Source organism: Lynx canadensis, chromosome E2 (genome assembly GCF_007474595.2).
Source record: "Lynx canadensis isolate LIC74 chromosome E2, mLynCan4.pri.v2, whole genome shotgun sequence".
Taxonomy (NCBI): Eukaryota; Metazoa; Chordata; class Mammalia; order Carnivora; family Felidae; genus Lynx; species Lynx canadensis.
In genome coordinates, this window is record NC_044317.1 from 54,634,052 (window position 1) to 54,742,988 (window position 108,937).

Genomic DNA, 108,937 nt, shown 5'->3' on the forward strand with positions numbered 1-108,937 from the left:
GATCCTAATAAAATCTGTTCTAGTTACCCTAGTTTCGAGGAATTTCAAAAGTCCAAAGGCAAATATGACAATGGGACCTGAACTTCAACTGGCTTGAGGTGATGGTCCCGTGACCTAATCAAGGTAATGATTGGTCAGGGGTTCTTGGGTGGCCCCTCCCCAACTTGTGCTCGCTCTCTCAAAATAAATAAGTATTCTTTTAAAAAAAGATGATGGGGCGCCTGGGTGGTGCAGTCGGTTAAGCGTCCGACTTCAGCCAGGTCACGATCTCGCAGTCCGTGAGTTCGAGCCCCGCGTCAGGCTCTGGGCAGATGGCTCGGAGCCTGGAGCCTGTTTCCGATTCTGTGTCTCCCTCTCTCTCTGCCCCTCCCCAATTCATGCTCTGTCTCTCTCTGTCCCAAAAATAAATTAAAAAAAAAAAAAACGTTGAAAAAAAAAAAAAGATGATGATTGGGGCACCTGGGTGGTTTAATCGGTTAAGCGTCTGATTTCAGGTCACAATATCACAGTTCACGAGCTTGAGCCCCGCATTAGGCTCTGTGCTGACAGCTTGGAGCTTGGAGCCTGCTTTGGATTCTGTGTTTCCCTCTCTCTCTGCCCCTCCCCTGCTTGTGCTCTCTCTCTCTCTCTCTCTCTCAAAAATAAATAAAAACACTTTTTTTAATTTTTAAAAAAGTAAATAAAAGGGCCTCAGTTCTTTGGCTCCATGCCTAGCTGGAGACTCAAAGCCACATGCACATTAGTGGTAAAATGGTCAGGAGAAAAGATGTTTCTGGGACTCCTTAAGCTGGAGGCTAGTGGGAGTTATAGTTACATTGGGAAGATATGGGAATAGAGGGATTGAAGGAGTTAAAGTGAGGGTTTGTTTAGATGAAAAATAGAATACTTGAACAGATTTTATGTAAAGCCATTGTGTCTCCTCCTTTATCTGAATGTAAGTACATACCGTGTCTGACTAGGAAACACCTCCCTTACCTAGTATTATGAAATAGGAGGCATGTAAATCCTCCCTTCGGCCAGTATATGCTAAATGGGAACCAATAAAATTGCCCAGGGCCACACAGGTTGTTAATTTGAAGAATATAGGATATCTGGTGAGGAAAAAAAAAAAACATGTCAGAAACCCAGCGTTTGATTGATTTGGATTTTGGATGGCACACATTCTACATTTGGGAATATGGCCAGCTCCTAACCATAAAACCACTAGAGTGAAGTCTTGGGAGTCTATGCAGACTGCAGTTTATGGCAAAAGCCAGCCAGCACCACCCAGTGGCAACCACTGGGATTTTTTTTTTTTTAATCAGGAAATTTCCATTTGAGACAGACAACTAGCTGGCTATTGAGCTTTGATTGAAAATGCCCACAGGACGGAGGCAAGTACAATAATCCTGAAACCTGAAATATCCATGATATCTTTGGTAATTTGGGTAAACACGATAATAAGGAAGACCGTGCCCAGAAGAGTGCTGTAATAAAATGGAAATGGTTTATAGGGGAACCTGGTACCATGGGAATGTGAGGAGGTAGTCATCATATTAGGGAGCAGATGGCCTCTTTCCCCTCCTTTTACCACCCAAGGAGCTGCCAGATCCTATTGCCACTTGGGTGGTGACAGTGAATAGCTCTCAGTTGACCAACAAAGAGCTGCTTGGTTTATGGAAGGATGTTCCAACATGAAGGGGTTCCTTTGAGTGGGAAATACTAGCAATGGAATGCTAGTAAATATTTACTAGCCGGATCTCCAAAGGGAAAAAGAAGCCCTGAATGGTAGTATTACCAACCTCTGCTGTGTAGACACTCTCACTGGAGATAGTCTCAAGCTACCAACTCATCATATAGAGTTAGGAAGAGATACAATAGCACACCGTTATGTGGTATTTCCATCATACAGGTACAATAGATGCAAATAATCTCAAGGACACAGATAACAGTAAAATGCACTAGCAAAATTAGGGAGTAATCAGTTTCGAGTGATTATCATCTTTGCTTTTAATATAATTTGTTTATAAGTTTATATAATTTATTTTTTAATAATGGCCGTGTTTGACAACCAGCTTGTAACATTTTTGAAAATTTAATAATCAGCTTTTTAAAGCTGGTTTATGCAGGCTCCAGCCCAATGATGGATATTGTTTAGAAACCAAGATATAGGTGCGAGGCGTGTTTATCACTAGGGATATGTCGTTGCTTCTAGGCTCTTTCAATGAACAGAATATGGAAATAGCATTTGTTCTTTAAAGCCAAGGGTTTGTGGGGCGCCTGGGTGGCGCAGTCGGTTAAGCGTCCGACTTCAGCCAGGTCACGATCTCGCGGTCTGGGAGTTCGAGCCCCGCGTCGGGCTCTGGGCTGATGGCTCAGAGCCTGGAGCCTGTTTCTGATTCTGTGTCTCCCTCTCTCTCTGCCCCTCCCCCGTTCATGCTCTGTCTCTCTCTGTCCCAAAAATAAATAAACGTTGAAAAAAAAAATTTTAAAGCCAAGGGTTTGTATTGATAACTCTCTTTGTCTCCCTCAAGACAGTAGAGTCAGAGCACTGTGTTCAAAGGTTACTTGAAATAGACATTCTTCCAGAATGGTTCTGTTATCATTGTTTTCATTTGTTTACTAGATCTCGTTTGTGTTCAATTTTAGGGTTTTGCTTTCTTTTTCCCTTCTAGGTTCCTTTCTGAACAGTAAAATATCAATATGGTTGGAAAGGTTTTTTTCTTTCCTTGACCAAAACTGTGTCACCTGACTACCAGGACATTCATGTAAGGGAACCTGGGAACATTAATATTTGTTATTTTAAGGCTCTGTAGTGGAGGCAACAGGGATAATGGTGCTGGGATACCTGTTGGGTCAGAAGCCAGAAGTGTCTGCCACAAGGTATTATAGACTAGGGACACGTCCCCTCATCCTGCCTTTTCCAGGAATTTGTGCAGAAATGGAGGACTCGTGGCCAAAGAGGGAAAGGACTTGTCTGTGGTCCTCCAGTGAATCAGTGACATAGCTTATATAATCAGTACTCAAATCCAGGACCCCTGCTCTTAAGTCAATGCTTTATTTTAAAAAAGGGGGGGGAGGATAGTTTCACAAAAGATAAAACTGACAGTTGAACATGTTGTCAGTGACTACCAAACAAGGTCACTTTCTTTCTTTTTTAATGTTTACTTATTTATTTTGAGTGGGGAGGAGCAGATGGAGAGGGAGAGAGAGAATCCCAGGTAGCCTCTGCACTGTCAGCACAGAGCCTGACACAGGGCTCGCTCTCACAAACTGTGAGATCATGACCTGAGCCAAGATCAAAAGTCAGACCCTTGGGGTGCCTGGGAGGCTCAGTTTAAGTGTCCATCTCTTGATTTCAGCTCAGGTCACAATCTCACAGTTTGTGAGAGCAAGCCCCACATTGGGCTCCGAGCTGCCCACATGCAGCCTCCTTGGGATTCTCTCTCTCTCTCTCTCTGCCCCTCCCTCTCTCTCTCTTTCAAAATAAATAAACTTAAAAAACAGAAAAAGAGTCAGATGCTTGACAGACTGAGCCACCCAAGCACCCTAAGCAAGGTCATTTTCTAAGCTCTTCTGAGGTCACAAAGGTCTGTTTGATGTAGGGCCTTCCCTTAAAGGGCTCAGTCTCAGGTAGATTCTTTACTAAGATATTGTGTTAGTTTCCCAACTAGAATGACCTAACCAAATAAAAATTTGTCTTCCTCATCCAAAGAGATGAACAGAGATAGGCTGTGCAGAGCTGGTGTAGCAGTAACACAAGGCCATCAGGGATCGGGTTCCTCAAACTATTCTGCTAGAATATCCTTCATGAGTGGCGTTCATCCTCGTGGTTACCTCATGGCTGCCAAATGGCTGCTCTACCTCCAGGATCACATCCATATTCTAGGGAGGAAGGAGAAGAAAGCGACAAGGAGGAAAGAAATGACAATATCAGGAAAGGAAGACTTTCCCGGGAATCCTCAGCCCACTTCCAATAAAACAATGTCACGTGCCCCAAGTTACCTGCAAAGGAGGACAAAGTAGTGCTTTAACTTGCGACAACGCACCGCTAAACAAAGTTGGGTTTGTTAGTAATGAAGAGCAGGATAAGGAGTTGTTGTTTGGCTGCATAAAAACAAATAACTCTACTAGGAGGGAAAAACTGACTCTTTCCTCAAGAAACAACAAAGGAAATAACTGGGTCCTTCTGGAAAGGGGAGAGATTTCTGCACTTTTGACTGGGCAGGGAGATCAGGAGAGGCTGCATGCAGGAAGTGGCACTCAACTCAGCTTTGAAACTGGAGTAGGATTTGAAGGTGGGCGGAGCCGAGTTGCCAGAGGAAAAGCTGTGAAAGGGGGAAGGATGTGTAAGGTGAACATTGGAGAAGGCAGCACTTTCCCTTTGGTGTGGAAAATGTTGGGAAAGGCGCAGGGGGGAACAGCAAAGGTGAGGCAAAATTGTGGAGAATCTCATTTGCAAAGCAAGGAAGTTTGGAACTTCTCCTATCAGAGGTAGGAATTCTTGTCCATTCCCATTTTCCCAAAGGATGTGTTAAGGTTGTCCCATCCTTGGGGTGCCTGGCGGCTCAGTCAGTTGAGTATCTGACTTCAGCTCAGGTCGTGATCTCATGGTTCGTGAGTTAGAGCCCTGCATCCGGCTCGCTGCTGTTGATGCAGAGCCTGTCCTTCTGGACCATCACTCCTCCCTGGCCACCTGGCCTGAGTCGCTCCTGCTCTAGGCAATTCCTCTCATGGTTCCTGTGGGTTATGGCAAACACCCGGACTGGTCCTGTGCCTCTGAGGCACACAGCCCTTCCATGAAACCCCATTTGCTTTGAGAGAGAACCCAAGGGACATGGTAACTGAGTTTCTCCCAAGTGGGCTGGGTCTGGGAGGGAAAGACCAGGGGAGAAAGAAGGAGATGCAGCATTGGGCACCCCCCCCCCGGAGGTCATCGGGGTGCTTCCTGTCCCTAGATGCTCTTGAACGTCTCACCCCATGTAATTCCTGCTTCTGAGGATGAACAGACCTCCAGGATGACCAGAAACAGAAGCCCCTGGCTTGCTCAGAATACTTTCTGCTCTCCCACCCACATCCTTTCAGTTACCTGCCGTCTCGTCCCTTCTGAACCACATGGCTCTGACGCGAGAGCCAGCTGAGGCAAAGACCCCGGGCCCCTCCTCTTCCTGAGGACCACTGCTGCTGCAGATGGGTGAGTGGGGTGAGGGGCAGTGCTGGAGGTGTCTGAGGTGCCAGGACCAGGGGGGGCTAGGCTGCAGAGGTCTGAGAAGAGGACATAAGGGTTAGGGTACCAAATAACCAACATGGATTAGACATCTGTGTGTCGGGTCCCGGCAGGGCTGGGGATGTCTGGGGCAAAGAGCAGACTGGGTCGGGGAGCGGAGTTAGGGGTGAGGGTGGGCGCTCAGCCAAGGAGGTTGAAGGTACGAGAAGCACAAAATGCTGGAAAACCCAGGGGTAGTCAGTTTTCCCGTGTCTGTCAGTCACTGTCCACAGGCACGCTTTCCCAGATGGTAAAAATACATAATCCAGAGGACAGCAGTCAGGGAGAGTCCCTGAAACTTCCTCATCCCCCTGCCTCCATGTGACCCAGATGAAAAGTCCAAGATCAAGGGGTACTGTTTAAGAGAAAATTACCCCTTTCTTCCAGTAATCTCAAACGACTCCCGGTGACAACGTATGCTTTGTCAGTAACGCTAAGAACTGATTCCTTGTTGAAGACCCTGAAGAGGGTGACTGTTCCTTATTTATCAACTGATGAAAGTCACCAAGTGGATAACATATCCCACCCATTCTGTGTAGAGTGAAGCAGGCTCGAATGTTCTTACTCAGAAAACACCATAGCAATCTCTGCTTAGGATGAATGCTCAAAGGCCACTTGGGACTGGGAAGAAGAAAATCTAGAAAGGTGCTCTATTTATTGAATGGCAAACATTTTACCATGTACTCAGCTAGGAACACTGCCAACCATAGGGCATTCATTCTTTTTTTTTTTTTTTAAGTTTATTTACTTACTGGGGGGAGAGAGAGAAAGAGGGAGTGAGAGAATCCCAAGCAGGCTCCACACCGTCAGCACAGAGCTCAGTGTAGGGCTCAAACTCGGGAACCGTGAGATCATGACCTGAGCCAAAATCAAGAGTCAGATGCTTAACCGACTGATTCACCCAGGTGCTCCAGGGCATTTATTCTTACATCGATGATAGCATGATACAGTTCAGCAAATACCCCTATTTTCCAAACTGAGAAAGCATAAAGAAAGGGAAGTGACTTGCCCAACAGCATCTGGACAGTAAGAGAGAGAGAGGAAGAAATTGATCACAGATGGAACTGGGAAGGAGCAGAGCCTGAAGGATGGGAGGAAGAGCCTGGGGGTGGAGGTGGGGGTCAGGTAACGGCTCAGAGGCAATGTAGATCCTCAGAAAGTTCCCTTGCCATTAGTCAGGTCCAGCGTTCACTTTGAGGCCAGGTGAGGAGAAAGGATGAAGGGGAACTTGTCTGTGAAGCCCAGCTCCTCTGGGCTTCCAGAAAGTCTTTTGGAAGCTCCTTTGGGAGTCACAAATAAGGAGAAGGCTGGGTCCTGGAGGAAGTGGAGAAAGGAAGTCAGGATGCTTGCTGATTTCTGATCCTCCCTCCCCACAGCACCTGCTAGGCTGCTCTATTCTTCTTGTTCCTTGGAGAAGACTCTTCTGTGCAGCTGTTCCTTCTATGGCACCCCCACACCCTCCGTGCAGTGGTGGATGGGAGGGGCTCCCGTGGGTGCGAACAGTGTGGATAGCAGTGTCCACGTGACTTCCACCATAATCGCCCCCTGGGCCAACAGCACCATCAGCCTGACAGAGCAGCCAAAAATGAGCACAAGCCTCCTCTGTGAGGGGAAGAACCAGAATGGAACCCATGCTTTGAGCACCCTACTGATGCCAAGTGAGGGTGGAGGGGGCCCGGTATCTGGGTGAGGGAGTGAGCTGGGGAGGGAGCAGAGCTCGGACTCCAACTCCAAGCTTTCAGGACAGAAGACTTTCTCACATGCTCTCTCCTTCCAGGAAAGAGTTCTTTTCTTCCCCAGACTTTCATGAAAGGGTTGATCCAGGGTGTTGTCTATGGAGCCACTGCAGCCTCACTGCTGTTTTTCTGCCTCATCCCACTCATGTGAGTACCAGGGCTAAAACCGTACCCAGCAGGCCCTGGCCTGGGTGCTGGCGGGGAAAGGGAAAGACAGAACCCCTGCGTCCAAGGAGCTCAGGGTCTGGTAAGGGAAGGAGGCACCAAACATGGTCACCACAGTCCAGGGCCCTCAGGACTATGCTCAGCCACAAACAAGGCCCAAGGGACAGAGGCTTTCAGTGAATTTCATAAAGGAGAAAGCAAAGGAGGAAGTGGCAGCCACGGAGAAGCCAGTGGAGCTCCCCGGGGTGCTGTCTAAAGCGGCCCTGAGGGGCTGAGTGCTCATTTGCTGGGTGGAAAGTAGCATATGCAGACCCCAGAGACACATTTGAGGAATTGCCGGTGTCTGTGTGCAATGTCAGATGCATTGACAGTGATGGGAAATGGCTGAACATGAAGTTGAGAAAGCTTCTTGGTGTTAGTTCATAAAGACTCTCGAAACTTGGCTGAATGTATTGGCTAGAAGCCCAGAGTGAGAAGGGCAGAGCTGCCAGAGGTCAGGCCAGAGACTTCAGCGGGGGGGAGAGGGGGCGGGGCAGGGGGAAGGGGGGCTCTGGCCAGTCCAAGTGTCTTGGACTTGATCCTCAGTTGGGAGCCGAGGAACAGTGTTAAGCAGGGAAGAAAAGCTCCTAGTGCAAGGTGTCTGTACACAGACCAGAGGGCAAGAGCCAGAGGCATGAGGCCAGGCAGGAAGACTACACAATAAAGAGCCCAGTTTGAGCTGGGTTTAAGCGATGAAGGGCAGTCAGAGAGATGATGGGACACTTGGGATCGACTGGCTATCAGGAGTGAGAAAGAAGAGCCACAAGGTGGCAGGGCAAACCGGGGAGCTATTTTTAAAGTATAATCAGCTGCACCTAAAGACCGGTAACAATCCTTTACAGTTTGCAAAGCCCTTTCATGGCTGACCTCAGCTGAGCCCCACAGCCCAATAAGCAAGGTTTCCCAATTGTACAGAGGATGGAACCAATTCCCAGAGAGGCTGTGTGGCTTGCCCCAGATAACACAGCAAGCCAGTGGTGTCGTTGAAGCTCTAAACCAGAACTTCTGGTGGAGACCAGAGCCCAGTGGGGGGCAGAGAGCCGGAACTGATGGGGGGGGGGTCATTTCCTTAGGGTGAAACATATCAGAATGAAGCTGGCAAAGAAAATTGCAGCGGTCAGAGCAGAAAAGAGCCCAAAAGTCAGAGCATGCCAAGAACCCAAGCTGTCTCTGAAGCCTAAGGGCCAGAAAAATCCACAATCACTCCATCTTCAGAGAGTGAGGTATTGGTGGGTACCCACTGCGTCTGGAGTCTAGACTCTCAGCATAATGGCAGTAAGACTCACGAGGAGAGGCACATACAGTGTTTAAAGGAATTACCATCATCAGTCCTATGGGGCACCTAGAATGCCAGAATGTGCTTGCAGATCATCTTATAGATGGCGAAGCCAAGGCCCAGAGAGGGGAAGAAGGATGAAAATTAAGACAAATAACTTAAAGGGCATTAGAATCAGCAATGTACACACACACACACACACACACACACACACACACACCTTCACACTGAGTCCCCATTGAGAACGGGGTTGAAAGAATCCCTAACAGTGTTTGTGGCATCAGAGTGGAAGCCAAAGGCTTTGGTCTCTGAGTGTTTGGCAGATTGTAGAAAACACGGTCTGTAGATACCACAGGCCCAAGTTAGCCTGAAGTGCTTGGAGACCAGACCAAAGCCAAGGTCTTCATTTACCTTGCACCCCATATCCTCAGCAGGGCTTGGAAGAGACAGGCCTCAGTGTTATGTACCATTTACAATCCTCGAGGACTGGAAATGCCCTGCTGCCCTCCTTAAACCCTGCATTGGAGCTGGTGTCCCTTTGTGGATAAACCAAGAAGCTGTTAAATTCCACCAAGATATCCTGCAGTATCTCCCAACCTCCATGCTGGGCCATGCTGGGGTCTCAGAAATGGGTCAGACCCAGGCCCCTGTCCTCAGAGAGCAAGCAGGCTGGTGGGAAGGTAGCCTTGCAGCAACAGGGCTGGGACAGGGGTTATAGTTGAGGAGGGAGGGATTGACCCTCCCTGGGGAAGTCAGGCAGAACTCCCCAGAAGAGTCTGGGGAACATTGGGTGGCTCCCAGTGCTAGGAATGCACAGGGAGGGGCACTGAGAGAAGACGGGTTGCAGGCTCCAGTCATGGGGTTCTGAGAAAAGGTGAAGCCAATATCTGCTCCACATTGCTGTAATTCTGTGCTCATAGGGAGAGACAGGATTCTGTCCATTTAAGAACTGGATACCTCACCTCTCGACTTATTCCAATATTCTTCTTTCTTTGCCCTGCTCTGTAGCACCGCTTACCTTAAACTTCCAGAAAAAGCAAGATAAAGTGGAGCTCATGAAGCCTATGAAAACTACGTGCCTACCTGGAGTCCCCAATATCTGCGGGATTACCAAAGTCCACGGAATCCTTAGGCACCCCAGAAACCTGGAGTCTATAACAAACCCGGATCCCTGGAGCCTCCTCAGCTCACAAAGCCCTCTCAAGCCCCACCTGTCCCTCACACTGACTGGTTCTCCATTGAGTAGGGTTACTCTGGGACCTGGTCTTAGAATCTTTGCAAGCAAACTCTACGATCTGTTGTTCGGGTTAACCAGAAGAAGTATGCTCTGGCCTAGGATGGTATCAACGAAAGGAAAAATAAATGTGAGACTATGGTCCAGAAGTAGCTTTGGAGCCCCTACTGTATGCCCAGAACCTGGAATATACATACAAGAGCACCAGGCTTTGGAGCCATCATATATGGATTGAATCCCAACTTTAATGTTTAGTGGCTATATGTCTTTGGATGAAACCTTTTCACCACTGCACCCTTTGAACTTCGGTATCCTGACCTGAGGCATATGTAGGTAGATAGTGAGTGAAAAGTGGTATCCAGAGGTCCAGGTGGAGAAAAGACACAAAGACCATCCCTGAATGCCAAGACAAGGCATTGGAGCCTTAATCTTGACTCCCTTAGAATGTAAGTTCCACAAGAACAGGTATCTTGTCTGTCTTGGTTTCTACTTGAGCCACCAGCACCTAGAATGGTTCCTAAAATATAAGACTCTCAAAGATGTTTGTCGAATAACTGAATGAATGAATGAATGAATGAATGATAAGCTGTTGCAAGGTTTGAAGCAAAGAATGATACATAGTGAAATCATACTAGGAGTAGTTATGGAACTCAGAAGATACAAGACCGGAGGCAAAGAGCCTAGTTAAGAGGTTAGTGCAGTATTTCTTGGCTGAAAGACAGGCATACAAGAAATGAGAACAGGGATCTGGCAAGAGGATGGACAATGGCTGTGTATTTTTCCCCTCTGAATGGATGACATCCTCCCTTCTGGAGCCGGATGCTGGTAATTTTCAGAGGTTGCAAAAAGGGGTCATCTCTTCCCTGAAGCATTATTTGTGCATAAATCCAATGGTTCTCCATCCAGCACCAATGTGATGGTCATCCCATACTCAAGAGCAGATGTTTATATAAGCCCCCATGCACGGTCACTCCTTTGGCATGCAGTTCACACATTCCGCAAAAATATAAGCATCCACCTTGTGCCGGGTAGTGGAGTGAACCAGACAGACACTGGCCCTGCCTCCGTGGAGCTCGTGGTCCACACAGGTACACAAACAACAATGAAATAAACACAAAACTGCAGCTTACAATGTTGACAAGTGCTAGGAAGAAAAAGGATATAATACTATGAGAAAGTATGAGGGACAAGGGGAAGAACCCAGTTTGGATTAGAGAATCAGAGAAGGCCTCTCTGAGAAAGTGACATTTGGGCTGGGAGACCAAAAGGATTATCAGGGGCTACTCGGAGGGACAGCAGATTCTAGGCTCTGTGATGGGAGAAGTTTAGTGAGTCTAAGAGCCCAGGTCTATGCCCCAGAGCTCAGGTGGAAGGGTGAGCTCCGGACGTGCCAGATCCTTCAGGGCCTCAAAGGCTCTGGTGAGAAGTTTTAAGTTCTATCCTCACTCACAGAGGGTTATTTCCTCATGTGCTCTGTAACTTATGAACGTGTGGTCCTAAGGAGCGGAGAATGCCATCTAGACGAGAAATGGGAGAGAGGATGGGAACTGGGCTGGGAACAGGTCAGGGATGGGTTTGGACAAGAGAATGAAGAGCTGGGTCTTCCTCACGTGTCTCGCTTTGTTCGTGACAGGGATCTTGCTTGCAGGAAGGGAAATGGGGCACAAGATGCCTTCTCATCGTCCCTGAGGGTTGAGCACATGGCATTTTGTTCCTTGGTCGATGGCTTTCAATTCACCGCCCATCACCTGCTTGCCCACAGTACTGGCTTGAGGAAGGAGTGTCTCTTAAAGGCTGATTAGGCCTGCAGTTCACAGGGCTGGTAGGGTTTTAGAACCTTCTGCTCAAGATAAACGAACTGCCGCTTGCTCCAGACTGCCTCAGGCGTGGGAGACTCAAGGGTTCTACTGCACGGTCCCTCCCCATCCCAGCAGCACCCGCGTGCATCATTAGGCCCTGATTGGCTCCGGACGGATTCACGTGTGCTAACGGCATGCCTGAGGGGCGGGACTTTGCGGGGCGCCTTCCCCACGTGACCTCTGGCTGGTCGGACGTTGGTGAGGCTGGGGACTCCCAGGCCGCCTACTGAACTTGTTATGAGTCAGCCTGATGCGTTAGCCTTCCTCTCCCTTCGTCCCTTCACGGTGAGTCATCCAGTAGTTGTACACGTGCTTATTCCACGCATCAGTGGGTGGATCCGGCGGGTCGGGAGGCTTTAAATCAGCCAATCAGTTCGTTCCTTATGGGAACAGGAAGTTCCCGTAGATAGTGAGTCGGCCAATCGATCACGTGATGCACTCCGCCAAACTCGAGGAGGATGTTCAGTTGTCTGGAAAGTAGCCTAGCAGAGACCTGCTGAGGTGGGCCCTGGTTGGCGCTGTGGGAACCCAAGACAAGGGGGTAAGTCTGGAAAAGGAAATGATCATTTAGCGGGAGGGGAAAGAGGTTTCCTGTGGAGACAACCCGTGGCTGCACCAGGCCCTGGAGAAGGGAATGAGAAATTGGGAGACATCGGAATTTTAAAGTCAGAAGGACCATTACACACTGGGCTGTAACACCTTCTCATTTTATAGATGGGAGAAATGGGAGGGAAACCAGAAAGGGAACAGCACATGCCTAAAACTTCCAGCGAGTAACCTGCAAAGCCCAGTATGGAACCACCACAGAGCTCTCCTCAGTCTTCGACCTGAGGTTGTAAATAAATCACTATATTCAATTAGATTCTGAGAAGTAATTTATAACTAGAATTTTTAATTTCAAAAATTTAAAAAAAACAATCTAATCGAAGAAAGAACTAGACAATGCAAATCTCCCCTTTCAGTAACTGAGCAAGCAGATGAAAAAATTAGTAAGGATATAGATACCATCAACCAAATTGACTTAAGTGACATTTATAGAATATCCCATCCAATAATAATAGAATACATATTCTAGTCAAGGGCTCATGGAACACTTAGACTATGTTCTGAGCTATAAAACAAGTCTCAACAAATGTAAATGAATTGAAGTCGTATAAAGTATGTTTTCTAACCACAGTGGAATTAAACTAGAAACAAATAGTTGGAAAATCATTACGATTTGTGCTTGTACATTTTTCTTCAGTGAATATTTATCAGACAAGAACCTTTCTAAGCTCTGTGGAGGACACAAAGATCTGTTTGATGTAGGGCTTTCTCTCAAGGATCTCACTCTTGGATAGTTCCCCTGGTAGGATATTTCATCAGTTTCCCAACTAGACAAACAACCAAATGAAGAGGAAGCATGACAGTAGGCTGTGTGTGGTGAATGTAGCGGCTCCATCAGGCTGGCAGGGAACCAGAACCCTCATGCTGTTGTCAACAACATCCTCAGTCTGTGGTTTTGATCCTTATGGCTATCTCATGGTTGCCAGATGGCTGCTCCACCTCCAGCATCACATCCATATTCCAGGGAAAGAGAAGGAGGAGGAGGAGGAGCAAGAGGGGAAGGGGAAGGAGAAGAAAGCAACAAGCAGAAAGTGGTGTTGGTATCAGAAAAGCAGAACTCCCCAAAGTCTTCAGCATGGTTGATATTTTAAGAAAACAAGTCTCTCAAAGTATTTGCTTAATAATAAATCTAGCAGAGGGGCGCCTGGGTGGCGCAGTCGGTTAGGCGTCCGACTTCAACCAGGTCACGATCTCGCGGTCCGTGAGTTCGAGCCCCGCGTCAGGCTCTGGGCTGATGGCTCAGAGCCTGGAGCCTGTTTCCCATTCTGTGTCTCCCTCTCTCTCTGCCCCTCCCCTGTTCATGCTCTGTCTCTCTCTGTCCCAAAAATAAATAAACGTTGGAAAAAAAAATTAAAAAAAAAATAATAAATCTAGCAGAGTCCAAGGTTTTTATTTTGCATCGTACATTTGGGAGAAGAGAAGAGTACAATCCTAACAGATAGGTATACAATTTAAGAAAACAGAGTTGTCAATTATAATGTTATTGTTACCAGAGCAAGAAATTATCAAGTAAGACAACTGGTCAGAATTCCATTTTATTTGGATATCATTTTCATAAGACATGGAATAATTTCTAATGTCTTTAGAGTCTCATAAGACCACTTTGTTTAAATTGTTCTTCCAAGGGCGGATTTGTATCAACAGAGAACAGAACAAGTCAGTAACAGTCATGAATATTCATACAAAACTGTATATTGCAAAGGAGAACATAAATTATATTCTTATAAACATTCTCGGTTTTGTACAATATCAAATCAGATTCCTTGAGCCCTTTTATAACACAGAACAATATCTTTTGATTTATAGCTGCAGGGGAAGTGAACATCTTTTTCAATTCTTTCTGAGACTTGTTTCCTTTATTATGAAAACTTATTTTTTTTAAACCAGGCTCTGGAATTCCATTAGCTAGGATTATATGCAGAAAACAGTTCTTCAGAGCTCAATTGTGACGGTAAAGAAAATGTGGTAAAGGCTGGATAGGCTTTTATTTGCTGTCGATATTTTAATAGCCTTTTTCTTGTACTTGGCCCACTGGCCACAGCTTTGCCGTAGAGCCACCTCTGGATGTACAGGAGGCAGAAATATAGTTGTTGGTTTTTTTTTTAACTGGGGAATTAATCACCTGAACAAATTTGAAATAAAGGGATACACAGGAGAGTGGTTATCAGGGAGGACAGTTCTCAGAATTTGTCTGAGACGTTGCCGTAAAAGAGATGGACATATAGGGGTGCTTAAGAGAGTCTGGGAAGGGAGACTTCTTTGTGGTTCTGGAGATCCTAGAAGGCTACTTGAAGGAAGTTAAATTTGACCTGGACTTAGAAATTCTGAGAGACAGGATTTGAATGTGGGCAGAAGGGAGAGTTGCAGAAGGATGCCATGAAAAGGGGAGTGGCCTGAGTAAATATACAGAGACAGGAATGTATGGACCATATGTGGAAAGATACTTTCCTCTTTGTCAGGCAAAGAATGGCAGAGTGTAGGGAAGGGAGCAGCGGAGATAGGCCAAGTGTGGGGCAAAATCATGGACGGCCTCAAATGCAAGGCAAAGGGGTTTGGAATTTATCCTGTCAGCCATAGAAATGTCTTTTACTGCTCAAATACCTTTTTTTTAGTTTATTTATTATTTATTTTGAGAGAGAGAGAGAGAGAGAGAGTCGGGTGGAGGCAGAGAGAGAGGAAGAGAAAGAGAATCCCAAGCAGGCTCTGTGCTATTAGCACAGAGCCCAGTGTGGGACTCCATCTCACGAACAATGAGATCATGACCTGAGCTGAAATCAAAATGCTTAACCAACTAAGCCACCCTAGTGCCCCATTGTTCAAATACCTCTTAAATATATCCCGTCCTCTCCACCTCCATAGCCACAGTTCCAGCTCAGGATGCATTATCTTTCTGTTAAACTATTTCTTTCTCCTTGATGCAGATCCATAGTGATCTTTATGACACCCCATGGTTCAAACCTGTTCCCCCATGGTTCAAAAACTTTCTGTGGTTCCCGTGATCAACTTGGGAGAGAGGCCAAGCTTCTCAGCCTGGCATTTGAGGTCCTTCAAAAAGGACTCTGAGGTGACAGAGGGGAGGACTCAGAGGTGACAGCTGGAGGGGAAAGAAGAAAGACATGGTATTTGGACTCTAGAGAGACTCATGGAGACACTGCTCTATCCTTGAAGCTCCTCAGCCTCTGTTTCCATGAGACTCCTGATTCTCTAGGCAAATGGAACCTAAGAGTGATTGAAGAGACAAAAATCCCTAGTGGGCTATGAATTTACCTCTACCTCCACCTCATGCCTCTTCCTGCTGACTCTCTCCTCATCCATTCCAAATCTTGCCCTCCACAACATACAGATCTGAGGCCAGAGTTAGCAGCAGGCTAGGACCTGGCCTTCTCTTTTCCCTGAGACCGTTAGTGCTGATGGCATTGCCACTGTCATGGTTCAGTAAGTGGAATGAGAGGTAGGGTGGGAAGTGTCTGAGGAAGCCAAGAAAGGGTAGGGGTGAGGTGGGTATGGGTGGGGGGTGGAAGACAGGCAGGGCTGAAGTAAGGTGAAGAGGTTAGACATAGAAAATTAAGTACTTTATAAATAATAAATAATAGACATCTTCCATGTGCATATTCTGTGACCCACCGTGGGTCCCATTTCATCTACCCAATAACTCCATGAGGAATTATTGTCCTCATTTCACAGATGAGGAAGCAGGCTCTGGGAGATTCAGCAACTTGCCTAGAAATTTCTCTGTTGGAGTACCCAGGTGTTCTGACTCCTAGTGCCATTTTAGTGCCACACCACTCTAGAACTTTAGTGATAATAAATGTATACACATCTTCTCTCTCAACACCATCATCTGTGTGGTGGGTGTCATTAAGTCACATCTTAGAGCAGAGAAATAGCATGGTGAATAACATGTGAAAAGCCAGTCCCAGGCCTGATGCTGTTACTCCTTTCTCTGTAACCTGGACCAATGCCTTTAACCTCTCTGAGCCCCAGTTACCCAATGTGTCTAAGGGACTATAATAAAATCATCATGAGGATGGCTTAAGCTGATTTCTATGAAGGTATTGAGAAATCTGTAAACACTTACACAAGTCAGTATTACTACCGTAATTTTAAGATGGCATTGCTAGAAGTGGCCTCGAGAACCATGAAGTTCACCACCCATCCATTTTGTACAAGAGAGAGCTGTCATCTGGTAAATGAAGAAGGGAAGAGAATAATTGTTCACCTAAGAGCCAACAGCTAAGTTCCAATCTACAATTATTATAAGGCACCATGTGCATCTGGTTAATGTATCTCATTCTCACAACATTGCAGCACTGGTAATGTTGTGCCTGTTTTTCTGATTGAGAAACCGAGATTCAGAAGTGGGGCTATGTGGCGAACTTCACAAGATACAATTACTACCAACAATAAGAACAACAAAAAACCCAGAAGACTAAATTGGGGTGGTGCAGTTAGGGGTCCACAAGACCACCCTCAGGTCCAGTGATTCACAAGAAAGATTCCCAGAACTCAGCAAAAACTGTTATATTTAGTTACGGTTTATTATAGCAAACAAATGGAGATTGAAATCAGCAAGGGAAAAGGCATGTAGGGCAGTATCTAGGAGAGACCAAGAATGAGCTTTCAGTTGTCTTTTCCCAGTAGAGTTGTGCATACAGTATTTACTTCTCTTGGCAGTAATGCTTGGCGATATGCATAGTATTGCCAAGCAGAGAAACTCACCGAGCTTTAGTGTCCAGGGTTTTTATTGGGAGCCTGGTCCCACAGGCATGGGTGACCTTAGTCCCCAGCTACTTCACAGGTCAAGCTGATACCACATGTGACCCAAGGTCCCCACCAAAAATCACACTGTTCACGTAGACTACCTGGCATGGTCCATTCCCCTAAGTAAATAGACACTCTTATCAGGTAAGACATCCCAAGGGCTTAGAGGTTACCTCCCTGGAGCTGGGCAAGGGCCAAACCTTTCTAGGGTAAGGTTAATCCTTTAATGTACACGTAGGATATTGGAGGGCACTAGCGTCAGTTTTTCAACTTGAATCTCTCTCCTACGGGGTTACATTCTGTGTTTTGGTGGAAGTCAAGAAGGTACTAGTGGAAGAAGTATAATCTTTTGAATATTTGAACTTCCCAAGGAACCCCCAAGCAATTCTGTGCCTGTGGCCTACTGGCTTAATAAAAATATCATGTCCCCCATAGCTATAAATCAACTCAGTGCTACCATAGATGATAACACCAAAGGCACATTCCACACTATTTGGAATCTTGAAGCACAAGAGTGTACCCCGCTGATCCATAATGTACTTAAAAGGGACATCATGACACACCTATTCTGTACAGATAGAGAACACAAGAGTTCTTCCTGTGGGAGGATATTGAACTCTCCATATCAGGTGACATTCAGTCTCATGCAGTGGGTGGTTTGTAAAGGAAGAACTCCAAGAAGACATTTTGGTAATTGTGTGGTTTTTACCTCACAGGGCACTGGGCTTTTTAAACCTTAGGTATTTCATTTTTACAACAATAGTACAATGACATAGGTATAATTGATAACTTATGTTTCCAAGTAGAAATGGCAAAGAGAAAGGAAGTGACTTAGCCAACAACATCCAGCAGATAAGAAAGAGGTGGAGGCGGGAAATGATCACAGATCTGCTGGGAAGGGGCAGAGCTTGAGGGGAGAGTTGGATGGGGAAGGAAGACAGCATAGGAGCTGGCCCTAGGAGGTCTGGATGGGGGGACAGGTAAGGAATCATAGGCAATGTAGATCCTCAGAAAATGCACTCACCCTCAGTCTTCAGAGTGCAGTGTCCAGGTTCAAGCTCTTCCTCCTTCAGCAAGTCTCCTCCATTTGCTCACCTACAAAGTGCAGAGAAGGGAAATATACTTGTGAAAATCCAACAATCCCGGGTTCCATGAGGTTATTGGGGTGGAGGGGAGGAGTACCAAGTAAGCTAATGGGCGAGAAACCACTTTGTAACTTGGAAATACTGTGCATCAGTTAAATGTCCATGAGGATCCCTTGTTTCAGTCCCAGTCTGTCTTTCCCTTCAGACCAGACCCAGAAAGCAGAGCTCCACGACCTAGAGATTCTTGTGGCTGGAGATCCTGTGACCTTGACCTGTACCATCAAAGGCACCTGTGCAGAGAAACCAAAGCCCTTTTCCTTTCCTGGAATTGGCCCGCTCTGTCCTCCAACACAGACGGCTCCGGCAATTCCTCCTCCTGGTGCCGCACTTCACCCCAAAGCCTCAGGATTATGGCACCACTCTCAGATGTTATTTGAACTTCTCCCTAGCTAAGTTGACCAGAAGTAGCATGGTCATGTTCCAGGCGGTCTGTAAGTGCCGGTGGGCAAAGGAAGACGCAGAGTCTCAGAGAACTGGTGGGCTCACGAGAAATTCCTGAGTCCTGGGGTGGGGCTGGGTGGGAGGAGTCTGGGAAGCTGTCACATCTTCTCAGGGCTTCTATGGCTGGAAGGCCAGAGGTAAGAGCTGAGCCAGAGTCAGAGATAGATGAGGAAAGAGGATGTAGGGTAACTGGTCTGTGAAGTCCTACTCCTCTGGGCTTCCAGAAAGTCTTTCCAAAGCTCCTTGAGAATCACGAATAAGGAAAAGGCTGGGTCCTGAAGGACGTAGAAAAGGGAAGTCAGGATACCTTGCTGATTGCTGACCTTCCCTTCCCGTAGCACCCACTAGGCTGCTCTATTCATCTTGCTCCTTGGAGAAGACTCTACAGTGCAACTGTTCCTTCCATGGGATCCCTACACCCTCTGTGCAGTGGTTGATGGAAGGTGTTCCTGTGGATGTGAACAGCACAGACAACATCTTCCAGGTGACTTCCACCGTAATTGGCCCCTGGACCAACAGCACCATCAGCCTCATAGGGGAGCCAGAAATAGTCATGAGTCTCCGCTGTGAGGGGAAGAACCAGTATGGAACCCATACTTCAAGCATCTTCCTCCTACCAGGTAAGTACACAGGGGACTACTGACTGAGCTAGAATGACAGCACCTGGGGACCAAGATGAGGATGGGCACAGGGCCAGAGGGAAGAGGAGTAGCTCAGACTTCACAGCCTTAGAAGAAAAAACACTCTCACTTCCCTCTGATTCCAGATAAACGTTCAGTTTACAGTGTGTTCATGAAGGGGCTGATCCAAGGCATTGTGTATGGATCCATTGCATCGGCACTGTTCTTCTTCTTCCTTGTCCTCCTTGCGTGAGTATCAGGTTGAAATTCATCATCAAGCCTTTTCCAACACCTACTACATTTATTTATGTCCCTTATTCCCTTCCATTCTTCTCCAGTATTTGCCTTAAGGCTATAAATTTCCCTCTAAGCACAACTATAGCTGCATCTCACAAATTTTAATATGAAGTATTTTAGTATCACTTGGGTAAATATTTCTAATTTGCATTACGATTTTTTGACCCATGGGTTTTTTCCTCAGGCACAACAGCATTCTCTAATAATTCTCTTTATTTCTACCTTAAATCCAGTAAGTGGAAAGAATATACTATGCATGATTTCAATTCTTTATTTTCTTTGTGGCACAATTTTTGTGTAGTTTTTATAAATATTCCACATAGGCTTAAGAAATGTATATTCTATATTTGTTGAAGGAAGTGTTCCATTGATATATAGCCTTTAAATCAGGTTTACTGATCATGTTTACATCTTCTCTAGTTGTACTGTGACCTCTACTCGGTGCCCTTCTCTGCACGTCACCTCGCATCCCTGGCCCTTTCTCTCACCTGGCTGAAATTTAGTCATCATTTAGGGCTCAGCTCACAGCCCTCCCATCATGCACTCCAGGAAACTTTCCCTGGCACCTGGACTGGGTGTGTTTTCAAGCCCCCCCCCCCCAGGCAACTGGGCTTTCAGATATTGTCAGTGCTAATGGTTCTACTCTATTGTGACTAAGTGTGGATATCTTTTTTTGTTTGTTTGTTTGTTTGTTTGTTGTTGTGTACATCTGGCCTTTTTCATCTGTGATTTGGTGTATTTTATCAATTCTGGAAATTTTTCAGCCATTGTTGCATACATTACTGCATCCGCCCTTTCCTTTCACTGTGGGCTTCTCATTTAATATTTCTCAGACTAGGGGCGCCTGGGTGGCGCAGTCGGTTAAGCGTCCGACTTCAGCCAGGTCACGATCTCACGGTCCGTGAGTTCGAGCCCCGCGTCAGGCTCTGGGCTGATGGCTCAGAGCCTGGAGCCTGTTTCCGATTCTGTGTCTCCCTCTCTCTCTGCCCCTCCCCCGTTCATGCTCTGTCTCTCTCTGTCCCAAAAATAAATAAACGTTGAAAAAAAAAAATTTTTTTTTAAAAAAATATTTCTCAGACTTTTTTTTTTCTCTGTTTTACCTCTTGCCCTGTGTCCCGTATTTTCCAGGGACGTAGACAAGTGAACAAGTGCTAGGTTAGAGGTCCATACAAGGGAGATACCAAGAGGACCCCACTGCTTCAGAATCTCCATCTTTGTAGGGGAGGGTAGCATCCATACCGCCTAGAAATCTTCCCACCCACCCTTGGGGAGCTTTCCCCAACAGACAACTCTGTCAGTATCACAGATGTTTTCTTTCTTTCCCCAACTCTCTTATCTCCTCCCCCTCACTCTCAGCAATAAGTTTTACCTACTTCATAGGAAAAAAAAGCAACTCCCCAACACCTACAGTTATTGCCACTGGCACTGGTGATTTACTCCTTGCCTTTTTCAGACAAAGAGGCATCCCTCTTCCTGTCCAAGGTTGGCCTCACCTCCTTTGCCTGGGAATCCATCTCCTCCACACTCCATTAATCATCCCTTCTGTCTCTTAAATTTTCAATCATTCTTTCTTTACTGGCTCTTTCTCTGAAAGATATAAACATGCCCAAATCTCTCCTGCGTCAGCCCCACAAACTCCTCCTATGTACCATCCAGTTTTTTTGAGAGAGAATAGCTTATACCCACTGCCTGATTCTCCTCACTCTTACATTCTTCAATCCCTTGCTGTCTGCTCTCCAGCACCAAGCCACTGAAATGGCACTGTCTGAGGCAGCCAGTTATCCTTGCTCTCAAAATTATTCTCAGGATCCAATGGCAGATGTTCTGTATCTTTCTTGTTCACTTTAGGTGGCGTTTATGATTCTGGTTGGGGTGGGGGTAAGGCCCTCCTACACATGGTTTTTTTTTTTTTTTCACAGCGAAGAAGTATGGCGAGGCTGTCTGCTGAAAATGACATGGGTGGGGGCAGGGGTGGGGGGAAGGGATCAGGAAGAATGGTAATGATGGTGAGGTGGTTGGAATGGCCACTGAAGAGAATGAGTGGGATCCGCCCAAGAGCAAGGAAAACAATTGGTGACCAGCAACAGAGGCCCAGTGGTGACTGCAGGTTGCTCATTGTTAGCAGCACCAAGCATCATTGCTATGTCATGTTTCCTCCCAGCAGCTGTCATTGGAAGAAAAGGGGTGAATGGCAGCATTGATCTGGGTTCGGGTCTTTACAGGCAGGGTGCCATGGAAGGGTGACAGGATGGGAGACCAAAGAGACTGTGGAAGCTGGAGGGAGAGGGCACTCAAGTGGACAGCTGTTGTACCTGGTGGGGCGGGCGATAAGGAAGAGAAACCAGGAGGGCCTTCACAGGCATAGAGTGTGGCGTCTTGGATCTGAAGCCTCCATCAGCGAGATCAAAAAACAGAAACACAAGACTAGATAAGAGCCCAAGAAAGCTGAACAGAACAGGGGATTCTGGGTGGCTCAGTCAGTTGTCTGACTCTTGGTTTCGGCTCAGGTCATGATCTCATGGTTCATGAAACTGAGCCCCACATTGGACTCTGTGCTGCCAGCGTGGAGCTTGCTTGGGATTCTCTCTCTTCCCCCTCCCAGCTTTCTGCCCCTCCCCTGCTCATGTGCATGTTTCTACTCTCTCTCAAAATAAATAAACTTAAAAAGAAAGCTGAATAGAACAGAACTAGGCAGAGCATGGGGTTATTATGGTTTAAACTGTCATAGGTGGAAGTTTCGACAGATGATGCATATGGGATAATGGTTTAAGGAGATAAGTCACATTAGTCAGGACTCTTCCAGTTGTGAGTGACGAGAGCTGAATTCAGCAAGCTCAAGGAACGAAAGAACAGTTATTTGTTGCTATATCACAGTCCCCTAAACTTAGCGACCTTAAACAATGGGGTCCCACCTGAATGATTCTTCAGCTTCCATGGCATCCACAGAGGTCACTTGGTATTTATCTAGCGGCTGGGCTGGCTGGGCTGGAAAGTCCAAGGTGCCTTCATTCACGTGCCTGACATTTTTCTGGGGACAGCCAGAAGGCTGGGCTCATCTGGGCCCCTCTCACTTTCCATGGAGTATCAGGGCCTCTTTTATCATGGTCTCTTCCAAGGCAGAAGTCACCAGCCCTCTTTAAGGCTATGCCTGGAATTAACAGAGTGTCACTTCCATCATATTCTCTTTGAGCAAGTCATAACCTAGCCAAGATTCAAGGGGAAGAGAAAACTTGAGACCCCATTTCTCCATGGGAAGAGTGCCAGAAACTTGCAGCCATCTGCAATCTGCTACAGGAACATATTGACCATCTGTTAAGTCGAAGACTTCAACAGCAGAGATTCATTTTCTCATGGTTCTGGAGGCTGAAAGTCCAAGATCAAAGTGCCAGCAGGATTGGTTTCTCCTGAGACTCTTCTCCTTGGCTTGCAGATGGCCACCCTCTTGCCTCTTCACCTGGTCATCCCTGTGTGCAAGCACACCCCTGTCTGTCCCTCTTACAAGGACACCAGTCATACTGGATTATGGGGGCCTCATAATTGAAATTGGGTGCCTCAATTTAACTTATACCCCATTGAAGGCCCTATCCAAATACAGCCCTATCAATTAGGGCCCATCCATATGAGCTCATTTTACCTCAGTTACCTTTTTTTCTTTTAATTGTTTTATGTTTATTTATTTATTTTGAGACAGAGAGCAAGCAGGGGAGGAGCAGAGAGAGAGGAGGGAGAGAGAGAATCCCAAGCAGGCTCCGCACTGTCAGCACAGAGCCTGATGTGGGGCTCAGTCTCACAAACCATGAGATCATGACCGGAGCCAAAATCAAGAGTTAGATGCTTAACCAACTGAGCCACCCAGGCACCCCACACATGACGTTATTAAGAGTCTGCTGTCTCTGTGTCTTTGTTCTGCTTCCTTCTGTGTTCACTTGACCTCTGGAGGCTCTTTCCTTCCACCTAGTGGCAAGATGGCCAAAGCAGCCCCATGATTATATTCTCTGACCTCAGCAACTCTAGCTGAAATAGAACTTGTCTTCTTCTTGGTGATACATCAATCCCAGAGAAGACTCTGATTGTCCCTGCTTGAGTCACAGGCCCATCCTCAACTAATGACCTGTCCAGGTGGATAAAGTACTTTGGTGGGCCAGTCCTAAATCTGTGTACTGTGCTGTTCCAGTCCCATGGAAACCATAATTAAAGCTCCTACACATGCTTCCCCCTCACTCCTTCCCCTTCCTGACTGACCCCAGTGCTTCCCCGTGTGGCCTTGTGTGGCACAGGGTGCCCCCTCTCAGAAACTTTGAATAACAAAGTGTCTTCAATGGCAGTCATCCCTCAATTTGTTGGCTTCACCATACCTGAATACAAACAAAATCCCACGTGCATGCCCACTCCTTGGGAAGAGCCAGACTGGGCACAGCAAAGGAACCAGCGAGCAGGGTGGTTGCCATTGCCAGGGCAAGAAAGGAAGGGACCAGTCGTGTAATCAATGGTACGTCTTAACAACAGAGCCCTATGCAGCTGTAAAAAAGACGAAGGAAGCTCTCTGTGTGCTAATACGCACACATATGCCGAAAATACTAAGAGGAAAGGTGCAAAAAAGATTTGTCTAGGAAAAAAAATCGTATACATATTGAGACATTAGCGGGCTGGAAGAGAAGCTGAGGAGAGGCACAGCTGTGGAGGGCCACTGAGCGGGAGGGCTGGGACTTTGTGCTGGGAGTGCTGGGGAGCCATGGGAGGGCCAGGAGCAGGGGAGTTGCAAGCCATCTCTGGGGCATGAGGCCAGGAAAGAGGCTAGGAAGAGGACCCAGCTCAAGAGAATAGGGATTTGTATCTGCATTTGATGAGGGGAGTGCAGTGCTGGTCACAGAACCAGCAAATGGAGGGAAAATTGGTCTTCTGACCCCCAGCCCAGGGAACGGGGAGGGGGTGGGGGGAGACTAAGCACAGTATTAACCACAAGGCTTGTTGCCCTAGAATGAAGATTCTTAAATGGTGGGAGGACAGGCACATTCCCAAGGCCAGAGAGACCCCGATTATCCAGAAGCCAGAGGTGCCGGGGGAGCCAGAAACAGCCATGGAGTCTGAAGCCAAAACTCCTGGGCCTCAATTGGAAGTAAGTCCCTGGGCTCGACAGGGCCACCAGCCAGGCTGCTGCACAGCTGACGCCAGCTGATCTCCACAAGCTGCCAGAACTCACCCACTGCCTAGCAGCACCACTGGGGAACACTGGTTAGAAACAAGGATTCTTAGGGGTCCCTGGACCTGTGAACCCAGCCCCCCAGGGTCAGAGCCCGGAGGGCGGCAATCTCTCCTGCGCATTGCCAGTCGTGGCCACTGGCAGGGCTGGGCCTGAACAGAGTGTCTGTCTAGTTCCTCAAGCCAAGTCCGTGCCATGGATGGTGAGGACCCTGAGGGGCTCCAGGCCCAGCCCCTGCCCCACGTGGGGAGGCAGCCTTGGCCACAAGTGGCTGCTGCCCTGCCGGGAGAGAACAGTCGGTACCAGAGAGTGGGGCCTTCTCAGTCTGCTCGGAGCTGCCATAACAGAGTACCACAGACTGGGGAGCTTCAACCACACAGGTTTATCTTCACAGTGCCAGAGGCCAGAAGACCAAGGTCAAAGCGTCCGCAGGGCTGGCTCCTTTGGAGGCCTCTCTCCCTGACTTATAGACGGCCACCTTCTCCCTGCGTCCTCACGTGGCCTTCCCTGTGTGCATCTGTGTCCTGATCTCCTCTTTGTATGAGGACACCAGTCATAATGGATTCGGGCCCACCCTAATGGCCTCATGTTAACTTAATCATCTCTTTAAAGGCCCTGTCTCCAAATGCAGTCGCCTGGTGCTGGGGATTAGGGCTTCAACATATGAATTTGGCGGTGGGCGGGCACAATTCAGCTATTTGTGTCCTCTGTTGATGGGGACCCAGAAAGGGGAAGGGCTTGGCCAGGGCAGGGGAACACCAGGACCTGGTTTTCTCACAGTCTAGGGCTCCCGAGAGAGGACAGACCATGGACAGACAGACTCCCAGACGGATCAAGACACACGCATGGATCGAAGATGCGGAGACCGACCGGCCCAGCCGGACCTCACAGACCTACAGGGCAGGAGCAGCGACTTTGCCTGAGACTCTAAGACGGGAGACCACTGCTAGGAGCTCACGCATTCCCTGGGCAGACATCCCCCCAAAGACTCCTGGGTGCTGGGCCTCTTGGTCAGCCCCCACCAGGGACACACCTGCTTCCTGCCCTTGAGCCACACGGTCTGGGCCGGCAGGCGGACGTGCAGGAGCACGGAGGATGGACAGAGGAGCCTGGGGGCAGGCAGCACTAGGAAATGGGCTAATGCTGTGGCAGAGGCCACACGGGCACTGTGACCCAGAGTGACAGTCACCCTCCTGAGGCCTCGGGCGCTGCCAAGCAAATCCGCCCTCGGCGTTCTGCAGAGAGAAACGGGGAGCTGTGGGAGGGAAGCGCCCGAAACACTAAAGAAGCCCCAGAGGCCTCTCTGCAGGGACACTGGGGATCACGAAGCCCGTCCTCCACACCCCGACATTGCAAACGGGGAAACCGAGCCTCAGAGTGCCTCAGGCCACACAGCAACACTGTGCACTGCTCAGGACCCCTCCATCCCAGGACCTTTGATCCCTGGAGCAGCTCTCCCCGTCCCTGGCCATTTTCTCCTGCACTAAGATTCTAGTGCACAGGTTGCAAAATCAAAAGCCCACATTGGCCCCGCAGGTAACAAAATGGGTGCCGTTGGCCTGGTGGGGACCTGGTCCACCTTGAGAGCAGGCTCCCCACCTGAAGGGGGTGCCAGCAACAGCGAACTCAGCTCCAACTCTTACCTCCCGGCAGGGATGAGATCTGAACTGCTGGGTCTTCTGGTTTTTGTTTTAATCTATCTGTCCTCTACCTCTGTCTGTCTGTCTGTCTATCTATATCTATCATCTGTCCATTCTCTACCTATCTATCTATGTATTTTCAGAAGAATCCAGACACCTAGATTCTAGTGTGAAATTTCTGGATTCACACACGTTAGTAACAGTGTTTAAAAAGCACCATGGGTCCTGGGGCGCCTGCGTGGCTCAGTCATTTAGGCATCCAACTCGATTTTGGCTCAGGTCGTGATCTCATGGTTCGTCAGGCTCTGTGCTGACAGTGTTGGGATTCTCTCTCTCCCTCTCTGTCCTTTCCCACTCGTACACGCCCTCTCTCTAAAAATAAGTAAACTTAAAAAAAAAAAAAAAAGACAGCATAGATCCATGTAAAGCCCCGTGTGGACCTATCACTCGCAAGTCTGATCAGAAGCCTAGACCTGGAGGAGACACCTTTTCTCTAAACACACCTCCTGCCCAAAGGAGGTGTGGTCATTCAGAATGCGAGCGCCTTGCCCAGTGGAAACAATCCCCAAACCTTGGGAAGAAGCTTGGGTCTGGAAGAATGAGGAAGAATTATTTGGGTGGAGAAGGACGTTCCAGGAATTCGTCCACTCGTCTGCCACAAATGACTGCAGTGGCCCCGTGTGCCAGGCCCTGGGCTGGGGACACAGATGAGTGAGGTCCAGGTGCTGCGCAGCCAGGGCTGCGTAGGGGGAGCCTCTGGGAGGGGGAGGGACAGGGGCCAGCCCTGGGAAGAGAGCGTGTGGCCCCAGCTGGGAGCCGGAGCATTGCCGTCGCGCTGGGCAGACGTGCTGGGGGCAGGGGAGCCACAGGAGGGAAGCTAGGAGGCAGGAGCCCTAGCGCTCCCGCAAGGGGGCGACGACAGGGAGAAAGGAGCCGGGCAAAACGCCACCGGCTGGGCCCGAGGAGTCACCCAGCCCGCTCTCCAGAGAAGCTAGAGGGACTGATGCTTGGAGGGCACACATGGCAAGTTCAACTTCAGCGGCCAGCGGGTTAAGGACTCCCAGACACGGCGATACCTAGTTCAGGGAAAACGGACTGTCCCCGTGGGGGAGTGGCGGGGGCGGGAGCCCGCAGCAGCTCCACGAACAAAGATGAGGTTGGAAAACGCATCCCCGGCCAAGGAGCGGCTGCAGGGCCGACCTCTTTCTCCAGAGTCCCTGGCTCCCCAGCCATCTCACACGCCCTCCCCCCGCCCGGTTCCAGGCTCAGTTAACCCCTGGTGTGCCCGCACCGAGCTGCGCTTGGAGGATGGAGGACAGGGCTGCCGCTGTCCCCGCCTCTCCAGCGGAGGGATGCCCCGCGGTCACTGCAGCGGGGCCGAGAGAGCACGGAGCTTCGAGGTCAGCCGCCGCGCGCCGCCGGGGCTGGGCTGCCTGTGCCGGGACCCCAGCGCTGCCCTATCCCCAGCTTCATCTGCGGAATGGGACCGTAACCTCCTGCGTCGCTGTGAGGGGGGAACGTGTTCCCGGCTACCTGGCACCGCGGGACGTTGAGGGCCCCGGCTGGCAGCTCTCGTCGCTTTGAGCTCTTTGCTCCAGGTCCCGTTCTAACCCATCAACATCCTCCCATTTGTATCCACCGGGAGTCCAGCCCAGGAAACAACCAGTAGCCGGTCCATATGAAGAGATTTATTGTGGGGCGCCTGGGAGGCTCCGTCGGTTAAGCGCCCGACTTCGGCTCAGGTCATGATCTCGCAGTTGGTGGGTTCGAGCCCCGCATCGGGCTCTGTGCCCGGACCCTGCTTCGGATTCTGGGTCTCCCTCTCTCTCTCTCTGTCCCTCCCCCACTCACACTCTGTCTCTCTCTCTCTCTCTCAAAAATAAACAAACATTGAAAAAAAAAAAAGAGAGAGATGTATTGCAAGGAATTGGCCTTATGGGGCTGTGGGGCTGGCTAGGCACGCCTGACATCCGGAGGGCAGGCCGTCGGGAGGCTCTCGGGCTCGTGAAGCTATTGTCCCCCAGCCGAATTTCGTCTCCTGGGAATCCAATCTGCTCTGAAGACCTTTCAGCTGATTGAATCAAGCCCACCCAGATTATTGAGAATTATCTCGACTGATTAAAGATGTCAGTCACACCCACCAAATACCTTTCGGGCAACACTAGGTGGAGGTTTGACTGATGGGGACCTCTGGCCCTAGCCAAGTTCACGCCGCCGTAAAACTGACCCCACCGTTTGATCCCCACCCCAGTGCTGGGAGGTGGATGCTATTATTATCTCCATGCTGTAGGGAGGGACAACGAGACTCAGAGAGGTTAAGGAGCCTGCCTGATGAGCACAGATAGAGACATGGGAGCCAGTGCTCGGACACCCCCTACCCGCCCTGCCTGGGGCAGTGAGTATCTTCAACTGATATTAATAACACCCAGCACATTTCCAGGGACATGACAGTGGCAGTTACAAAGTGGGTGATCGTACCTGACCTTTCGTGGGGAGGAAGCTGGTGAAGAGGGTAAGGAGTTATTCTTTTTTTTTTTTTTTTTCCTTTGAGAAAGAGAGAATCCCAAGCAGGCTCTACACTGTCAGCACAGAGCCCAATGCAGGGCTCGAACCCATAAACTGAGAGATCATGACCTGAGCCGAAACCAAGAGTTGGATACTTAGCCAACTGAGCCACTCAGGAGCCCCAGGGGTTATTTATTCTTTTAAAAAATGTATAGAGGAGCTCCTGGGTGGCTCAGTCAGTTAAGCATCCAACTTTCGATTTCGGCTCAGGTCATGATCGCATGGTTCGTGAGTTCGAGCCCCACATCAGGCTCTCTGCTGTCAGCACAGAGCCTGCTTGGGATCCCCCGTCTCCCTCTCTCTCTGCCCCTCCCCCGCTCAGGCTCTCTCTCAAAATAAATTTAAAAACTTTCGAAAAGTGTATTGAGAGCCTGCTGTGTGTAAGGGACTGGGGACGTGGTGCTGAATGAGACAGAGGTGGTCCCTTGGGGGCTCCCTTGGGGAGCTTAGAGCCTGGTAAGGGAGAAAGACTGGGCAAGGTAAGCAGACTAGAATAAGTAAGCAGGATGCATGACAGGTAAGGGGAGATAGGGAAAACAGTGGGTGTCCCTGCTTGGCCAAGGGTGGCCGTGGAAGGCCTCTCAGAGGAGGTGAAGATCTTGGAAGAAGAGAGTGCAGGCAGAGAACAGAGGTGAGCAAAGGCCTGGGGGCTGAGTGCCTGGTGTGTCTGCAGAGAGGAAAACGCCAATGCAAGAATTCTCCAGAAGGGGGGGGGGGGTGCCTGGGTGGCTCAGTGTGGGTTAAGCATCCCACTCTTGATTTCAGCTCAGGTCATAATCTCATGATTCATGGGTTCGAGCCCCACATCGGGCTCTGTGCTGACAGCGTGGAGCCTACTTGGGATCCTTTCTCTCCCTCTCTCTCTGCCGTCCCCCCCTTGTGCACTCTCTCTCTCTCTCTCTCAAAATAAACTTAAAAAAAAATCTCCAGAAGGAAGCTGCGGTTCCCTCAGGACCCAACCAAGAGCCCCTTGCGAACCCACAAACACGAGGCGTGGGCCCCTTCCAAGACCACACACTGTTATTTGAACTTCCAACTTTGGGCTTTCATGAATTACTCATTTTCAAACAGGTTTTGCGGGAGCAAGTTACAAAGGGGAACAGAACGAAAAAGCAAGACCCTGGCCTCATCCCAGTCCCCAGAGACAACCCGTTGCCCCCGGTGCCTGTGTTTCCCCCCACCGCTGAGAAGCAGCGCTGTGGCCCCCAGGGGCCACCAGACAGGAACCAAGGAAGGCTGCTAGCAGGCAGGGAAGACAGCATTCTCTGGCCACCCACCCTCCGGCGGTCAGCCTGTGCCTCTCTCTGGCCAAACCCGCCTTGAGGTCAAAGGGCAGGGGAGCTTGCTGATGTGGTCAGTAGAGGTCAGCCTCCCAGGCATGGACCAGGGGCGTGGAGGATAGAGGGGACGTGTAGTGTGAGGCCGAGTAATGGCCCCCAAAGATACCAGATCCTAATCCCTGGAACCCATGGACGCTACTCTACGAAGGAAAAATGGTCTTTTCAGATGTGATTGAGTGAAGGATCCTGAGGGGATTATCCTGGATGACCCAAGTGGGCCCTAAATACAATCACAGGTACCCTTACGTGAGGGGCGGAGCTTGGAGCTACACAGCCACAAGCCAAGGAACAGGTGGCGACCAGAAGCTGACAGAGGCAGGGGACAGATTCTCCCCCACCCAGCCCCAGAAGCCTCCGGAGGGAGTATGGCCCTGTCGACATCTTGATTTTGGCCCCGGGGGGACATCGGTGTCGGACCGCTGGTCTCCAAAACCGGGAGGGAACAGCGTGTGTGATTCTAAGCTTCTATGTTTTTGGCAATTTGTTCCAGCAGCCCTAGGGAGCCCTGGCGGATGGGGAAGGCGTGGAGAAATTATTCTTACCCTCAGTGTTTTGGATGACACAACTAAGGCACAGAAACTGTCAAGTCAGTGGTCCGACTGAGCATTTTCTTTTCTAATTTGAACAGGGAAATTTTAATATAAGGAGTTATTAACTATAACAGGTAATAATCTCTAAAGGGGTAAAGGAATATTGTGGGACTCAGGGAGGAAGCCGGAGGAAGGAATGAGCCTGGAAAGGGCCCTCCCCGCCAAGGCTGGAGTTGAGCCCACACTGCAAGAGATGTGGGTGTGGACCCTTGGACTGCGGGGAAGTTGGCTGGCTTGCCCAGACCGGAGCTGGTCCACAGATACTGAGTAAGCAGAGAACACCCCACCCAAGGGCCAGCGGGTGAAGCTGGGAAGCCAGCTTCTAGGACACACTGGGAAGCCATCAACTGGGACAGCACTGAAACTTGATGAGACGCCATCGCCGTGGGCACCCCCGAAACCTGACGGAGGTGAGCGCCACTGAATGCACCCCACACGTGTCACTGGTGACCACGCGGTAAGAGCGAGAAGAAGCCCAAGGAAAAATCAGAACAAGGCAGAAGCCCTGTTCCTCCTGCAGGGTCCCTCAGTTTCCCTCTACTGACAAAGCTTAGCAACCTGCTTACCGCAAAGGGGGAATGTTTAAAGGTTGCAGCTCTATTTTTGCAGAGCAGGTAATAAAGGATGGCTTTGGAGCATAGAGGCAATAGCCAAGTAGTATGATTACCCATTCATTCTGTCAGGTCTGGGAGGAGTGGCGTATTCTTTTTACGTGATTGGCAGATTTCCTTGTGTGTGTGTGTGTGTGTGTGTGTGTGTGAAGTGCTTGTTCAAGTCTTTTTGCCAATTTTTTAAAGTGTTTATTTATTTTGAGGGGCGCCTGGGTGGCGCAGTCGGTTGGGCGTCCGACTTCAGCCAGGTCACGATCTCGCGGTCCGTGAGTTCGAGCCCCGCGTCGGGCTCTGGGCTGATGGCTCAGAGCCTGGAGCCTGTTTCCGATTCTGTGTCTCCCTCTCTCTCTCTGCCCCTCCCCCGTTCATGCTCTGTGTCTCTCTGTCCCAAAAATAAATAAACGTTGAAAAAAAAATAAATAAATAAATAAATAAATAAAGTGTTTATTTATTTTGAGAGAGAGAAGGGGAGGGGCAGAGAGACGGGGAGAAAGAATCCCAAGCAGGGTCCGTGCCACCAGCACAGAGCCCGACGGGGGGCTCAACTCAAGACCTGTGAGATCATGACCTGAGCAGAAATCAAGAGTCAGACGCTTAACTGACTGAGTCACCCAGGAGCCCCGTTCCTGCCAATTTTAAAAAATGAGTTGTCTCTTGTTGATTTGTAGTGGCTCTTTATATATTCTGGCTACCAGTTCATTGTCAGATACACATATGACAAAGATCTTCAGCCGTGTCTAAGGCTTTGGGAAATTTTGTCGCTTCTCTGTGTCTCTGTTTCCTCATCTGTGAAATAGAGATAAAGACAAGACACACCTCATAAGGATGTCGTGAGGCTTCAAGGAGATAATGTCGGAAAAGTGCTCAGAAAGATGCCCGCATGTGGTAAGTACTCGTGTTGTCATCTGGCCTGGCATCGGCCAATCCAGGAAGAGGGAGCTCCTTGGATGGTCCTGAATTCAAGGGGAGCAATAAATGGTCTTTTGCCAGGGTGACAACGATTTTGTACAGAGGTGCCCTGGGACAATGGCCCTCCAAAAAGAAAGTTCTGCTCTGCGGTGTTTGCTAATTGCCATGGTGTAAATACTCCCTTCGTGGCCACTTTGAAACTAACGTGGTTTCATATCCGGCTTGCAGAAGCAGACAACAAGACCCTCCCTAGCCAAGATACGCTGGGGGGGCGGGGGCGGCGGAGAGGAGTGACTAAGATAAACAAGGGAACACGTGAAATAAAAGAATCGTGAAATAAAAGAATCCCAAGAGCTACAGAGACAACAAGGGAGCTGTGGTGTTAGGAGGGGGATTACTTTGGCTTCTCAAATGTGACATCTGGTCAGAAACAGTCTAGTGCCAACCTGGTGGGAAGAGCATTTCAGCAGAGGGAACAGCCGATGCAAAGTCCTGAGGCCACAGCAAGTTTGGCTTGAGGAACAGAATGAGGGCCGCGGCAGCCGGAGCTGAAGTGAATGTTTGAGGCCGGCAGTGGCATCAGTGTGCTGGCTCGTGTGTTTAGTGGTTTTTGATCTGAAGGTGGAGACAAAGGTAGACCAGGGCACCGCTGTGGTCAGAGCAGTGCTGGGGTGGGGGTGGGGGGTGGCAGCTCTAACTGGGGAGAGTACTGAGGACAGGGACAGGGAGGAGGCGACAGAGTAGAAACCGTTTTAAAGGCAAAACCGGAGGCTCTTGCCGAAAGACTGGATGTGGGGGCAGGAAGGGATGATAGATGTGCTTGTGAAGTAAAACAGACCCTGTGGGGTGACTTAGAAACTCCTGACCCCAAATGTCACAGACTGGGAGGCTGAGACTTCCCTTGCTTCAGAGGCCTGTGGCGGAGGGGTGGGGGGAGGGCGGATGGGCCTGGTGGGCCCAGGGAGAGAGGACCCAAGAGGGAGGACAGTACCTAGGAAGTGAGTATATGGTGGGACCAGGAGGAAAGAACTAATCACACGTAGTTGGGAGACACCGAGGTTCTGGGAAGAGAAGGGACCCATCTAAGGTCACACAGCCAAGTAAGTGAAAGAATGGGGAGTCTAGAGTTTCTGCACCTAAGCCCTAAGCCCTGGGTTACCATCTCCTCCCCACTCGCATGATCAGGTCCTGGTCCTGCCCCATTCCCCCTACTATCCTGAGGATGAGGACTGGAGTGAAGAGAAAAAGGAAATTTCACCCCAAAGGCAGTGTTATTCGTGAAATAAGAGGAACTGGGATCCTGGACTCCTGGGTCTGAGGGAGGAGGGGGCTGGGGGCCTGTACTCCTGGGTCTGAGGGAGGAGGGGGCTGGGGCAGGACTCTTGTGTCTGAGGGAGGGGCTGGGGGCCAGGACTCCTGGGTCTGAGGGAAGAGGGGCTGTGGGCTTGGACCTCTGGGTCTGAGGGAGGAGGGGGCTGGGGGCAGGACTCTTGGGTCTGAGGGAGGAGGGGGCTGGGGGACTGGGCTCCTCCAGGTCTGAGGGAAGAGGGGCTGGGGGTAGTACTTCTGGGTCTGAGGGAGGAGGGGGCTGGGGCAGGACTCCAGGGTCTGAGGGAGGAGGGGGCTGGGGCAGGACTCCAGGGTCTGAGGGAGGAGGGGGCTGGGAGCAGGACTCCTGGGTCTGAGGGAGGAGGGGGCTGGGGCAGGACTCCAGGGTCTGAGGGAGGAGGGACTGGGGGTCTGGACTCCAGGGTCTGAGGGAGGAGGGGGCTGGGAGCAGGACTCCTGGGTCTGAGGGAGGAGGGGGCTGGGGGCAGGACTCCAGGGTCTGAGGGAGGAGGGACTGGGGGTCTGGACTCCAGGGTCTGAGGGAGGAGGGGGCTGGGAGCAGGACTCCTGGGTCTGAGGGAGGAGGGGGCTGGGGCAGGACTCCTGGGTCTGAGGGAGGAAGGGGCTGGGGGCCTGTACTCCTGGGTCTGAGGGAGGAGGGGGCTGGGGCAGGACTCCAGGGTCTGAGGGAGGAGGGGGCTGGGAGCAGGACTCCTGGGTCTGAGGGAGGAGGGGGCTGGGGGCAGGACTCCAGGGTCTGAGGGAGGAGGGACTGGGGGTCTGGACTCCAGGGTCTGAGGGAGGAGGGGGCTGGGAGCAGGACTCCTGGGTCTGAGGGAGGAGGGGGCTGGGGCAGGACTCCTGGGTCTGAGGGAGGAAGGGGCTGGGGGCCTGTACTCCTGGGTCTGAGGGAGGAGGGGGCTGGGGCAGGACTCCAGGGTCTGAGGGAGGAGGGGGCTGGGAGCAGGACTCCTGGGTCTGAGGGAGGAGGGGGCTGGGGGCAGGACTCCTGGGTCTGAGGGAGGAGGGGGCTGGGGGCAGGACTCCAGGGTCTGAGGGAGGAGGGGGCTGGGGGCAGGACTCCAGGGTCTGAGGGAGGAGGGGGCTGGGGCAGGACTCCTGGGTCTGAGGGAGGAGGGGGCTGGGGCAGGATTCCTGGGTCTGAGGGAGGAGGGGGCTGGGGGCCTGTACTCCTGGGTCTGAGGGTGGAGGGGCTGGGGACAGGAGTCCTGAGTCTGAGGGAGGAGGGGGCTGGGAGCAGGACTCCTGGGTCTGAGGGAGGAGGGGGCTGGGGGCAGGACTCCAGTGTCTGAGGGAGGAGGGGGCTGGGGCAGGACTCCAGGGTCTGAGGGAGGAGGGGCTGGGGACAGGAGTCCTGAGTCTGAGGGAGGAGGGGGCTGGGGGCAGGACTCCTGGGTCTGAGGGAGGAGGGGGCTGGGGCAGGATTCCTGGGTCTGAGGAGGAGGGGGCTGGGGGCCTGTACTCCTGGGTCTGAGGGAGGAGGGGCTGGGGACAGGAGTCCTGAGTCTGAGGGAGGAGGGGGCTGGGAGCAGGACTGCTGGGTCTGAGGGAGGAGGGGCTGGGGACAGGACTCCAGTGTCTGAGGGAGGAGGGGGCTGGGGCAGGACTCCAGGGTCTGAGGGAGGAGGGGCTGGGGACAGGAGTCCTGAGTCTGAGGGAGGAGGGGGCTGGGGGCAGGACTCCTGGGTCTGAGGGAGGAGGGGGCTGGGGGCAGGACTCCTGGGTCTGAGGGAGGAGGGGGCTGGGGGCAGGACTCCAGGGTCTGAGGGAGGAGGGGCTGGGGACAGGAGTCCTGAGTCTGAGGGAGGAGGGGGCTGGGGGCAGGACTCCTGGGTCTGAGGGAGGAGGGGGCTGGGGGCAGGACTCCAGGGTCTGAGGGAGGAGGGGGCTGGGGGCAGGACTCCAGGGTCTGAGGGAGGAGGGGCTGTGGGCTTGGACCCCTGGGTCTGTGGGAAGAGGGGGCTGGGGGCCCCGGACTCCTAAGACTAAGGGAGGAGGGGGCTGGGGGCAGGACTCTTGGGTCTGAGGGAGGAGGGGGCTGGGGGCCTGTACTCCTGGGTCTGAGGGAGGAGGGGGCTGGGGCAGGACTCCAGGGTCTGAGGGAGGAGGGGGCTGGGAGCAGGACTCCTGGGTCTGAGGGAGGAGGGGGCTGGGGCAGGACTCCTGGGTCTGAGGGAGGAAGGGGCTGGGGGCCTGTACTCCTGGGTCTGAGGGAGGAGGGGCTGGGGACAGGAGTCCTGAGTCTGAGGGAGGAGGGGGCTGGGAGCAGGACTCCTGGGTCTGAGGGAGGAGGGGCTGGGGACAGGACTCCAGTGTCTGAGGGAGGAGGGGGCTGGGGCAGGACTCCAGGGTCTGAGGGAGGAGGGGCTGGGGACAGGAGTCCTGAGTCTGAGGGAGGAGGGGGCTGGGGGCAGGACTCCTGGGTCTGAGGGAGGAGGGGGCTGGGGGCAGGACTCCTGGGTCTGAGGGAGGAGGGGGCTGGGGGCAGGACTCCAGGGTCTGAGGGAGGAGGGGCTGGGGACAGGAGTCCTGAGTCTGAGGGAGGAGGGGGCTGGGGGCAGGACTCCTGGGTCTGAGGGAGGAGGGGGCTGGGGGCAGGACTCCAGGGTCTGAGGGAGGAGGGGGCTGGGGGCAGGACTCCAGGGTCTGAGGGAGGAGGGGCTGTGGGCTTGGACCCCTGGGTCTGTGGGAAGAGGGGGCTGGGGGCCCCGGACTCCTAAGACTAAGGGAGGAGGGGGCTGGGGGCAGGACTCTTGGGTCTGAGGGAGGAGGGGGCTGGGGGCCTGTACTCCTGGGTCTGAGGGAGGAGGGGGCTGGGGCAGGACTCCAGGGTCTGAGGGAGGAGGGGGCTGGGAGCAGGACTCCTGGGTCTGAGGGAGGAGGGGGCTGGGGCAGGACTCCTGGGTCTGAGGGAGGAAGGGGCTGGGGGCCTGTACTCCTGGGTCTGAGGGAGGAGGGGGCTGGGGCAGGACTCCAGGGTCTGAGGGAGGAGGGGGCTGGGAGCAGGACTCCTGGGTCTGAGGGAGGAGGGGCTGGGGGCCTGTACTCCTGGGTCTGAGGGAGGAGGGGGCTGGGGCAGGACTCCAGGGTCTGAGGGAGGAGGGGGCTGGGAGCAGGACTCCTGGGTCTGAGGGAGGAGGGGGCTGGGAGCAGGACTCTTGGGTCTGAGGGAGGAGGGGGCTGGGGGCCTGTACTCCTGGGTCTGAGGGAGGAGGGGGCTGGGGCAGGACTCCAGGGTCTGAGGGAGGAGGGGGCTGGGAGCAGGACTCCTGGGTCTGAGGGAGGAGGGGGCTGGGGCAGGACTCCTGGGTCTGAGGGAGGAAGGGGCTGGGGCCTGTACTCCTGGGTCTAAGGGGGAGGGGGCTGGGGCAGGACTCCAGGGTCTGAGGGAGGAGGGGGCTGGGAGCAGGACTCCTGGGTCTGAGGGAGGAGGGGGCTGGGGGCAGGACTCCTGGGTCTGAGGGAGGAGGGGGCTGGGGCAGGACTCCATGGTCTGAGGGAGGAGGGGGCTGGGAGCAGGACTCCTGGGTCTGAGGGAGGAGGGGGCTGGGGGCAGGACTCCTGGGTCTGAGGGAGGAGGGGGCTGGGGCAGGACTCCAGGGTCTGAGGGATGATGATATTGGGCCCCGAAGCAGAAGGGAGGTGGGCTCAGGAAGTGTCCCCGACCCGGGGTTCTGGGGATCCGAGGTGGGAAGACGTGGGGACGCCCCGGGCGGGAGGGGGTAGGGGCCGGGCCGCAGTAACAAAGGCCTCTCCCTCCAACAAGCAACCCCCCCTCGGCCCCGCCTCCCCGGCCCCCCGCCTCCCCTGATTGGCCGGCCTTCCTGCCCGTCAGCGCCGCCCCCCTCCCCGGGTCTGCAGCAGCTCCGGCCGCCTCGTCGCGCCCCCCCAGCCCCCTCCCCCCGCCCCCGCCGCCCCCCGGGCCGGTGCAGCCGCAGGCGGGGTCCCCCTCCCCCTCCCCCTCTCCCCCCGGCCTCGCGCGCCCCGGACCGGCCCCCCCTTTCCCCTCCCCCTTCGCGCCGCCGCTGCCGCGATGCCCCCCCCTGCGCCCGGGGCCCGGCTCCGGCTTCTCGCCGCCGCCGCCCTGGCCGGCCTGGCCGTCATCAGCCGAGGTACCGCAGCGTCGGGGGCGGGGGGCTCGGCCGGGACGCCGGGGTCCCGAGAGGGGCTTGGGGGTGGGGGGGGGCCGCCTCCCGGGCGAGGAAGGGGAGGGCCCCGGACGCCGAGGTCTGGGCCCGGGGGCGGGGGCTGCACCCCCTGGCCGGGAAGGGGGTCTCGGACGTCTGGATTCGCGCCCGGGGGCAGGGTTCCGCGTCCCGGGGGCTCGAGCCTGGGCCTAGGGGCGGAGGTCGGCTTCTCCCGGCCGGCGAGAGAGGGGTCGCGGACACCTGATCCCGGCCTGGGGGCGGGAGTCTGCGGCTCCCTACCAGGGAGGGGGGATCAAACGCTAAAGTAAGGGTCCCTGGGCAGGCTCTCTGAACTGAGTTGGGGTGCGGAGGGGAAGTGAGATGCCCCGTCGGGGGTCTTCGTCTCTGAGTGAAGACGGTCCCCGAGGGGGGTCCTGGCCTGAGGGCTGGGGTAGGCGTTTCTGGGCAAGGGTGGGGGGATGGTGCCTTCCCAGGGTCTGTAAGAGAAGGCGGCAGGGGTGTCCGCAGAGCTCCAGCCCAGGGCCAGGAGAAGAACGGGGGCTCTGGTCTCCCAGCTGGGTCATCTAGGTTGGGAGAAAGTGTTGGTGTTTGGAAGGTTGCAGTTACGTGGGAGAAAGGAGCTGGTGATCCAGGAAGTTGGGGACCCCGGCTGGGGACTCAGATGTGGGAAGCCCCTGCTGGGTAGCACGGTTCAGAGGTTGGACTGAGAATGGGAGAGGCAGATGGAGAAGCAAGGGAAGGGAAGGGTTAACATGGGGTCAAAGGGTTCATCTCAGTCCTGGTGGTGCAGGAGCAGGGGGCTGGGGGCTGTTTGTGTGGAATGGGGAGGGGTGACCTGGGCCACCTCTGGATAGCAGGTGTGCAGCTGGACTTTGTGTGTCCCCGTTGGGCCAGCAGCCCAGAGATGGTCCAGGAGGTGCCCCCTGAGGACAGGAGAGAGAGCAAAGCGGCAGGAGGCAGGCACCAGGGTTAATTCGGTGCTTCTGGAGGATTCCCCCAGGCCCTGCCCCGAGCCGAGGATCACAGAGTCTGGGACACAATCGGGGACAACATAGAGTCCTCAACAGTCTCAGGGAGGCAGCCACTCTCAGCCTTCCACCCACACACAGCGGGTCACGCACAGACACATAAACACCCGTCACCGAGTCTGACCCAGAGCCGCACCCGCAGACACCCACGGTCTCACAGACATGGCCCCGTGTGTTCAGGACGCCTGTTTCCGCACTCGGGACCCCCAGCCCCCGGGCCTCAGCTGGCTGGCGGCTCATTGGGCCTGAGGTCGGAGCGTTCCTCCAGCCTGACCTGTCTGAATCACCGTCTGACTCTCTGACTGCCTGTCTGCGTCTCTGTCTCTGACTCTCGTCTCTCTAGGTCATTTCCAGAGGCTCCCTAGCTCTGGGGGACATCCCATTTGTCTCTTTCTCGGGGTCTCTGTCTCTCCATCCCTGCTGGTCTCAGCACAATTTGACATCTGTCCCTCCCTGCCTGGAGAACTCTTTCTCATTGTCACACACGCGTGTCCCTGTCTCTTCCTAGCCCCCCTCACGTGCGCCTTGGTCCGTCCGTGTGCCTTTCACTTCTGGGAATTCACGTCCCCACGGGCACCTCTCATTTTTGTCCTTGTCCTCCCCTTGCCTCTTGCCTTCTGCTTCTCCTTCCCCCACTCCTCGTACCCTGTACCCTCATGACTCCCTTCCTCCCCCGCTTCCCTTTCTCACCCCCTCTTTTCCTTTGATCTCAAGATAACTTCCCATTTTCCACTCTGAGTCTTGCAGATCCCAGAAATCACTGTTGTACGCACATCCTGGGCTGGGAGCTTCTTGGAGCCAGGAGGCGGTCTGTGACCTAGGTCAAGTCCTTTCCCACTCCTGGGCCCTGGGGTCCCCGGGGGAGATCTGGGGACAACAGGGGACGGGGCGGGGGAATGCGGGCTGAGACGGAGCCAGGTGGCAGCCAGACAGCCCCACCCACTGTCATTTGGGGCGCTCTGAGAAAAAGCCTGGGTCCATGTCTACAAAACTGCATCTTCTCTCCTCTTTGATTCATTTGCTGGTTTCCAAATTCCGGAAGGAATGCCTGCAAGGGAGCAATCCACCACGTCCCCGCCCCGCCCCTCCCAAAACACACACTCCACACTCCGGAGAGAGCCGGTCCCGGCTCTCCCCCTCGCTCGTGCGAAGTCAGACACGCAGAGTTGCACTTATACGCAAGGTACTGGTTTGTTTGTGGACGTTTCTCCCGAGATAGAAACAAAATAAGCCCATTTCTCTGCCACTGGCTTTTTTCCACTTAACCTTAGTTCCCTGGCATCCATAGATATCATTCTGTTTTTCATCTCTTTCCTAAATTCTTTATGCCAGCACACACACTCACACCCACGCTGACACACCCACACCCACACATACGTATTCACTTCCAGAGATGGTGCAGGCGGTTCCTTTGCTTCCTGGCCGGCTGGCGTGGGGTAGTAGGTGGCGTGGGGCCAGCGGAATGAGGCGTGCCAGCCACTGTCCACGGGGCCCTCCGGACCCCCGGTCTGTCTGGACTGGATATTTGACAAATATTTACTGAGCACAAGGTCTCCTTTCTGGGCACTGGGGATCTATCTGTACGTACACAGCAGTGAGCAAGCCCGACGAACTCAAGGAGCTCTCAAGGAGCTTCCATCCCAGTGGGACGGAGAGAGATCAAAACCTCAAAACAAGCACGGAAGGCAACAGGTCATTTCAGAGAGTGACGGGTAGCCTAAAACAGTAAGACTGACTCGGGACGCGCTGCACATGTGGTCTCTGGTGGTTGAGGAAGCCCTCTCTGAGCCGCTGGGAGGGGAGTTTGGACTAAAAGGAGAGCAGTCAGCCTTTCGAAGATCCCCAGGGAACAGTGGAAGCAAAGGTCCTGAGGTGGGAACCAGCGGAAAGGAGCAGCCAACACGCTGTGGAAAGTTCCAGGGCTCTTGGCTCGGCGTCCAGACTCCGGGAGTCCGGGGCATCGGTGCTGGGAAGGCCTCTACACTTCAAGCTCAGCTCAGAGGAAGAGGGGGGTCTTCTCACCGGCTCTTCCCTGCCGGAGCCACACCCCTCCCAACACCTCCCCCACCCCTCCCTCGGGCCAGCCTCCCCTCTGCCACAGCTCCCAGAGTGACCTTTGCAAAGTCACACACGCTTGCGGGCCTTGGCTTCCTGTCGGGGGAATCCAAGCATCCCCCCCATTGGAGGGTCCCAGCTTCACTTATGTCCCTTTGGGGGGTGGCCCAGGGGCCTCCATCTTGTTGGAAATCTCCTTCTCTCTTAAGGAGAGGAAACTCACCTGGCCGTGACCTTCATCGCTGGATCAATCAGGCCCTCATACCTGCTCCCTGGCCAGCTACTGGTCCAGACTGGCAGAGACCCGAGTGGTCCTTCTGGTCACCACCAGCCCCACCCCCAGGACAGGCTGGCACCTGCCGCCTCATCACCCCAACAGCCGGCACACCTATAGCTGTTGGCCAGCACCTAACCAGCAGGCTCTGCGTTGAACCTGTTGCTTGGGTGACCTCCTTTCATCCCCACCACCACAACTCGGGGGTGGGAACCCTGAGTCCCAGGGACCTGAAAGTAATTTGTGCAACCGAACGGCAGAGCTGGGACTCGAACCCCGAGCAGCCGGGTTCTCCAGTCTGTTCTTTCAGCGGCCTGGCCATGCTGGCGTGGTGGTGTGAGAGCAGATGCTGACAGGGCACCTGTATACCAGTCGCCGACTCGGGGGTGCTGGGCATAGAGCGACCTACACCCTGCGCCCACCCCCACCCCCGCCCCCAAGGGACTGACACCGAACCAGGGATAGCAGTAGATGTTTCCTAAAAAAGAAGGTACTGTCAGGAGCAGCTCGCATTTATTGGGCCCTTTCTGCATGCTAAGCGCTGAGTTAAACGTTTTTCTTGCATGTTCCCATGAAATCCCTCACAAAACCCTCAGAGGGAAGAGCTGCTCTTTTCCCCCTTTTCAGAGATGAGGAAACTGAGGCTCAGACTGCCCGGGGGTCCCCCGGCCAGGAAACGGTGGCGCAGACATTTGATCTCGTGGCACGGATCCCTCGGGGCTTTCTTATCCAGCCTCTCAAGACCAGTCGTTCTCCCTACAAACACGTCCCTGCTCTGAGCTAAGCCCAGCTCTGGGGGACACAGCCAAGAATTGGGCCCCCTGGGGAACACCTGGTCAGGTGGGGGAGGCGCCCTTGAACACTGCCCCAGCCGAGTCAGAGAGGATCCAGTAGAGAGTGGAGACACTCTCGGTCTTGAACAGTCAGGGAGGTCCTCCCGGAGGAGGGGGCATTTGAGTTTGGGTCTTGAAGAAGGAGTAGGAGTTCAAGAGCTGGAGACACATGTTGTAGGTATCTCTTTACATTCATCCTTCCAGTAAGTATTTCCCAAGGCCTTCCAGGGTCAGGCCCTGTGCTGGGAGATGCTGAGGGTACATACAGACCTGAGTCAGACCCAGGCTCTGCCCTCGAGAAACTTCTAGTCTGATGGGGGAAACAGACACAGATGGTCACCACAGTGTGTGATATGAGCTCTAAGGGAGGTAGTCCAGGCATTGTGGGAAAACAGACCAGGCTTGGAGGGGTAGGGAGGGCTCCCCAGAATTGAGAGAGAGTTTTCCAAGCAGAATTCCTACCGAGTGGATCTCATGTGCACCAGCTCGCTTATACATTAAACATCTCACGAGGCCTCCTGTGGGCCAGGCCCAGAGCCGGCAATGCTGGAACCCTGGAGGTGGGTCAGACACAGGCCCCACCTGGAGGGGCTCCCATCTGGTGAGGGAAGCAGGCTCAGACAGGATCCAGGGTGATCAGGACCGAGAGAGAGAGAGAGAGAGAGAGAGAGAGAGAGAGAGAGAGACAGGAGCCGTGCTCAGCGACCAACTGGGTGTGAAATGACTATTCCCACCCCCACCTCCACTTACTAAAGCCCAGAAAAGGGAAGGGACTTGCCCAAGGTCACACAGCAGGGAGGGGGTTCCTGATCCTGGAGTCTGGGAATTGTGTGAGACAGATTCACGGACCCAAGACATCCAGATTTACAGACACGGGGACCAGGAGTCCAAGACCCGCCTGAGACGTGGAGTCCTTCATCACGAAGTCTCCTGGGACTGCCCTCGGCTGAGCCTGGAGCTGGGTGTGCCGGGGACACAGACGGTCTGAGCCAGGCTCTGGCCGGGAGGAGAGGTTGGGGAGGCAGCTGAGTCTGAGCCAAGGTGCCCTGGGAGCGGGGCAGGAGCTCATCCCGGCACATGTGGGCTGTGTCTCCTAGGAGAGGCCTCATTATTCTAGACCCCTGGAGAAGGAGAAACATTTTGCCATAAACGGTGGCACGATGAAGAGAAAGGGGGGGAACACAGAGCTGGGCCACACCTGCACGAGGGGAGACAAAGCAGGAGAAGCGACCCCAGGGCCCCGGATCCAGGTTGCGGGGGCTGGGCCTTTGTCCTGGAGGCAGCAGGGAGCCACGGGAGGGGCCCCGGGCAGCTCTGAGGGTCAGGGTCGGGGACTTCCCTCTGGAAGGGTGTGTGCCTGTGTCCGTCAGGACATATGATTAAGGTCCTGCCTGCCTGTGTCTGTGGGCCTAGCTCCTCTGGGTGGCTCTGGCTGTGGTCAGGGGCTCAGCCCAGGGGCCCTCAGTTCCCAGGGGACCTGGGACAGTTCCGTCCTCACCCCTAAGCCCACGTTTCTCCTGTAACCTTGGACAGTGGTTGTCACAGGGGGCGGAGGGGGGATTTTTGCCTTCTAAGGGGCATCCGGCGATACCTGAGGCATGCATGGTTGTCACCGCTGTGAAGAGGGGGGAAGCTACTGTCATCTGGTGGGTAGAGGCCAGGGATGCTGCTGAACATCCCGCACTGCGCAGTCCCCACGGGGAAGAATTGTCCGGCCCCGGCTTGGGAGTGTATGAGCAGGAGTGTGACCAATCCTGTGTGTGTGTGTGTGTGATCCGATCGTAGGTGACAGCGTGACTGTGCGCACCCGATTCTTGGCCCAGGGCAGCCCCTTTGTGTTGCGAGGCTGTGGCCGTGTAACTGTCTCATTGCACACCGTAGCTTTCTGCACGACTTTCCAGAGGGCAGGGGCGTGGGCTGCTGAGCATGGCCCTCAGGCTGGCAGTGTCAGTGTGACTGATTAGGCCGGCGTGGGGGGCGGGTGAGAGAGAGAGAGAGAAAGAGAGAGAGGTGGCCCCCTGGATGGGGCTGTAACCGCTCGTGCGTAGACTGCACCTGCGTGTGGGGGGGCTGTTGGCATCAGCACGATTGTGTGGGTCTAGTTGTGTGTGGTGGGGTGACCTTGGGCTGGCTGCGTGTCCTGGGCTGCGTGTCAGCGGGACTGTGTGCGCCCCCGTGCCTCTGAGCAGGCCCCATCGCCGTTCCTGTGTCGGAGTGCGGGACCGTTTCCCCCTCCGGCCCTGGCTCCGCGTGCCTTCCCCAGGCCCTGGTGCTGTGTCTGTCCCTGTGTGCGTCTGTCCCCTGGCCGTCTCCTGCTGTCACCAGGGCCGTGTGGCAGCGTCCACCGCACGCAGCTCGGGGAGTGACTCTGGCCGGGCTAAGGGGCTGCGGGGTCCACCCCAAACCCCACGACCCGGGGAGCCCACCGCACTGGCTCTGCCCCAACCCGGTCCTGAGGGGCTGCTGATGGAGAGGGCCCCCGGGAGTCATTGGGGACGGCACGGGCAATTAATTCATTAGATTAATTAGCTCCTCATGCCAGGGCGGGGGCAGGGCGGCCCCGTTGCGAGGCCCTCCTTCCCCAGGCGTCCAAGGTCATCCGGCCTCCTCTCCCCCGCCTGATGCCGTCTCCAGCCGCCGCCTCCGAATGCCCAGCCCCCACTCCCTGGCCCCAGTCCAGCCCGCTGGCCACGGTCCACAGAGAGATGAATGGGTGGGGGTGGGGGCTGTGCCGGGCGACGGTGCCCATGAGCGGCGCTGGGGGGGGTGGGGCGGGCAGGCGTGGGCGGGCCCCTGCAAGTGTGCCCCGTGGCCACGGGCAGGCGGGCGTGTCTGCAGACGCGTGTGTCTGCCGAGGTCTGCGTGTGGCTGTACACGGTGCCCAGGGGGTGTATTTGTGCGTCTGTGATAGATGTGCGTCAAGTGGATATACGCGTGCGTCTGTGTCTGCGTTTACGCGTCTGGGTGTCTGCATCCGCATGTGTGGGTGGCTCTGTGTGTGTTTCCGTGTATTTCTGAATTCGTGTGCCTACGCGCGAGCACGTGAACGTGTCTGAACATGTGTGCGAGCGCCCAGGTACACGGCTGTCTGTGCATCTGCACGTGTGTGTCTGTGCATATACATTTAGGTACTTGTGAGTCTGTGCATGTGTATGTATGTGTCTGCGTGCAGTATCTGTGAGTGTGTGTGTGCGTATATCCACACGTGTTTATGCGCTGTCACCGGGGTGCTGTCTTAGTATCTGGGGGTGTGTGGGTCTGTGTGTCCAGGTCCGTCTGGATGAGTGTGGGCTTATGGGAAGGAACACGTTGCATGTGCTTGCTCTGCGCGCGTCTGCCGTGCGTCTCGGGAAACACCGAAGGATGCGTGTGCCCGCGGGGTTGGGAGATGCCTGTGTGGGCCAGGGCACGTGCGTGTGTGTGCACATGTGTACGGTCCCCGCTGAGCTGCTGAGCCGAACTGGCCCTCCCGTCCGCAGGGCTGCTGTCCCAGAGCCTGGAGTTCAGCTCTCCCGCGGACAACTACACGGTGTGCGAAGGCGACAACGCCACCCTCAGGTACCTCCCCCCCCCCATCTCGGGGACTCAGAAGATCACCCAGGCCGACTCTTCACCTTCCTTAGGGGAAGCCAGTCCTCACCTGCAGAAGCAGCCTGGTCCCTGTCACTCAGGAGAGGTGGTGAGGGGCACGGACTCTGGGCCTGGCTTCCTGTCTGGGCCTCCGTGTCCCCATCTGCCAAATGGGTAGAGGAATGGTAACCACTGTAGAGGCTGTTGTGGAGATTCAAGATTTTGCACACGCTCTCTGAGTTTAGAAAGCAAGGCATATTGTGACTGCTTAGCAAATGACAGCCAGCCTTATTTCCCCCCAGATCAATGCTGCTCCCCACACTGGGTCTGCCCCCCTCTCCGGGCCTCTGTCCCCTTCTCTGGATCTCTGCCTCCCTCTCTCTGGATCTCTCTGTCCGCCCCCCCCCGGGTCTCTCTGTCCCCCCCCCCCCCGCTCCCGGGTCTCTTTCCCTTCTCCCCAGGTCCTTGTCCCCCTCCCCCTGGATCTCTGTCCCCCTCCTTCTGGATCTCTGTCCCCCTCCTTCTGGATCCCTGTCCCCACTCTCTGGGTCTCTGTCCCACCCCACCCCCGGGTCTCTGTCCCCTCTCCTCAGGTCCCTGTCCCCCTCCCTGTGGATCTCTGTCCCCACTCTCTGGGTCTCTATCCCCACTCTCTGGGTCTCTCCCCCCCCCCCCCCGGGTCTCTTTCCCCTCTCCTCAGGTCCCTGTCCCCCTCCCTCTGGATCTCTGTCCCCCTCCCTCTGGGTCTCTGTCCCCCTCCCTCTAGATCTCTGTCCCCCCGCTCTGGGTCCCTGTGCCTCATCTCTCTGCATTTCCGTCTCTCTCTCTCCCAGAGTGCCCCAGATACTTTTCCAGTTTCTAGCACCCAACAATCACTCAGTAACCATCAGCTACCATTTCATTGTGCACTTAGGCTCACACTTTCCCTCTCTGAGGCTCAGTTCACCCACCTGGAAAGTGGGCACAGTCACCTCGGCCTCACGGGGCTTCAGTGGGAACTGACCGTGCAGGAGGCCTTCCTCCCCCCACCTCTGAGCCCCCACGACGGTAGAACCTGGGGGGGCAGGCTGGGGTGGGGGAGACAAAAACCGTCCTCCCGTGTCCTCCCTGAAGCTGCTTCATCGACGAGCACGTGACCCGCGTGGCCTGGCTGAACCGCTCCAACATCCTGTACGCTGGCAATGACCGCTGGACCAGTGACCCGCGGGTGCGGCTGCTCATCAACACGCCCGAGGAGTTCTCCATTCTCATCACCCAGGTGGGGCTCGGCGACGAGGGCCTCTACACCTGCTCTTTCCAGACCCGCCACCAGCCATACACCACTCAGGTCTACCTCATCGTCCACGGTGAGCCCTCAGCGGGGCCCTGGGTGGCGGAGAGGGTGGAGGGCGCCGGGGGTGGGGGGTGGGGGGAGACTGTCCGTATCCTCGCCAAGTGCCCGCTCCCCGACCCTGGGGACACGTGGTGTGCGAGGTGGACACACCCCCTGCCCTCGCAGATTTCAGCCGAGCAGAAGGAGGGACAGGCACCCGGAAAGTGACCCTTCAACATGACAGCTGCTAGGACAGGAGAGCTACAGGGGTGAGGGGGTGCTCCGAGGAAGATCGCGGTCATTCGCTCAGCTCTGTTGGTTGAGCGCCTGCCACGTGAAGGCACTGCTCCAGGCCCTGGGGCTCGAGGGGGCAGGAGACAGAGAGAGTAACGGGACAGAGCTCAGGGGGCTGCCCCACGCGGCACCAGAAATGGTCTGGAGGGCCGGGGGCCGGTGGACAGACAGGAACCCAGAGATGGAGACAGCCCAAAAGGGCCACGACGAGGCCCGACTCAGGAGCCAGACCACCCCCCCTGCTGAGGGACCCTGCGCATCCGAGGAGGCCTCGGACACGCCATCTGCAGAGCGGGGAGGACTGTCACACGTCAAACCCAAGACTTCGTCAACTGGAAGGGGCAGCTTCATTTTACGCTCTGCTAGAAAAGACAGAGAGAAAGCACCCCGTCATTTAAACGCTGGCCTCTCATGTGGTCTGACTGGAGCCACGTTCAAATGGCTGGAAGAAATAGCCGTACACATTCGAGCTGCCGACCCTGGCAATCTCTGGGGCGCCTGGGCGGCGCAGTCGGCTAAGGGTCCGACTCTTGATTTCCGCTCCGGTCACGATCTCACGGTTCGTGGGATCGAGCCCCACGTTGGGCTCTGTGCTGACACTGCACAGCCTGCTTGGGATTCTCTCTCCCTCTCTCTCTCTCTAAATAAATAAATAAATAAGTAAACTTTTTTTTTTTTTTAAATAGCAACATTAACCTCAGAGGGTGGTAGGGTAGTGAAGGTTCAATGAGCTAACTTTTGTACAACATTTAGAACGGGGTTACCACGCTGGAAGCACCATATGAGTATTTGTGATATCAACTAATTGTTTAATATAAGAATAATAACAATTAATAAATAAACGTAGACAGAGATAAGGGAGAAAGTCAAACCAGAGGGCAGAGGAACCAAGTTAGGAGGAAGGTAGAGAGAGAGACAGAGACTGAGAAAGAACGAGAAAGGCAGAGATCGGGAGTTAGACAAGGAACCAGACCGAGAGGCAGAGGAGAAACACAGAGGAATTCTTACAGAAAGACAGAGGAAATATTGGCTGGACTCCTGGGTCTGAGGGAGGAGGGGCTGGGGGTCCGGACTCCTGGGCCCTGGGAGGCCGTATTCACCCTCTCGCGACCTCTCCCCTCCTGGCCTGCAGTCCCCGCCCGCATCGTGAACATCTCCTCGCCCGTGACGGTGAACGAGGGAGGCAACGTGAACCTGCTCTGCCTGGCCGTGGGACGGCCGGAGCCCACAGTGACCTGGAGGCAGCTCCGAGGTGAGGACCCCTCCCCTGACCCAGAGCCCCTTTCCCCACTCCACAATCTGGGCCCCTCGATTCCCCACATCCCTAGCTAGACTCCTGGACTCCTCCTTTCCCCCTTCCCTGGTCCCCCTAACCTTTGTCATGGTTTGATTCCCCCACCCCCACCTGATCCCATTATTTTACCAACAGCCCCCAGAGCCTTAGAGCCTTCACCACCTGCCGTCCCAGGCCTGGGCCCTTTCCTCTAAATCACCTGCTAGATTCCAGCCTGCCCCCTGTCTCCACCGCTAGTATCCCTGGTCTCCCCCCAGCAGCTCACATAATTCTGGGTTCTGAATCCCTACCACTAACCCTGAGTCAAGCGATGGCCAGTGGCCCCTATCCCTATTCCCATCTCCTGGTCACCTCACTACATCTCGCTGGGTTCTCTAGCCCATCAGTTCTCAAAGTTTGGTCCCCAGACCAGCAACAGCAGCATCACCTGGGAGCTTGCCAGAAACGCACATCCTGGACCCATCCCAGACCTAATGAATGAGAACCCCACCTCACCCCACCTGATCCCCAGCTCCCCGCCCATACCACCACCAGTCCGTTTTAACAAGCCCTTGGGGTGATTCTGGTGATCGAGCTGAGAACCACTGCTCTAGACTACCCCCACACATAGCAGCAAGGTACCTGAACCTGGTATTCCAGATCGCTGGATCTCTCTCACCACCGTTTTCACCTGGATCTCCACCACCATTCCCCAGATCCCTAGATCCTCATTGACTGGGTCTTTGGAGACCAATGGTGCTTATCACTCAGCCCAATAACTAGGTGTCAGATCCTGGATCCTTTCCCTCTGGGTCATCTGAGCCCCACAAGCCTGGGCTTGAGATCCTGGCTTCCTGGGTGCCCTTAGTCCAAAATGTCTTCTGAGCCCAGTGATGTGTCATAAGACCCCAAATACCCGGATTGCCGATCCCAATCACTAGATCCTCATTCACTGAACCCAAGAACTACATCCCAGAACTCTGGATCTGTCCCCACCTTCCACCCTCACCCCTGCCTTGGGTCCGTATTATCTGGAGCTTTCCGAGCACCAAGGTCCTGGGACTGTCCCCACTGGGTGCTCTAAGCCTCATGATCTGAATCATGAGCTCCCAGATCCCTGGATCCTCCCATGCACCCCCCAATTCTAGGACCCTCCCCGTTGGGTTCTAGTTACTAAGCCCCACACCCTCATTCCCTCCCAGACCCCTAGCAAGAGATCCCAGGCTGCTGATTCACACCCCACCCCAAACCCCCCGCAAACCCTTCCTGGCTCCCACTGACCCGGGCACTCCAGGCCCTGCGGTGCCTGCCCCGCTGATGTGTGTCCGTGTTGTGCCCGTGTTGTCCCGTGTTAAGTGTTTGTGTCCGGCCCCGCCCCCACCCCTTCCCTCCCCGCACAGACGGCTTCACCTCAGAGGGCGAGATCCTGGAGATTTCGGACATCCAGCGGGGCCAGGCCGGCGAATATGAGTGCGTGACTCACAACGGCGTTAACTCTGCGCCAGACAGCCGCCGTGTGCTGGTCACAGTCAACTGTGAGCCCCTTGGCACTGGGCACGAAAGGGGGGGCAGGCCCTGGGTCCCTGGGGAGGGGGAAGGGGAGTGCTGGACTCCTGGGAAGGAGGGAGGAGGGGGATGGGGACGGAACCCCCGAGTCCCGGCCTGGCTAGGAGAATTCGCTGACTCTCACCCCTCGCCAGATCCTCCGACCATCACGGACGTGACCAGCGCCCGCACAGCCCTGGGCCGGGCCGCCCTCCTGCGCTGCGAAGCTATGGCGGTGCCCCCCGCGGACTTCCAGTGGTACAAGGATGACAGACTGTGAGGACAGCACCGGGTCCGGCCCGGGTGGGGGTGGGGAGGTGGCCGAGCCCTAGGTCTCGAGAACTGGGGGAGTCCAGCTTCTGGGGGATGGGGCCCAGCTTCTAGCGAGACTGTGGGGACTTGCTGAAAACTTGGGTGTCACAATGATGAGCGTTGGAGCCTGGTCTCAGGCTGTTCAGGGAGAAGTTCAGGGGTCGATGCTGACGCTGTGGCGGGGAAGCTTCAGAGGACCACTGGGGCTGGGGTCCAGCAGAATCTGGGAGCCCGTAGAGATTGGGGGCCCACGCCAGGAGAGTCCAGTGTCCCTGAGGGGCCCCTAGGGGTGCCTGGAGAGAGGGGTGTCAGTGCGAATGGCCCAGAGATCCATAGGGGGCGAGAGCCTGAGGCTAGGGGCCTCTGGGGTAGGGGGCAGAATACGGGGTCTCTGGGAAATCAGGGAGCCTGAGAGCTGCGTGCAGTGGGATCTGCGCCCTGAGGGGGTCCCAGGCCAGGGTTCCAAGGCCCGGTCCCTGACCCGGGTCCCCGGCAGGCTGATCAGCGGCACAGCCGAGGGCCTGAAGGTGCAGACGGAGCGCACCCGCTCGATGCTTCTCTTCGCCAACGTGAGCGCCCGGCATTACGGCAACTACACGTGTCGCGCCGCCAACCGGCTCGGAGCGTCCAGCGCTTCTATGAGGCTCCTGCGTGAGTCCGAGAGGGAGGGGCGGGGCCGGGGCGAGGGGGCGGGGATCGGCGGGGGGGCGGGGCCGGGGTCGGCGAGGGGCGGGGCCGGGACTGTCCCCCAGACGGACTGCCAACTTAGGAAAGAGGTCGACCCTGAGACCCAAGCAAGGCGACTGAGCAAGAAACCCATTCCCTCAATGAATGTCGATTCACTGAGTGCCCACTAAGGGGAGGGCTTTCGGCGCTGGGGACACAGCAGTGCCCAAAGGAGACAAGGTCTGGGGACTCGCAGAGCTCATGGCCTAGTAGTAGTAGAAAGGCAGCAAATAAGTAGACACTTAAATAAAATAAAAAGCAAACAAAAACGTACATAAAGAAGCACCCCCCCCAAAAAAAAAAGTGGATATCGATAAGGGTGACGGAGAAAATAAATAAGGATTGGAAATGGTAGCGTTAGATAAGCTCATCATCAGAAGTTTCCTAGAGAGGATAACATTTGAACTGAGACCTGAATGGTCAGAAGCAGCCAGCCCGGCCAAGATCTGCGGGAAGAGCTTTGCAGGCAGAGGGGACAGTATATGGAAGGGCACAGTGAGAAGGCTAGCATGACCTGAGCACAGTGATCACGTGGAGGCTGAGACGAAAGAGGAAGGGAGGGGCAGAGTCTCATGGGCCATGGAAAGGATTTTGGATTTTATTCTACTGCAGAGTGAGGCCACCAGAGGCTATTAAGCAAGGGAATGACCTAGTGGTTGGTGCTTCAAAAGAGAAATCACTTTGACTGCTATTTAAAGAATGGCCTGTAGGGGGGGTGCAAAATGGAGGCAGGAGGCCCCGCTCCGTGGCACAAAGTCTCTGTATGCGGACAGTTTTGAAGGTGGAGGAAGAAGGAAGTGGGGGTCGAGGCGATCACAGGTTTCGGCTTGAGCACCTGGGTGGGTGGGCACGTCGTAGTAAAGTATTGAAGTGGAGAGATGCTGGGACGGGTGCAGTAGCCAGTCTCGGGGAGGAAAGTCAAGAGGACCATTCTGGACGTGCCGACTGCAAGACCCTTGGTGGCCATACTGGATAGACCGAAACTGTACGACGGAGAGACCGACGTGGAGAGAGCCCCGGGCTGAGGCGGTGAAAAAGAACATCTGGGAAAGACGGAAAAAGAGAGAGGGACTGAGTGGCAGACAGAAACAAGTGTCGCTAAGTGTCTTGGCGTCTCTGCCCCCAGAGACAGGGCAGACGCAAGGCACCGGGAAACACACATGGGGTCTCCCCTTCCCAGGCCACCCCCGCGACCCTCTGTCTTTCCCCAGGCCCAGGATCCCTGGAGAACTCAGCCCCGAGGCCCCCGGGGCCCCTGACCCTCCTCTCCGCCCTGGGCTGGCTGTGGTGGAGGATGTAGGAAGAACCCAGCGCAGCTCGCCTCCCCCCTGCGAGGGGCCTGAGGCGGAGAGCGAGAGAAAAAGGGAGAGCCAGCGCCGTGGGTCTCGAGGGGGCGGAAGAGCTCTCTGCCACCGAGGAGGAAGAAGAGAGGAGGAGAAGCAGGAGGAGGAGGAGGAGGAGGAAAGCTCTTTAGAGAACCCATCACTGTGAGGGATAACGCAAAATTATGCATCTTTCTACAGCCATTTTCGCCACCGTTCACGTTTCCGAGTGCGACCCACCCCCGGCCACCCCACACCCCTCTCTTAGCTCAGGCTGTCAACTGGATCGTGTGTATGTAGTGGGTGTGTGTGAGCATGAGCCTGCACGTGTGTGTACGTGTGGGGGGAGGGGCTCAGCAATCTTCCCTCCCCTAACACCCCCATGCCCACTGCCCCCCAGTGCTGCCGCCTCTCTCCTCTGGCTGGAGGTAGGTATGTGGGCTTCGCGGCTGGAGCTGTGAGGGGAGGTTTGCCAGGCCCCCTGCTTCCCCAGTATATGCACGTACCCCACCCCTTCCCCTCCCTGTTAAAAGAGCGTCTCCTGGGCAGGTTGGGGGTGGGGAGGGGTGTCCCGCTCGCCTGTCAAGCTATCATTCAGCCTCTGTGAGCAGGTGAGCGATCTCCATCTAGGCCCGGGGCCTCGTTGCTGTCAACCACCAGCTGCCTGTAGCCAGAGGCCCCATCGCTGGCTCGGCAGCCTGAGACCTTCCCACTTTCCCTGCCCCCCACCCCGACTTTCTGGCCCCCTCTGGGCCAATCGGTGCTTCCATCCAACTGTCAGACCGGTGCCTGTGGCCACCTGTCTGTCTCAGTGCTTCGCCCTCCCCGACCCCCGACTCCCCTTGGCCGCCCGCAGCACCAACCAGCTGCCCTCCGTGCCCCCGCAGCTTCCCACGGGTGTGGGCTTGCTGGTCCCCCACTCCCCCACTCCCTGGCCTCTCTCCCAAAGGCTGCCCTGACCGCCCTCACACACACTCACATAGACACACACACACACATACCAGCGACCGTGGCCAGCAATAGGCCCCCCGGCTCCGGCTGCACTGCAGCTGGTGACCGGCTGTGTTCCCCCCGAGGGTGGGCAACTTGTCAGGAGGGCATGCTGAGAGGCCGTAACCCCAGCTCTGAGGTGGGAAGACACGATCTTGGCACACATCACACAAAGTGGGGGAGAGAGAGGCGTCACACAGGCATCCCCAGTCCAGTCCAAGATGTCAAGTCTCCAGCTCCGACTCCTGGGGGACCCGCTATAAACACTCGCCCCAAACCACACTACCCAGAGCTTGGTGGGGGGAGGAGCTCAGAGCAGGGGCAGGGGGGCAAGGGGCAGTGACTGTACCTCAGACGGGGGCGTGGGCCCCATCCCACATTGTCTTCCATTCCCAGGGTCCAGGGGATGGGGAGGGGAGGGGGAGGGATGCAAGGGAGGGGGCGGGGGGCCCTGGGGGCCGTGTGTTCCGATTCATGGGGAGTGTTGAGACCACCACACCAATAAACGCCTTTTTCCAAAGTCTCTGCCTGCAAGTATCCGTGTCATTAAGGATTTGAGTGAGTGGAGGGCAAAGGGTCGTGGTCATTGGTGGTGCCTCTCCAGCATCATTTCTGCCTTCTCTGTCTTTGGTAGATTTTGATTGGCTTCAGCCCCTCGGCTAATGAGTTCCAGAGCTGTATGGATTCACAAGATGCTATTCCACTGGATAATGTAGCTCAGTGGTGTGAGGTGTATCTAGATGAGTTGCTTTTCTCCATTACATGGAAGATCTTGGGTCTGTGGGGATAGCAGTGGTGGGGAAGATAGCACGTAGAGCCTGAGAATGATACAAACACTGAAAGACAGAGTGGCGGGGGGAGGGGGAGCGAGCTAAAGAAACTGAGTCCACGATGCCATCGTTTGAGTAGCTGGATCAAAATTTACCTGATGCCCACTTTCACTTACATAAGCAACACAGCCCCCTGTATGTAGAAGCCAACGTGTGTTAGGTTCCTCACTCTAGTGATTAAAAGGAAATGAGAGCTCTGATACAGAAATGATATCAAGGATCCAGGTACCCAGGACCCCAGGCTTCACCTTTCCAAAAAGATCTAAGAGCTCTATTTCCCAAAGGCCTCTTTCACCCCAATCTTTAACCAGAATACCTCACATCCTTTCCTTCCCTGAGACAGATGCTGGTTGCCCTTGCTTTGGTTGTTTCCTCCTTCTTTGCTCTCAGACCCGCCTCCCACGACACAGGCTGAGATACTTGGTTTCCCAGCCTCACTTGCAGTGACGTGGCTAGTTTGGGGTCAACAAGGGGACTTTGCCAGTAGGCTTCCAGGAAAGTTTTTTCCTCGCTAGTGAGGTTGGTCGAGGGGAGGGGTGTGGGAAGGGAACCTTGCTCCCTCCCTTTTGCCTTCAGATACAGTTGTTGTGAAGAGGTGATGCCTGGCACTGTGGCAGCCATCTTGCTACATAAGACAATATGCCAACCCACTGGGGGTGGCCGAGCAGGATGTAGAGAGCTCAGGTCCTTGATGGGGTCACTAAGTTGCTGAGCCAGCCTGAAACCACCATCCATTTTGCCACCATTTATTTTGTTTCTTGCGGCCAAGGGAATCTTCATTGATGCACTCCCTAAATTTCCAATGAGAAACCCAGCTAAAAAAGAAAGACATCATTGGGGACAGCAGCTGCAAGCCCAGCCTTTCGCTGGCACCTAAACATGTGCAGTATTTATTGATTGCCTGCTATGTGCCAGGCTCTGTGTTAAGTGCTGGGGATAAAATGACACGCACAGTCTCTGCCTTCCTGAAGTTCTCAGTTTAGAGACGGAGTCAGAGGCTAAACAAGTACTTCTGTATTTATGTTCGAGGAGCAGAAGGGTCAGGGTCAAGGCAGGTTAGGGTCATGGGTTAGGGAAGGGTCTCCTAAGCTTGTAATGGTTACATTTTTAGGGTTTCTGGACCTGATCCCAACACTGGGGGGTTCCCCCTGTGAGAAGTAAAGGAGATGATTCATTTTCAGAAATACCAAATAAAAGCTGTGCTGTCTAATTAACAATAGATTTACAACCTATTGGAAATATGTACCCCCCCCCCCCCCCCCCCCCCACACCACAATGGACTCCCAAACTCTTAGACACTTCACTTCCTGGTTCTTCCCCTCTCCGCTTTGCGGGCTTTGCAATGGGCATGCAATGGGCATGCGCCAAAGAACAAAGGGAGGAGGGACTGAAAGTCTCTGCATCACCTCAGGGAATGTACATTTATTCCAATCAGTCTACTGTTTGCCTTATATGGGCATTGGCAACTTCCGGGTCAGGCTGTAACCTCTGTAGTACTCAGCCAATGAGGAACCAGGGGAGGGACTTGAGTGCTAGGAGATAAATCGTCTGCTGTAACTGCCCCAAGTGTGCCTGTCAGTCAGATACTCCCTCTTGCAAGAACGTTAATTAAAGCCTCGCTTCACTGTGCTCTGAATCTCCACATCTCTCCTTTGATTGGGTTGATGGGCTTCTTTCTAGCAGCCCAACACCAAGCAATTCTCAGACACCAACTCAATTCCGACACTCTATCCAGAGGTAGCATCAGATTCTCCAGGTGAAGGGTGCAGTTCTACGAGATTACCGCCTCCATACCCCACTTCAGACACCAGCTGCAAGCCCCAAACTGCTACCTGTGCTCCTGACCGACTGGCTACACATTGGAAGTTCCAAAGACCTCTTCCTTAGATTTGGTTAATTTGCTAGAGTGGCTCACAGAACTCAGGGAAACAGTTATTTACATTGATCAGTTTATTAAAGGATATGATAAAGGACAGGAATCAACAGCCAGACAAAGAGATACACAGGGCAAGCTCCCAAACAAAGGAACTTCTGTCCCTGTGGATCTTGGAGTCCAGCTTAGTGGTACATGGGAGCACTCTGGTTCACCAAGAGTGGAAGCTCTCCCAAAATGGACCAAAGCACTGTTCCCTTGGGTTTTCATGGAGGCTTCATTATATAATTATGATTGACTAAGTCACTGGCCATTGGCTGATTCAACCTCCAGTCCTTCCCCTTCCTGGAGATGGGGGGGGGGGGGCGGATATGGGTCTGAAAGTTCCAGATCCCCCATTTGCAGGTTTGACTTTCCAGGCAACCAGCCCCGCCTTTGGGGGCATCCAAAAGTCACCTTCATTAATAGCAAGAAATGGGTATTTTGCTTTTACGGCTCTGAATCATTTTCAGAAACCATGGATCAAGACCAGATATATCTGCAAAACATATTTTGGTCATCTGAATGACCAAATATATATTTCCTATAAATCACTGAAGTGGACGGCACAGGGCAAAAAGTGGTATTTCAAGCAGAGCAACCTCTGGGGCAAAGCCCTGGAGGCCAAATCCAGCATCCGGTGAAAAAAAAGCCTTGTGTTAATCAAGTAGCAGGGGTGAAAGTGCAGGAGGGGGTGGTCAGAGGCCAAGAGGCCAAACCATAAGGCTTTGAAAATCACAGGGAGGATTCAGGAAGATTTCTGACGGGCAAAGGGCAGCCACGGAAGGGTTTAAAGAGAAAAGGACCCAGTCTGAGCCGTTTTAAGATGAAGACCCTGGGGACGCCTTAGCGGGCTCAGTCAGTTAAGTGTCTGACTTCAGCTCAGGTCACGATCTCACGGTTCATGAGTTTGAGCCCTGCATTGGGGTCTCTGCTGTCGGTGTGGAGCCGGCTTGGGACCCTGCCTCCTTCTCTCTCTACCCCACCCCCACTCGCACACGCTCTCTCTCAAAAGTAAACATTAAAAAACAAAAAAAGACAAAGACCCTGGGAGCTGCATGGGGGTGGCCTGGAGAAGCAAGTGGACGTAGGAAGGCCCCTCGCTTGCCTAGAGGGTGTGCAAACCACAGTGGTAGATCAGCGGGGGTCTCTCCCAGCCCAGGAGCCACAGCGGCTTGGTTGTGCAAATACAAGTGGAGTCTTCTGCACTGAGAAGGAGACAGGAAGTCCCACTTTCAGGGTCCAGTCTTTAGTCACAGCAGGACAGGATGGCCCTGCCTACCAGGAAGTCCTACCCAAAAAATCCTGTGCAAAGCAGGTCACACCTGTGTGGCTGCCCGAACAGTCCTTGGGCCCCCACCCAGAGAGATGACTGGACTGGGGCCAGTGGCCTGGAAGAGAAAGGAAGGGAAGGAGACAACCTCAGAGGTTACCCTGAATGCGACATGCTGAATGTGACATGACTCACGCTTTTCTAGCACTAGCTCACGCTATTCAGAAATTAGCCGGGTTCCCTCCACTTGCAAAAGGAGAATAAAAAAATGTTCACCCACCCTTGGGAGAGACAAGACATGCAACAACCCAGGTTTTTCAGGGAAGAAGACATTCCCTCCCACTACAGAAAGAAAACGGGAGTTTTGCCAATTTTTATGGAAGAGTAAAGGAGTATTCTCTCCTTTGGAGGTAAGCTGGAATTTCACACTTAACATGACAAAAATTGGGTGGGAATTCCTGTCCGGTTTGTATATATTAAAAAAAAGGGGGGGAGGGGGAATTGACTAATTTTGTAAACCAACAAGTAAACCTGGAGGAAGAGAACTCAGACCGTCTCCTCTCCCTGATTAAAACATAAAAGGGGAGACCGGGTGGCTCAGTCGGTTAAGCATCCGACTTTGGCTCAGGTCATGATCTCACAGTTCATGGGTTTGAGCCCCGCGACAGGCTCTGGGCTGACAGCGCAGAGCCTGGAGTTTGCTTCGGTTTCTGTCTCTTTCTCTTTCTCTCAAAAAGTGAATAAACGTTAAAAAAAATTTTTTTTTTTAAATACAAAAGCAAACAAACAAAAACCATAAAAAGTTCCACCCCTATTCCAGAAGGACACTGGGGCACCACTCACCTGGTGAGCCTTGTTTGGGCTAGGGTCCTCCAGCGGGACTTTGAGGGGCAGAGGCAGTGGCGTCTGCACTGGGGTTACACTCTGCATCTTCTTTTCCAGTGGGGGAACCACAGGTGGCAAAGAGGGGGGATGCTTCTTTTTCTTCAGAGAGTCTCCTGGAAAGAGGAGGAGAAACATAAACACGCGATTGGCTGTACCAACATCCAACCCAGCCAATGAGCAGGGAAGCGAGGCTGAGAGGTGGAGCCTTACTGATTGGCTGATATGGAGGTGGGGGCGGGATGAATGACCTGTGACTGCGCTGATTGGTTCAGCCAGGTCTCCAGCGGGTCTCTTCCTAGGACCCTCCCACATGGCCCCTCACTTACCCCTAAAGCTGCACAGGCAGCAGATGCACAGGTAGAGAAGCGCTGCCAGGAGCGCCAGGCCCAGTAGGGAACCCAGGACGATGCCAGCAATGGCCCCTGGGCTCAGGGTGGGGCCTGGAAGACCAGAGAGGATAATTAGAAGCAGGAAGAACCAGAGCTGGAGCCAAGTTTCCTAAGCTCCCTGCTCCAACGATTTTTTAGGACCCAAGAACCTGGGACCCCAGACTCTTGATTCATTGTGCATTTACTGAGTAACTGTGGTGTGCCTGGCACTCTACTGGTAACGATCCATTGGTGAGCAAACCCAGATCCCTACTCTCATGGGGATTCATTTTCAGGGAAATCAGAAACGAAGGCACAAATTAATATCCTAATTATGGGTTATGCTATGACAAAAACTAAATGTGCTATGACAGAAATAATGTGCTATCATAGATATAGAGTCAATCTTCTGCAAAGACTCTTATTTCCAAATAAGGTCATATTCACAGGTACTGAGGGTTAAGATGTCAATATAGCTTTCTGGGGGGAGACACAATTCAACCAATCAAGTCAAGATGAGATCATGAGGATGGGCCCGAACCCAACCGGACTAGTGTCCTTACAAGAAGAAGACAGAGGTGTGCACAGGGAGGAGGACGCTGACGCTGTGGAAAACTGGAGGCAGAGACCAGGGCGCTGGAGCTACAAGCCAAGGAACTCCAAGGATTCAATCCAAGGACTAATGGCCATTATCAGAAGCTGGAAGAGGCCAGAAAAGCATCTACCCAGAGTCCCAGAGGGAGCACGGCCCTCATTTCCATTAGAAGGAGGACTGCCGAGTTGTGAGAGAGTATCTTTCTATTGGTCCAAGACACCCGGTTCACGGTACTTTGTTAAAGGAGCCCCAGAAAATGGATACGAGCAGAGAGGGGGGATAAACGAAACAGACTGAGGGTAGCAGCCCAGGAGAAGCCTCCAGCAGCCCCAACTCACGGGCCTGGTAGACTTGGCTTTGTGATGGGGTCCCTGGCTGGCCCCCCAGAGTGGGCAGGATACGGAAGGCCCAGGTCTCAGGGTTCCGATGAGGAAGGGGCACCACAGCTGACCGCTCCTGAGGCTCCAGGGTGAGCAGGGTGATCCAGTCCCTGTAGGTGGTGGCTCTACCCAGGTTGGGGCCTTCTGTTCGTGCCTGGACCTCAAAACCACTGATCAGGGCCCCGCGTTCCACATCCCAAGTCAGCACTGCTGCATCCCGGGTTCTCTGCAGCCTCCACGAGGAGATGGAAGGTCCTGGGGGAATTAAGGTGGGGGCTGGATTTGTGGGTCCTAGATGGGAGAGGGAAGGGGGCCGTGGACCTGGACCCATAGGTCCTGGGGTAGAGGGTCTGGAGATCCAGACTTCTAGGCCTACAAGAGGAAGGGGACTGAGGGCTTGGACTCTTGGATCTGATGGAGAAGGGGCTGGGGACCGGGTTTGAGGGAACAGAGGACTTCTGGGTTCTGGGAAAGGAATGGACTCACCAATGAGGGTGATCTGGTTGCCCCCGGCACCCAGCGCCCCACTGCACAACACGGAGTAATTTCCCAGGTCCCAATCCAGGCTGAAGTTGCTAATGAGGAGCTTGCGCCCATCTGGGCTGAGCCGCAGGCGACCCCCTCCTCCTGGGGCCACGGGCCGCCCTTCCCGGGCCCAAGATGCTCTGGATGGTGGAGGACAGCCAGTGACCTCCAGTACCACCTCTGCCTCCCCCGACCGTGTTTCCTCCACTGCAGGACGAAGCAGCACCTCCCGAGGGGCCTCTGCAGGTAGAAGAAACCGGGCCGAGTCCAGACCTGACCCTGGAGTCAAAGACCAAGTCCTGCCCGCTTTGGTGAAGCAAAGAGCTGTGAAACCCCAACACGTTAGCCAAATGAGGAAGCACTGCCCATGTCTCAGTCCATCATCACCTGATCTCCTTAGCAAGGACTTATTAGATACATACTATGGCCCAGGTGCTGGACTGAGGAACTCATATTATTCTCAACCATTTATTGCTCTGGACACATAGGAAGATGTCAGCCCTCTTCCTGGGCCCAGGAAAGAAACTGTGGCCCCTTCCCCTGCTTGAGGTATTGGTGCTTCTGTAGGTTTGAAGACAAAGGAAATCTCTTTTCCTGGAGTTAGAAGTCCGCCTTTCTCATTTCCTAAAGGAGCTAAAATGTATACCCCTTCCCCGGGAAACAGGAAAGAAACCCCACCAGCTCTCACCCGGGGTAACCGTGCAGGTGCGCGTGGTCACCAGGTGGCGAGCGAGGCAGGTGACGGGGACGCCGCTGAGCCGGGGGTGAGCGGGGACAGCCGCCTGGAGCGCAGAGGGCGCCGGCCCTGCGCGGACGCCTTCAGGGAGACCCTGGAACTGCAGGGAGGCCGCGGGGACCCCGCCGGGCCACGAGCAGCGGAAGCGGAGGCTGCGGTCCCCTGGACCGCCTTCCACTGAGCACTGTGGGGACCCCGGAGGCAGATCTGTGGAGCAGAGGGAGAGAACAGGGGCTCGGCCTCTCTCCCCTCGCCCCTCGAGCCCCTCATCTCCGCGCGTTCACGCCCACCCTTCTTCACCTGGACCCGCCCCCTAGGCGTCCCTTTTCCCAGAAACTTCCGGGCTGAGTGGGCAGCGGCAGCCCCACTGACTGCCCCTCTCTCCTAGAAAAACATCTTTGCACGGATTTCTTTCCTTGCAAACATAACCCCCCCCCCTTCCTTTCTAGTCCTCCCCCTTCCACCAAGTTACTGGGAGCCAACAACCAGACATCTCTGCCCCTACGGATGCGACACCCCTCCCCCCCGACCTCTTCTAAGATAACTCGGCCCTTTCTAGAATGGCCCAGCCCCCTTCTCTTATGACTCCTCCCCTTTCCCCAGGTAATTTTTAAAAAATATTTATTTATTTTGAGAGAGAGAGCATGAGCGGAGGTAGGGGAAAGAGAGAGGGAGAGTCTCCCAAGCAGGTTCTGCGCTGTCAGCACGAGCCCAAGGTGGGGCTCGATCTCACTAACTGTGAGATCATGACGTCAGTTGAAATGAAGAGTCGGTAGCTCATTGACTTAACCACCCAGGGGCCCTCAGGTAATTTATTTGCTGATCCCACTTAACAGGCCCAAGCAACTGAAACTCCGTCCCTTTCCGGCCTCCACTCTTCACCATCTGATCCTCCTCTTAATTTGTTGAGATTGCTCCTGGCCCGGGAATCTGGCCCCCTCCCCTCTCGTGACCTTCCTCACCCAGTCGAGCAAGTCCCGCCGGCCCTCGTTGGCCCCGCCGCTTATCCCGGGCGTCCCCGCCCCTTTTACGGGGAGTCTCCTCCCCCCTTGCTGGCCCCGCCCCTCCGCTGCGGCCCCGCCCCCTCGGCGAAGCCCGCTCCGTCCCGCCCGGGCCCGCTCACCTGCCACGGTGAGGTTGAGCAGAGAGCGGCGGCGGCGGCCTGTGCGCGGGTTCGCGGCGAGGCAGGCGTAGGCGCCGGCGTGGCCCGGCCCGACCGCGGGCAGCAGGAGACGCGGGCCGGCGGGCACGGCGGCCTCCGTCGGGTCGGCCAGGCTCCACGCGATGTCGGCGGGCGGCCGCGAGGCGGCGGAGCAGCGCAGGGTCACGTTACTGCCCTTGGTGACATAGAGGGCGGGGGTGGCGTCGCGGTCCGAGGAGACCTTGATGACCGGAGGATCCGGGCCGTCTGGGTGGGGGAAGGGGTCGGAACCGGGAGAGTTGGGGTCAGCCGGGACTCCGCCACGACCCGCGAGGACTGGACTTCCAACAACCCCCTCCTCTCCAGGGAGTCGGGACCCCGAGCGCCCAGATCCTAGCCCCCGACCGGAGGCGTACCCCGACTCACAGAAGACACTGACGTCGGCCGCAGCCTCCGCGTGGCCGAAGGGGCTGCGGACGCGACAAGTGTACCGGGCGTGGTCGCTGCGCACAGGGTGCCCGATGAGCAGCTGGTCGCCCTCTGTGCGGATCCGCGGTGGCTCCGCTCCCTCAGGGTCCGCTGCCTCCAGGGTGCGTCCGTCCCGGCTCCAGCTCAGCTCCCCGCGACCCGGCCCCCACCCTCTGCAGCGCAGCCGGAGTTCGGCCGCCCCCTCCTCTATCTCCGGGGCCTCGGGCTGCACAGACAGCTGGGGCAGGGGCTCTGGGAGAAGGGGAATGGGCTCAGGACCCGGTCCCTGGCCCCCTCGCCCCCCAGATCCAGGACTCCAGGCCCCGGCCTTCACTCCTCACACCCAGGACTTCAGGGCCCCAAGCCCAGGATTCCTCCTTCTCAGGGACCCACTAAGTCCCCCAGCGCCCGCCGCCCGCCCTCCCTTCCCCCACCCCCTCTTCTCCCAGAGACCCGTGATTCCAAGCCCCCAGGAGTCTTGATCCCCAGGCCCAACTTCTCCCAAGAACCCCTGTCTTGGCCCCCAGCCCCTATTATCCTTCCTCCCTCTAGCCTAGAAGTCCTCTCTCCCCTGTCCAGGAACCCCTTCCTCAGGGGAGAAAACAGGTCAGACAGCAGTGATCTGCCCAAAGGTCTGGCAGAGCAGGCCCTGCGGCCTGCACTCTGGACCTCAGTGCCCACTTACCATATACTCCCACCACGAACTCCCGAGTCTGCCGGGAGACCCCAGCCCGAATGACCTCAGCAGTGTAGACCCCAGCATCCTCTAGCTGGGCAGAGGCAAGTTCCAGGCCCCCCTGGGCCTGGTCAAATCGCAAGCGGTCCCGGTGAGCAGGATCCAAGCTGATCAGGGGGGCCCCCGGCCCCAGGCCTCCAGCCGCCAGCACCTTGGAGCCTCGGCGCCAGACCACCAGAGGCGCGGGAGGGCCAAGGCTGGGAACTGGAACCAGAGGGAGCTGGATGGTGGTCCCCACTAGCACCGACAGAGGCCTCCCCACCTGCTGGGGGAAGCTTTCCGCTGGGTGGGCTACTGCAGTTACTTTGGATTCGGGCTTCTGGGCAGATATTTTAAGATCCTGATCCTTAGGGGAGAACTGTGAACCTGGGGTCTCAACTTCAGTCTCCAGGGCCTGAGCAGAAATGTTTGAAGCTGGGGTCTTAACCGAGGACGGCTCCGAGTTTTCGGCAGGAACTTGAGAACCCAAGATATCAGAAAATACTTCGGAACCAGGGGCCTCAGGGGAGGTAGGAGGATCCGGGCTCAACTTTTGGCCCTCAGCAGAAACGTCTGACCTAGGCACGTCGTTAAAATTTGAGGCCTCAGGAAACCGTTTGGAATGAGGGATAGCAGCAGTGGTTTTTGAACCTGGAGACTGCTCTGGAAATTTCCAGTCGGGGGGGTTGATGGAGGAGACTTTCGAACCTGGGCCCTGGAAAGAGCTTTCTGAGTCCAAGGAGAAATTGGTTCGCTGAACTCCAGAAGAGGCTCTGTGGGTGACGACCCCTGCTCCGGAGGCTGCAAGAAGAGGAGGGGAGGGCGTTGGGGAGCTGCCAAGAGGGCGGACTGGTGGGGAAGGGGCTGCGCAGGGGACTTACCCAGGAGCAGGAAGAGCGGCAGAGCCCGTGAGGTGTCCATGGTGCTGGCCGCACCGGTGAGGACACTGCAGCGAGACTCCAGGACCTGCACCTGTGCCTCCCAGGTCGACAAGTCCGACAGGACTGGTAGCTTCCTGGGCGGGGAAGGAAGCCAGACCCAGAGGGAGGTGCCCCCACCCCCAATCTAGTGGCAGAGCCAGCCACCCCCACCCCACTGGTCCTCGTCAGCTGGTCCCGTCTGACTCTGCACTCCCCACATGCGAGGTGAAGATGGCGAGAAAGGAGTCCCAGTGGAAACGTGGCGGTAGCAAACCCGTGGGGAAGGCAGCCAGGAAGACTTCTTGGAGGAGGGTGAGGTGACCCTTCAGAGAGTCCCACCTCTGATGGCCTTGGCCTCAGTTCGGGCTTCCTCCTCCTCAGCTTCCGGCTCCGAGTCCACTCTGTCCTGCCTGCAGCACCTGCATTTGACCCTGCTCCTGCTCTGCTCCAACTCCTCCCATGGCTCCCTGCTGCCCTCAGAACCAAGTCTCAATTGGCTCCCTCCCACCCAGTCCCTCTCCAGAGACCCATAGCTGCATCTCCGTGCCCCCCAGGGCCTCAAGTGCCCTGCATCCCCCCAAACTCAGCGTCTTCCCTCCAACACAACCCCCTTCCCGGGCTCTCCATCTCAAGTGCCGTTGCACCATCTACCCAGAGGCTGTGGGGCGTCTTCCCTCCTCTCTCCCCATCCCCTCCTGCTCTGCCCCCTGAATCTCTGTCACAGCCTTTCCTCTGGGTTCCCACGGGCCAGACCATAGCACAGGCCCCATCCGCTCTGCCTCCTCCCTCCAGCCTCCAAATCTCCACCAGTGCCAGTCCCTGGATCCTCACATGGCCCCTCTTTCTGCCCCTGCCCCTCCCACAGCTCCCCTGTGCCCTCAGGAGACATCCAAGGACCCTTCCAGACCCTGAGTGGCCCAGACCCACCCACTCCAGCCACACCCTCCACCCTCTCACTCTTTGAATACCTTGTCATTCTCATGCCCCATCTCTCCCCTCCCAGATTTGTGGGCACTCTTCTCTACCTGGAATGTTCTGCTCACTCCCTGCCCCCCCCCCAACAACTTGTCCTGCAGCCTCACCTGATTAAGAATCATAATAATAATTACCACTTCTCCCGTGCCAGGAACCATGCGAAATGCTTCCCGGGCATTATCTGGCCAAACACTTCCAAACACCCTGTGAGCTGGGTGTCATTATCCTCGTGTTACAGGCTAGGAGACTATGGCTCAGAGAGGTCAAGGGACCTGGAGGAGGTTGCACAGCCAGAGAGAGGAGTTGGGCTTTGGCTCAGGGTGGCCAGACTGCTCACTCCTTCAGAAAGCTACCACCCCATGGGGCATCTGGGTGGCTCAGTCGGTTAAGTATCCAACTTCGGTTCAGGTCATGATTTCACAATTCGTGGGTTCGAGCCCCGCATCAGGCTCTGTGCTGACGGCTCAGAGCCTGGAGCCTGCTTCAGATTCTGTGTCTCCCTCTCTGTCCCTCCCCCACTCATGCTCCATCTCTCAAAAATAAAAAAAAAAAAAAAAAAACATAAATAAATAAATAAATAAATAACATAACATAACATAAAAAAACACACAACGAAAACAGAAAGAAAGCTACAACCCCATGCTGGGCTCAGGATCTCTGCTCGGCATCCAGTCCCCTGAGCTCACCCAGGGAGTTCTCACCATGCTGATGGTAATGACAAGGGTAATAATACATAGTGAGCATTTTCTGTGCGTTAGGTGTGGTTCTGGAGGTGCTACATTAATTCCCTCAAAACCTCATGGGGGAAGTTTTGTAACTTAAAGATGCCAGCAAATTCCTCCCTTACGGAGTCTATGTCCCCTCCCCGTGGATCCAGGTAGATTCTTACTACCAGACCAAGAGACTACAGCAGAAGTGATCCCGTGCCAGTGTCTGCATGGAGGCCCAGAGACGGGCATAACCCACCTCACGGGTCATAGAACACTCCCTCCTGGAAGCCAGCCACCAAGCCGTGAAGAAGCTCGAGCAGCCCACGGGAAGGAATCATGGCCCCTGGTCAACAGCCAGCTCAAGCCAACAACCCCAGCCAGCCAGCATGCAGGCCAGGTGACTGAGCCATCTCGGACATGTATCCCCGGGCCCCATTTGAGACCCCAGCTGACGCCGCGTGGAGGAGAGGCGAGCTCTCCTGCCAAGCCCTGCCCAGCTTTCAGATGTATGGGCAAACTAATGACTGGTGGTTTAAGTCAGCGAGTTTTGGGGTGTCTCGTTATGCCACATCAACCAACCAGAACACGGGTATTATTACTAACGCCACCTGAGGGAGGAAATCGGCGTTCGGAGAGTAGGAACTTGCCAGGGCCTCAGGGTCCAGACCCCGAGCCCTCAACCACTACACTAAGCTCTTACTATTTTGATCAGCCGGATGAGGAAACCGGAACTCAGAGATGCAAGGTAACTCACTCAAGATCCCACAGCTGGGAAAGTTGAGGGAGGATCTAAAATCACTGAGTCTGGGGGCGCCTGGGGGGGCTCAGTCGGTTGAGCATCTGACTCTTGATTTCGGCTCAGGTCACGATCTCACGGTTCATGGGATTGAGCCCCGCGTCGGGCTCCGTGCTGACAGCGCAGAGCCTGCTTGGGATTCTCTCCCTCCCTCTCTGCCCCTCCTCCGGGCACGTGCACACGCGCTCTCTCTCAAAAATAAATAAATACACTTTAAAAAAATAAAATAATAAAATCAGAGTGTGACTCCAGGCCCCGGCTCCTCATCCCCACCTTACATGTTGTCTGTGTCCCCAACCAGAACCAGAACTTCCAGCCTTGCTGTCTCCTGTTCCCCAAGTCTCCACGGGGGCCTGGCACCTGCGAGTTCCCAGCAAAAGCTCTGCAGCGTGACACCCCCTCACTGATCTTCGTCTTTCAGGAATTCAACTAGGATGCCATCTACCTGGGAAGTCTCCGACCCCACATTCCAGGTCAGACGCCCCAGGTGGGCTCCTCAGTGTGTGGTGTCACCTCTGCTTACAGCTGGCTCTGCCCACGTCCATCCCAACCCCCCCCCCCCAACATGGAAGCTTCTCAGGGACTGGATGTGACTCACCTGGGTCCCCGGCGTCACCCAGCACAGGGCCTGGCACACGGGAGACTTAAGTAAATGTTTGTTGAATGAATCAAAGAACAGGTCTCCACGGAATGAGTTAACAGAGACGGTCGTCGGGAGGGTCATAGTTTTATTGCTGAGTGTCAGGGAAGGGGCTCAAATCCGCCCAATCTCCCTCAGCTTGGCCACCAGGTCCTCCGTGGTCTCCACCTTGACGCCGGCCGTGCGCTGGGGCGGGTCCTCCACACTAACCACGGAGAGCTTGGAGGTAAGGTCCACACCCAGGTCTCCGGGCTTGATGACCTCAATCTTCTTTTTCTTGGCTTTCTGCACATGGGCAGTGACAGTTCACAGGGCTGCTGAAGCCCTGCCCAGCCTCCCACAGCCTCCCACCCACGAGTGCCATGTCTGCAGAACCAATCCCATTGCCCGAACTTTTCTGGACCCCGCTAGCCAGACAGACGTGACCTACTGGGAAGCCCTTCTGCTGAGGGTCCCTGTTTAGTTAGCTGTCTTGAGAAGCCCTTCGCGGGCTGAAATGGACTCCCAAACTCAACCTTCTAGCTTAATGAGTCCGGCCCATCTGACCCACGGAACCCACCCTTCTGAGACGACCCACTGAACTCTCCCTGGTGGCTGAGATGATCCACTGAACCCTTCCTATTGGCTGAGATGATGCCCTTCCTATTGGCTGAGATGGCACACTAAACTCTCCCTATTGGCTAAAATGACCCAATGAACCCATCCTACAAGCCAAGATGAACAGTAAACTCTTCCTTTCCGCAGGGTGATGATCCCTTCCTTCATACAAGAAGTCCCTGGGCGTGCAATGCACTCATGCATCCTTGGGCCCTCGGTGACCCATCTGCTAAGTGCTCACCATGATGTTGGGCAACGTGGCATAGCGAGGTTCGTTGAGCCGCAGGTCGGCGGTCACCACGGCAGGCAGCTTCAGGCGCAGGGTCTCCAGGCCCCCGTCAATCTCCCGCTCCACTTTCACCTTGTCCCCTTCCAGTGTCACCTGGGAGGCGAATGTGCCCTGGGGAGATGGGAGGGTGGGTGAGGTCAATTCACGGCAGGCACAGAGCGACGTGAGCACATGCACAGGTGAGCGAATGAATGAGAGAAGAGAGTCCTGCAAGGTAACCTTTAGACATCAAGTTCACCAACAGGAAGATGCCACAGAAAGGGAAAATCTCAAAAATCTGTACTTTCACTGGCAGCCAACGTGTAGGTCTTAATGACCTGAACCTGCCAGTTAGGTTCCGACCTATTATTAACCTTCCTTAATAATGATGAACACGTATTGCGTGTAAACAACTTCCGCGCACTAAGTCATCAGGCCCTCAGGAACTCTATACGGGAAACGCTATTATCCCCACTTTACAGATGAGGAAAACTGAGGCAGGGCGAGGCTCAAAAATGTGCTGTCACCCAAGAGCTGGCAGTCTGGCTCTAAGCTCCATGTCATGCTCCCACTACCCACCATTCTGTCCCCAGGAGTTCCCTTCGAGGCCCCTCTGCTGGGGTAACAACAGACTCATGTGCTCACCTTGACCCTGGAAACATCTGCTGGGACCCCATCTTTGCTCAGCGCCCACGCCCACACTCTCGCCAACGCCCCTCTGTGCCTCAGTCCTGAATCAACATTTCCTGATGTACCTACACCCTCTCTGTCTAATCGGCCCGTTGTCTCCATTCGCTCACTCACTGGACAAACCTTTCAAGTCTTAGCCGGGATGTTCCGTCACCCCTAGTCTCATCCGAACACCCCATGAGCCAGCCCTGGGGATACACAGTGAACATGACCAACAAGGCCTGGGCTTTCGGGGGCATTTATCCTGGCCGGGAAGACTGCTGGTAACCAAGTGACCGGTAACCAAGTAATAACGGTAATCAAGTGGACTCACGCGTCTTCTGAGCATGTGAAATGTGGCTCGTGTGATTGAGGGATGGAATTTTTCATCTTACTTTATTTTTTTTTTAAGTTTGTTCGTTCGCTTGTTTGTTTGTTTGTTTAGAGAGCATGTGCGTGCATGCATGCAAGCACGGGAGGGACAGAGAGAGGAGGAGAGAATCCCTAGCAGGTTGTCAGTGCAGAGCTGGATGCCGGGCTCGATCCTACGAACCGACAGAGATTAGCACCACCCCGGCACAAGGATGACACACAAATTCGTGAAGTGTTCCGTATGTTTGATGTAAATTTTAAAGAATAAAAAATAAAATTAAAAAGAAAAAAAAATGTGCAGTTTATTGTAGACCACTTACATCTCAACAAAGCTATTTAAAAAAAATCCTCAATGCGATCACTGGAAAACTTTGAAGTGTGTTTGGAACAACCTGGGTGTGTGAATCTACATTTTCAACTGTGGATTTTAGGAATCTAAATTGAGTATTTCTGATGAAAATTCAGCATCTGAATGGAGATGTGCTGTAGACATAAAATCCACCCTGGAGGGGTGCCTGGGTGGTTCAGTCGAGTACTCATCTGACTCTTGATTTCAGCTCAGGTCATAATCTCGTGGTCTGTGAGTTTGAGCCCCATGTTGGGTTCTGTGCTGACAGCAGGGAGCCTGCTTGGGATTCTCTCGCTCTTCCTCTCTCTCTGTCCCTCCTCCACTCTCACTCTCTCTCAAAATATAACTAAACTTAAAAAATAATAAAATAAAATAAAATAAAATAATTTAAAATAAAATACAATACAATAAAATAAAATAAAATCCACACTGGATTCTGAAGACGTCATACAAAAGGAAAAAAGAATATGACAGAGCTCAGGAGTTTTTATATTGATTATATGTTGGGATGATAATACTTTAGATGTGTTAGGTTAAATAAAATATTATTGCAATTCATTTTGCCGGATTCTTTTTACTTTTTTAATCTGGCTGTGAAAAATTCTAAATTACCTAGGTGGCTCGTGTTTCTACTGGACTGGCAGAGGTGGGGAGTGGGGAATCTGGAACTGAGGAGGGGACATGAGGATTTCATACAGGGTGGGTAAGGAAGGCCTCTCTAAAGAGGTAATAACTGAGCACAGACCTAAAGGAGAGAGTGGGAAAGGCATGAGGCAATCTGAGGGAACCATGTTCTGGGTTGAGCAAGTGCAAAGGCCCTGAGGCAGGGATGACGTTGGCGTGTGGTTGGAGAGTGACAGGGCTGAAGACAGAGCACCAAAGGCCTGGACGAGGCCTGGCGTCCTGGCTGTGCACTCCCCCTTCCTGCCAGCAGGAGTAGCCATCCTTGCACATGCCTTCCTCCAGAAAGGCAGGGACAAGGGTGGCCCTGTTCTGAGCCCCCAGGTCTAGCCCCCAGAAGGTACTCCTCACTCCAGCCTCACCTGTGGCCAGTCTAGAAATCCAGCGGTCATCTGCCCCGTCTGGTTACAGTCATCATCGATGGCCTGAGTGGAGAAAGAGAGAAGACTGTATGGCAGTGGGTCTTTTCACACACCGTTTGGGCCTTTGTCTAGATGGGGATTAGCAAACATTTTCTCAATATCATGCGGTCTCAGTCACAGCGATGCAACTCGGCCACGGTGGTACACAAGCAGCCGTAGATAGAAATGTGCCTGTATAAAGCAACAAGCTTGGTGGTTGTTTATAAAGCTTTATAAAATCAGCGGTGACCATGGGCCATAGTTTGCTGACTCCTGGACTAGAATGATCCCATCCCTTCACTTGGGCCTCGTGAGAGGCAGTCACCTGTCCCGGGGCACACAAGGACATCTGGCATCCCCAGTGCCAAACCGTTGCCCCCTGTATAATTCACAGAAGCCTCCCATGAGCCAGGACCTGGGCCAGCTGCACTGGGGAACTGAGTGAGTAGGAACTATCCCCTGACCCTAGTGATTGGTTCAGGGATTGGTACTTGACTCAAGCTGGACCCATGAAGAGTCAGCTCTGGAAGTGTTCCTGAAGCTCTTGGGAAAGAGGCTCTTTTGTTTCTGCTGAGGTTGCTGGGCTCCTGAGATATGGGCCTGGAGGTGCAGAAGGTAAAAACAAGATAGAGGAGTGGAGCGTAGAGCTGACATGTGAACCTGGATCAAGCCATGCCTGAAGCTTGAATTATATGAGCTAACAGGTTCACTTTTTGGCTTCTGCCAGTTTGATTCTGACCCTGCCACCTATAATAAAGACTGTCCTGACCAGTTTATCCTGTATCTTCCCAGTTGGAGGCCCTGGTCCCAGAAACTGTCCCTGACGACCAGGACAGGCAGGACATGAGTCTGAGACCCACCAGAGAACGGAGGGGGCATCAAGAGGCCATGATGCCAGCACCAGTGTCCTGGGGCGCTGGCGAGAGACCTGGGTCCCCAGAGCCCTGAGCCTACCCAGACCGTGCCTTTTTGGCCTGTTCTCTGGTTAGGCCCCCTGCCTCAGCTTACTGACTTCTACTGATTCCTTTGCTGTTCGTCATCTCTCGTTTTCCACTGTCTGACTTGGGCGGGACACCCAACAACCTATATAGACTCATCGGCCTCCGCCTCTCCCCAGGGACCGATCCAGCCTGCTGGGATCCCGGTCTTTTCCCACCAGGGCCCTGGCTCTACCTCTGAGCCTCCCGTGCGATCCCAGTGCCCTGTCTGATCTCTCAGTCTGTCACATTCTTTCTCAGCCTTCATCCCTAAGCTCCGCCCCTAGATCTCTCCCCTCCCGCTGCAGTCGTCTGGGTCTCTTCTGAAGATCCTCTGCCCCTCCCTGGGTGAGGCCACAATGTCTATCTCAAATGGGAGGGTGTGGGCAGGCTACCCAAAGGAAGGCTGTCGCCTGCCCGGCCTCCAGAGGGAACAGCTGAGCCAGACACACACCCAGCCCAGGTGGGGGTGCCAGGTGGTAGGTAGCGTTCCAGCTCAATGTTAGCCCCCAAGCTCCTCCCCAAGCCCCTGGCCTCCAGTCTCTCCCCTTCCAGCCTATTCCTCACAGCCTCAGTTCTCCCACAACTTTCCTCTCTGTCCCTCCCAGCCAGACCCCAGCGCCACCTTCACCTCCTCTCCGCCTCCCCTCACTCCCCGCAGCTCAAGCGCTGCCCCTCCGGCCACAGGTCTCTCTGCTCTGTCCCATCAAGCCTCTCTTTCCCCCACCCAGACCATCGCCACAGCCCCCAGGGCTCCCACTTTACCCCATAGGACCCCCCCCCCACCACCCGTCACCCTGCCCACCCTGCTCAAACTCTCCACCCAGCCTGGGGCCCCTGAAGCCTCAGCTCCTGCCCACCCCGCCGCCAGTCCTGAGCAGGGATGGGGACGGGGGGGAGGGATGGGCACACTTACCTGCTTGCCCAGCAGCACCAGGTCTACCTTCTCCTTCTCTGCCAGCTTGGCCAGGACCCGGGCCACCTGCAGGGGACCCAGGCGATCTGCCTCTGCAGCTGGCACCTCCACGTGGATGCCTCGGTCTGCGCCCATGGCCAGAGCAGTGCGGATGGTCTCCTGGCAGGAGAAGGGACTCGGCTCGGCTTGTAGCCCCAAGGGGTACCCAGGAGCCTGGTCCCGTCCCTCCTCCCTCAGGCCCGAGACTCAGGGTCCCAGCACCCTCTCCCACCTGGCACTGGGCAGGCCCACAGCTGACAGCGATGACCTCTTTCACCAGCTTTTTCTCCTTGAGCCGCACGGCCTCCTCCACGGCGATCTCACAGAAAGGGTTCATGGAGTGCTTCACGCCATCTGTGACCACGCCCGTCTTGTCGGGCTTTACCCGGATCTGCCCAGCCAGGAAGGGAAGGGCCAGGGTCAGGGGACCGGGGAAGGCAAGGGCCGGATGGGGATGACAGGGAAAGGGGCAGGGCCTTGCCCACGGTCCCACACGCAGGTGGAGGGTCACCTTCTCGTTGTGTCATTCAGACATGTGCTAAGCACCGGGGACCTCTGACATCTTGTCACTGCTCTGTCCCTTGGGCCTGAAAGCATGTTTCGCCAATTTCTGTTTACCATAACCCACGGTGAGAAATGCATCTTCGATACTCGGGAGTATATTACAAATACGTAACATATACTTGCATACAAATACGAATGCCACCAGAATGTGAGGTTTGCTGAACAATACTTACCCTTACTTTGCACACCATACCCTGACATTTCCTTTTAATTTTTTTAAGGCTTTAATTTATATTTGAGAGACAGAGGGAGAGAGACAGCGTGTGAGCGGGGGAGGGGAAGAGAGAGAGGAAGACACAGAATCCGAAGCGGGCTCCAGGCTCTGAGCTGTCAGCACAAGCCCGACATAAGGCTCGAACTCACGAACCACGAGATCATTACCTGAGCCAAAGTCGGACGCTTAACTGACTGAGCCACCCAGGTGCCCCTATGCTGTACTTACATAGATTTACTATCAATCTTCTCTCCCTTAGAATGTCAAGTCCCTGAGGACAGGGATTTCTGTCAGCTCTGTTCACGACTGTACTCACAGGCCTAGCGTAGCACCTGGCATATTGTAGGTTCCTGCACAAAAAAGAACTTGGCAGATGCACGTGTGAGAACCTGCATTAAAACCGCTCAAACGCTTGTAGGGGCGCCTGGGTGGCTCAGTCGGTTAAGTGTCCGACTTCGGCTCAAGTTGTGATCTCACAGTTCATGAGTTCGAGCTACGCGTGGGGCTCCGTGCTGACAGCTCGGAGCCTGCAGCCTGCTTTGGATTCTGTGTCTCCCTCTCTCTCTGCCCTTTCCCCTCTCACGAAGTGTCTCTCTTTCTCTCGAAAATGAATAAACATTAAAAAAAAAAAAAAAGAAGAACTGCTCAAACACTTGTAAACAGCATAGAAACTAAAACACAAAAGGGGCAACTGGGTGGCTCAGTCAGTTAAGCGTCCAGCCTCGGCTCAGGTCATGATGTCATGATTTGTGAGTTCGAGACCCACGTCGGGCTCTGTTGTGACAGCTCAGAGCCCGGAGCCTGTTTCGGATTCTGTGTCTCCCTCTCCCTCCCCCTCTCGTTCTCAGTCTCTCTCTCTCAAAAATAAATAAAAACATGAAAAAAAAATAAAAAGTAAAACACAAAAGCCCTCTTGTTACAAAAATAAAATCCAAGACATAGGTCTCCCCTTTAAACAGGAAAGCAGCCCCCCGCAGTAAGAGGCTGGCTGACGGGCCAGGGGGCTGGTGGAGGGCCCCGAGCCCACCCTTGCCCTGGCAAGACCCCGGGCACCAAGCTGCCCACGCCCAAGCAGAAGGGGATGAGAGCCCTCTGGCACCGGCACCAGGGAAAGGTGCCCGCTCATCTTCTCCACGGAAGACCTTTCAAGCCAGAGATTTGAAGCTTCGAAAACACTGTTGAGTTCAATTATCTAAGTCAGGAAACAATGGATGGTCTCAAAATTCAGTGCCGGTCTTTTTTTTTTTTTTTTTTTTTCAAATTATTTTATTATTATTATTATTTTTAATTTATTTATTTATTTTTTTCAACGTTTATTTATTTTTGGGACAGAGAGAGACAGAGCATGAACGGGGGAGGGGCAGAGAGAGAGGGAGACACAGAATCGGAAACAGGCTCCAGGCTCTGAGCAGTCAGCACAGAGCCCGACACGGGGCTCGAACTCACGGACCGCGAGATCGTGACCTGGCTGAAGTCGGACGCTTAACCGACTGCGCCACCCAGGCGCCCCTCAAATTATTTTAAATAATGAGGTTTTATCAGTCAAAGGAGATGAGTCAGGACGTGTGTCTCTTAAAGATGCAAACTATTAACGTTCAACAGAAACAGCCATGACCCCGGCAGGCATCGACTGCCCCGAGGGCTTTATTACGTGCATGAACTCATGTAACTGTCCTGACAGCCTAGGAGGTTAGTTACTGCCATTCCCATCCCTATTGTACAGATGGGCCAACTGAGGCACAGAGAGGCCAAGGGCCTTGCCCAGGATGACACCACAAGGAAGTAGAGCCTCACTCCAAGTCTGACTTGGGAATCGTGAGACTCTCCAGGCTGCCAGATAGGCCCTCGAGAGGTAGGAGAGCCGGTCCTACTATCCGTGGCCCACGACACAGGAGCAGGTGTTCGTAAAGTGACTTCTGAAAGCCGTCCCTGAACCCTTGACACAGCTCAAGGACTTCTCTGTGATTCAGGACGGCCAAGGCCAGACAGTGAGGCGGTGGGCAGGGAGAGATGCCCACAACCGACGGTCAAGGTGGTGGTCAGGGCTGAGACCCTTCTACGGGAGATCGCGTCTGGGGCAGGCAAAGAGGACCAACATCCTCACGGAGGTGACAGGTGTGACCTGAAGGAAGAGGAGGTGCCAGCCGTCCCAAGCGCAGAAGGAACAAGGGGAAGGGGAAAAGGCCGTGTCCTCCCAGAACCGAGGAACACAGGCTGGTTGAGGTAAGGCCCAGAGATGGAAACAGGTTTTCTGGGGCCTGAAGTTTCTATCCTTTGGAGGATCTGCTTTAAGAAAATGCAGCTGGGGCACCTGGGTGGCTCAGCCGGTTGAGTGTCCGATTTCGGTTCAGGTCATGATCTCACGGTTCATGAGTTTGAGCCCCACGTCGGGCTCTGTGCTGACAGCTCAGAGCCTGGAGCCTGCTTTCAATTCTGTGTCTCCTTCTCTCTCTCTGCTCCTCCCCCACGTGTGCTCTGCCTCTCTCTCTGTCTCTCTCTCTCTCTCTCGGTCTCTCTCCAAAATAAGTAAATATTAAAAAAAATAAAAAATAGGGGTGCCTGGGTGGCTCGGACAGTTAAGTGTCCGACTTCAGCTCAGGTCATGATCTCACGGATCGTGGGTTCAGCCTTGGGCTCTGTGCTGACAGCTCAAAGCCCGGAGCCCGCTTCGGATTCTGTGTCTCCCTCTCCTTCTGCCCCTCCTCCACTCGTACTCTGTGTGTCTCTCTCTCTCAAAAATAAATAAACATTAAAAAAAATTTTTTTAAGAATAAAATAAAATATGGCACAAAAACAGACACATAGACCAATGGAATAGAATAGAAACCCCAGAACTAGACCCACAAACGTATGGCCAACTCATCTTTGACAAAGCAGGAAAGAACATCCAATGGAAAAAAGACAGTCTCTTTAACAAATGGTGCTGGGAGAACTGGACAGCAACATGCAGAAGGTTGACGCTAGACTACTTTCTCACACCATTCACAAAAATAAACTCAAAATGGATAAAGGACCTGAATGTGAGACAGGAAACCATCCAAACCCTAGAGGAGAAAACAGGAAAAGACCTCTCTGACCTTAGCCGTAGCAATCTCTTACTCGACACATCCACAAAGGCAAGGGAATTAAAAGCAAAAATGAATTACTGGGACCTTATGAAGATAAAAAGCTTCTGCACAGCAAAGGAAACAACCAACAAAACTAAAAGGCAACCAACGGAATGGGAAAAGATATTTGCAAATGACATATCAGACAAAGGGCTAGTATCCAAAATCTATAAAGAGCTCACCAAACTCCACACCCGAGAAACAAATAACCCAGTGAAGAAATGGGCAGAAAACATGAATAGACACTTCTCTAAAGAAGACATCCAGATGGCCAACAGGCACATGAAAAGATGCTCAACGTCGCTCCTCATCAGGGAAATACAAATCAAAACCACACTCAGATATCATCTCACGCCAGTCAGAGTGGCAAAAATGAACAAAACAGGAGACTATAGATGCTGGCGAGGATGTGGAGAAACGGGAACCCTCTTGCACTGTTGGTGGGAATGCAAATTGGTGCAGCCGCTCTGGAAAACAGTGTGGAGGTTCCTCGGAAAATTAAAAATAGACCTACCCTATGACCCAGCAATAGCACTGCTAGGAATTTACCCAAGGGATACAGGAGTGCTGATGCATAGGGGCACTTGTACCCCAATGTTTATAGCAGCACTCTCAACAATAGCCAAACTATGGAAAGAGCCTAAATGTCCATCAACTGATGAATGGATAAAGAAATTATGGTTTATATACACAATGGAATGCTATGTGTCAATGAGAAAGAATGAAATCTGGCCTTTTGTAGCAACGTGGATGGAACTGGAGAGTGTGATGCTAAGTGAAATAAGCCATACAGAGAAAGACAGATACCATATGGTTTCACTCTTATGTGGATCCTGAGAAACTTAACAGGAACCCATGGGGGAGGGGAAGGAAAAAAAAAAAAAAAAAAAGAGGTTAGAGAGGGAGAGTGCCAAAGCATAAGAGACTGTTAAAAACTGAGAACAAACTGAGGGTTGATGGGGGGTGGGAGGGAGGAGGGGTGGGTGATGGGTATTGAGGAGGGCACCTTTTGGGATGAGCACTGGGTGTTGTATGGAAACCAATCTGACAATAAATTTCATATATTGAAAAAAAAAGAATAAAATAAAATAAAAAAAAGAAAAAGAAAAATAAATAAATAAATAAATAGAAAATGCATACCAAATCACAAATGCAAAATCGACTCGGCCTCTCCCCGGGCCTTGAAAGAAACTCTGAAGGGTACAGCCTCATGGGCCAGAACTGAGTGTCGCTGGTTGCCTATTGAGTAATAAGCTAAACACACAATCACAGACGTGCACACGGACACACACTGAGCACGGCATCTGTTTCTGAACAAATGACTAAATAAACTTGCATTACTAGTATTATCAATAATAACAATACTCACTGCGTGCCAGCCAACACTTGTTTTTGAGAGAGAGAGAGACAGAGAGAGAGAGAGAGTGCAAGTGGGGAGAGGGGCAGAGATGGGGAGACACAGAATCCAAAGCAGGCTCCAAGCTGTCAGCACAGAGCCCAAGGCGGGGCTCGAACTCACAAACCATGAGATTATGACCTGAGCTGAGGTTGGACGCTCAACCGACGGAGCCACCCTGGCGCCCCATAGCCAGGCACTATTCTAAGAGCTTATCTGATCTTCACCGCCACCCAATTCAGGAGGTACTCTTGTTATCCCCGTTGTAGGGTGGAGGAAAATAAGGCTCAGAGTGGTTACGCAGCTCCCCAAGGTCACATAGTAGGAAGCTGACCCAGGCAGCTGGCCTGGAGTTGGCTCTGAACCGTTCTTGTGAGGGAACCAATGACTAAGACAGCAGTGACTACATCAGACAGACCCTCCTCCCCACCCTGGAGCTGGAATTCTGGAAGGAGAGACAGACACTAAAGAGAGCAATCAGTAAATGAGAGGAGATTACAAAGAGACAAGAGTATGGGTGAAATTACAGCCAGGGAGGGGACAGGAACAATGGGGGTTGCAACTTTAAGTCAGGATCCAGGGCAGGCCTCCCAGAGAAGGTGACAAGTGAGGCAAGAGTGGAACGAACTGCATGCACCCTGAGGAGCCACCGGTGGGGGGAGGGGACATCTGGGTGGACAGAGGATCCCAATCCAGTGTGGGAGAAGAGTGCAGAGAGGCAAGCCCAGGGGGCTGCAGGAGTGTCCAAGGACACAACAAGGAGCATGAGAGGGTTGGGACAGGGGATACCAGAGAATCACTAAATGCCGATGCGATTGACAGATCAGCGTTAAGCAGGACAAGGGAGGTACAAGTAGGGCTGGAGAGGGAAGGGTATCCAAGCAGAAGGCCCAGCGGGGACAAGGGCCCAAGCCAAGAAGGGGCCCTGTCTGTCAGGAAAGATTAGGTGGGAGCTATGGAAGCACAAGGGGTAAGGGAGGAACAGGGCACCGTGGACGGCAGAACAGGGGCCAAGGCCGGACCACGAAGGGTCTCAAACACTGAGGGGCTGGGACTTTGTCCTGAGGGTGCTGGGGAGCCTCGGGGCAGCTCCCGGTGCAGGAAGAGCTGTGAGGCTGGGAGAGGATGGACCAGAGGGACAGGACAGCAGCTGACACCCCCCTCTCTGTTCTCTCATTCGGCACACACCCATGCCAGTCCCCGCGCTGGATGCGGCTGCGACCCAAAGCCCATGAAACTGGAGCCTGCCGGGTTGGGGAGACAGATACGACCTAGGCATCTCAGGCCATGGAGACCAGGACTGGGGCAGAAGGAGACCCAGGGGGCGACGGAGCCCGAAGGAACAGTTACAGGTCGGAGGAAACCAAGAGGGCAGGTCCCAGAACCCCGAGCCACATCCCTGCCATTTGCTGTCATCAGGCCTCCCAGCTGCTGAGTGAAAAGGGGAGGAGAAGAGACCAGAGCGGGACTTGCCTGCACTTGTGATTCTGAATCTGGCTGCCTGGAGCGGGGTGACCTGGCAGGTAACAGAACCCCCACGGTTCTGTTTCCTCACCTGTCTAACAGGACTGATAATACCTAGCGGTTTTTGAAAGCACTGAATGGGTTAATCTCTGCCAAGGACTTGGAGCCCTGCTCCTCCGTAGTAATCGCTCACTACACATGGGCACTTATGATCACTGAAGCTTCCACGCCAAGCCCGGCTGCCGGGACCTCCTGCCCACCCCACCCCCCAAACTGGCAGGGGCCCTGGTTTCATGCTTCTCGAGGCCTCTGGCAAGCTAGGCCCTATGCTGGGCAATGCTGGAGACGCAGAGGTGGAACCCCAGTCTGATGGTGGGGACACACGTGGATGGGCAGTCACCACCTTCAGTCTGCTTTAAGCCAAGTAATAGGAGACACGGGCCTGCGAGACTGCCATCTGATTCACCTCTGTCCAGACCAGCTTCTCTCTGGGGGCAAGCCAGGCCCTCAGAGACGCTGCCCCCAGCCCCCTCATGGAGAATGTGAGTCATTCCAACAGCTCAGTCCGACGGGATTCCGTCTCCAGCAAACACTTCACCCTCCCTTCCCAGCAGGACCTCTTCACTCACCCTGTGGCTACGTAGGGTAAAAGACAGTTTCTGGGTTCCCACAGCGCCCGGTATTGGAATAATCAACGGAGTGTGCAAAGCAGCCTAAAGGTTAAAGTGTGGCTTGTGTGCAAAGCATTTAGTTGGGTTGAGGAGTCAGACAGACCTGGAGCGGAAATCTCAGCTCTATCCCATCCTAGCTGAGTGACCTCTCTGTGCCTCAGTTTCTCCATGTGTTAGTTAATAAATAGGGGCCATGACACCTCCAGCAGGTAAGAAATAGAGAAGGTAACTCGCACTGCACCCTATGAAGACAGCGAGTCCAGACTCGAGAAAAGGGAACGGGGTCATGACCCCAGAGGGGCCTGGTCTGAATGAAGAGAGATCTGAAGTCTGAACCTCACAGTCCTTGATCTTTGCCCTCTGGTGTACTTTGACGTTTGGGGGAAGAGCGGGAGAGATCAGAGGTACGAGAAGACCTCCCATACAGTGACCCCGGAAGCACACGACCGCGGGATTCGGGGAGGTTGGGGGGGGGGCGGTCACCTTCACAGCGAAGTCGATGACCCTCTTGACAGCCACGAGCGCACGCAGCTCCGCCATCTTCCTGCCTCTGCCACCTGCCGGGGTCAGTAAGCTCGCTGGGCGCCCAGATCGAGACTTCTCGTCCCGCCCCCGCACCCCGCCCCTCTCTGCGCCTGCGCCCCACGCAGCCAGCCAGTCAACCGCTGTGGTGCCCGCCTCCGCCCCAACAGAGGACCAACCGGAGGCCCGGAAGGGAAGCAGGTGTGGCAAGAGGACTGGGGCCAATAGGGAAGGAATCTTGGACAAAGAGGCGGGACCCGAGGGGAAAGGAAACGGACCTAGAGGAGGGGGCGTGGCCGGGAACTAGGGGAAAGGCCGTGCGCGTAGAGAGCTGCTCCCGGAGTGGAGTTCCTCCCACGAATTATAAACTTTTCCCAGTGTCCTCGATTTATCCCCTTCCCCAGTTCCCCGCCTTTTCCTCAACTCTACAAGTCGCCATGCTCGTGTCCCCTACGTCCTCCTGTGTCTCCCCATTTTCTTTTTGCCATGTTCCTCGTCCCATGATCATGCCCCTTATGTTCCCCTATACTCGTTTTCCCAGCAAGTCCCTACATCCCCTCCAAACGCCCTTGTGCGCTCCTGACCCCACTACCCCTGATTCCCGTTCCCCCTCCCAGTCCGTGTCCTTGTCCACTCCAAGCTCGTGTCCCCATGTTCCACGTTCCCTGTAGGTTCATGTGCTTATGTCCTCCCTGAGCCCCCAGGGATCCCGTGTCCCGGTCCCCCGTCCTCTTCATATCCATGTTCCCACGTGCGTTCGTGTCCCCCAGAAAGGCACACGAGCCGCGGCGGTGAAAGCCGTTCCTTTATTCTGCCCCAGGCAGGCTGCGGTCACAAGCACACGGGGAATCCGCTGATGGCGTCCGTGCTCTGCACGATCATGTCCGCCAGCAGAAAGCAGAAGCCTGGCGGGAGAGGAGCGGAGGGCGGGTGGGGGACGGTGGGTCCTGGGGCGGATGACCGGGAGCGCCCCGGGGACGGGGGTTCGGAGCTCTAAGGGCGATCCTGCCGGGTGTGCGGGAGTCGGGAGCGGAGTGTGCTGGGAAGTCCCTGGGAGGGCGACGGGGAGTCTATGGGGAGGGGGGTGCTCAGGGCAGTCTCCTCCACCCTCTTCCCGCTGTCCAGGTTACCCGCGAGGATAGAGAAGGGTAAAGCCAGCCACCCCGAAAAATAGGACCATGAGAAGAAGACGTCGTTTTTCCACGCGTTCTTGACGGCGTAGCCTGTTAGGGCGATCAGCAGCAGCAGCCCTGGGCCCCGCGCCCGGGGTGAGCGTAGCCAGGGCGCAGCGCAGAGGCGCCCCTAGACCGCGCCCGTCGCCCAGGCCACGCCCCCTCCTCCCAGCCACGCCCTCCTCTGGGTCTCCGGCCCCTCCCCTCATTCCCTTCCGAGCGCCTCCAAGTGCGAGACCCTGGGTCCCTGCCCCCCGCAACTCCCAAGCCCGCCCTATGCCTGGGGGCCCGCTACCACCTCACCGCAGAGGAAGAAGGCGCCGCTCAGAGTCTGGCCCCGCGAGTCACCCTCGTGGCACAGAACCCGCAGCCCCATCACCAAACCCACGACGGCGGAGCACGCCGCCAGCACCATGCACGCGCCCGCCACCGCCAGCGTGGCTGGGGAGAGCGGCCGCCTCAGCCGCGCGCTGGTGCCGCCCCGGGCCACCACCCCCACCCGCCGGTCTAGTTTGGATAGGGACTCGCAAGTTGCTTCATGAGGGGCGGTTAATGTCCCAACAGGGAAGCAGATCCCAAAGTGGGGCTTCGTGGTGGTCTTTGTCGCGGAGGGGCAGGTGGATCTGAGACTGGAGAGGAAGGGGTGAGGGTGGGGGCGCCGCAGGATGTGCCCAGCTGTTGTGTGAGGCGAGGGGGCCAGCTGTGCTCAGTGCCGGGGGGGGGGGGTGCTGTCTGTCCAGTGGGGGACATCTGGGCGGGCGGGGCCTCACTCTGGCAGGGGATGTTGGAGCAGATGCCGCCATTACACTCCTGCCACAGGCCACTGTGGCCGCCAGGGTAGCGAATCCAGTAGTTGGTGGCAGTGGAGAGAATCGTGAGGATTTGGGCCGAGAAGCCCAGCAAGGTGCCCCCGCTCTGAAGGCGCCGCTTCATCCCCATGCCAGGGAGGCTGCTGCGGAGGGTCACACACGCAAGATTGGCCAACACCCCTCCCACCCCCAGGCCCCTCTCTCAGCTCTTTCAAGCCCTTGAGACCCACACACACATGTCCCTACATATCCCAGACTTCACCCCAGCACCCCTGTCTGGGGACCCCTCCCTCAGGCCCTTCCCAAACCCAAGACCTCCTTCTCCCATGTCCTACTGCTACTATTGGGCGCCTTGAGACCTTACCCACAGGGAGTCACAGCTTAAGGACCTCTCTGTCTTTCAAAGATCTCCATCCTCCAGTGGGGTGTGCCTCTAACCTGTCCAGTGCCCTCCCCCAACCCCCATGCACACACCCGCCTAAATGACTGACACCCAGCTCAAGGGGCTTCTTAGACACAGAGTCCAGAGGTGTGGGGGAAGGGAGACTGGGTCTCTGTGAGGCAGGAGGAGTTCCAGAACCCCCTCTCCCATCAGCCACTTAAAGAGATAACCACCCACCCACACCCACACCCCCCCACACACACACATAAACCCACACACACACAGCTTTTCTAACAAAGTGACAGCTCAGAGTCAGATGGCCATGACACGATAGACCATATCCTTCTGAAAATTCTTCCCTTGACCCCAGAAGCTCTCCAGGCCCCCGACTCTCTGGCTGTGCCTTCTCAGACCCCCATGCAGGCTCCTGTTCTTGATCTTCCCTCCACTTCCCAGGGCCGGTTTTCCTGGAATCTCCATCCTGCACCTTCTTACCCGATGAGTTTCCTCACAGCCACGGCTCCCTCGGCCACCGATTCTCTGATAGCAACCCAAACCATCTCCAGCCCACTTCTCTGTCCCAGACCCCTGCCAACCACATCCCAACTGAGCTCAACATCTCCCACCAAACAGGGATGACCCCACCATCCCACCCAAGTTGGTTGCACCAGAACCCTGGGCACTAACCTGGCCCCCTCCTGCCCATCACTCCACAAAGCCCTTGGACCCCTGTGTCCCATTCCTTCCGGCCCCTGAATCTTTCTGGCCCCTTCCCTCTTTTCCATCTCATGCTCCGGTCCCAGTCATACCCATTGCATTGCCAAGCTCCTTTGTCCTTTCTGACCTCCCTGCATATCCCAGAGGGATCTATAAGGCACCTGCAGCTGGCGCTGTCCCTCCCCACCTCACAACCTTCTTCTAGCCCCCCATTGCTCTCAAGAGAGAGTCACTGTGGCCTTAGGGGCCTGGCTCTCACCCACCTCTCCACCCTCACACCCCAATGACCTCTGCATTCCACATTCTGCCACAGAGCACTGTTCTCCATCCCCTGAAAACCTCCAGCCTCTCCACACCTTTGGGCCCCACTGCCGGGATGACTTTGCCTTGGCCCTCGAGAAACCCCTAAACACCCTCTCCCCAGAAAGCTCACCTCCCCCCACCACTGCCTGACGCGGCCTTTCTCCCCGCCATCCCAAGCTCTGCCCTGCCATCTCAATTCCCCCACCGGACTTGCAGCCCCCAGTGGGCAAGGCCCAGGTCTCAGGTTCCCATCAGCATCCCCAGGGAGACCCAACAGAGAGGATGAACTCAGGAGAAGCCAGCTGAAGGAGTGAATGAATGAATGCGTGAGTGAGTGAATGAAATGAGCAAGGAGGACCAGAGTGAAGACAGGGGTGGCAAAATCAGGGAGTAAGAAGGAAAGAGCACTAATGTGGGAAAGACAAAGGACAGGGTCTTGAGATGGAAACAGGGAGAAAGACAAGGCCTGGAGAAGGGAGCTGACACGGGGCCACAGTGGCCCCTATACCGGCTGGTAGCAGACGGATGACAGGTAAGGGCTCTGAGTCCTTTCCGTCACCCAGCATGGAGCTGGCTTGCCCTCAGCTTATGTCATGACAGAATTAATCCCAGAATTACCAGATCCCAGCAAATGTTTGTTGAATGGGTAAAGAAGCAAATGAAGGGGTTGGGGGAGGGCTGGGGGGGAGGGCCAGAGGGGGGGGCTGCGGGGGCCTGAGGCTCCTGATGGTGTCTTCAGAGAATAGCGCCTCATCTTGCTGTTGTCGCCTCTCTCGCTCACAAGGTGTCATAGCCAGGCCGGGGGGCACTGCAGTGAGCACCCAGACTCAGGCTACCTGGGGTGACAGAGAGAGGTTAACACCTGCCCCACCCTGCTCTCTCAGAGGCCCCCCAGCCGGCCTCTCCAGTTCCTGGAGCAGTGGTTACCTGCACAGAGCAAGAGAATCATCGAAACCCAGCCCAGGTAGAAAGACCAGGAGAAGAAGGACTGGATCTGGGGGTGTTGGGACTGGTTCCACCGCTCACTGGTGTAGACGACCATGGCCACCATCACGAAGATGGCTGAGGATGAAGACAGGAGAGACTGCTCAGCACCTCTGTGGGAACTCACCAGTCCCCAGTCCCCAGGTACAGCCTGGAGTCTACCTGCAACAAAGGCTGTGACAGAGGAGGCAAGGGGCCCGCGGCCTGGAATGGACACTGAGGGGATGTAGGACAGGACCATGAGGATCACCGACACCAGGCCACACAGGGCGGCCAGAATGCTGAAGCTCTGTGTCACGTGGATGTAGGCTGTGCAAGAGAGAAGATTTGGGTGCCTGCCCCTCACGCAGCCCCTCTCCCCCCCACCAAAAGAGACTGCCATCCCTTACCTGCCACCATATTGTGAAACCCCTCTGGCCAGAGGCCCGAGTGAAGTGAAAAGTTAGGCCCCACGGCCACGAACCAGAAATCCGTGCTCAGAGCGATCAGGATGGACACCAGGCCCAGGCAGCCAGTGAATAAGGCCAAGGACCGACAGAGCTCCATGGAGATGAGCAGTTGGGTGTCTGGGGCCTGGGAGATGAAGAAGCTGGTGATCGTGGGTCCTCTGAGCTCCAGAAAGAGAAGCCTGTAAGCCTTTGAAACCAGGCTGGTGTGGTCTCCTGCGGTTCCCGGTAGCGGACTCTTGCAGTAAGCCCTCCCTTCCTGGTTACCCTGACAACGCCCTCCCCCCAAGGAGATTCAAGTCCCCTCATAGTGTGTGGTGGAGAGTGTCATCTCATCAGTGGTTTGAGGGGTGGTTCAGAACTTGCCTGTCTGTTTTAGCTTCCGTACCTCCCACCCTTAGAGCCCTTAACATCAGAAGATGCTTCCTGGAAGAGGTGTGAGAGGCTTGGGGGCCTCAAGGTGGGAGGTGGCAAGTGAGGCCAGGGTGTGAGTTAAATGGGGGATGTGGCCAGAGGGGACAGTTGAGGGTTGTGTTATGCTTTCCTGTGGGTTCTGCAACCTTCCATCCTGGAAGAGAGGGGCCCCGACTTTGGCATCTCTCCAGAAAGAGGGGGCCGGAGGCCAAGATACTTGGGGCTGAGGGGGCAAGATCTGGAGGCCTGGACTCAGGTCTCGAGGAAGAGGCAGGCAGGCAGGGGCTCAGATTCCTGGATCGATGGCTCGGAGCTTATACCCAAGGCAAGCAGAGGGTGGAGAATCACAATTCTGAAAGTTTGTGGGGAGAAAGACATGCCCACATCCTTATCTGGTAAGAAGAGTTCACACACAGCTCTGCTTTGAGCTGGGCCTCCAGTCCAGTGGCCTTCATCAGGGTGCCTGAGTGGCAGGGGCAGGGGCACAGGACCCTCCCACCCTCCAAGAGCAAGCCCCCTCTGCCCATACCAATACCAGGTCCTAGGTAATGCCTCACAGATGAGCAAGTGTCAGGTGAAGGTGTGGCAGCCCAGGTAGAAGGCTCAGGCACACTTGACCTCTATGAACCGGGGAATGGCCTAGAAGAGGACCTCTGTCATGAAGATGACCTTGAGCCAGCAGCCCCACAACACAGTGACTCAAGAGCCCAGGTCCTCTTCCATTATCGGAGACTCCAGTTTGCAAACCCCCATCCTTCACCCAGACCCTCACCACTGAGATAGCTGGCCACTCCTGAGAACATGCTCAGAAGGGCAGGCTCCCGGAGAGAGATTCAGATCATAAGCGGCAGGGCGCCGACACAAAAATGGCGGTGGATGTAGCTCTAGCGGAGAGCAACAGACAGGCTTCAGGAAGTCTGGGCCGCGGAGGTGTGACGAAGGAGGTGCCAGATCACAGAGCCCATCTGCAGTCTCTACCCCATTTCAAACCCAACCCCATCCTTAACTCCATCCCTATCCTCCAACCCAACCCTATTCTCATTCCCAAACCTGACCCCAACTCAACCCAATCCATAACTTCATCCCTAACCCCAAACCCAGCCCCATTTATAACCCAGCTCTCCCCAGCTCTACCAAACTCAACTCCACCTCAATTCCTAAACCAGACCCCACTTTCATCACCAACACCAACGCTAAGGCCAGTCCCATCCCCAAGCACAACCACAACCTACTCCTTAACCCTGTCCTGCCACCTGACCTAACCTCCATCCTCTTACTCACAAATCCAGCCCCAAACTCAACCCCAACCCCATCTCCAAACCCAAGCTCAACCCCCAACTCAAACCCATCCTCATCCTGAGACTCAACCTTATCCTCACTCCCATCCCCGTGCCAGATCATATTTCTGGCCCCACGCCCCTCTTCCTCCGACTCCACCCCAAGTCCTATAAATCCTACCTCAATCCCACTCATTTTCATTTACATTCCACCTCCGGTCTCAAGCCTTTAACCCTGGTTCATCTCTTTTTTTTTTTTTTTTTAAGTTTATTGATTTAATGTCTAACCCAACATGGGGCTCAAACTCACGATCTCAAGATCAAGAGTCACATGCTCTCCCAACTGAACCAACCAGACACCCCTCCTGCTTCATCTCCCTGAGTCCCACCCTCACCACGGCACATGCACACACAGGCACAGGCACGCGCGTGTGCACACACACGTGGCCGCACCAGGCTCCAACAGGCTTCCGCAGTTGTTGGCATCAAAGGCTGACTGTGGGCCCAGGTTCTCGGTGCCCTCCAGCACATGGCCCTCAAGCCAATAAGGACAGACTACGGCCTCCAGGAGAGCCTGAATCCGCTGACGTGACGTTGAAAATGGAATTGTCCTCCAGAACCTCCATCTTTTTTCTTGACAAGATGTGTGTGTTGAAGCTTTTCCCAAGACCTCAGGTCCCTGGCTCCCCGACACTGTCCCAGTTTTTGGTCTCCTTGGGTCTCTGCCAGTCTTGCCCAAGTGCCACCAGTGTTTCCAGGTCCTTCTAACTTTCTCCAGCCTCTCCCAGCCCCAGGGAATTCCTTCTGAGGCTCCATCCTGCAGAAACTCTGCCCAGTCCTCGGGCCCACCTGGATCACCTAGACACCTGGTCTTTCTATTCTATTGGTTCTGTCTTCAGAGCTGAGGTCCTCCAATCCGAAGCCTCCACCCACAGTCCGGGACGCTAATCCCACACCCCTAGCCCAATTATTATCTCCCGGGACCACCTTTACTGGGCGTGATCCAAAGTGTCTCTCCTTCCACCACTTTCCACACATGCTCAGACGTCAAGAACTCCGAGGCAGGAACGAGGCCTGATTAATTTGGGGGCCCCCAGGGCCCAGCAAAGGGCCTGGCCCATAGGAGGCTTCTGGAAATAATCCAACCAGTGCCTCTCATAGGTCAGGCAGTATGCCAGGCTCCGGGGAAACACTGGTGTAGAAGGCACATGAGACCCTCACTCTCACTGAACCTACACTGTAGTAAAGAAGTGAATGCTCTTTATAAACGGTTATTATGGAAGATGCCCTCATTTCTACTGAGGCCTACTCTATTAATAATATTTAATGCAGTCTATTATGATGATAAAAAGGTACTAAGTCTGTTAGTCTCCTTGCCGAGTAGAATCTAGCTTAATGTATCCACTCTGAGGTAAAAAATAAAGAATGTTAGATGGAAACTGTCAGCTAAAAATAGTGAGCTGAAGGGCTCCTGGCTGGCTCAGTCCGAAGGGCATGCAACTCTTGATCTTGGGGTTACAAGTTCAAGCCCCACACCATAGGTAGAGATTACTTTAAAAAATAAAAAATAAAGAAATAAAAAATACAAATCTTGGCACACTTGGGTGGCTCAGTTGGTTAAGCGTCTGACTCTTCATTTCACTCAGGTCATGATCTCACGGGTTCATGAGATCTAGCCCCATGTCTGGCTCTGCATTGATGGCATGGAGCCAGCTTGGGATTCTCTCTCTCTCTCTCTCTCTCAAAATAAGTAAACTTTAAAAAAAAGTAATAAAAATATCTGCTACCAGGGGCGCCTGGGGGGGGGGCTCAGTCAGTTGAGCGTCTGACTTCAGCTCAGGTCATGATCTTACAGTTCGTGGGTTCAAGCCCCACATGGGGCTCTGTGCTGACAGCTCAGAGCCTGGAGCCTGCTTCGGGTTCTGTGTCTCCCTCTCTCTCTGCCCCTCCCCTGCTCGTGCTCTGTCTCTCTCATTCTCAAAAATAAATAAATTTTAAAAATTAAAAAAAAAAATACCTGCTACCATATGTAAAGCAGGCAGTACATGTGTTGTGTATATTATCCATGGAAAAGTAATGCTTTCCAGTTGTGTAGCCTATAATTTACAAATGGGTTATATGCTCTTTCCCTTTATTTTATTATTTTTTTAATATTCATTTTGAGACAAGAGAGAGTGAGCGCTCACATGCACACAAGCAGGGAAGGGGCAGAGGGGGAGAAAGAGAGAGAGAGAGAGAGAGAGAGAATCCCAAATAGGTTCCACGCTGTCAGTGTAGTCAGGGAAAGAGGATTAAGTCAAAGAGGTGGCAGGGTCTGGAACATGTGGCACCTTGTATGACCTTGATCGGGTAGCTGTTCATCCGAACTGGGAGCCACCTGGGGTGGGGGGGAGGCAATTGAGAGGATAACGTGATTTGAATCACGCTTTCACAAAAATCCCTCTAAATGCTGTGTAGAGGGGCAACTGGGTGGCTCAGTCAGTTAGGCATCCGGCCCTTGATTTCAGCTCAGGTCATGATCTCAAGGTTTGTGAGCTTGAGACCCACATCGGGCTTCATACTGTCAATGCAGAGTCTACTTGGGATTCTCTCTCCCTCTCTCTCTGCCCCCACCCTGCTTGCATGCTCTCTCTCTTGCTCTCTCTCTCTCTTTCAAAATAAATAAACTGAAAAAAAAAATTTTTTTTAATGCTGCGTAGAGAAAGGACCACAGTGGACAGGCCATGGGTAGGGGCACTGATAGAGCCGGTTGAGGGACTGTGACCCTAAGCCAGGTGAGGCCAGATCAGCAGGGTGACTGGATGAGCAAGGAGTCAAATTCTGGACACACTTTTAAGGTAGAGCCAAGGCTACCTGCTGACGAATCAGACATGGGGTGTGGGATGAAACAAAGCATCTGATGATCCCAACATTCTTGGCTGGAAGAGATGGATGACAATGGAGCAAGATGGGGAGGCCGTTAGGGACGTGGGAGAGACCAGGATACGTGAGATTCGAGATCTGCGACGCCTCTTCCTTTCAAGTGGATATTAGAGAGGAGTCTGGAGTTACAACATCATTAGTATTGCCAGAAAAAAAAAAAAAACACCTATAAATATGACTACTGGCATAAGCCTCAGTAAATATGTCCACTTAAATAGGCCTCAATAAATTATTATTAGAGATGGCCTCAATTGCCATTATTATCAGAGCAAGCCTCTATAAATACGGTACTATTGTTATTTGTGGAGGGCCCAATAAATATTTCCAGGGAGGAAGCCTCTATTAACATGACAGTTTGAGCATAGGTTCTAATTAATATTCTTATCATTAGTACCGGCTTTGCTAAAGAGTCTTATTATTTTATGATAGATATCCGTAAATCTCAAGGCAATAGGCATCAGCTTCTTGAATGAGGTAATGAGTGAATGAATGAGAAGATCAAGGTCATGAATGGTGTGTGAACAGGCAGGTGCAGGAGGGGGTGCCGATCGGAGATGGGGTGTTTCCACTGGAGGGACCCACACGGGGAGGGGAGGGGCGGGGTGGCTAGGAGAGCTCCGTGGAGACGGTGTGAGCGGACAGCGAGGTGGTTTTTCTGTACAGATCTTTTCATTTACCCTGTTTTCGCACCGCTTTGCTGATTCATAATAAGAAACGTGTACATAGTTGGTCTTCGTCCCGTTCCTGGCACAAAGCTGCTAAAAAGCCTTGGAATTTCATAGGTGAGGAGAGCCTTGAAGGTGTATTTGTTACGCTAATGAGGCGACTCACAGAAAGCACCGGAGGGTAGGGGCAGGTTGTCAGGGGAACCAACCACGTGACTAGATGGTTGGAAGTTTCAGCCCCTGCCCCCAACCTGGGGAGGGAGGGGCTGGAGACTGAGAATCACCAGTGGTCAGTGATGACGCCTGTGCAATGAAGTCGCCAGAAAAACCCAGGAGGACTGGGTTCAGAGGGCGTCTGGGTCGGTGATCGCGAGGAAAATGGGGAGGGTGGCCCCCTGGAGAGCATGCCCTTTCCCCACACCTTGCCCTGTGCATCCCTTCTGTCTGGCTGTCCCTGAGTTATACCCTCTGATAGTAAACTGGTGATCTGGTAAGTAAAATGTTTCTCTGAGTTCTGTGAGCCGCTCTGGCAAATTAACCAAACCCCAGGATAGTGGGGGGAAACGCCACGCTACTGCTGGTCGACCAGAAGCCCGGGTGACCCCCTGCACTTGTGACAGCATGAGGCAGGGCTGGGGGGCTGGTCTGTAGGACTGAGCCCTTCACCTGAGGGATCTGATGCTAACTCCACCAGACAGTGTCAGAAGTGAGTTACTTGGTGATGTGGGATAAAAAGCTTCAGACGCGCCCGGGGCTCAGTCGTTTAAGTGTCCAACTTCAGCTCAGGTCACGATCTTGCGGTTTGTGGGTTCAAGCCCCGCACTGGGCTCTGTGCTGTCAGCGTGGAGCCTGCTTCAGATGCTCTGTCTCCCTCTCTCTCTGCCCCTTCTCAGTTTGTGCGCATGCTCTGTCTCTCTAAATAAACATTAAACACACACACACACACACACACACACACACATCAGAATTGCTGTCAGAATCGGCCCGATACATCAGTTTCCTAGAAGTTGAAGGGTAGTTAACACCTGGGTGGGGACTGTGTGGTTGATGTCTGTGCCTGTCCCCACACAAACTGAGCGGGTTAGGCCTCAGTAATACAATTACCCCCACCCCATCCACCGCTCACACCTGTCACCACCCCAACCCCTCAGGAACCACACGTCAGTCGTTTCACATCAGTTTTATTAGACTCTCAAAAAGTCGCTCTAATGGAGATTCCATTTCTCTAACACCCCCCATCATGGGCTGGACCTCGGGTCTTCTCAACTGCCTCCCACCAGGCCCCACTCTTCCTCCTTCCCCCTTGGGAGGAAGAAATCAGAGGCTCCCCCCACCCAGAGTCCAGGACTGGGCCCCCTCCTGCCCACAAGGAACCAGGATTGTAGCCTCTAGACCCTCCCCCTCTTTTTCAGCGGCCCTATTTTCACTTCCAGATGAAGTCGGGGTACATTGGGCTCAGCGGGGAGCAGACAGGCGCCGACATTCGTGCATCCGGTAGGCACACATGTAGAAAATCCCTGTGTGAGAAGAGATCCCAGTTGACCCCCCAAGTCCTTCTAGGCTGGGCTCCCAACCCAAGACCCCAACACAGCACTCTCTTCCTCCCTGCGTGTCTGCAGACCTGCAGTCTGCCTTCTGGCTCCGTGCTGTGCTGGGAGGCCCGTGTGGGACACCCCATCATCTCGCCCTCTAGAGTGCCGCCCACTCTGCCATGGATACTGACCTTGCCACCCCCAAGCCCCCTTACCTGCGAAGAAGGTCATGAGCAAGGCCACCCAGCCCAGGATGTAAGACCAGGAAAAACGCCAGTCCCCAAAGCGGCGACCGAGGAAGCTGACAGTGACTCCAGTGTAAATGGCCAAGGCCAACAGGACAAAAAAGGCTAGAGAGAGAAGGTGGGGGGAGGGGGGAGGGAAAAGGGGTGGGGTAGGGTTTGCAGGTGAGGGTGGGAATGAGATTGAGGAAGGGGGAGGGCCGGGTGGGGGTGGGAAAGGAAAAAGGTAAGTATGCGAGGGGAGTAGGGTTGGGGCGAGGATGGGCCGGGGCTGTGCTGTGCAATAAAGAATTTGCCTGGGCTGGTCTGGGGCTCTGGTTCCTGGAAGGGAGACACTAAATCCTTGGAACTTTCTGGGTAATAGGAGTGTCTTTGTTCTTGCTGAGCCTCTCCGGTCAACACGAATTTATGTTGATGAGCTGAGATGACCCTAGGTAGGAACTGGTCACCAGAAAGACCAGCCTCGGGAACGGAACAGACAGGTGGGGTTTTGAGTCACTGGGCATCAGACGAACCTCGGGGGAAGGAAGCTAGAGGTTAAGCTCAGTCATGTGATCAGCGACTCCATCGTGGAGTGCTGGAGCTTTCCGGCTGGGGAACACTTCCATGTGCTCCACGGTGTGCTCTGATCCCCCGGGGAGGCTATTGGGGTAGGGGGCGGGGGTCCTGCCTTCAAGACCCTCTCAGGCTCCACCCCTACGCATCTCTTGATTTAGCTGGTGCTGAGTTGTATCCTTCATAATAAATCCATGATCGGGAGCTTAGTGCTTTCCTGAGTGCCGTGAGTTCTTCTGGCGAATGTTTGAACCTGACCGGGTCCCAGGAACCCCTGAATGTGCAGCAGTTGGTCCAAAGGGCAGATGGCCCGGGGACTCCACCCGCAACCCACGTAGGGGCAGCCTGGCTGGGAATGGCACCCTCAAACCAGTGGGGTGTGATGCCGGCTCTGGGTGGAACTGAGCCGCAGGGTCGCAGCTGGGGTCAGAAGAGGTTGACTGGCAGGAGGCATTAGAACCCGTCTCGGAGTTGGGGTTGGGGCCGGGGTGAGACTAGGATGGGTGTGGAACCCCGGATGAGAGTGGAGTTCGGGACGGAAACGGGCAGGGAATGGGAGTGGGTGGGAGTGGGGAAGGGGACGGGGCGGGGGGGAGGAGGGGGTTGAAGGGGGGGGCCACTCACTGGAGGCGAAAAACAGGATGCCCGCGGAGAAGGGCCGGGAGAGGCGTGTGAAGGCGGGCTGCTGAGCAAAGGCCAGGATACCCATGATGATGCCCGAGGTGGCGCACAGGGACGACAGGATCATGAAGGCCCGGGTGGCATTCCAGTAAGCTGTGGTAGCACCAGAAGATCACTCCCTTGCCACCCCCACCCTCAGCGGCGAACGGGGCTGCCTCTGAGGCCTGAATGCCTTGCCTCTCTCCACCTGCCTGACCCAGCTCGTCCCGTACCTCTTTGCAAACACACACTGTCCTCTTCACCTGGCAAACTCCCATTGGTCCTCCACAGCCCAGCTCCCAAATCCCCTCTAGGAAGCACCCTTTCAGCCCTCAGGCAACATCCTTCCCCCCCCCCAGGTGGTTTCCCTTTCCAGCATGATGGTTCCCCGAGGATAGGATTCTACATCACAAATACCCCCCAGCACAACGTTCACTGGGTGGATGAATGAACGTACAGGAACGAATGAAAGCCACTCCTCTCCTGATGATCACTTCCTGTCCTCCCTCCCATCGCTCTCTTTCATTTCCTTAACACCGCTTGCCCATATCTGAAAGTGGCCTGTTTAGGGGCACCCGGGTGTCTCGGTCAGTTGAGCGTCCCACTCTTGGTTTCAGCTCAGGTCATGACCTCACGGTTCGTGGGTTCAAGTCCTGCATGAGTGTCTGTACTGACCTTGGGGAGTCTGCTTGGGAATCTCTGTCTGCCCCTCCCCCTCCTCCCTCCCTCCCTCCCTCCCTCTCTCTCTCTCTCTCTCAAATAAATAAACTTTAAAGAAAAAGAAAATGGTCTATTTATTTATTATTATTTTGTTAACTTTTATTTATAATTGAGAGACAGAGAGAGACAGAGCACGAGCAGAAAGAGGGGGAGACACAGAATCTGAAGCAGGCTTCAGGCTCCAAGCTGTCGGCACAGAGCCCGACGCGGGGCTCAAACTCACGAACCGCGAGACCACGACCTGAGCCAAGTCGGACGCCCAACCGACTGAGCCACCCAGGCGCCCCTGTCTATTTATTCTTTAACTTGTTTATATCTGTGTCTCCCTGCTGGTTTCTCAGTTACATGAGGACAAAGGTCTTGCTTTCTCATTCACCGCAACGCCCCTCGCACCCGCTGAACAAATGAATGTGGGGCACTCTTCTTCGGTGCTCGGCTCTGCGTTGGCCCTTTAGGACATGCCCTGGCAATAATAGTTATGATCTCATTCTCCACTTAGCAGCTGCCAAGTGCGTGCCGGGGATGCATTCCATGCATGAGTCCATTGGTTTCCCTCCCTAAGCTGGACGTTCTATTTTTATCCCCATTTCTCAGGTGAAGGAACCAAGGCTCGGAGGTACAGCGACGTGCCCAGAGTCCCATAATTAGTAGTAGGACTGGCCTTGAAACCCAGGCACCAAAGCCCTTGCTCTTAACTGCTTGCCTCTTCTGTCTCTGGGAGCACGGAGAACAGCTGTGCTCCCGGGGCAGAGCTTGGATCCTGCCACCGAAAAGTACAAAGTCCGGGTCTTTGCAGAATGCAGTCTTTTTGTCTTGTGCGAACGCCACCAAGAAAAACGGCTGGCAGTTTCTCCGTGGATGCTGTGTTGGGTCCATTCGGGTCTCTCCCCGAACCCCCAAATTCATGTGTTGAACCTCTACCCCCCCCCTCCAGAATATGACCTTATGTGGAAATAGGGTCATTGCAGCTGTAATTAGTGAAGATGAGGTCATACCGGAGTAGAGTGGATTCCTAATGCAAAATGACTTGTAGCCTCTTAAAATGGGGAGGTTTGGAGGAAGACAGACACGCAGGGGGCACCGTGTGAAGGTGAGGGCAGAGATCCAGATGATGCTCGGACACGCCAAGGAATGCCAAAGACTGCCAGATGACCAGCAGAAGCCAGGAGAGAGAGGCAGGCAACAGATTCTCCCTCACAGCCTCGGAAGGACCCGCTTCTACTGACACCTTGATATTAGACTTCCAGCCTCTAGAGCCGTGAGACAGTATATTTCTGTTGTTTAAGCCACTTAGTCTGTGGTCCTTTGTAATGGCAACCCCAGGAAGTTACAGATGCCCGCTGGGTATTTTAAAGTCCGGGGGCACCTGGGTGGCTCGGTCCGTGAAGGGTCAGGTCATGATCTCGCGGTTCCTGGGTTCGAGCCCCGCATGGGGCTCTATGCTGAGAGCTTGAAGCGTCTGCTTGGGATTCTCTGTCTCCGCCTCGCTCTCCGCCCCGCCCCCGCTCACGTGCTATCTCTCATTCTTTCAAAAATAACTAAGTAAACTTTTTTTTTTTTAATTAAAATAAAAGCCTGGAGGACTGGGGGCGCCCAAATCTCCAAATTTTTAATTCCTGGCAGACGCTGGGGCGCCTGGGTGGCTCAGTCGGTAAACCCGCTCAGGTCATGAGTTCAGCCCCGCCCCGGGCTCTGTGCTGACAGCTCAGAGCTTGGAACCTGCTTCAGATTCTGTGTCTCCCTCTCTCTCTGCCCCTCCCCTGCTCGCTCTCTACGTGTGTGTGTGTGTGTGTGTGTGTCAAAAATAAATACTCAAAAACAGTGTTTTTTAAGTTAAAAAAAAAAAACTCCTGGCAGACGCTTCAGAAACCTTCAAACCGCCAGACACACGCGTCTGTGGCTGGGTTTGGCCCCTTGCAAGCTCGCGTCCCCTGCTCTGATTTTGGCGAGCAAGTTACAGTTGATGGGCAAGTCGAGCCAGCTGCTTGGACAGCTCCCCGGCAATCAGTCAGGGTGAGGGATGTCCCTGAGGATTTCGGCGTTGAGGTCAGATGAAGCTGCACCCATCTATCGATCTATCGATGTGATCCGTCGTGCCTCCCTCTCCCCCGCCCCCAACACAGATAAGATGGGGGGGGGGGCTGTCCCCGGGGCTTTCCCAGGCTGAAGCAGGAGAAATGGTAGACATGTGATGAAGGAGACCGCCAGGAATGAAAGGGGCGGGTGAAGTCAGGAGGCAGACCGGGCTCTGGAGCCTGAGGCCGGGGCAAATCTTTCCCCTGCTTCCTGCTTCAGTTTACCCCTCCTGCAAAATGGGCCTCCGGCTGCCTCCCCTAGGCAGGTTCAGTGAGCCGGGGTGGCTGAAATCCGGGTGGAAGGGCTCAGGAGGGTTGTCTCCTCCTCCCGAGCCCCGTAAAGAGAATGGTTGGTTTTCTGAGGGCGCATCTCATGTCTTCTTTGCAGAAGTGTCACCCTCAGTGTTGTTGGGAGACCAAAGGGCATTAATCCACGTCAAGCATTTAGAACAGCGTGTAGGACACAACAACATTCAATAAATACCGGTCATTATTACTACTACCACTAGAATTTGGTACCTATAAAATATGTAACATTATATATTATTAATTTGTTAATATATAATGCATGTTATACAATATACATTATGTAAAGTAGCATACAATACACGCGAGCATCTCTCTCCAAATATATATGTATACGTGCATGGATGTACATATATTTTGTATACATATATATGGAGAGAGATAATAGAGATATATAGTATATCATATAACATTATTTTATATATGTAATATATATGATTATAATATAGCTTTCAAGAACCCTAGGCTGGAAGAGCTTTTCTTATCCCCATTTTTGCAATATATATTATAATATGCACATATACACGCACATATATACATATGCATGTACTTAGAGGCATATATATTACATAGCCTGGCACACAGTAGGTATTAAAAACTACCATCCAGTACTTAGCAAATTTAGGGTCCATATTACTTCTGTATCCCATAGCACCTAACCTAGTTCTTTTTTTTTTTTTTAACAATGAACGCTTTATTTTTTTTAACGTTTATTTATTTTTGAAAGAGAGAGAGAGAGCAGGGGAGAGGCAGAGAAAGGGAGAGAAAGAGAATCCCAAGCAGGCTCTGTGCTGTCAGTGCAGAGCCTGACTCGGGACTCGAACTGACGAGCCGTGAGTTCATGACCTGAGCCCAAATCAAGTGTCGGATGCTCAACCGGCTGAGCCACCCAGGCGCTTCCCTAACCTGGTTCTTGATACACAGTAGATACTTAGAAAATGCTGTTCTGACAACCTCAGCCCCAAGTGCTGTACCCGACATCTATTTCGTGCCAGGAAATGCCACCTCTCTACTTAACTTCTCGTACATCTCCTAACTGTACTAGAAGAAAATACTGAAATCCCAATTCTGCCCCTTCCATGCTGAGTGATCTTTGGCTGGTCCCTTTCCCTCTCTGAACCACACAGTTCTCCACCTGCAAAACAGGTGGAGAGGTTCTGCCCTGTGGGGGGCTCTGCCCCCTGTCCCGAGAGGGCCTGTGACCCCAGGCACGGCCTCGACCCGGCCCCGGAGCCTTACCGATGCTCTCTGTCTGCAGGTAGCACTTGTTGCCCAGACAGTACCGCCACAGGCCCTGGTGGGCGAAGGACCCGGACAGCCGGTACTGCATCCAGTGATCTGTCGCTGTGGCCACCACCAGGAGGATGGTCCCCACCCAGGCACAGAAGAGGCCGCCACCCATGAAGCTGTACATGGTGATCTATGGAGAAGGCGAGAGGTGGGGTCAGGAGCTGGACTCCTGGGTCCTGGCAGAGGAAGGGACTGGGGGCCTGGACTCCCAGATCCCAGGTGACCAGGGGGCTAGGGGCTGGGACAACAGTTCCCTGGGAGAGGAAGGAGCTGGGGGCTGGGCCCTTGGGTCCCGGGAGGAGGGGCTGGAGGCCTGGACTCCCAGATCCCAGGTGAGGAGGGGGCTAGGGACTGGGACCCCATGAGGCCCCTGGGAGAGGAAGGAGCTGAAGGATGGACCCCTAGATCTTGGGGGAGGAGGGGTCTACAGGTCTGATGCCTGGTCCCTACCTGAGTGGCAGAGCCTGTGACAAGCCTTCTGTCTGCCTCGGCCCTTCTGTGCAGACTGAGCCGAGCCAGGTTGCTGGCTTCTCTGCTGCCTGGGTCCCCCAAATCCCTTAAGCCTCCCCACACAATGGCCCCGTGGCCCAGAAGCTTCCAGCAGCTAGAAGTGCAGTGGTGGCAAAGGCCGGTGGCAGAGGCCCCAAATAGAATTCGCTGAAACAGGGATCCAGGCCCTCCCTCCCCGCGGCCCTGGCCACCCTGGCCTCTCTCTGTGACCCTCCCCACGACCTAACCCCTTTCACAGGCCTTGCTCACAGCACCCACTGGGTTAGCCTGAGCTGCGTAAGCACACACACAGAGACACAAGATACGGGGCAAGTCTTCCATTTATTTTTCAACCAGGCTCCCCGCACCGAAGGGCAGGAAAAGGGGTGGGAGGTTGCAGGTCTGTTGGGCCAATGGGGTTCTCTGCCGGTGGGTCACAGGGCACGTCACGGTTGGGGCTGGGAAACAGGACGGGATGGGGCTGGCTGGGGTCGAAGGTGGACTGGACTAGGGCTCAAGTGTAGGACACAGTTGAGGGTTGGGTTGGGCCTGAGGTGGGTAGAGAAGCTGGGAGCAAGGGTGCAGATGGGGACAGAAATGGCAATGAGTGGGATTGGAAAGGTGGTATTGAGAGTGGGGACCGGAAAGGGCTTGCGGGGGAAGGTGGGGATGGGAGGGACTGAGGCTGTCACTGTAGATGGGGTTGGAATGGGGGGTGGGGAGTTGGGGATGGCTTGGGGCACGGGGGTGAGGCTCAGGGTTTTCTCTGGTGTGGGATCCTAGGTCGGGTCCATGTTTCATGGGGTGACTGGCAGGAGGCTATGGTTTTGGGGGAAAAGAGATGGGAGCACGATGTTTCTTGGGGCATCTCTGCCATAGCTGAGGTCACCCTGGGGCTCCAGGAAAACCCTCCTGGTGACCCTGAGGGGCCCTCTCAGGAGTTTGGGGAGCTGCACCCTCAGGGTCCTAGTATTCTGAGTCCCAGTTTTCTGCTGCAGCTGCTGGCACGTCGTGGGGTGTCTCCCGACCTCCGGCTTCCGTCTTCCCATCCTGGGCAGGCAGCCTTGGTGGTGAGGCTGGCATCACCGGGGGAGTCTTGGGGCCAGCCCCAGACCCCCCCCGCCAGCCCTTCTCCGGCTGTTCCACCCTTCTGGGTCCCCATCGCGGCTGGCCTTGGCCCCGGCCTGGCCTGCGTCGGACGTCCCAGCCCCCACGTCCCCTGGATGGCCTCGTGGCGGTGCCTGGCTGGGAGCGGCACGCCTGTGAGTTGCAGGGGCAGGAGGGCAAGGACTGTTGAAAGGTGTAGGCCCCCAGCAGGGCACTGTGCAGGAGGTAGGAGAGGGCGTCCAGACGGATGGGGACGGTGACAGAGGCCAAGCTCTCAGGGAGCCCCAGGTGGGCTGGATCTGGGGTCCCCAGGGGAAAAGGTGGCAAGGCTGGGAATGGCCCAGAGGGCCACGGCTCAGGCCCAGGTGATGGCAGGGACGGGTTGTTCCTAGAACGACAAGAGGACAGGTCAGCAGATCTCGGCATCTCTTTACGTCCTTCCTACTGTGGTCCCGCACTTCTCCTGGGAGTCCTCTGAGCTGGGCATCCACCTCTGACCTCCTTATCCCCTTCTCTCCATTTCTCTCCCCCTCCCCCCTCCTTTTATTTATTTTTTTATTTAGTTTATTTATTTATTTTTGAGAGAGGAGGAGGATCTCAAGCAGGCTCCGCACTGTCAGCACAGAGCCCGACGTGGGGCTGGAATTCACTAAACTGAGATCATGACCTGAGCTGAAATGGAGTCAGACGCTTACCCGACTGAGGCACCCAGGTGCCCTGTTTCTATCTCTGTCTCATTCTTTCTTCCCGTCTCTCTTTACAGACAGACAGACAGACAGCTCTACCAGAACTTCAGCATCAGACAGAACCCAGCTCCAGGCTGCCTCGCTCACGGTGTGTTTCTGGGCTAATCATTTCCTTGTGCTGAACCTTAATTTTTTCACACCAAAAGATGGCCTCGCATAGTAGCAAAGGTGCATATTAAAGACCTGGGTCTGACGATTATTATTACTATTTCTTCAGCCCTGTGACTGTTCCTGACATCACCAATTTCTTCTCATTCCTTCTTGAAATTTCTCCCTGTTCCACAAATATCTGTGTCCCTATCCCTAAGTATCTCGCTCACATCTGACCACAAGATCTCCAAGATTCTGTTTCTAACAACTGATGACACTGGAAAAAAAAAATTTTTTTTTTTCCTGATAGTCTCTCTGAGTCTGTCCACTCTGTCTCTGATTTTCTCTGTTCCCTTCCCTCTCTGGTCTCTGTTCTCCCCGTGGGAAGGGTCTCGTGTCTCTTACCCTTCGGGCCCAGTCCCTTCCTCCTGCTGTTCCATCTTTGCAGAGATCTCCCGAGTTTCTTCTAGCACCTTCGCCTGAATTTCTTCAGGGCCCTGAGAGGCGGAGAGAGGTCTGGAAGAAAGTGGGAGGGACTTTGTTCAAAGTGGGGCGTGGCCTTCGGGGCGTGCGGAGGCGCGGGAAAGGGCGCTGGGGTCTCAGGACCTAATTTCTCAACCTCATGTATCTGGGGTCGCAGCTCTCTACCTCCTGAGTTCCAGGAGTACAGCCCCTGAGCTTCTTCCAACCCCAGACCCAGGAGCCCAGGCCCCCAGCCCCTCCTCCCTCAGACCCAGGAGTCCAGACCCCCAGCGCCCTCCTCCCTCAGACCCAGGAGTCCAAGCCCCCAGCCCCTCCTCCCTCAGACCCAGGAGTCCAGATCCCCAGCGCCCTCCTCCCTCAGACCCAGGAGTCCAAGCCCCCAGCCCCTCCTCCCTCAGACCCAGGAGTCCAGACCCCCAGCGCCCTCCTCCCTCAGACCCAGGAGTCCAGCCCCCCAGCCCCCTCCTCTCAGACCCAGGAGTCAGGGCATTAGCCCCCTCCTCTCTTTGCACCTGCATTTCTGGCCGTTTCCTCAGGGGGCCCATGGTTCTTTAGGACTAAAGGGGCATTTAGATAGGGAATTCTGGACATCTGGACATCCCTCAGGGCAGAGGGGATCGTCAATGGGCTGGAGTCGAGAGCTGGATTCCACCCAGGCCCTGTCTCTGACTGACTTTGTGACCTTCAGTCCTTCTAGACTCTGTGCTTCCGTTTCTCCATCTGAGAAATGGGGCGAATATTTCCTTTCAGGTTCTTGTGAGGTTTAAAGATATGACTTGTGTAAAATAGTCAACACAGAGTCTAGACTAATTTGTTTCGACAAATGAGAGCTACTTATCATTATTGCTGCGAGTGTTGTTAGTATTTTATTGGGAAACAATAGTCATTCTTAATCTCTTCATTTAAGAAGTATGTATTCAAAAAATAAATATGTATTCAGTGCCTACTGTACGCTAGGCCCCATACTGGGCTTTGGGGGTGGAGCCCCGGGACAAAATAGACACAGCCCATATTCTTTTTTTTCCAACGTTTATTTATTTTTGGGACAGAGAGAGACAGAGCATGAACAGGGCGAGGGGCAGAGAGAGAGGGAGACACAGAATCGGAAACAGGCTCCGGGCTCCGAGCCATCAGCCCAGAGCCCGACGCGGGGCTCGAACTCACGGACCGCGAGATCGTGACCTGGCTGAAGTCGGACGCTTAACCGACTGTGCCACCCAGGCGCCCCTAAAAAAATTTTGAAGTTTATTTCTGAGAGAGAGAGAGAGAGAGAGAGAGAGAGAGAGAGAGAGAACATGAGTAGGGGAGGGGCAGAGAGAGAGAGAGAGACAGAGGATCTGAAGCAGGTTCTGTGCTGACAGAGCAGGAGGCTTGAATTCACCAACCCTGAGATTATAACCTGAGCCGAAATCAGATGCTTAACAAACTGAGCCATACAGGCACACCTAAAAAAATGTTTTTAAAACATTTTAAAAATGTTTTCTTTTAAAAATGTTTTTAAAAGAATAAGGACTGTGAAAGTGTGAAGACAGGGCAAGGGGACAGAGAAGCACAGGGGGCAGTGAGTTTAGTTGAATAAGATGGTCAGGGAAGGCTACTGTGGAAGGAGCCAGAAGACGTTGGTGTTGAGTATTCCTAGCGGAGGGAACAGGAAGTGCAAAGGTCTGAGGGTGGAAGGAGCACAGTGTCTGAGGCACTGGGAAGGGCAGAGCTTGGAGGGGGTGAGGGATAGGTCTCTTTGCTTTTAAATACAATTTTTCTTTTGGAATACTTGTTTAATTTTTTTTTTTCAACATTTATTTTTGAGACAGAGAGAGACAGAGCATGAACAGGGGAGGGGCAGAGAGAGGGAGACACAGAATCGGAAACAGGCTCCAGGCTCTGAGCCATCAGCCCAGAGCCTGATGCGGGGCTCGAACTCACGGACCGCGAGATCGTGACCTGGCTGAGGTCGGACGCTTAACCGACTGCGCCACCCAGGCGCCCCTTGGAATACTTGTTTAATGTTTATCTATTTTTGAGAGAGACACAGAGCATGATCCCGGGAGGAGCAGAGGGCGAAGGAGACACAGAATCCGGAACAGACTCCAAGCTGTCATTACACGGGGCCCGAACTCATGAACTTCGAGATCATGACCTGAGCCGAAGTCATCTGCTTAACCGACTGAGCCACCCAGGGGCCCCTGGAATACTTTTATATTTACAGAAAAATTATAAAGATAATAAGGAGAGCTCCCATATGGTCCTCACCCAGCTTTGCTTACTGTGTATCTTCTTCCATTGTCGTGGAACATTCATTGCAACTAAGAAACTAACATGACTGTTAACCATACTCCAGACTTACTGGATTTTACCAGTTCCCACACTAATGTCCTCTATTTTCTGTTCTAGAACTGATGCAGGATACCATTTACCAGACTCGTCTGTGGTACAGCAGCTTCTCGTCTTTGCTGGCTTTTCACAACCTTGACCATTTTGAGGAATACTAGTTTGTCATTTTATACAGTAGAGGTCTATTTTAATTAGTAATTCTAACTCACTTAATCCTCACTTCACAGGTGATCAGACCTTGCCTCAAGGGGTCTAAGTAAGTTACGCGAGGTCACAGGGCTAGTCAGTGGCACGAGTGAGATCTGAACTCCAAAGCCTGGCTCATATCTGTGCTGTTGATGGGAGACACCAGCAGAAGCCAGATTATGTAGGACCTGGTAGGCTGCAGTGGAGACACTGGATTTTTTTTTTTTTCTTAGAACATTGAGATGACTTTGAACATTTGTAAGCAGAAGTGTGACATAATTTGATTTATGTTTTAAGCAAAGCACAGTGTCAGCGGTTTGGAGAATAGGCTGTGGTGAACGCCAAGAGTGGTTGCAGGAAGCCCAGGGAAATTGCCGCTATCCTCCAGGCAAGGGGTGGCAGTGACTTGTAGGGAGGGGAGTGGGAATGGGAAGATGTGAAGGGATTTAGAAGGTATTTTGTTAGAACCTGTAGCAAGCAGGGCTGCTGGGGGTGATAAGTTAATGAGGAATCGAGGATAATGCAAAGTTTTCAGCCAGACCAGTGAATATGATTTTTCTTTTCTTTCTTTTTCTCTTCTTCTTCTTCTTTTTTTTTTTTTTTTTTAACTAGAAGGTTCACGACATCCCACCTTAAGGAAGGGAAAGCCCAGATACGAGCTTTCACTTTTTGCCCTTCTCTCCAATCCAGGTCCTGTGCTGGCTGATGCTGATGGCTCGGAGGTATCACCGGTCCTTGAAGGGCTGACTTGAGGGGTGGGGGACAGGCACAGAGATGGACGACGGTAACATTCCAGGGCCATCAGAGCCGGGACACTGGAACAGGCGAGTGAGAGCCCCAAGCCCGGGAGGGAAGGGAATGCCGCCTGGGGGCAAAGGGGTGACGTGAGGGAAGGGGGTCAGGAAAACTTTGCTGCCTGCCAGCAAGCGGCAGGGTGGGTTGGTTGGTTGGTTTCGTTTTTGGTTTTTTGTGTGTTTTGTTTTGTTTAGGGGAGGTGGCCTTTGGGCTAGGTCTAGAGTGAGAAGAAATGGTGTGAGCAAAGGCCAGGTGGCTGGACCAAAAAGATTTGATCATTGAAGCCAAAACTTTCTCAGCGAGTGTGATTAGGATTTGGGTCTCATCCTTTGGTTATGTCGTATCCCAAAGAGGCGTGGCTATTTTGTCGAGACACAGGCCTTGGAAATGAAGGTTCGAATCCCCGCTCCGCTACTTACAAGGCCGTGACCTAAAGCAAACTGCTTAAACTTTTGGGGTCCCCTGTTTCTTCGAGAGATAGCCCTTCCTGGTCAATTCCAACATAATGGAATGGCTTTCGATTTTGCTCTGCTACTGTTTCTATTTCTGTGAAGAGGTCCGACGTCGACTTACCAAGAACCTGGCCCTTTAAGGCCCTCCTCCCACGCTAGGGAGCGGAGGCGGGCTCTAGTGTCTCTAAGGGAATGTCCTGCATCCGTTTTTCCAACATTGGGAGGCAAGTTCTGCAAGTGACCAATCAACTCCTGCGTCGGGGGCAGCGAAACTTCCGATTCGTGGGGAAACTCCAGCAGCGTTGCGTTTGAGCTCCGCCCACTCCGTGTTACACAGCCGCGCGAGACAGTCATTCTCGGCTCTGATTGGTGAGTGAGCTCGCGTTGGCGCCGAGGCCCCTCCCCGCATCCCGCAGATCCGCGAGCCGGCACCCTCGCTCTTTAATTGGCTATATTTCTGAGCGCGAACTCGGCTCGCTCTCTGATTGGTTGTCCTCTCTCAGGGCTTACTCCGGACTTTTTTGCTATGGAATTCAATGGAGTCGATGGCTATTGCTTCCGCAGGGTGGCTTCTGCCGCGTCCGGGGATACCTAGCCCAGGCCTGGAGATGCCGAGCGAAGCTTGGAGGGGCGACAGGACCCCGGGCTGAGGGAGGGAATCCCGCGCAGGCGTCTCCATGGCCCACCAGGGAGCCCCGTTGCCCCATCCCCGCCTTAGGTTCAGCCCCTTCCTTCCAGTGCCCCCCCCCCCCTCCAAGGGCCTCGGGCGTAGTCCCAAGACTGGACTTTCAGGGCCTCCCAGCCTACTGGGCTCACGGGTTCCCTTAAGTCCCCACTTCTGTCCCCCTCCAGGGGACCCTTCCAACTTGGGGGCCTTTCCAAGTGCCGTTAGGCACCAGGGCCTCCTGGTCTTGAGGGCTTCTCTCCCTGCCGTCCCACCCTTAACACCCCCCCTTTCCCCCCCGACACCCCCACTCCCCCGCCGCCTTTCTTGCCTCCCTTGGAGACTCTCCCCACCTCTAGAGGCTCTGACCTCACTGCTTTCTTCCCATACCCTTCAAGGTAGCGGTGGGGGACTGCTCACCTTTAGACTTTGACCCAGAAGTTATACCTTCTTTCTAATCAGAACCCTGCAGGGGCGCCTGGGTGGCTCAGTCGGTTAAGCATCCGACTTCAGATGTGCTCGGGTTATGATCTCACAGTTTGTGAATTTGAGCCCCGTGTGGGGATCTGTGCTGATAGCTCAGAGCCTGGAGCCTGCTCTGGGTTCTGTCTCTCTCTCTCTGCCCTTCCCCTGCTCATGCTCTGTCTCTATCTCTTTCTGTCTCTGTCTGTCTCTCAAAAATAAACATTTAAAAAATTTAAAGGGGTATATATTAAAAAGAAAAGAGAAGAAACAGAGGAGTCCAGGGGCTCCTAGCTAGCTCAGTCATTAGAGCATGTGACTGTGGATCTTGGGGTTGTAAGTTTGAGCCACAGGTTGTACGTAGAGATTACTTTTTTTTTTTTTAATTTTTTTAAATGTTTATTTATTTTTGAGACAGAGAGAGACAGAGCATGAACAGGGGAGGGTCAGAGAAAGAGGGAGACACAGAATCTGAAGCAGGCTCCAGGCTCCGAGCTGTCAGCACAGAGCCGGATGTGGGGCTTGAACTCATGGACCACGAGATCATGACCTGAGCCGAAGTCCAACGCTCAACCGACGGAGCCACCCAGGCGCCCCTAGAGATTACTTTTTTTAAGGGTTTTTTTTTTTTTTTAATTGAGAGAAGCACGAGTGGGGGGAGGGGCAGAGAGAGAGAATCCCAAGCAGGCTTTTCACTGTCAGTGCGGAGCCCGACACAGTGCTTAACTCATGAACCGTGAGATCACGACCTGAACCAAAACCAAGAGCCAGACATTTAACTGACTTAGCCACCCAGGTGCCCCAACACGTAGAGATTACTTAAAAAAATAAAATAAAATAAAAAAACAGAGGAGTTCAGAAAACCTCACTGGACCCACCCAGGTTCTCACATTCTTGCTCCGCAAGAGAGCCAGTCTTTGGACGCATCCAGGGTTAGCCCGGAGAAGGCTTCAGCCAACAAGAAGCTACTGCTGTGGCCAGTCAGGTCAAGAGTCACTTGTCCCCATGCCCATCCCTCCTCTAGGCCCCCAAACTTTGGGAAATCGGGGCTTTAAATGGGGATGGAGAAAAGATGTGTCCGGGATGATTGGTGTCCCTCTCTTCTCCAAGGAGGCAAGTCCCAGCTTGAACTGGATGGAGAGGAATCTGAGGGGAAGGCTTAGGCCCAGGCTGAGCAGAGTATCTGAGACATAGTTAGGAGCTGAGAAGAAAAATATTCTTTTTTTTTTTTTTTTTTTTTTTTTTTTAAAGCAGGCCCTATGCCCAATAGGGACTTGAACTCATGACCCTGAGATCAAAAGTCACATGCTCCACTGACTGAGCCAGTCAGATGGCCTGAGGAAAAAATGTTTTGAGAGAGAATGATCAGATCAGTGATCAGAAATATAGAGCTGTTTTGTATTTATACTTCCTGGGGCTGATAGCTCCTAATGAATTGGTTATAGAGACTACGTGACAAGGGGGAAAGTCCAGGCTGGGTCTTCTGCCTCCAAGCCTGTTGTCACTCATATTTTCATTTACACAACGTCGCCCTTCCCCAGAGTCCCGGATAACACCGTCCTCGCTCCCTCCGAGTCCCAAGTGGTTATTGGTAAGTCAGGACCTTAGCTCACATATTTCAAAGTTAGTGACCCCTGGCCAAACCTGTTGCCCTAGCAACGCACTCTTGAAATTTCCCAAGTCAGGGCGCCTGGGTGGTTCAGTCGGTGAAGCATCTAACTCTTGATTTCAGCTCAGGTCATGATCACACGGTTTGCGAGACTGAGCCCTCCGAGTTGGTCTCTGAGCTGAAAGTGCCCAACCAGCTTGGGATTCTCTCTCTCTCCCTCTCTCTCTGCCTCTTCTCCGCTTGTTCTGTCTCTCTTTCAAAATAGATAAATAAATAACTTACAAAAAAAAAAGAAATTTCCTAGGTCATACAAACTTTGAAAGGTGGCTCTCATAGCAGGATTTGGGGGTACAGGAATGGAAACAGAAGCCCCTCCGGCATCCTCCCCGCTCCAAATTTGTTAAAAGGGATTCATGCTGTGCAGTCAATGCTCATCCATTCTAGGACCTGGCTGGGTATGAGTTTCACTTCCGCCGCTTTGCCGCATGGCCTTAGGCAAGACCCTGTCCCTCTTTCTAAGCCCCGTCTCTAAAATGAGGGGCTTGCATTGGGTGATCCTAAGCCGAGTCCGTAATTCCCTCACTCTGTGTATACTGGCTCCTAGTGGCCAGCTTGAATCCTTGCACCTAATTCACTGTTGTACTTCATGCTGTCCCCAGGAGCGTTGGCTCACCGAAGAAGGCAAAACAGGTCTGAGGGGGTCTCCCTGGTATATCACCAGCTACCCAATAACAGCCCAATCGGGGCTCCTACGGTGACTATGGGAGGAAGAGCAGAAAGAGCACGGGAGACAGTGACCACAGTGCTCGCCCTCGCTCTGTATCTTATTCTCCAAAGCTGTTTGCAACCCCCCTGCAGACTGGGGCGCCATGGCTAATGCACATGGGCAGCCTCTTACGAGCTGAGAAGATTTCACATATTATAGTTGCCGTTCAACAAACGTGAGATTTGGATCCCGATAGATGAATTCTCTGTTCTTCCGAAGGCTCTCCACCATACTTAAAGAATCCTACTTCGTTGTACTCAGAGAAGCATAGTTAATGTCTAAATGATGCTTTACAGTTTATACACTATATTTACAGTCTCTATTCAGTCATCACAACCCGCTTTTGAGCAAGGGTGTTACCGTCATTTGAATGCAGGGGGAAATAGAGGCTCCGAGAGGGAAAATCACTTGGCCTACACTTACTCTGCTAGTAAGTGGTAGAATCTGGACACAAGGACAAATCCTTTGTCCCACCCATGTGCTGTACCTGCCACACCTCTTTTTTTTTTTAAGCTTATCTATTTGCTTTGAGAGAGAGAGAGCTCCAGAGAGAGTGAAGGGGCAGAGAGAGGGAGAGAGAGAAACTCCAACTCATGAACCGTGAGATCATGACCTGAGCTGAAACCAAGAATCTCTTAACTGACCGAGCCACCCAGGTGCCCAGCCACACCTCCGGTCAACAATTCACCAGGAGGCCCATATAGGATCATGACTAAGAGCCTGGGCTCGGGAATCAGATTGCCTGGGATTGAATCTTACTAATCGTGTGGTGTTGGGCACGTCTGCAACCCTCCGGTGCCTCAGTCTGCTCAGCTATAAAGCAGAGATCATAATATCTGCATCACGAAACCCTTGGAAAATTCCATCTCAAAGTCTCCCCCCTCCCCTTTCTTTCTCCC

The 108,937-nt window shown here is 53.9% G+C and overlaps 9 protein-coding genes across 10 annotated transcripts; 3 read left to right on the top strand and 6 right to left on the bottom strand.

Annotated features, from left to right (window-relative positions):
* The first annotated feature begins 5,169 nt into the window (after positions 1-5,169).
* SIGLECL1 (SIGLEC family like 1) lies at positions 5,170-11,468 on the top strand. The gene is given in 7 exon segments (XM_032591293.1): positions 5,170-5,173; positions 6,622-6,903; positions 7,023-7,128; positions 8,259-8,365; positions 8,368-8,460; positions 10,682-10,783; positions 11,458-11,468. Coding segments are annotated over 7 exon segments (705 nt in total).
* Positions 11,469-11,688: 220 nt separating this feature from the next.
* LOC115502172 (SIGLEC family-like protein 1) lies at positions 11,689-20,568 on the top strand. The gene is made up of 4 exons (XM_032591294.1): positions 11,689-11,752; positions 18,846-19,127; positions 19,274-19,376; positions 20,553-20,568. Exons 1-4 carry the CDS (start codon positions 11,689-11,691, stop codon positions 20,566-20,568), a joined length of 465 nt encoding a protein of 154 aa, XP_032447185.1.
* Positions 20,569-37,662: 17,094 nt separating this feature from the next.
* IGLON5 (IgLON family member 5) lies at positions 37,663-53,750 on the top strand. The gene is made up of 8 exons (XM_030299385.1): positions 37,663-37,741; positions 45,447-45,525; positions 46,651-46,883; positions 48,276-48,395; positions 49,817-49,951; positions 50,117-50,237; positions 50,770-50,924; positions 52,211-53,750. The coding sequence occupies exons 1-8, from the start codon at positions 37,663-37,665 to the stop codon at positions 52,297-52,299; spliced, it is 1,011 nt and encodes a 336-aa protein (XP_030155245.1). The 3' UTR covers positions 52,300-53,750.
* Positions 53,751-57,048: 3,298 nt separating this feature from the next.
* Positions 57,049-65,443, bottom strand: VSIG10L (V-set and immunoglobulin domain containing 10 like). The gene is made up of 10 exons (XM_030299287.2): positions 64,021-65,443; positions 63,110-63,940; positions 62,383-62,676; positions 61,939-62,223; positions 60,768-61,022; positions 60,041-60,319; positions 59,513-59,809; positions 58,538-58,651; positions 58,170-58,324; positions 57,049-57,444 (listed from the first exon to the last, which is right to left on the bottom strand). The coding sequence occupies exons 1-10, from the start codon at positions 64,058-64,060 to the stop codon at positions 57,373-57,375; spliced, it is 2,622 nt and encodes an 873-aa protein (XP_030155147.1). The 5' UTR covers positions 64,061-65,443; the 3' UTR covers positions 57,049-57,372.
* Positions 65,444-67,251: 1,808 nt separating this feature from the next.
* On the bottom strand, positions 67,252-80,479 carry ETFB (electron transfer flavoprotein subunit beta). The gene is made up of 6 exons (XM_030299401.1): positions 80,349-80,479; positions 72,682-72,840; positions 72,411-72,569; positions 70,479-70,541; positions 68,019-68,177; positions 67,252-67,465 (listed from the first exon to the last, which is right to left on the bottom strand). Exons 1-6 carry the CDS (start codon positions 80,403-80,405, stop codon positions 67,295-67,297), a joined length of 768 nt encoding a protein of 255 aa, XP_030155261.1. The 5' UTR covers positions 80,406-80,479; the 3' UTR covers positions 67,252-67,294.
* A 698-nt stretch (positions 80,480-81,177) lies between these two features.
* CLDND2 (claudin domain containing 2) lies at positions 81,178-82,522 on the bottom strand. Its single transcript, XM_030299430.1, has 4 exons — positions 82,330-82,522; positions 81,863-82,000; positions 81,518-81,637; positions 81,178-81,292 (listed from the first exon to the last, which is right to left on the bottom strand). The coding sequence occupies exons 1-4, from the start codon at positions 82,496-82,498 to the stop codon at positions 81,219-81,221; spliced, it is 501 nt and encodes a 166-aa protein (XP_030155290.1). The 5' UTR covers positions 82,499-82,522; the 3' UTR covers positions 81,178-81,218.
* NKG7 (natural killer cell granule protein 7) lies at positions 81,178-85,448 on the bottom strand. The gene is made up of 4 exons (XM_030299418.1): positions 85,144-85,448; positions 84,917-85,063; positions 84,698-84,832; positions 81,178-84,606 (listed from the first exon to the last, which is right to left on the bottom strand). Exons 1-4 carry the CDS (start codon positions 85,298-85,300, stop codon positions 84,548-84,550), a joined length of 498 nt encoding a protein of 165 aa, XP_030155278.1. The 5' UTR covers positions 85,301-85,448; the 3' UTR covers positions 81,178-84,547.
* A 6,400-nt stretch (positions 85,449-91,848) lies between these two features.
* Positions 91,849-97,982, bottom strand: LIM2 (lens intrinsic membrane protein 2). Of its 2 annotated transcripts, XM_030299408.1 has the most exons (5): positions 97,772-97,982; positions 97,673-97,740; positions 93,432-93,594; positions 92,226-92,360; positions 91,849-91,995 (listed from the first exon to the last, which is right to left on the bottom strand). In XM_030299408.1, exons 1-5 carry the CDS (start codon positions 97,980-97,982, stop codon positions 91,934-91,936), a joined length of 639 nt encoding a protein of 212 aa, XP_030155268.1. In that variant the 3' UTR covers positions 91,849-91,933. The 2 variants fall into 2 exon arrangements, with proteins under 2 accessions (XP_030155268.1, XP_030155270.1); XM_030299410.1 differs by lacking the exon at positions 97,673-97,740 and having other exon boundaries at positions 93,432-93,581; positions 97,808-97,982.
* A 1,110-nt stretch (positions 97,983-99,092) lies between these two features.
* CE2H19orf84 (chromosome E2 C19orf84 homolog) lies at positions 99,093-100,730 on the bottom strand. Its single transcript, XM_030299416.1, has 2 exons — positions 100,696-100,730; positions 99,093-99,842 (listed from the first exon to the last, which is right to left on the bottom strand). The coding sequence occupies exons 1-2, from the start codon at positions 100,728-100,730 to the stop codon at positions 99,314-99,316; spliced, it is 564 nt and encodes a 187-aa protein (XP_030155276.1). The 3' UTR covers positions 99,093-99,313.
* Positions 100,731-108,937: the final 8,207 nt, after the last annotated feature.

Coding starts and splice junctions, on each gene's coding strand:
- VSIG10L (XM_030299287.2), bottom strand. CDS start 64,060: ATGGACACCTCACGGGCTCTGCCGCTCTTCCTGCTCCTGG. Junction 60,320..60,767: donor CACCTGCACGGTTACCCCGG/GTGAGAGCTGGT, acceptor TTCTACCTGCAG/AGGCCCCTCGGGAGGTGCTG. Junction 58,652..59,512: donor AAGCCAAGTCTACCAGGCCC/GTGAGTTGGGGC, acceptor CTGGTCTTCCAG/GCCCCACCCTGAGCCCAGGG.
- IGLON5 (XM_030299385.1), top strand. CDS start 37,663: ATGCCCCCCCCTGCGCCCGGGGCCCGGCTCCGGCTTCTCGCCGCCGCC. Junction 48,396..49,816: donor GACCTGGAGGCAGCTCCGAG/GTGAGGACCCCT, acceptor CTCCCCGCACAG/ACGGCTTCACCTCAGAGGGC. Junction 49,952..50,116: donor TGTGCTGGTCACAGTCAACT/GTGAGCCCCTTG, acceptor ACCCCTCGCCAG/ATCCTCCGACCATCACGGAC.
- LIM2 (XM_030299408.1), bottom strand. CDS start 97,982: ATGTACAGCTTCATGGGTGGCGGCCTCTTCTGTGCCTGGGTGGGGACC. Junction 97,741..97,771: donor GGGTCGAGGCCGTGCCTGGG/GTCACAGGCCCT, acceptor CAGGGGGCAGAG/CCCCCCACAGGGCAGAACCT. Junction 91,996..92,225: donor GCTCATGACCTTCTTCGCAG/GTAAGGGGGCTT, acceptor CTTCTCACACAG/GGATTTTCTACATGTGTGCC.
- ETFB (XM_030299401.1), bottom strand. CDS start 80,405: ATGGCGGAGCTGCGTGCGCTCGTGGCTGTCAAGAGGGTCATCGACTTC. Junction 70,542..72,410: donor TGGTGCTGCTGGGCAAGCAG/GTAAGTGTGCCC, acceptor TTCTCCACTCAG/GCCATCGATGATGACTGTAA. Junction 67,466..68,018: donor CCACGTTGCCCAACATCATG/GTGAGCACTTAG, acceptor GCCCATGTGCAG/AAAGCCAAGAAAAAGAAGAT.
- CE2H19orf84 (XM_030299416.1), bottom strand. CDS start 100,730: ATGGAACAGCAGGAGGAAGGGACTGGGCCCGAAGG. Junction 99,843..100,695: donor GAAGGGACTGGGCCCGAAGG/GTAAGAGACACG, acceptor TTGTCGTTCTAG/GAACAACCCGTCCCTGCCAT.
- LOC115502172 (XM_032591294.1), top strand. CDS start 11,689: ATGCCTGAGGGGCGGGACTTTGCGGGGCGCCTTCCCCACGTGACCTCT. Junction 11,753..18,845: donor CTCTGGCTGGTCGGACGTTG/GTGAGGCTGGGG, acceptor CCCTTCCCGTAG/CACCCACTAGGCTGCTCTAT. Junction 19,128..19,273: donor AAGCATCTTCCTCCTACCAG/GTAAGTACACAG, acceptor CTCTGATTCCAG/ATAAACGTTCAGTTTACAGT.
- NKG7 (XM_030299418.1), bottom strand. CDS start 85,300: ATGGAGCTCTGTCGGTCCTTGGCCTTATTCACTGGCTGCCTGGGCCTG. Junction 84,833..84,916: donor TGTCACAGCCTTTGTTGCAG/GTAGACTCCAGG, acceptor CTTCATCCTCAG/CCATCTTCGTGATGGTGGCC. Junction 84,607..84,697: donor GATTCTCTTGCTCTGTGCAG/GTAACCACTGCT, acceptor CTGTCACCCCAG/GTAGCCTGAGTCTGGGTGCT.
- CLDND2 (XM_030299430.1), bottom strand. CDS start 82,498: ATGGGGATGAAGCGGCGCCTTCAGAGCGGGGGCACCTTGCTGGGCTTC. Junction 81,638..81,862: donor CGGCGCCTTCTTCCTCTGCG/GTGAGGTGGTAG, acceptor CGCGGGGCCCAG/GGCTGCTGCTGCTGATCGCC. Junction 81,293..81,517: donor ACCCTTCTCTATCCTCGCGG/GTAACCTGGACA, acceptor CTCTCCCGCCAG/GCTTCTGCTTTCTGCTGGCG.